General features: G+C 51.3%; 2 protein-coding genes and 2 long non-coding RNA genes across 27 annotated transcripts in view; 2 read left to right on the forward strand and 2 right to left on the reverse strand.

The window, feature by feature from the left end:
- The first annotated feature begins 13,440 nt into the window (after positions 1–13,440).
- On the forward strand, positions 13,441–83,251 carry SCMH1 (Scm polycomb group protein homolog 1). 15 transcript variants are annotated; one of them, XM_080566866.1, is made up of 17 exons: positions 13,507–13,558; positions 29,088–29,149; positions 30,754–30,846; positions 31,745–31,829; positions 34,752–34,820; positions 40,161–40,231; positions 40,833–41,067; positions 44,352–44,440; positions 45,411–45,654; positions 63,073–63,305; positions 63,867–63,993; positions 65,061–65,261; positions 65,954–66,139; positions 71,897–72,028; positions 77,486–77,689; positions 78,808–78,950; positions 81,213–83,251. In XM_080566866.1, exons 4-17 carry the CDS (start codon positions 31,805–31,807, stop codon positions 81,336–81,338), a joined length of 2,085 nt encoding a protein of 694 aa, XP_080422992.1. In that variant the 5' UTR covers positions 13,507–13,558; positions 29,088–29,149; positions 30,754–30,846; positions 31,745–31,804; the 3' UTR covers positions 81,339–83,251. The 15 variants fall into 15 exon arrangements, 13 of the variants coding, with proteins under 13 accessions (XP_080422984.1, XP_080422995.1, XP_080422987.1 ...); XM_080566865.1 differs by lacking the exon at positions 29,088–29,149 and having other exon boundaries at positions 13,455–13,558; XM_080566863.1 differs by lacking the exon at positions 29,088–29,149 and having other exon boundaries at positions 13,458–13,558; positions 30,657–30,846.
- Positions 83,252–84,282: 1,031 nt separating this feature from the next.
- Positions 84,283–104,088, reverse strand: CTPS1 (CTP synthase 1). Its single transcript, XM_080566871.1, has 19 exons — positions 103,916–104,088; positions 103,166–103,343; positions 102,596–102,766; positions 101,733–101,833; positions 100,398–100,514; positions 98,942–99,025; positions 98,609–98,689; positions 96,735–96,886; positions 95,316–95,448; positions 94,399–94,487; positions 92,870–92,964; positions 92,219–92,281; positions 91,317–91,360; positions 90,265–90,361; positions 89,937–89,992; positions 89,756–89,852; positions 89,305–89,449; positions 87,358–87,448; positions 84,283–85,958 (listed from the first exon to the last, which is right to left on the reverse strand). Exons 2-18 carry the CDS (start codon positions 103,329–103,331, stop codon positions 87,364–87,366), a joined length of 1,776 nt encoding a protein of 591 aa, XP_080422997.1. The 5' UTR covers positions 103,332–103,343; positions 103,916–104,088; the 3' UTR covers positions 84,283–85,958; positions 87,358–87,363.
- A 2,080-nt stretch (positions 104,089–106,168) lies between these two features.
- LOC308182372 lies at positions 106,169–137,563 on the forward strand. 10 transcript variants are annotated; one of them, XR_013941787.1, is made up of 6 exons: positions 106,169–106,303; positions 120,485–120,882; positions 129,659–131,708; positions 132,454–134,279; positions 135,087–135,598; positions 136,163–137,563. It is a non-coding gene; the product is annotated as an uncharacterized lncRNA (long non-coding RNA). The 10 variants fall into 10 exon arrangements; XR_013941790.1 differs by lacking the exon at positions 136,163–137,563 and having other exon boundaries at positions 129,659–129,953; positions 130,907–131,708; positions 135,087–135,908; XR_013941788.1 differs by lacking the exon at positions 136,163–137,563 and having other exon boundaries at positions 132,440–134,279; positions 135,087–135,908.
- Positions 137,564–138,474: 911 nt separating this feature from the next.
- LOC308182367 overlaps positions 138,475–139,968 on the reverse strand; it is a 20,290-nt gene continuing 18,796 nt past the window's right edge. Inside the window, exon 3 of the long non-coding RNA XR_013941783.1 lies at positions 138,475–139,968. This exon is cut by the window's right edge and continues 5,919 nt beyond it. This is a non-coding gene — a long non-coding RNA (uncharacterized lncRNA).

A 139,968-nucleotide genomic window follows, 5' to 3' on the forward strand; every position in this document is an offset into this window, starting at 1 on the left:
TCCTCATGCTGCCTCAGTTTCCCTCTCATGGGCACCAAAAATCATCCAGCACCAAAGCCTCAAACAAACTGCTTTGTTTCCTAAAAAAACATCCTTATCCTCATGTCAGAATAAGCCTTCCGACCCCTTTCTTTTCCCTGGCTTTTAATATGGCTCCGCAGTCAAAATCAGCCTCAGCTTCACGCAGCCCTCACGGCCAGCACAGACCCTTCCCAGGCTGTGGCACCTGAGGAGGGACGCGGAGGCCCTCCAGAGCCCTGCTCCCACCGGCAGCAGCAGCACGAGGCCATCGCTGCTGCTCGGCGTGCCTGGCCAGGGAGGAGCACGGGCACCGAGGAGCCGAGGAGACTGAAACAAAGCTAAGGGAAAATGCAGCTTTAAGGAAAGCTAACTCACACATGAAAGGGATGGAGCGCACCTTGAAAAATGCAGGAAAACGGCAGGTTGTTTTTTGTTTTTTTTTTCCCACCAAGATTAAAAGAAAGCACCCTGTGAAACAAGGTCAGTGAGCGTGGCACCGCCGCAGCCACGGGAGCTGGCGCACGACCACAATGTGCAGGGTCTGGGGGGCTCCGGTCAAACACCGCCGCCCGCAGGGGCTCTGCACTGCCACGCAGCACCATGGGGCCTGGGGCGCTGACACCGGTACGGACAGACCCGAAACGACCTCGCTGGGTTTGGTTTTACAGCGCCCAGTTGTGCCGGGTCAGCACCCGCCTGGGTGCCAGCGCGCTGCCAGGGCTGGTCCCAGCTGTGTGCGTTGGAGCTGCAGGGGGGTGGCAGCGACCACCACAAGAGCCTTGCTGCCTCTGCCAGAGCCGCCGAACTGTCGTTCTATGTGTTTGTGCCCAAAGAGTGCACTGGGATGCAGTGATGCTTCATCTCGCTCCAGCCCCGAGGAGCTGAGACCCCTCTGGCTTCCAGGAGCCCCACACCAGTGCAGCCCCTGGCCCCTACCCAGGCACCTGGCGCAGGGGAGCAGAGGCCCGCGAACACCCCCGGTGCTGCTGTGATGGGGGGGCAGAGCCAGCTGCTGCCCCGGGGGGGCTCGGGCTGACCACGGCACTCCAGAGCCTCTCCTTGCCTCCGGGTGCCTGGTGGGAGCGGGGCTCGGCCGGGCGGCATCGCCCATGGCAGGGCTGTGGGGATGGGGATGACCGGGGATGGGGACCAGGCGATGCTGGAAGCGGATTTGGTTCAACGCCTTTTCCTCTGGGGATGGCTTCCCCAGGTGTCTCAAGGGGACTCAGGCAATGACGGCACAGGGCCAAAGGTGGAAAACGAAACCACGCTCGTCCTGCAGCGGCCTTCGCTCCACGCTTGCCGGACGCAGCCTTGCAGAGCAGCCCCAGCTGCTCCAGCTGCCAGGAGAGCAGAGCCAGCCTCCCACAGGGCCCCCCTGCTCCCCCCCGCCGTGCTTCAGGTGGCAGGAGGCAACGCCGCTGCCTCGGGTCTGCACGGGGACGCGACACCTCCGAGGCCTTCCCACGGCATCAAGCCCTTGGCATCCCGTGGGCCACCCCTGACCCCCGAGGCCGGGCACCGGGCGGGCGCAGCCGGACATGGCCAGCCCCTTACCCAGCCCTGCACCCCCACGCCCCCTCTGTCCGCTTTCCACCGCCTTCCGTCTGCCTTTCCTTCACCGGGACTAAGAGGGTAAGGCCAGGCCTCTGAAGGATGCTTTAGCTGTAGGGGGAAATAGCAATCCGTTTTTAAAACTTTGATACCACTAATTTAGTTGGTCTGAAAAAACACACGGTTTTCCTACCCGATGTTTCATACTTTGTTTTCCCTTTCTCTTCTAAGTGTTTTCTCCTTCTTTTCCCCATCCTTTGCCTTGCCACTGAAACACAGCACGCTGAAGCAGGTAAAAGCAAGACCCCAAAACTCTCCTCTTTATTTCCAATATCTTCAAAACGGAAACATAAAAACCTGAGATTCTCCAGGCTCTTTGACCTCCTCCTGCAACAGTCCCGGCTGCCAGGGGAGCCTTGCTCTGAGCCGCTGCGCTTCCAGGCCATGTCCCCACCTTGGAAAGCAGATGGAGAACCGCGGTACCTGTGAGGCTTCCACCTTGTGCCTGTTTTCCTCTCTCTCTCTCTCGAGTATTGTGTTGCTTTCATCTTTTAGACTCACATGTCTCACTGGAGTTGTCCCATGCGTCACTGTATTTCAGTTCTGCCTCTTAGATATCTTTCCCACATGCCTTCAGCATCCTGGTACGAGCTTACACAACTGCGGATCACTTTGTCTAGGATATTTTACGGGCTTGTTGCTCCTCTCTTGCTAAAATTCCCCCAGGTTGTCTCCTCAGCGCTCAGACAGGCTCTCATATCTCTTGCCATGCTCAATTTGCGGCGGCCACTCTCGGAAAACGTTTCACCTCCCCAGCTCTGCACCCGCCAGCGGGGGACCGTCCCTGCCCTGAGCTGCCACGCACCGGTGGGGTTGTGCTTCCTTCACACCAGGGCACCCTCGCTTCCTCTCCATTTGGCTTATTGTGCCAAATAATTGGCGAACAAGAGCAGGAGCTCAAGGTGCAGGCACTGCCCGGCCTCCTTCCTCCTGCAGGCCTGCACAGGCTGCGAGGCTTCGTGCTTGCACCCCGCAGCTCCCACGCCTGCTGCACGGTTGGTGACACGGCAATAAGCAGCGAAGCCAATTGCAGGTATGTCTGAGCTACAGCTGGTTCCCTACGAAATGTTAACAAAGAAAATCCTGTAGCACAGTGCCAGGAAACCCTTTTCTGTCTTATTTCCGGAATCCTCTAACATCAGTGCATATCTGCAATTCAATTAACTTTCTGGGAGAGGCAAATTAGCATGCCCAGCTCCCCGTGAGCTCAGGAAAGCCAGTTCCTGCTGAGGGGGAAAGCCTTTGGCTGCATTTCTCGAAGGCTCAGAGGAGCTCAGGATAATCACAGAGCTGGGGGAGGACCTCAGATGCCTCGAAGCGCCCCTCGCATCACGCAGCCCTCGGCTGCCCCTGGGACACGGGGTGCAGCCTGGCACTCCCTCCCCAAACCCCTTTGCTACCGAAGGCATCGTGCCCGGGCTCTGCGAATTAGATCAGACGATGTTACGCAGCTGTACGCATGGCCTGTGGGTCGCACGCTCACAGAAGCAGCAGGATGCTGTAATTACACAGCCTAACGAGGGAGCTGGTCTTAAAAGGCACCCAGGGCCCCCGGGGCAGAGCGCAGCCTCCTGCTCCCGCTGGGCTGATGTGTGCCGGCACCAGGGCTCTCGTTCAGCAGTGCTTCAGCAGCACCCAGCCTGGCCACCAGTGCCAGCACAAAGCGCAGGAGGGCTGATATCCAGTATTTTCTGACAGATACCAGCTTTTCAGGAAAGAGGTGAAGCCCTTCACTCCCAACGTGTAAAGAACTATTTGCAAACCAAGATGCAGAGATGGTGTTTTCCTTGCAGCCTGTGCTCGTGCCAAAATGCCCCTGCGCCCAGGGATCCCAGCTCCCTGCAGAACATCTCCAGCAGCACAGGAGGGCTGAGCGCCCAGATTCGGGGAGCAGTGCTGAGCAGCGCAGAGGCTCATCGAGCAGCCCCACTGCAGCCTGCAACTGCCCTGCAGCAAGGGCGCGCTGAAGGTGCTGCGGGGCAGGGCATGGCATGGAAAGAGGGGGCATGTTGCAGAGCTCAGCACACCGCTGCAGGCAACGGATGGTGCAGGCAGCACACGGTGCAGAGTGCTGCACAGAGCTGCAGGCAGTGCCTGATGCAGGCAGTGACGGTGCAGGCACCTGAGGCAGGGTGGTACACGGAGCAGAGCCATGCCAGTGCTGCAGGCAGCACCCGGCGCCCAGGGTGACAGACACAGGGCAGTGCGTGGTGCAGGCAGTGCATGTGCTGCAGGGTGGTTTACGGCCAGGACGGTGCCAGCTGAGACATGGTACAGAAGCGTGGTGCCTGGCGCTGCAGGTGCTGCACGACACAGCTGGAGCACAGGGCTGCAAGCGATGCTCAGGGCACGCAGTGCACAGTAAAGACAGTCCATGGCACCGCAGGCGGTGCACAGAATGAGAGGTACACACCGCAGAGGATGCTGCAGGCGGCGCGTGGTGCTGCAGGCAGCACACAGAGCATGGCATGCACAGCCCTGCAGGTGGTGCAGTCTCCCATGGGCAGTGCAAGAGGCTGCAGGCAGCACGGGGTGCAGGCCATGCGTGACACTGCGGGCGGTGCACAGCGCAGGCGGTGCACTGCTGCCGAGCGTGCACAGTGCAGGATGCAGGGGGTGCAGGATGCAGGTGGTGCAGAGCACAAGCGCTGCACAGTGCTGCAGGTGGTCCATGTCGCTGCAGGCAGTGCAGGGTGCGAAGGGAGGTGCATGGTGCTGCGAGCAGTGCGCAGTGCTGCAGCAGCGCACAGCACCACGGGCAGCATGCGGTGCACCAGGCGATGCAGAGTGCAGGCGCTGCACGGTGCTGCAGGTGGCACACGGCACCGGCAGCACAGGGCACAAAGCAGCCGGCTGTGAGGTGCTGCTGGTGGTGCAGGGCGCAGCACAGGCAGTGCGCGGGACTGGCAGCGGGCAGTGCAGAATGCGGGCAGTGAGGGTGCAGAGCAGTGCAGGGCGCTGCCGGCAGTGCACGAGGCAGGCAGTGAACCGCGCCGCAGCCAGGGAGTGCTGGAGGAGGCGCAGGGCACCGTGGGCCCCGCGCAGGGGAGGCAGCGCAGGGCGGTGCAGGCAGGGCGGGTGCAGGCAGAAGCACACAGGGGGTGACACAGCAGGCAGCACCCAGGGCAGGCGGTCCACTTTTAAAAGCAGAACTGCTCCCTCTCCATACTGCACAGCCTGATTTCGAAGCACGACGAGTTCATGTCCTGAGCCATTCCCGTACACCATTTGCAAGCAGCGTTGCAGAGGAACACCCCCCCTCTCCTTAATCTCTGCATCCTAATAAATATAGATGGGCAGGAAATAAGCACGTAGCATTTCTTGCAGAAAACAACGTGGTGCCCTGGGAAACACGAGCCTGGCCCGGGAGCCCCCACGCCCCTGGCCGCCGGCGCGGAGCCGTGTCCCCGCAGAGCCCAGCCGCCTGGCAGTAACCCGAATGAACAACTTGCACAAATTAATTCACCGGAACAATTTTTCCTAAGCAGCTACAAGCAGAGCACACATCCGAGGATCTGTCACAAGCGGTGACAAGGAAAAGGCAGATTTGGGCTAGAAGAGGTCACCAGTTACCGATGCAGCGTGCGGGCAGGCTCAGCGGTGCTCTGCTGCCGCACCACTGGTGCTGCAGGAGCGAGGTGCATGCAGGCAGGGCTTCCCAGCGCTGGGAGGGCAGTGCTGGCAGCCCCGCAGGACCGGCCCCTGCTTTTCCATCCTCACCAGTTACGGGATTTACCCACAGCAGGACCCAGCAGTGCTGCAGCAAGGCAGGAAAAGCAGCTGAGATCTGCCAGCCCGGGTGACACGCTCCATGAAAACGGCAAACCATTTTTATTTAATTAGAGGGATGAAGAGGTAAATGGCTGAGCAGCTATTCCACCCACCAAGGGACTGCAAACCTTAAAGTCAGCGTAGCTATTAGAGACCAGTTATTGCAACTTCTATATGTCATAGGTCATGGTCTCACCCCAACACGCTCCACTAAGCCCAAAGACAGCGGCGAGGCTCAATATTTCACAAATCATAGAGTGGTTTGGCTTGGAAGGGACCTTAAAGATCGCCTGGTCCCAACCCCCCTGCCATGGGCAGGGACCAGCTGAAAGGGACCAGCAGGGCCACCAGATCGGGTGGGATCCACAAAGACGATCCCCCTGGCACGAGAGGTCTTTCTGCAGATAAAAGCAGAAGCTCAGAGCAAGGTGCTTAAACACAATTGCTGCTATCGTGCAAGAATTCCCTCATTCCACCAGGGTCAGCAATGAAGAGGTAAGCCCCCAGACGTCACTCAGACCATTGCCATAGGGAGATGCCTGGCTCCTGGCCCTGGGCACTGGTGGCTGTTTGTGCTCTGCATCGCCCTGCTCCTACTGCAGCCCCCGCATCGCCGCGCACCAGCCAGCTGCTCGACAGTGAGAGGGGTGCCTCACGGTGCAGATCCTTCAGCTTGCTGTGTCGTGTGAAGAGCTGCTTGACCTTGAGTCAGAAGGATGCTTTTCAGCCCCTGGAAGACTTTTGTAGATCTCTTCCAACCCTTTTTTGTGCTCCTGCAGGCTTCGTCAGAGGCTGACAGCAGAGCTGCTGCGGTGTTCCCGTAATAGCTTTTCCGATGCGGCGTGAAGGATCTAGGTCACTCCTGACTTCTTGCTACTCCCCTTTCATACAGCCAACGTCACGTGGATGCACAGAATGACTCTCAAGCCGCTCTGAATGATGCTTTGTGAGACAGGATCTCCTGCTCTGAGGAGCATGCGCTCCTGGCTCCCAGGTGTGGTCCTGCGGATGCCTCTTCAAACACAGCGCCGGGGCTGTGACTGTTTAAAGCAACAAACCTGATCGTTTGGTAGCAGTGACCTGTCCTGCTTGGTCCTAGTGTCATCTGCAGACATTACCATAGATTTCGTGGTTGACATCCGTGTCTTTAACAAAATGGGTGCATTGCTCTTTGCTTAGTTTCCAGTCCAGCAGGAACAGCATCACCCTTCATCTCCAGGAGCTGGTGATGGTGAGGAGACCTGTCACGAAGCCAGAGACAGCTAACACCGCCTGTTACCCCTCGCTTACACTGCCAGTTCGAAGCATTTACTGATTTTCTTGGTGGGACTGTTTCACATTGACCTGTACCCTGCCAATCTGCGTGGTGCTGCCAAGGATCCTGCTGAAAACTGCACGAGCCTGGCCTGGACCAGCACGGATGCTTTGACCAGCCCCGGTCTCTCACAGCAAAGACCAGGGGTTTGTCTAGCAAGGCTGACTTTCCATGCCAAAAGCCATTAATTACAGTGTTTAGCCAACACTTAGCCGTAGAAACTCAAATTATTCTTCCCACTGTTTGATCTGGGTTCGTGGCTTTCCTTTCTCAAACCATCACGACGATTTTGTAATCCCCCAGTCCCTTGGGATTCTCCAAGTTTTCGAGACTTGCTAAATCTCGCCATTCATGACTCAGCCAGCTTCCCAGCCAATTCCCCTGAGAGCCCCGGGCTGAGGCTTTCCAGCACGTCGATTCGAAAACGCTCAGTGTTAGCAGACACCGCGCCCGCGCCCCGCTCAGTGCAAAGTGACAGCGCCTCCAAGGACACCCAGCGGGGCTGGGGCAGGACGTGGATGAACGCTGCCAGATTGGCAAAGAAAAGCTTCCCAAAAAAGCGCGCAAAACCTTCAGCCACCGTGGAGCCTACGTTCTGCTTTGTCGGTCCCGTGTTCTTTAAATTAATGTAAAACAACGAACAAACTCCTGTATTCTGAAGGGAATGCTCTGTTGTGCGGAGAGCAGGAAGGCACCCACACGAGTGCCGTGCTGGGAACAGGACGGGGCTGCTGGCTACCGGCTGTCGGCCGCCACCACTCCCTGGCCGGAGCTAAAGGCACGGGGAGGCGACCCCAGCCAGCGCTGCTGGGGCTTATGGCTTTGAAGGAGCTGCAAGACACTGGCTGAGTGCCGGGGGAGGAAAAACCTGGTCAGAAAAACTGAACGGAGATGGGGGCTTCCTGGAGGGACTTTCCTGAGATACTCAGAGCGAGCACAACACTGGGAGCAGAGCAACAGCAGGAATCCTGCCCCGTCCCACGGGGAACGTGGGGGAAATAAATAAAAAATAAACAAATAAAAAACAGTAAATTGATGATCTCAAATTGACAGGTACGTGTAAAATAGCAGTAATGGCAAACAAACACAAAAAATATGGAGTCATAGCATCATAGAACCATTTCAGTAGGAAAAGGTGCATAATATCATCGAGTCCAACCACCACCTAAGACTACTGAGTCCAGCACGAAGCCATGTCCCTAAGCACCACATCCACGCTTCTCTTAAACACCTCCAGGGATGGCAACTCTGCCACTGCCCTGAGCAGCCTGTTCCAACGCCTACCCACCCTTTCCATGAAGAAATTCTTCCCGACATGTAATCTAAACGTCCTCTCCGGGTTAAATGAATGCAAGATGGCCCTAAATTTAAGACATGCCATAAATATGAAGAGCAGTTAAAGAAAAGATGAATTAAATTGAATCAACAACCTGAACTGTTTCCCCATTCCCATAGGTAGTTACGATTCTGAAAAGAAAAATCTTTTGCTTGAAATTTTCCACGACAACTTGAAAAGCAAAGCAAGCATTGTTTGGGGGAAAATGGCAGAAAGGAAAAAATGGGAGAAAATGTGACATGAGGATTAAAAATTAAAAGTTTCCCTAGCAATTGGCTACCTCAAACAATGGTTTTCAGAACTGGGTGGGGGGAGCTTAATTATTCTTTCAGTGCGTGAGGCCGCCCCGCAGCTGGGTGCGTCCCGGGGCAGAGCATTGATCTCCCACATTGATCTCCCAGGGGGGGACCAAAGACGATTCTGGAGTCCTGGTGGGAGGGTGAGGGGTTGGCTCGGGCTAAGACGTGCAGCAATTTGTGAAGGGTGCAAACAGGGTATTAAGTGGAGTGTTTGTGGCTGGTGGGATTAAAGAGCGACAGTAGGAAGCGTTTAAAATAAGGGCGGAACAAGGGAATTCAAACCCATATGAGTCTCTTAATAGATGCAGAATTTATTAACGGAGGCAATAAATCAGGTGTTCAATAACTTTCAAAGTTCTGCTTATGCAGAAACTGGATCTTTTTTTCTTGTAATATGTAAGGCTGGTGAGGTACTTGCAAGCCTGCTATTAGCCGAGAGGTTTAAACAACATCTACTCAAAACAGACTTATTTTTACACTTAGTCCTGGAGACCCCAAAGAGAGCAACCCCCAAAGAGGTGAGGGAGGTACACAGAGGGCTTTCGAACTACTGCTGAGATCAGAAGGGTGCTGGTGCGGAGCCACTGCAGGAGCAGGAAATCAAATAATTATGGGCTGGCTAGTTTGATATCACGGTAACGACAGGTACAAACCAGGCAAGCCCCAAGCACGGGGTGCAAGGCGTGGGCACTGCACCGGCGAGGAACGAGTGAGAGGAGGAGGTGTGAGCCCCGAGCGTGGCGCAGTGACACGGACCTGGGCACCCAGGCTCGGTGTCCGCCTTTTTTAAAGGCTGTGGGCAAGGAAGGATAGCAGCCATCAGAAATGGGAGGAAGAGAAATGTGCCATAATGAGGAAATTCACTGTTTTGCCTCAGAAGGAGATCGAACGGGGCGGGTTTGCAGCGTGCAGCCTTCCTGTAAAGGTCAGTCTGTAATCTGGCAGGGAGAGGCAGAGCTGCCCGCAGACGCCTGGACAGGACGCCGGGCAATTTCACACCACCAGAAGAGTCTCCTTGTGATCGCAAAGATGATTCTTTGTCCCGTGATGCCTTCAGAGCAAACCCGGACCCTTTTGGGAAAACATAACCCCAGTGAAATTCAATGGCTGCTCTCAGTATGAGCCTGCCTTGGGAAGGGGGACGCGCAGGAGGTGCCGCAGGGTGACCTGCTGCTTGCGGCTCTGTCAATAACCTCCCCTCCTGCCCGTCCGAGGCCTGGGGGATCTCCTCCCCTCCCGGAGGGAGCTGTCAGGTCGAGCAATGAATCAGGAGAGCCAGGATGGCGCTGCACGTGTTTCCTTACATTTCCTTCCCTGTGCCCTGTATTCAACTTTTTATTAAATATCAGATTCTGGAAAATAAGGCCATGAGCCACGAGACACCAAGATTTATTTATTTTTTCTAGCAGAATATGGTCTATATTTTTATCATCCATGCCAGACTCAAGGTTGGCAGAGTGGAACCAGCCTGGTAGGAAAGTTGGTCCCAGAGAGCAGAGAGGCACTAACGAGGGAGGAAGAGAGGGGAAAAGCGCAGACAGCAGATGTATTTCTTCTTCTTTACTGCGCTACATTAACATACAGCCTGTCTTTCAGAAGCTGCTGCCACCAGCGAGTCCAGCACCACAGGCACGAGGACACCAGCGCCCATCCGCAGTTGGTGGTGGTGCTGGCAGCCTCCCGGAGCTGGCCCAAAGCAGACTGCGAATGTCCTGGAGCTTTTTTGGCAACACTTCATAATAAATGGCAAACCATTTCTGCAGCTCATTTCCATTGTAATATTAATCAAACTGAATTCCTGTGGTGCTCATATGGATGTCATATGTAAATCCTTCAGAACTCTGCTGCTGCTAACTCCAAATTAAAGTCAATGGGGAAATTTCTCTCCTGTCTCCATCTTGCAGCCCTTAGCTCTTGCGCATTTATTCCATTCATGAAATCCCGATTATTGTAGAAATGAGGAAATACCAGAGCTGATGAAACCCGTGAGGAGCACTAACACTTCTGATTTCATACGGAAGGTGCTCAGATGCCATGTTGACAGGGAGCACCATGAAGCCCGATACGGAAGGGAACAGCTCCCTGTGCTGTACTGCCCTAACACAGTACTGTGTATTGGTTAAAACAAAAACGCTCACCAGCATTTCCAAGTGCCCATTCCCTCAGTGCGAAAATTTTAGGAACAGGCTTTTCAGTCCACTGCTCATCTGCAGCAGCGGTGGGCACCACACTTCAGAAAAGAGCATAGAAACTTCCCAACAGTGATTCTGGAACAACTCCCTCTAGAAGAGTTTTCTCCCCCGACCTTAGAAATCCTGCCCTGTTTGGAGAGGTGTATATCCTTATTTGCCATTTTTTTTGTGGGGGGAGAAGCAGGCAAATACAGGTTGTATTTTGTTATGGGAATAGTAACCCCCCCGCCCCCCTTTTTTTATTTTTTCTCTGAGAAGGGGATAGAAGAGCTGTGAATTAGTTGCTGGACCCCAGGAGTTAGCTACCTGCCAGCCAGAAGCTCTTTTGGCCTTGGGCAGGATCCTAAACCTTGCAGGGGCTGGGCCGAGCCAGCATCTGAGGCAGGACAGCATTAGCGCCTCCGTTGGGTTGTCTCCTGCCTCCAGCAGATGGAGGTCAGCCAGCCGGTTCTGCCTGCAGCCTTCACAGCGCAGGGAATGGCATTAGCTGCCCCAAAGGAAAAGAGAAGAGCACAACGAGTGGGCCAAGACGGTTCACACCTTCCTGCAAGGGTGCCCCCAGGGGCAGTGGTGTGATGACTCCCCCTCACTTTGCACCACCAGAGCCCCTGGCTTCTTACTGCGTTCCTCTCTGCTCAGCATCAGCGTGACTTCCAGGCCAGGATAAAGAGCATCGCAGATTTGACAGCACGCAGTAAATGGCTTCATCTTCCCTTCATTGCGTGTGACAAAGCTACTAGCAGGAAGCCTTTGGTGCTGCCAGGACTAGTGCACGCGTGAGGAGCAGGTTGCTGACACTGCACCGGGGCAGGGTGGAGGCCGTGCTGCCTGGCAGAAGGTTTGGCCAAATCCTTTGGCTGAAAATGCACGCTGACAACCGCACATTCCCAGGGGCACTCACATCCCTGCCGCCAAGGTAGCTGCAACCTGCTTCCCATCCCATCCCATCCCATCCCATCCCATCCCATCCCATCCCATCCCATCCCATCCCATCCCATCCCATCCCATCCCACCCCATCCCATCCCACCCCACCCCAGTAGGCTGCAGAGCACTTGCTGCGGCTCAGGCGATGACGAACCTGCCCTCCGCCTTAGTCTCACTCTCTCCTAGTGTGCTGGCTCCAGCTGAGTCTCAGCTGTTTCAAGTGAACTGGCCTGAAGCTGTGGGACACGACGTCTGACAGACAGGGGTGGGTAATTCTAGTCTCAGGCACAAGAGAGCTCTCCCCGAGGACAGTGTCTCTGCACCGGGCAGAGCTCCCTCAGGCACGACCTTTCCAAACACAGCCAGGCCCCGTCTGCACCAAGGATGCTTCCTTCTGATCTTTTGCTTTGGTTTTGAGCTAAAATACATGAGTTTCCATGTAATCCCACAGCAGAAGAGAACAGTCAAGGGAGAGACTCAGATGTTTGTCATGTCACTACGTGCACTTTGGAAAGCATTCAGGTGCTTTTTTTCCTGAGAAGGCTTGTCACATACGTCCATGAGTCACTCCAAAGTGATGTCTGCATATTCTCAGTGAAATATCTGTATTGTGAGAAGTCACAACTACCCAGCAGCAGTCCTTTAGATCCACTGACCACTGACTCGAGCAGCTCTGAAGATAACTGGATCTCCAGAATGCAATATACGTGTTGCTATTTGTCAGGCAAGCCAGCACACAGAGAGAGGACACAATCTCTTGCTCTGTAACTAGCTGCAGCGTGAGCTAGTTGATAATTAAGATGAATGGCTTTGTTCAGTTGCAGTATCTTGCGGTGGAAGCAGGGTCCTCAGCACGGCCAATCCAGCAGCCAGAACATTTGTGCAGAACAAGGGGGAAATGGCACCCTCAGCTGGGAACCTGGCTCCGGGACCACCGCGTGCTGCTGCCTTCTGGCTGCACCGGGCCTTGTGCTGCCTGCCCACCCTGTGGGGCACGGAGACCCGGGGAAAGGGCAGAGGCAGGGGTGAGCAGATGGGGGGCTCTGCTGTGGGTAGAGGTGGCTGTGGCTGTGTTGGTGCACAGGAGGAAGGGGGATAAAGGTGGCCCTTAGAGTAGCCATGTGTCAGATTGGGTGTTCTCTAGCTGAGGGACGCTAGGGGATGTTTTGGGGTACTGTGTGTAGGCTCTGGTTGCACTGCAGGGCAGGACAGGTCCACCTCTGGTCGGGGTTGGCTTGCACGAGGGTCGGTCCGCAAGCCACGAAGGGTGCCGTGAAGGTACTGAGTACGTTGCGTACTGTATTCTGTGCTCTCTGTACTGAGTACAGCGGTGGCGTGGGGTGCCCCTCTGGCTGGGGGCCACGGCAGGGAGGTTTGGGGCGCTGGGATCCCTCTGTGGTGTCCCCACCTGGAAGGTGGCTGCAGGGCCGCATGCAGGGCGAGGGCCTGGTCGGGGCAGGAGGCCTGGGGGCATCTGGGGGCCCAGGGAGAAAGTTTGGGGGTGTCCGGGGGAACAAGATGCCCCTTATCCAAGGGCACCGCTGGCCAAGGCCGAGGTATGTGTGGGACACCTCTCTCAAGCCCCGCCACGAAGCAGCTGCAGGCTGGCCGACAGCGTGGCTCCAGCTGGCGAAGGAGAGCGCGGTGTCCCCGGGGTCACCTCTCCCGCTCGTCCCACGGCTGGGTTAGGACGCGAGGCCCCCGCGGGGACCCCGCAGTCCCACAGACACGCGGCGTGTCCGCGGAGCGACCCGCGGCTGTCCGCCGGGGGCCGGGGGGAGAGCCGGGGGTCAGGCCCCGGGCCCGGCCGCCACCTGCGCGCAGCGGGCCTGGGGCACGGGGGCAGGCAGGGGAGGCTGTGCGGGGCCGGGGGCTGCCGGGGGCCGCCTCCCCGTGCGGGCCGGGCCGGGCCGGGCCCCCCGCGGCCCCGCAGCCCCGCGCGGCGCTGTCCCGGCGGCAGGGGGCGGCGCTGGGCCGGGCCGGGCCGGCGGCCGCCGCGCTCCCTCCCCCGCTCCCCGCCTTCACTGCGCATCGGAAACATGGCGGCGGCGAGGGACTGAGCAGCAGCGCTCGGCGGCCGCGCAGGTGAGGGGGGGGGGGGGCGGCACGGCTCGGCCCGGCCCGGCACGGCCCGGCCCGGCCGGGAGGCGCGGCGCTGGGCACGGCCCGGCCGGCACCGCCCGCGGGGCTCCGGGCACGGCGCTGCCCGCGCGGGGTGGGCGAAGGCACCGCGGCCCCCCCGCCGCCGCCGCCGCCCGCGGTGGCAGCCCGGCAGGCCCGGCCCGGCCCGGCCCGGCTGGGCGCGGAGCATCGCGGAGCGGAGCCCGGCTGTCAGCGCGGCCCGCACCGCGCCCGGCCTGGCAGCGCTCCGGCCCGGCCTGCCCCGGGCTGCCCTGCCCTGCCCTGCCCTGCCCTGCCCGGCCCGGCCCTGCCCGCCCGGCCCCGCCGACACCTGTTGGTGCCCGCCGGGGCCCCGGCCCCGCTCCCGGCCCCGCTCCCGGCCCCGCTCCGCTCCTGCCCCGGGCCGCGGGGGCCGGGGGCTGCGGTGCCCTTGGCAGGCCCGGGGGGCTCCGCGCCGGGGCCGGCTGCCCGCGGAGCAGCCCCAGGAGCTCGGGGCTTTGTTGAGCCCTGGGCTGGCTCCGGGCAGGGCTGGGCGAGGGGGTCCCGTAAGCGCAGGGTGGGATTCGGGTCCCGAGCTCTTCCCGCAGCGCTTTGCGATGCCTTGCGTCGTCCCCCAAAGGCCCGGGAGTGCTTTCAGCAGGCTGCCCGAGCCCCTCGCCTTCCCTGGTGCTGTGCGCTGCCTGTTGCCACCCCGTGTACGAAAAGGGAGCAGGGACACGGGAGCGTGCTGCCGGAGGTGCCGCAGGCTCCCGCTGCCAGCCCGCGGTGCCGCCTGCCCCTGGCCGCGAGCCCTGGAGGACAGCAGGGAGCCCGCGGTGCGGAGAGGGACGAGGACAGAGCTGGGAGCAGGAGCGGGCATCGCTCACAAACCTGCCCCTGGGACGCTGCTGCCGAGGGGCGAAGGGCAGTCCCAGGGGCTGGCCAGAGATACCCCGCAGTTACTGTCCCCGGGGGAACATCTGCTTCTCCTCCGTAGCCCCTCTGAACCGAGGGTTTGAGCGGAGCTGGGAGTCGAGCAAAATTGAGCTTTTCACGCATATTAAGGTGTTTAAAAATAAATACAGCGTCAGGCTGGCTGCTGCCGCACGTTGTTCAGGTTCAGTGCACGCGCTCTTTGAAGCTCCTGTGTGAAACCGTGGCAGCAGTTTGGAGTCTCGGTGACTGAAGGTAGAGATGATAAATCCAAGTCCGTGGCCTGTGTTTTGGATGTGCTCAGTAACATTGGCTTTGGCCTTGGCCGTTTCAGGTTCAGCAGCTCTATACTAAACTTAATTATCTCCGTGGATAAAATAGGAACGTGGAGACCCAGCTCCAGGGTACCCAGCTTTGATTTTTGGCTCCATTTCTGTTTACTGTTGTTGTTTATAGTAAACACTGTGCGCTGAGTGGCTGAGAACAGCCATGTGGCAGCCCCTCTCCAGCAGCCAGTAATATTGGGGAAGACGCTCTCCCGGATCACTTCGATTGCCGGAGTAACGGCGCGCGGCTGGCTGTGCCGAGCCGCTGGCAGGGGGACAGCTGCCTCCTCTCCTCCTCTCCGCCGGCCTCTTCCCTTTCAGATGTTGCCCTCGGGCTTTAGCTGGCCAGGGTGAGGTGTCCCAGCACACTTTCTGGAGATATTTGGTGTACAGGGTGATAGTTTCGTAGCTCCCTTGCTTTTCAGAGCTGTCACCGGCAGCGGCTGGTGACTCGGCGCTGCTGTAGGGAGCGGAGCCCAGCTCGGGGCAGGCGGCGCTGGGGACGAGCTGCTGCGAGGGGTCTGCGCTGCGTGGTCGGGTAGTTCAGGGTCTGCCCAGTAGATGGTATGAAAATGCAGACAGAAGCAGGGGGAGACTTTTACAGCGGGCGAGATGGAAATACACACGGCTGTGCTATTTCAAACCTTTATTTTAGTAATGGTTGAAGTGTGACTTTGTTTTAGAGACAGACGTTGACCCAAGGTGCTCCTGTTTTAGCATTCGCATCTTAGGAAATGACGAATCTGTGTCTTGATAATCCGCTTTTTAGTCAAACATTTGGTATTAAATAGATCGGGTGATTAGCTAATTAAAAGAAAGTAAATGTAGAATCTAGAGCAGGCACGTGAGTGGCATCCCTGCAAGTTTTGAGCCTCAGTTCAGGTCAGTCCGTCTCCTCTACCTTGCTTTTCCTGCATATAAAATTTTAGCAATATTTAACTCTGAGTCACTTGCCTGGAAACTTGATGAATTTTGCAGCACATTTGGTGTCTTTAAATGAAAGATGATGTTAGGGTATAAAATGCTGATATTATTCATCAACTGGCTGTATTTCAAAGTAGGGTGTCAGTGCTCCAGGGGTTGTGTCCTTGCCTTATATTTAATTTAAAGGAATCCATAACGCTTTGTGTCATAGCCTCGGGCACGGTGTGCCCAGAGAGGACCTCAGGGGATCACGTAGTTGTTTCCCAGCCCAGAGTAAGATCAGGTACACATCTAAAACCCCTCCGGATTAACGTTTCTTCCTTTAAGGCTTCTCCTGCTGGCCGTTGCACATCCTGTACAGGTGCAACACTCAAGCATCCTTGCCATTAGAGAGGTTTTGATGCTGTTTAAGATAAATCTCCGTATTGTACTTTAAGCCTGTTCCTGCTTTTATGATCAGCAGGGCACATGGAGAACGCTGTACTCCCAGCATCTCTGCAGCTATATTCGAAGTATTCAGAGACTTTGCTCTCTCTTCCTAAGCTGATTGAGCTCCCTTTCTGTTCTCTTTCCATATGGGCTTGTTTTCTGCTCTGCTGATCTCTGCCCTTCTCTGCACTCCGCTGTCGATCCGTGCTTTTCTTACGATGCCGTGGTCAGGCTGGGCTTAGCAGGACTGTATTAGCTGAGCTTCTGTGGAGCAGTAATAATGAGTGGGCCCAAACGATCGCGTTTCAGGTGTGTCCCAGTACCATTACATGCAGAAGGAAGGCAGATCAGACGTTTGCATATTTGCACGTTGAATTGTGGCAAAAGACTTGGCTTGCTCTGCAAGCTCCTATTTGCAAAATCTGGAGTAGCGTGCTAGCAGCGTGGGCTCAGTGCTGGTGTGAGTTAAAACTTGGCGTGTTTGGTTCCCTTAGAGCCATTATGCTTGCATCTAGCCCCCTATCTCTCTTTTTTCTTGACTGAAAGTGAAATTCAGTTTTCAGCGGGACAAATGGATTTTGAGTCGTTGAGTTGCCCATTTCTGTTTAAAAGCTTTCCCCGTAAGATGACCAGGAGAGGTCCGTGGGAAATGAAGCAAGGCGTGCTGAGGACAGAGCAGTAGCTGCAGCTCCCACCTTCTTTTGCAAGGTTGTTAATCTCCTACGGAAGTCAGAAACGTCTCAAGGTAAAAAACATCCCCACAAGAAGTCTCTGGGTGCAATGAGGCTGTAACTCCGAACAACCTCCCTCGCCCCTGCCGTACACCCCGGTGCAGCGTGTGCACCCCAAGCCGTGGGACGTGAGCAATGTTTTATCCCAAAGATGGCAGGACCTAGTTCTAAAGGCAAGGTGTTGTGTGTTTTTTAATGTATTCATAAAGAACTCCTTTCTTTCCAAGCTTAAAAAATATCTCACTGTGAAGACTTCCCTAAATTCTTGCTCAGTGTTTGAAGTGATAATGCAAATGTGAAAGTAGCGGGAAGCACGTGAGGTCCTCTGTCTCTTTATTACCGGTTTTTGCTTGGCTTGTTCGGGATCAAAGGAGACTCGTTCGTGTCTAGTGGCCTGAGCTGGCAGCGTCAAGCCGCTGAAGTGTCACCAAGCTGAAGGAGAGTTCAGAGCAGAGGCATCGCTGCTGCCTGGCTTGTGCTGAAAACTTTAATTCCCAGCGATCTCTCTGCCTTAAATTACTGTAAAAGAACAGCATAGTGCTGAGCTTTTTTACAAAGGTTTCCGACAGGTGACCTCTGGCAGATTTAGGTGCCGTGATATATGGCACCGCAGCCAGCAGGGTTCCTTCAGACACCTACCAAATGTTCCTGTGGCTGTAACAGGGATTTGAGCAGAATTTGTGCCTCAGCCCTCCTTTTGCATAGTCTTGCGGTTTAATGCAGACTCATCCTGAGCAAAAGTTCAAGAATTTGGCTGTGAATGGAAGGAAAAGATGACCATCCTGTTCTGCTGCCTCTGCTGTTCACATGGCAGCCTCATCCCGGAGGCCACGCGGGTGGGTGATGTCCTGCAGTGCCGCACATGAGCCCACCGGATCTTTTCTTCCTGAGATCTGACTTCATCGGGACTGGGAAGTTGTCCTTGCGGCTCCCGTGTCTGGCTGGAAGCTGCTCGGTGGTGCTGAGGAGGCTGGAGCTGAGTCAAAATGGCCATTGCCCGCGCGAGGGAGCTGGCGTGAGAGTTCAGCACAGGGCTCGTTGTTTGCCCTGGCACTGTGCTTGCGCCTCTGAAATATGTACACCGTGCTCCATTTCTCGCTCAGAAGTTTTTTTTTTTGTGTGTGTGTTGTAAATCAAGCGGTATTAGCGGCAGCCAGAAGCCCACCTCCTCCTGGAGATGCCTCCCCCAGCTGGTGTGCTCCCAGTTACCCAGCTGCAGCTGCGTGCTCCAGGCTGACACAACGCGAACAGCCCAGAAACCTCCCCGCGGCTTGGTTTTGTTTTTAACAACGGAAACCGTAGGAGTAGATGCCAGTGGAAATTTGGGAAATGCCGCTTTTGCCCATTGAGAAAAAGACAGCTTCTCCCCTCCCTCAGCCCTGCCGGCGGCTGCGCCGGGTCCCTTCCTCGTCGAGGGAGCGAGGTTGGTCCAGGCGTTGCGGGAGCTTTGTGCAGTTTGGTCGGGCACGCTGAGGGCGGACGTGGAGCAACGCCTCCGGCTTCCCCCCGTGTGCCGCTGACGTTTGGCTCTGGGGAAAGGCCCTGCTACGAAGAACAGCTGCTTTCCAGCAAGGACTGCGTCCCCGCAGGAGCTGCAGCAGGAGGCTTGTGCTGTTCATCTCCGTGCCGCGTCCGTGGGGTGCTGCGCAGGTCCGAACGCTGGCGTCACTCCAGCCCGCCACCGCTGGGCACGGTGTAAGCGGCGCCGTTTCGGATGCGGCTCGTGGCCGCCTTGTGCGCTGCCTGCGTGAGGGAGTCCCGCGGTGCCTCTGCAAGTGCGAGCTGGGCGCCGGCTTTTGTCCTTCCTGACCTCTCCGTGCGCAACAGCCACACCTCATCCCCTCTTTCTGGGCCTCTCCTTTCCTCCCCTGCTCCAAATAAGCCTCTGCCTCCTCCCCCAGCGCTAACCCCTGCGTTCAAGGCAGCGGGACGCGCGTCCAGCTGCGTCTCCGCAGGCGGGGGCCGCGTGTTCCCCGGCCGCTACCTCCCGGCCGCTGGCAGCCGCGGCGGCGCAGGGCCTTCCGGGCTGCCTGCCAGCACCGGCCCTGCCCACGGCCCCGCAGCCCGAGGGGAGGCCGAAGGGAGGCCGAGGGGAGGCCAGCGAGCGGCCTCCACGGGCGGCTTGGCCGGGAGGCACGCGCGCAGCATGGCACGGGGACGCATGGGGCTGCTCCCAGGCCGGAGGCCGGGCTCCGCTGCGGCTCCCGGTGCTGTGCAGCGGGCGCTGTGCAGCCAGGGCTCTGCCGACCCTCCCTCGAGCAGCCCGCAATCCCTCCAGCCTTGCCCGCGCTGTGCATGGGAGGCGGGAGGAGGCCCTGCCTGGCACCGAGGAGCGCTACCCACGGGGAGGCACAGCGAGCAGGCAGAAGAGCTGCTGAACTCTGATGTGGACGGAGGAGGAAGTTGCACCAATTCCACTTTCTAAAAATAAGTCGAGTTCATGTTCCCGCAGCCCGGAGGCTGCCGCTCTTTACATGCTGAGTTGTGTTTTTTTTGTCTCGTTGTGGCAAATTTTAAAAAAAGACGTTACAGTCCATCAAAATGCGGCACTGCTTGTGCGATCAAATGTACGCGCTCATAACAGTCCTGGTTATTCCAGCGTTTCTAGGAGTGACCTTGAAGGATTACCCACACGGAGTGTTTCCTAGAGGTTTCTCTAAGCTGTTCTTAAAGATTTTCAATAGCGGTGATTCAGACTTGCTTCAGCAAGCCACTCCAGTGCCCGACTGTTCAATGATTAAGAAGCCTTGCTTGGTATCAGACCGCCGAGGCTGTGTTTTAACCTCTTTGTTTTGACATTTCACCTTCTCCCTGCCAGGCTGCCAAAGGGAAGAAAGATTCTCTAAATTCAACAGCGATCGTATGTCTAGGGTTTGGTCCTTTCTGCCTTCTGCATCAGTGTTCGAGTGCCTGCTGGCTCTGTGTGCTGCTCTGTGTTTAACCACACGTGTGTGACACTCGGGGAGCCCTGGTCCTGACTCCCGTGCTGTGTTGGCCATGGCTTGCAGACCGTCATCGGTGCTGGCGTCAGTGGGAAAGCAGTGCTTGAGGTGAAAAACGTTTTATTGAAATTGTGCATCATGAATTCCCCAGCTGTCTCTTATTTCTATAGAAAAATGCACATCTCGAACACCGTATAGTTTTTTGTTAGTAATACATTTCGTAAAAATCAACAGCATGGCATTAAAAGTTGCATTACTTCAAGACATGATAGAGAGATGCTGCTGATAAAACTGTTGCTGAGAAGGAAAGAGCAGAACATTGTTATCTGTCACAGGCAGGGCTGGCTTTTGTCTCCTTTGCCTGTGGTAGAGCATTTTATGAAATACGCATTTGCTATAGAAGTTCATGATCTGCAGCTAATTTCCTATTGCTTCCCGTGCTAAGATGGGTGTTTGCAATATCTTCAAGGCATTATCATAACTTTTTCATTTCATTTGTTGATAAAATCGTTATGATGCATTTCAGGGAGAGGTCTACGATTGCAATAGGCTGTGATTTATTCAGAAAGGGAGGAAAAGGGGTGAGGCACCCAGGATGAGGATTTCTGCCTTGCAAATCTTGGCTGGGCTGGGCTGGGCTCCCAGGTCCCTTCCAGCTCGGAATATTCTGTGGTTCTGTAAGACTTCTGCAACTCAGTTATCCTGCTTCCTTGCCATGTGTTTTCTGCCATCAGTTATCTCTGGGGCTTGTGTGTTTACCCAGGTTCTGTTTTTGTGCTGGGAACGTGTGGCTGCTCCTGCAGTCCTGTAAGGAGAGGCCACAAACACGTGCAACTCCTGTACGGTGCCCTCGCCCTACAATCTGCCAGCTCCTGGAAAGAGCCAGCGCTGTAGTATTCAGTCTCGTGTATTAAAACTCCAATTTACTTTCCATTTTGCAGAATTCCTTGGGGAAACTGTTCACTGTTGCATGGACCTAGAGCGAGTTTGCTGCTGCCTGATCAGCAATGCCTGTCCGTGCATGCGTACACTCGCTCTGCAGGTCCGGGGCCGCGGTGAGAGCTCGGTGCCGGTGGCCTTTCCGTGGCAGGGGCGGCCGCCTGCTCTGTGCCGGCAGCTGGCCCTGAACTGCCCGGCACTGCCGTAGAGCAGCTGATGCAGCACGTGCTCTCTGCCACCAAACGTTAGGGTCGTTGTTAATTTAGTTTTAGTGGTTCTTAGCAGTTCGGAAACAGCGCAATGCTTGGCTCCTACCTTGTTCCCTGGAGGACAAAGTTCACAGTGTCCGTCAGGTTCTTGGTGCCCTGCTCCGTGTTTCCGTCCTTGTGCGCAGGTAACTCGGCATTCTGTCCTCTAGCAGGGTGCCTTCTGTAGGTTACGTCGCGTGCAGTTGACGTGGCACACCCCAGAAGATGTTGGTGACTGATGGCCGGTAGGTGCCAGCTCCAGCCGGGTGGGTCCCACCTCGCTGCCCGCCTGCAGCCCGTCTCCCTCTCCGAAGGGCAGTGAGCTGCGGCAGGTGAGCGGTTCTGCTGCCTTGTCGCACGGCCCCGGAGGTGAGCGCCACGCCGTCAGGTCAGCGGTCCCTGGCAGGGTTTTGGGCTGACTGCGCGGTGCCGCGTGTCCCCAGCACGGCAGGAGCCTGGCGGCCGATGCCGGGGTCGCGGCTCAGCGGTGCTCGGCGGTGCGGCGGGGACGGGCTCTGCTCTGGCATCGCCCAAGCCCCCGCGGCGTGCGGCTGGGCCGTCCTGCTATTGTTCGGGGATTGCAGCGAGGCTGAGGGACGGCTTTGTTGTCTTGGCTCGCTTTCCATTACTCTGAGCTTCGCTCTCATCTTGTGTCTGGCACGATTTCTGTTTGTGTATGTGGCCGTGTACGCTCACTGCTATCCACTGCGCCTCACCAGAGGACTCGGTCTGGGTCTGTTCAGTTATTTCATATTGTTGGCAGCTGGGAAATCTGTAAATGCCCGGTGATATTTTATGGCTCTATAAGCTGTACAAAATGTCCAGCAGGTAGTTTAATGTCTAGCAGATACACTCTGTAAGAGTGCGTTTTTTTCATTAGCTGTTTGGCAGCCTCTGAGCATACTTTAGTAGCTGCAGGATGGACTTTTGGTTGCTTGTGGTCATGATTTTTTTTTCACATTGGCGTCTCCCGTATGTACATGTTATTGCCAAAATCAGAGATTTAACGGTGTCTTGTGCAGAGGACGGTGGAAGGCCTTGCGATATACTTTTTGTTTTCCAAACTCTTGGCCGTTCAGGAATGTAGCAACTTTTTCTTTACATAATCAAAAGCAATCTGTTCAGGGGTTCTTGCAGGAACCGGCTAGTGAATTTTCCTCTCTGGGAGTAATTCTCTGGGGATAACGTTTCTCTGTACTGCTAGATTGCTCTTTCTTTTCTTATTAAAATTTACGGAAGTTTTGATGAGGATTTGTTAGAATTCCTTTATTTCCAGACTTTGCAGCTTGTAGAGGATATTTCACCTATTTCAGTAGATTTACAGTTTTGACTCCTGGGATTTTAGCTCCTTCAGTCACAGATGAGACCGGAGTTATACACAGGATAAAAATAGAAAGCAGTAATTAATACACATCCTCAGTGAGCCTGGCTCTTCTGGTCTCTCTTGACATGTTGCACTGCTGCAATTTCCTCTCCTTTTCCTATGAAATAGATGAATTAATCTCTCTCTACACGAGCGAGAAATAAAACAAAGAGGCTCGCTTCCTGCCCTGGCGCGCCGCTGCCTGGGGTCGCGGCGGGTTTCTGCGAGCTCCCCGCGCTCCGCGGCCCCGCTGCTGGGCAGGGGGAGCGGTGGCACGGCCTCGGCCTCTCCCTCTGTCCGCTGTCCGTCCGTCCGTCCAGGGCTGGCCGACCTGCGCTGACTCCCTTCTGCAGGGGCACACCCGGGTTTGTGCAGCGGTGCTCCGCACCGTGAGGATGCGGGAGGGTTTTTCTCTCGCCTTTTGCAGGCAGGGCTGAGCAGCTGGGGCTCGTCCAGTCCTGCTGCCCGTTGGCACAGAAGGATTAGGGCCGCAGGGGTTAGGGGGAAGAGCTGGGCTCTGCATCTCGCTCTGCAGCTTGGCGTGGAGACCCCGGGGCATTTCTGAGCCCCGGGAACGCCGCTGCCTGGGGCCGGGTAAGGGATGAGAGCACCTGGCGCAGGCAGCGTGCTGAGAGGCTGCTGTGGTGCCGAGCCGTGCTTATGGGTACGGGTTTTCAGCCTGTGCATTTTCCCAAGGGTTATTGCTAAGCACTCAATTTAACTATTAGGATCAGTTACAGAAGTAAAGCAGAAGACGGGAAAAGGCAGCGCTAGGTTTATGTAAGCATTGTCTTCCCCCACGCCTGCAGTACTTCAGCTCCCTAGAGAGAGCAGTGGTTTCGCCCCTTGCCATCAGGGCTGGTTGGCTCTCGTCTGCTCCCTGAGCTCCCGTTTCCCTCTCTGCAGTTTCGGTGGAAACACCTGGCCCTGTGTACCTGGCCCTGGGGAGCGTCCTCCTCTGGGCCGGAGTACTTGGAGGTTGGAAGCTGATGTGGGGATTGGGTCATTTCCTTCCCCTCTCCTTCCAAGGCTCTCCTCACTTCCACTTCTGTTGTCCCCCCTCTAATTATCATCCTTTTTTAAATTTAATTCCCCCTCAAGCTTCCTTTTCCTGCTTACTGTTTCCTGAGAATATTATGCTGAGACTTTATCAAACTTGTATTATGAGAATTAGTTAATGCAAAATCTTCTTCCAAGAATTTTCGCATCCAGCTTGCAGCATCATTGCACAATCAGCGGTGATGCTTCCAGCAGAGACACAACTGGAAGTCAGACCTTTCTGTTTCTGCTTGCTAGGGGCATGGGCATATATTGTCTCTATGGAGCTAAGGTACATTCATTTCATTAATCAGTATTACAAATCATGGATGCATTTATCCACATGATCCTTTCTTCCTGTTTCTCCCATCCCACAAGGAGCTTAGTTTTTAAGTAAGATATGACCAAGGATAGAATAAGTATAAGGCTAATTATCAGGGTTTTGTAGAGTATGTATACCAGGTAATGAACGTAGGCTTATGAAGAGAGTGCGTGGTGGGGCACGTTTCTGCTGCCACCTGCATCCTGAGTGTAACTGCCCTCTGGAAAAGCTGCCACAATTCACTACAGGACCTGCCGGAGCCTGTGAGAGAAGTGTGTGCCTGTGTTACAGCCAGATGACAGTGATATGGAAACGCTGCACTTCTTTTTTACGTGCTCCTGTTTAAAGTCTTATTTAAAGACCTTGAAGCATCCTGCTGTATGCTTTTGTAGGGCTGACTTTGTAATGGTCATGGGCAGAATCCCATCTGAAGGTCTTCTGTAAGCCATCTGCTTTCATTAATAGCTTTTGGATTTGGCACACAGCTCAGTGCAGATCAAAATAGCCACATTGCTGCAAAACTTTCTGTACTTAGTTCGGCCCTTGTGCCTGCGCCGCAGAGCGCGTCGGTGTGCGCCCAGCTCTGCGCTGCTCCCAGGTGGGGCTCCCTGCCCGCAGGGCGTCGGGACATGGCCGTAACACGCCCGGGGTCGGGGACTGCGGAGCACACACACCTGGTAACTTCTCTTGTCTGCTTCGAGGCGACCCCAAGGGCTGGGCTGGGCGTGCTGGCGCGCTGCTCAAGGCAGCTTCCGCTGCCGTCGCCCAGCCAGCCCTCTCCTAGGGGCAGATGACTGACTTGGGGCTGTGCGAGTCCTACTGACACCAAATAATTATAGCCCAGATGGCTCGGTGGCAGAAACGTTAGCCTAGGGCACGCAGATTCAATCCCCCGCTTTGGCACGTTCTTCCCGTGCAGCGCGTTGTAAGGCCTTCGGTGCCCTGTGTGTGACAGGGGCCTCGCCGCTCCAGGAGGCCTGCCCTCCGTGATGGCGTCTGTCGCGGCGCGTCTGGGAGAGCTGCTGCACGTGTGGTGGCGGCGCGGTTCGGAAATCCCCGCTTAACGCCAAGAAACAGAGACCTCCAGTTTTTCCAAAGCCCCTCAGGGAGATTTGTGATGAGCCACGGTCTCGATGGCCTTGCCGACCGCTGCGCCTGCAGCCTTCCTCATCCAGGGAGGAACAACGGCGAGGCAGAGGCTGAAAGCCAGCGGCAGGACCAGCAACGAAGGCATCTGCTGGAGTAACTCAGGAGCGTAACGAAGCTTCGTTAACCCAGTCGTAATGAGAGGGATCGGTTCTGTATGATCAGCCTAAGTCTGCTCCGTACAGGCGTCTTTGTGGTGGGCCGTTCCCGGCCTCCTCAGCCCAGGGCTTCGCTGCAGGCCTCAGAGGCTGCGCTGCTTGACCCCGCCGGGCCTGGGGGGGGTTAGGTCTTGCACCATTTTGTTGTGTTTGTTTTCTTTAAGAAGCAAAGCAAAACCCAGCTTAAAACAAAAGAGTTCTGATTTTCCTAGGTTTCATGTGTGCATTTCTTACAGTGGTCAGACCCCGCACCCGTTCTCAGGAGGACTTGAAGGGCCAGCTTTCTCACTCCCATCTCCACAGAAGTGGCAGACGCGCAGCAGGCCAGCTTTAACTCCCAGCTCATCAGCAGAAAAGCGTGTGAGAAGATTAAACGTGTTTTATAGGGGCTTCCTATCAGCAGTCTTAAGCCAGACTTTCTAAACTGGCTGTTTTTGTGTTGTTTTTTTTGGTTGGTTGGTTGTTTTTGTTTGTTTGTTTAAGTTCCTTTCTCTCTCTGCTTTGCAGCCTAGATATCCTGTTCCTGGAGCGTACAGAAAGTGTAGATTTTATTGCAACCTTTTGAAACTTCATGGAGAGCAAGGTCTGTTCACCGTGACACGAGGCAAGATGTTTCTATTTTGAGCCAAGGACCACGCTGCTGGGTCTTTTTTTTTTTTTTTTTTTTTTTTGAGATAGAGAAACAGAACATTATTGGAATCCTGCAAGGTTTTATTTCATTTCCTCCACAGTCTTGAGAGGTGGTAACTCCTGCAGCCTCCCTCGTGGCGGTGAGTGATTCCTTCCAGCGGTCTCTGGCTTTCACCCCCATCCTGAGCTGCTGGCTTTCCCTTGAACTCGCCTCAGCAGTGTCTGATGATCTAGCTGTCATTTTCCAGGAGGCTGACCCATCTCCTCTCCCCTCCAACCTGAAGGTGTTCAGGAGGAAGTCATAAAGTTGATATTTTCATTGTAGAGACATGGCCTATCCAAGTTTTTTACATGTTCTTTTCTCTCTTAAAATGTGTTCTCCCCTGAGACTTGGCTCGGGGCTAGAGAAGTGTATTGCTTGTGATCACATCTTCGAGACACCTCAGTGTCTTAACATCTGTCACAAGAATGTGTTTCTGAAGAGCCAGTCGTGAGGTCTGGAGTTTATCAGTCCACTTCTTACATGGTAGAAAGATAAAATTAGTTCCAGAGAGAGAAAGAGAGAGAGATGTTGGAAATGACACAAAATCCTCCTGGTAAAAAGAGAAGTAATGGTTTGCAGCCATCGGGTATTTCAGATCACACGAAGGGATCAGCGCTCCAGATGGAAATACTGACGTTCATTGTTACAGTGTTTCTTTGAAAAATTTCCTAGCATGAAGCATAAGGACCCTTGAGACCTAACAAGGGGAGATGCTCCCAGAGGTACTGTCGCTCCATCAGCCTGCGCTCACTGCTGCCAAAAGGCAGCTTTGCACAGACAAGAAGAAATAAAACTCCGGGCTTGTCCAGGAGGACGATAACAAGGAGGTGGAAGGAGATAAATCTATTGGTCAAGATAAATTCTGGCTCACCTCTTCAAAATTTGCAGCTATTCCCTCTTGAGAGCTTTCCTTCCTGGTCCAGCACAAGCATGTGCGTGTTGCTGCATTTTGGTACCCATTACTGGCTGTTGCTGGCTCCTCGGAGGCTGGTGTTCATGGGCTGGGAGCTGTCTGCTCCTCGATGGTTTTAGACCAGCAAAACTTGTGGTGTCTGCAGGTCGGGCAGAAACCTGAGGAGCTAAGTCTGGTGCGAAATCGGAAGAGGAAAGAAGTGCCCCAGATCACATGCTCTCGTTTTCCAAGGAGGCTGGGAGTGCTTTTCTCCACTTAGAAATTAAAATTGGTTTAAAAAAAAAAAAGTGATGGTAACGGAGCAGGCTGGCGTGGTTATATACGTGGTTGTACACGTTTGCTGACCAGGTCTCCGTGCCTGGCTTCCTGGTCAGGTTTGGAGCACTCTGGCCGCGGTGTGCCCGCGGGGCAGCTGGGCTGGAGCAGGAGGCGGTGCCGCGGGGAGCGCTGCCCTGGCACCACCGCGGGAGCTCCTCGGCGATGGCCCCTCGCTGTGGGCACGTAGGTGATGTTTGATGGAAGGGTTCCCCTGCAGAACAACTCAGTGGAGGCAGAGGTTGCGCGGAGGGGGTTTTTACCAGCTGGGCCCGTCGTGGTGCTCAAGAGCCGTGCTTGTGGCGGGGGGGATCAGTGACTGCAGGCATTTTGCATTATGAGGAGCCCTCAGGGCTCTCTCGTGGCTGTCCCATGGGATCTCCAAGAAGCGTCATTCTCACAGTCCTCTGGCAATGCGCAGTTTTCTTTTCTTCGTGATCCTAAGCTGTGGGGTATGTATCCACCCTACTAAAACCATTTTTCAGCCTCACTGTTGGTAGTTTTCTTCCTCTTCTGTCTGAAAACATCTTGCCTGCTGGCAACTGCATTGTCCAGAGAGGTCTGAAGCTTGGCACGCTGTCAACAAGCCTTCAGTTGCCCATTCAGTCAAACAGGGTAGTGCTGTGAACTGACGTGGCCCCCATCCCAAGGTTCACCATAATCTTCCTCATATAATAGGAAGTCCAAACAACCCCAGGAAATAATTCAGATGCAAGTGGTGCGTTTAGTGGAATAAAGAAGTGCCTAGAAGAGACACTAAGAATCTCAGCTATAACTCCTTTCATAATTATGCACTCTAAAGGAGCAGAGGCTTTGTAGATAAAGAGATTACATGCATCTTACGAGGTCTGTACAGCTGTGACAGTACCTTCCATCCGCATTTTTTCGCTTCTTGTTTTACTGACATCGCAATTGCAACGTTTAGTGCAAGAGTATCACAGAGCAGGCTGCCCGTAGCGCTTGAGGTCCCTTCCAATCTGGCACAGGTAAATTGAATCATCCTCCCCTTAGGGATGATCAGATATTTTGGTAAGAGCAGTGGCTGGGGGGGGCAGGACTTAATTAGATTAAGGAGCTGTTCAACGATGCTTAGGATGAAGACTGCACAGCGTGTGTGCTGAGCGAGCGACAGCCTGAGCCAGAGCCCTGGGATGTCCTTCCCAGCTTCCTAGCTGCTGCCTTTATTTTTACACGTCTTTCTGCAACACTGACATAGAGGAGAACAGGAAAAAGAAAAGTAAAATACGCCCGAGGTGTAAATCTCGATGCAACCAATTCCGGGGGCAGCGGGAAGGTGGCAGAGCTGCGCCTGGTGTGCTGCCCGTGGCCGGGTGTCGGCAGCCAGGTGGGGAGGCACGGGCACAGCTGCTCCTTGCGACGGGCAGCAGGTAATGCGGTCGTGTGCTGGGCAGGATTTGGCTGGTCAGCTTTGGAGTGAAACATGAGTACCACCGGCCTGTGCGGTGCAGACTTTGACGTAGTTAGAAATGCCGTTTTGCTGGTTTTTTAACGTTACTGATCTCCTTGTCTTGATAACGTCCTCCACGAGGAAGTTGTATGTCTGTTAGTTCCCAATAAACAACAATTCCTTCTCCCGGGTACATACTTGTTATTTTTTTATAGATTATAGGTTTGCCCTGCTGCCATGTGGAAAGGATAATTTGGAGTCCCTAATTCACTACTTTCACGCCGTTCATTATTTTATATGCCTCTCCGGAGGTCTCTCTCCTTTTTATTACTAATCAGGTCTAGTCTTTTAAATCCTTCTTTGTGTGATAGTTTCATTTTACAAAAGCTGAACTAGTTTATATCAACTCGGTTGATGTGATCTTACTGATATCAAAGGTGTTTAACAGCTGCAGTCCCGTGTACTCATTGCAAGCTGAACTTAAATTGTGTCAAGCTCTACGCTGCTTTGCTATGGCAAGTGGGAATGTTTGTTGCAGCTGTCTTTAAATTTAAATTTGGATGTCTTAAATGAATTAAATATGAACATGAATAATGCAGCTGGTAACCTAGCCTTTTTGCAATTAAATGCGAACTTTTTCATTTTGTCTCTATGCTTCCAGGTTTTGATATGCTGCAGTATTTGTACTGACTTTGCTGTCTTGTAGGAATGATGGGGAACTAGAGCTCATGACAGTTCAGTGGAGCCGTTGGCACTTTTGATATCTTGGTGAGTGGAAGTTGTTTGGAACTGTGAAAAAGGCACTTTATCTACTACAAAAGACAGCAAATAAGTTGGTCGACTATAGTTTTAAGGTAGCATCCCATTTAAACGAGTTTGTACCTTGATCTGTCCTTTCAGGGCATGAATTCTGGAAACTAGCACCACATAAAACTGTGATCTGTGCTTGCAAGATAACCTTGATAGAGACAAGTATGAGAAATACAGGTTTTGACAATGAAGGGAGTTTCAGTTCTGGTACGCATTTTTGTAGAAGTGGCAGGCTCTGGAGATGAAGTATTACGGCACGTGCTGGGCTGGGTAAATCTCAGCTGCTTCACCTGATTCAAAAGTGAGATTGTCCCCTTAGTGACACTGACCCAGCCAGCAGGTTCTCCTCAGGTGCCTGTTTTGTCTCATGCCTTTAAGGAAACTCCTGTCTGTGTGAACAGCCAAGTTTTCCCCTTTGGTTACCGAGCTGTAGCTTCTGCTGTTTATTACTGTAGGATTTTCTCGGTCTTCGATTCCTGAACAGTGTAAAAGACCGCATACACCCGTACCGCGTTTCTTCCTGCCCTGCCCATTAGCTTGCCCGTTCTGACGTTCACTTTCTTCTGTCTCAGCTGAAGTCTGTCTTCTTCACGGGGGTGTTTCAGACTGGCGAAAGCCTCTGGGGTGATTCCACCTCTCACCTGATTAGATATCGGCGAAATAAGATTATAGCCTGTTTCAGGTCGGAAGGAACTTCGGGATTTTGCCTGGTCCAAGCCCCAGCTCAACATTCACATCTCGTTCTCTTCCATGACATGAGATGATTAGGAAGCTCTGTACGGTGTCGGCTCAGGGTCTGGGCAGTTGTCTTCGTGCTTTACAAGTAGTTGGGTCTCTCTCCTTCCTGTCTGAGCAAGGACCAAGTGTGGAGTTATTTCGTCTTGCCTGCTGAGCTTTGGTCTTCCACAAACGGTGTCTGAGCATCTTGTACACACTCATGAATTTCTGCTGCAAGTGTTCCTGCAGGGAAGGGTTACACGTCCCTGCCGGGTAGGGCTCTGAAGTACTGAGGCTGAAGCAGCTTTTCAAAAGCCGTCTGAGTGGCGCAGAACGGGTGGTCCAGCGCCAAGCGGGTGAGATTTATGGGCAGCATTAGGTGCTTCAGAAAGTCCAGGTCCGCAGGAGCCGAGCAGACATCGGTGGTGCAGAGCCAGAGATGGGGAATGCTTGTCTGCTGCCTTTATGTAACACCTCGCGCCCTGGGGTTTATGGCTGGAGGACTTTTCCTGCCGTGACTGCTCGCTTTTAATAAAAATGACAGACGAAAATTATGAAAAGAAGCATTAAAAGTTGTAAATAAGCTTTCACATGTTGATTGCTTTCAGGCATTTAAAGGGAAAGAAACTTTACTCTTTTCATAAGTGTGCACAAACACACACACTGTTTATGAGGGAGGCAATAAGAGACTACTGTGTACCTTTTGCTTCAGATTAAAAATCAGCTATTCACTTTTTTTTTCCTTTAGTCTTATTTCAGAGTTTTGCTCAATGTTGCCAGCACCGCACCTAAAGACTGTAGTTTGCAACATTTGTAGAGAAAGCTGAACTCTTCATTTCTCTTAGATGTGGAAAAAGGCCGTTTTTCGGAACCAAAACCTGTCGTCTGTCCGGATCCGTACATAGCCCTGTCAGCAGGAAACTCGGCGTAGCGTCCTGGTACGGCTTCCTCTTACATCCTGCAGCCTGACTGCCCCACCGTCAACAAAACGGAATTATATTGACACAATTAATCTTTAATTAGTTAGTGTAGTGTCAAAACACGCTTTTACTAGCTTTCCTAAGGGCTTGTTTGTGGCTTAGCCATTCGTTTAGATATTTTCTGGCGGGGTTTGCCAGGGCTGGGGTTGGGGCTTGCTGCAGTCGGGAGGCGCTGCCCTGCGCTGCAGCTGTGCGGGAGCAGCGGCCTCCGTGCGTGTCCAGAGCGCACCTAACGGCTCCCATCTCCAGTGACACTCGCTTTTAACAAGAATGCGAATGCTTTTTCTTGTCAGGGGCAGTCTGGCCAGTTTTCCTCCAGTCAGGAAAAAAAAAAAACAATGCAACTTGGACACTCGTTGCAGTAGTAATAGCAAAAATATTTCCTGGGTCATTGTCCAATTTCTCATCCTTATTACCCAGAACTGCTGTGAGCAATTTGAATCGCAAGTGGCGAGCTGGGGATTGCGGTGCTGCTTTGCCAGAGTTAATGTTATGTTTCCATGTGTTTTCTTTCATAAATTCCAGCTTTGCCTCCCTTTGTTAGTGAGCAAGAGCAGCCCCCCTTCCATGTGCACACTCGGGACCTGCTGTATAGTTAGCACAGAGACTGGCATATGCTCTTCTTGCTTATTTATGCTGCTCCCACTGCCATAAATTTGAAGTTCTCCGCGTATTGGAGAAAGGCTTTTAGTTTCAGTGGGCTTGAAATGAATTGTCTGTATTCGGTAGGAGGTGTTTGTGCAACCTGGGGTGAAAGAGCATCTATTTTCTCCCCGCTGTGTAATTAGTTAATGTTGCAGATGATTGTATGCTCCAGAAATGGGGAATTTTCTCATGTTTATTTCTTTTGTCCTAGACATCTTCAGTTATCTAAAATCAAGCCAGTCCCAGGATAAGGACAGCAGCAGGTGATATAATGCGGAAACCAGGCCCTCAAAAAGGTGAGCGGTGATGCTTGGCATAGACAAAGGCCCGTTAGCAAGCTGCTCAGACCAGAGGAAGGAGCACACGCAGCAGACCAGGAGGCCAGCCGTGGGGAGGGTGGGGGGACGTGCTGGCTGTAGGTGCAAACAAAGCTCTGACGAGGGAGTTTCTCGTCTCTGGCAGCGTGCAGGGAACGCTTCCATCGGTTCCCCACCGGCAGCCAGCGTGGCTGCGGCAGCCCCCAGGATGCCCGGGCTGGCCCCAGGGGTCCCTGCAGCGGTGGAGCCCACCCGGCAGCCCCACCGGCCTCTTCCTTCCTCGTCTTCCTGCAGCAGCGGTCGGGGAGCGGAGGGTTGGGCGCCGGGGGAGCCCCGGTGGCCCTGCGCACCCCCGCGGCGCTGGGGCATGATGGCAGGCGGGGCGCTGCTCGCGGAGCTGCTGCACGCACCATCTGCTCGTGCTCCCAGCGTGAGGCAAACTGCTGCTCTGCTGGCACAAGCCTCCCCCTTCTAATGAGGCATGAAACCGAAGACCAGCCTACCTCGTGGAGATGAAATTCATTACAGGCACTTACCTCTCGCGGCCTCGGTCTCTCGTCCCCTTGCCCGCAGCTGCGGCGAGGCGCTCAGGACAGCCACGCGCCCGCTCCCCGCGTCCCGCTCCCCCAGATGAGAAGGGCCCTGTCAAGCAGGCTGCCCGCAGCTGAGCCGCCTGGACCTCGTGCTTAACAAATAATATTGATTTCCTTTAGTGCTGGTCCGTACATGTGCGTTTGACGGGAGTGATCTCATCACATGCGCTTCAGAGCGTGGGGGAAGGGAGCGCAGCAGAGGAGGGCGCATCCTCCGCAGTCCTTTGTTCACATCTGCCGCACGCACACAAGGCTTGTTGCAGGAGATTTCTATGCTCAATTTCTCTCCTTCCTTTATTTTTTTTTAAACGTCTCCTTTGCTTCTCTGGTGGTTCATCTTACAGAAGCATTATCCTCTTCCTAACACTGCTTGTCCTTTAATGAAGTGAAAATAAATGAGGGAAAACGGGGAATGGGGAGAGCGTGCTGCGAGGCAGCTGGAGGGCTTGGCAATAAAAGAGGCAGGTTGATTAGTCAGCAGCGCGGCCGCGGCCCTGGCTGCCTGAATTTAGCCCCGCACGCAGCTTGTCCTCTCTGCCTCGTGGAGCAGGGTGCCGCCAGGCAGCGTGACCCGTGCCGCGAGCGCTCTGCCCTGTGCTGCGGCAGCAACACCCGTGTTGTGTGCAGGTGGGTCCCCGTCCTACTTACCTGCTTCTCCAGCAAGGCATTGAACTTTTGCCTTTTTTTTTTTTTTCTATTTGCCTCCAGAAATTCTTGCGTTTTCCCCCTTTTTCTGCCTTTGCAGCCTGCTTAATGAGGATTTTGCATGGTAAAGGTTCACAATAAAACGTAACTCCACCTGCAGAACATGGCAGGAGGCAGCTCTGAGCACACAGAGGCTGCTGCAGAGCTACCCTGAGCGCAGCGTTACGCATCCCGGAGGCTTTTCTGTTTGTTGCATGTATACCTGGTGTCCTTTTGCCTTGCTCTCACCAGGAGGTAAGCAGGGTACTGTCTTGCAAGGGAGTGCAGTTACAGGAAGGGTTTCCTTCCAGCTTTTTCATTCATTTGCCTCTCTCTGAGGAGACTCTGGCTGGTCTACCTCTAATGGTGCTGTGGCCATGCTCCATATGGCCCTCTTGTTCCTTTAAGGGATGAAGTCTATATTAAGTCTTCCTGTGCATTTTGCTGAAAAGAACATGTCATGAAGAGAAGACTGCTAAAATAATGGTCCAAAACCAATTTTAAATGCCTTAAGATTATCCGCTTAGCAGCAGCTCATGGCCTGCCTCTTTCAGCTGCTTCTCCGAGATTTCAAAACTTTTTTTGCGCTTTTTCTGTTTTCTTTCTTGTTCCTTCCACAAGTAGTTGCTTTTCACGGGGACAGATTTTGTAGAGCACTCCCAAATTCTTTTTTTTTTTTTTTTGTTGGTTGGTTGGTTTTGTTTATAATAGCCTATAAAATGCCTTGTAAGATAAATGAGCGGGGCTGTAGCAGCTAAAAGCGCTCGTGGGCACGCATCCGTCAGCCAGCAGCACACGGAGGAGCCCGCGGTGGGCTGCTCGCTCGGGGCAGGCTCTGCCATGGCACGCTGCTCTGGCATCCCTCCGTCCGGCTGAGGGCTGCCGGAGGGGACGAGCATCGCCCGTTTCTGGCCGAATCTGTCTTCCAGAGCAGTCTCGAGAAGTTCTTTTGCCCAAAGCTGTCGTAATGAAGACAGCTCTGATGAGATGTCCATCAGAGAGCCAGGGCTACGCTGCTGCCCTGGCGTGTGAGAAGGACGCCGTGGAGCCTGATGCTGTCCCTGTTGGAGCGCTGTGCGGACGCTGGGAGAAGCGCTGATGAGCCCCGGCACTGGAGAGCGCCGAGGCTTTCGCTCCCTGGGCGTCTTTGTGCGCTCGTGGCTGGCCGCAGGAACCCGGAGGCGATGAGCGAGCTGCGATTCAGGCTCCCCTTCGGGGCGCACGGCATGCATGCCGCTCGTTTGTAGCGACCCTGGCTTTTGTCTCTCGTGAGCCTTGATAGCTCTTCGTGCGCTTTCGATGATGAAGGTCTGTCAGTTCGCTGGTTTTCTCCTTTTTGCTTGCCATGGCAGAAGAATATTGGATGGTGAGGGCTAGGCAGAGGCTGCAGTGCAGAGGCCTGGTGCCAGGTGGCTGAGCTGGACGGAGGAAGGAGATTTGGACAAAATCTCCCTGCTCTGGGCATAACCTGCGTTACCCGGGTTTGTGTCAGCAAGAACAGGGAGGTCATTTCTCTCCTTTGAGGTGGCCCATGCCTGCAGAGCAGGTGATGTGAGCTGCTAATGTTGAAGAGAGCGTTGGCTGGCTTCCCTCACTGACATGACTGCTTTATTTCTTGTCTCAGCCATAGACTGGAAAGATGGTAAAAAGCACAAGTACAGCCGCCCGTCAGAGTCTCCCTCCCAGTACCAAGGTAAGACAGCATGCTTCCCTTTCCCTTCCTTTTCTTTCTAAAAGCTTATGGAGTTGGCTTGGATCTGGAACTACAGCATGCCAAGTTAGTTTACAGATTAAAAACTGCTTTTGGGCAGTCCTCATGTGTTTAACTCTGACCACAGTCAGCAATTGCTGAGAAGATGTCAGGGCAAGCACTCGGCTGAGGCAGCTCGTTCTGAAATCAGGCAGGATCGAATAGCTGTTTCTTCCTGCCCAGCCGTGCATGCCAAATGGGTGGCTCTGCCACGTTTTTACACGTGTCCAGGATGTAGAGAGCTTCTTACTTCTGCATGAACTTCTCTTGGCGCTCACGGCGGCGGCTGCTGCCTGCGGACAGGAGCCCAGCGAGGCAGCCTGGCGCAGAGGCAGCGGTGTGTCCCTTCGGGCAGGGCCGACGTGCTCCCGTGCAGGGCACCTGCAGGTTGTTCAGGAAGCTGCCAGCTCCTGCTGTCTTTGCTGGGAGGGATGCAGGTGACTTCCAGTTTTATGGAACGTATGCAAGGCTTGTATTTTACTTATATTTATCTTAGGACGGTGATGTCGGTATTTCCCACCGAGTACAGAGCAACAAGAAGCTAAACGGTTTCCTGAGCTGAACCACTTCTAACAGGAAGCATGTGCTTGCCCTCATGGAAGGCGCTCCGTTGTTTCTTAGAGCCCCTGTGAGGACCGGAGCGGCCGCAGTGCCTTGGGGCTTGGCTGTCCCAGACCCTGATTCAGGGCGGTGGCTGTGGGTCGTTGTCAGCCCTCACCGTTCTCCTTCGGGGCATCTGACCTGTCCTTACCTACCCTTGTACTGAAGTCCCGCGGATCACGGTTTGGGAAGGTCCTTCTCCAAGGGCAGGCAGTTCTTTAACACCTCAGATAAAGTCCTGGGTCCTGTGTCACCCCACGCAGAGCTCCAGGTTACATTACAGGGTGCTGTCACAGCTCCCACGCGCTCTGCGTGGTGTCCCAGCAGGGCGTTGGGTGCTGCGCTGCTTTTCCCTTTTTGCTGCGCTGTTTGCAGATGCCAGAGGGCTGGCTGCTGTTCAGAGGCAAGTGCAACCTGAGACGGAGCTTCCTGTGAAATTCGGGGGGGGTGCGCGCCCGTCCATACTCAGGCTAACCGTGCACACCAGTCTCCACACCTCACTGCATCTCAGGGTTTCAGAGCTAAGGAGGAACTACTGCAGACGTGCTTCTGTGTGTGCGCGCGCTCAGTGGGCGCATGGCATAACAGCAGAGATCAGACATCAGCCCCCTTCCAGAACCTCTGATCAGAGCATCACTACCGCCTGCGCGGAGCTTGGCTGCACGGCGAGGGGTGTGAAGCTGCAGCAGCTCTCTGGCACGAAGCGCCCCGCCGTCCAGGCTGGAGGGATTTCTGCTCAAAGCTAAAATTGAACGGGAACACCTCTGAGAAGCAGCAAAGCAGACGACGTGTTGGTGTTTGAAATCTATTAGTTTTGGCTCACGCGTTCTTGCATTTCTTGTGAGCAAGGCAGTGAGTAAGCGGTATCATGGTATCAGCTGGAGCTGTTCCTGATGGAGACCGTGCGGCCGGGCTGCCAGTGGAGCGGAGTGCCTGGAAAGTAAAGCAGGTAGGAGGTGCAGGAGCTGTGCCGTCGCGCTGGGAGAGCTGGCCCCTCAGAAGGCTGCAGCCTGGTGTCGGGGGCAGCCCCTGTCACCTTTGGGTCTGCGAGCACAGCCGCGGCTCTGCTACTTTTTGTTCTGAGTTGGCTCCGACTGCGCTGCTTTCATGTGCTGCCTTGACGCTAGTTAGCAGACACACATATGGGCTGCAGACCTTAATGGGATGCCTTGATCTGGGTAGGGCACGCTCTCCTTCACAGATGTGACCTGAAGCACACATGTATCATTTCACTGGGATTGATGACCCCTCGGGAGCTGAAATGCTAATGGAGCCCAAACCAGGCTCGGTTAAAGATACAAACAGAAACTCCATCTTCATTTAAATTCTGGGCAACAGATCAACGTTAAATGCAACATGATGAGAATACAAACACAAGGGTGCAGAATTGCATTGTTCACAACTACTGTAGTTTGACCCCTTGGGTGTGTGGAGTGTTTTGTTTGTAGTAAATATTTTTAAATGTTAAGACATCAGAGCCCCAGTCTGATGCTCTGCCCGCAAGTAATATCTTCCTTTGGCATTAGCACGCAGTAAGGCACTTTCCAAAGGCAAGCAAAAGTGGCGGGCAGTTGTCCTTAATAGGCATTTTCACAGCCGACTTACAGGGAGCCGTACAGGTTTGTAATCCTTGGCTTTTGTTTAGCTCACAACTGCAATTACAGCGACGTGGTGTTTCTCATTAAGCGTCCTTCTCTTGTTCCTGCCTGAAAAGAAGATTTGATGTACGTTTTACCGAGGAACACGGTCTGGCCAAACAAATGATCCCTCCAGCCTGTAGGGGTACGGCGTTCTCTGCAAGGGGGTGGCCTAAGGGGAGGCAGAGGCCAGGGAAGACAGAGGGTGATTGTTGGACCAGTCGGGCACCTTGCAGGTACTGCTGGAAGGAAGCCGGCAGCGAACAGGGGGCAAGCGTTCCCCTTGGCTTTGCGGGGCAGGAGAGGCTGTCGGTCCCTGCAGACGGTTCTGTCCTTGGCGCCCCTGCCCTGTCACCAGAACGAAGCGCTGGTTTTGCATGAAGCAAAGCCGCTTACTGGGAGCTGGAGAAGAGCCACCAGCGTTTTTTGACCAACACTCAGAAAATACTCTGCAGTGCTGTCTGCCCAGGCCAAATAAGAAGACAAAAACGCCCTGTCCCCCCACAGCGAGACACCTGATTTATTGACGTGTGTCAGGGCTCGTTCTCTGCTCCCTGGTTAAAAAAGCTTGAAGAATCTCCTCCTTTTCTCGGTTTTACTGACAGCTCTCCCTTTGTTGTAAAAGCCCGACTTTTGCTGTGTTATGCCATTTTCCTCTTCCTGCATTGTTAGGTTGAAGTTGATCATATTTGGTTATGTTTTAAAGCACTTTGAAATTCCCAGTTGAAAAGCATTGTATCATGAGCTAAACATTTTGCCTGAAATCATTTAAAACCGTTCCAGCATTCTGTGAAGGGAGCTGTGCCGAGGCCGAGGTGGTGCCCTCTAAGCTCAGTATGCATTTTCTGTCCCGTTATGAGTAATCCTGCAGCAGACGTGCCGTCTCTAATTGTGATTGTTGTGCTGGTTTTACGGAAAGAAATTACCCTCTGTAAGCAGGGAAGGAAGGCAGGTTTACCTCTGCTGTATATCCTCTGTCTTTTTGTTGGGGTTCGGCGTCTTTCTGCTGCTCCTACTTTTCTTTGCAAAAGAAGTCATCAGAAATGTGAGCTGTTAGTAGCTGCAGTTCTGCTGTGTGTGTGTCTTCATACGGCGGTTGAGTCCCAACAGGCTCTAGAATTAATCTCAAATAAGTTCCATGTCCAAACACTATTTTTAGAGGCACACAGCTGCCTCAGAAATTTACTGCTCCTGCAGGAATTTTACAGCATTGATCTCGACTGCAGGGTGAGCCGTTGCAGAGAGCAAATGGCCTCGCTTGGTTCGGAGTAAGTGAAAAGTGGAAGGATTAAAACCAGAACTAGTTTTAATAGTGAGGGATTGAAACCAGCTGAGGGGAGGATGAGCTGTAATTTTTTTTTTTTTCTAAATAAAATTGTCAGAAGCAGCTGATGCTTTTTAAGAGGCTTGCTGAGGCCCCGAGGCTTGCACTCCTCATCCTGGTATCACCACCGGGTGCTCTATGGACACGGGCTCCAAAGGGCTGAGACAAGCCCAGATCAGGACCCAAACTCAGGGGTGGGGAGCAGCACGGTGCTTCATGGCAGGACTGCTGGGCTTGGCGTGGAGTCCTCCGTCTGGGTTTGCTGTGGCTCTATAGTGACTACACGTTATTCACGCAAAGAGTTTCATGGAGTTCAAAAGCGTATCTTCAGTTAAGCCCCCCGAAATTCCTGTTTGTGAGAGCACCGCTGCAGTGAATCCTAATTTCTTCGTTCGCCCCCGTGTGAGACTGCTGGCTGAAAGGAAGCGCGCGCCCGCGGGTGGGATGGAGAGCTGCTGTCAGAGTCTGCAAACGCAACGCGTTCAGCCACTGTGGCAGCAAAACTGTATTTTTTCTGTTCTTTACCACTGTATTTAGAAGAGCGCTAGTTATCAGCACGGAGGTGGCAAGAAAGCAGTGTTTCTTTTACTTATTTGAAGCCGGTGGATTATCATGCCCCTGGGGCTTCTGTGCACGGGAGGCAGAACTGAAGCGATGTGTGCTGACCCCGGCGCCCGGATTTTCAGAGGTGTGGTATGCTCTGCAGTAGCTGAAATGGCTCTTAATGTAGCTTTTGTTTTGAAAACAGACTGATTAAAAACTTGACACGAATAGGGGAAGCGGTAGCCGCTCTTTAATTGTGCTGCCACCAATGCTCTCGAAATGACTTGAAAACAGCGGTCTCCTGGGAGCCGTTCGGATGAATACAAGCTAATGTCATGCTGGAAGGATCCTTTCCCAGCTGCTCAGCTTAAATGGCAGAAGTCATGATTTGCTTGGATCATGGGAGCTTTTAATTCCTCATTTAATAACAGGTTTCCCTGGGTGCCATATTGCTTTCGCCGTCGCTGCTGTACGTGAGAAGCGGTGCAGGCGTGATAAAAGCAACGCTCGGGGGAAGGGGCTTCGCTGTTGGGTGGGGGCTGCTCTGCTCCGTAAACCCCCGTCCTGGGAAGCCCTGCTTCCATCCTGCCCAAGCCGCGGACTTCGTGCCCACGTCAGGGAATGAATCGCTGAACTGACCTGTCCGCTAATCATTTCTGCAGGGGGGCTGGTACCCGCTGGGAGCTGCCGGTTGGCAGGGCAGGCCGTGGGCATACTGGACGGGAGAGCCACAAAGTCAGCACCTTGCAAGGTTTCTGTCGCTCTGGGCTGCTTTTAGCTCTTTGCCCATAGTGACCGTGCGTAATCCCCAGGCAGAGCAGCGTTTAATGAGTGATCCTTAAGGGGCAGTTGTCTGGCGGACTCCACGGATCCCCATCTGTGCTGGGTATTTTATGGGAAGATGCGGGCTGTTATCCTCGCTTTCTGAGACCCTCCGTCAGCAGCACGGAGGCAGCGCGATGCCGGAGGCAGCGCCATGCTTTGTTCTGCCTGTCAGCTGCAGTTGTAAATCTTCTGTGGTCACAAACATCAGAGGATCGTGGTGAAAACACGTTGCCTGTGAGCACCTCCTCTGTGAGAAGTGGAGAACTGCTGGCTCTAGGACTCCAGCCATCTCTTTTCTGAGCTTTTTGTCCATCAGATCCTATTTGAATCCCCCCCCCCTTTTTTTTTCCTTAGGTCACTTCACCTGGGAGAAATACCTGAAAGAGACATGTGCCATCCCAGCTCCTGCCCATTGCTTCAAGCAGGTAAGAGGATGAATGAAAACAAGAAATCCAAGGGAGATGGGTCGTTTGCAACCCAGGAGTTTTGTGCCTGGGGTGGCCCCTTTTTTGGCAAGGAAGACGCTTAAGGATAACAGAGCCTTAATAGAAATCATAGTGTGCTGAAGCAGAGATGAAAAAGATAAGTTTAGGCACTGCAAATGTTAACATAGCACAGAAGATTTAAGTCTCAGATGTGAACAGGTGAGGACACAAGAACAGTTTTTTCTCTGCTGAGCACAGGCCCTTGGAGAAAATGTTTCGAGTAGGCTGTGATACAGGTTCTGTTGGGTCCCGTCCAGCAAGATTTCCTGCAGAATTCACCGGTTCTGTAGGAATGGAATAGCAGCCCCCGGGCATCGGGTGCTTGAGTACGGAGGTGGTTGTGCTGGATACATGGGGATACAGGAGAGATCTGGCATGGCGCACACCAGTCCCAGCAGAGGGGCAGCAGCACAGAGGAATATCTGCTGTCAGTCTTTGGTAGAAACAATTTTCATCATCTTAGGGCTTCAGCTTTTGGACTGAGGTGGTACCTGTATTGGAACTCCTGGCTCTAACTGCGTCCCCGTTCTTCTCTTTGCAGTCTTACACGCCACCTGCAAACGAATTCAAGATCAGTATGAAACTAGAAGCCCAGGACCCCAGGAACACCACCTCCACTTGCATTGCCACGGTGGTGGGTCTGACAGGCGCTCGCCTCCGCCTGCGTCTCGATGGCAGCGATAACAAGAATGACTTCTGGCGGCTGGTGGACTCTGCCGAAATCCAGCCCATAGGAAACTGTGAGAAGAATGGAGGGATGCTGCAGCCTCCACTGGGTGAGCAGAAGTTCAACTGTGCAGCAAGCACCTACATCATCTGTGGGGAAAAACCTTTTTTTATTTTATTTTTTAACATTTCTGTGCTTGGGACAGAGACCCACAGACTGCCCACGCCTACCACAGTGATGTAGAGCAGCCCGGTTAGCTTGGGCTGTTAATCAGATGTATTCCACACCAGGTTTGTATTTCCACGTGCACATTGTGTCATGGATGGGGAGATGCGTTGGAGTGTAGATGAAAGTGCTCCTGGCACTTAGATGAGCTGGTGGCTCGCTTGCAAGTGAGCAGCCTGCAGCTTTAGCACGGGCTTGGCACGTGCTGACTGTGCTCTCATGCCTTCCGAAGCTCTCCCTGTTGCACCACAAAGGAAAAACACATTTTCCAGCCATTTGTGTGAAAGAGTCTGAGAGACACTTAAGGTTCCCAGAGGACACAGAAGCAAAGGAGGGGCCTCCAGAAGTTGTGATCACCCAGGGGTGTGTGCAGGAGCAGGGAAGGCAGAGCTACTGATGACCTTTCCTGAGTGATTGGCAGCACATGAACAAGATGCATCCAGGCTGGTTTTTTCTGGGAGACGCCCCACAGTCACAGGGGCAGTGCTGGCACATAGCTCTGGCCAAGGCCTGATTACAGGCCGTTGCCTGTTGCTGTAGGCTTCTGATCCTGCTTGCAATTGCTGTCACGTCAAAGCCGTGTTTAACACAAAGCAGCTGCCGTCCAGCAGCACGTCCCCAGCACCTCCCCTTAGAGCAGAGCACTGTACTGACATCCGGGTAGAGATGCTTTGCTGGGGAACTCTAAATCTTGATGTAGAGAATAACCAAGAGAGCAATTAGGGCTGAGGCATCTACTGTATCACTGCTAGTCCTGACACTGTGATTTCAAAAGCATTTAAATTTTCATTCTTGCTGTCTAAGTGCATTTGTGCCCAGGTGCCTTAGAAGCAATAGCAGGTTAGCTGGAGACCATCAGATGGGAAAACATGATGATGTCTGAAAAGGCTGCCAGTGATTTAAGTCCTGTATAGAATGAAGGGACGGTTGCAATATTTCATCTGTTTGTTTATTTAATTTTACTCGGCTACAGCTTTATAAATAACCCGAATAGTCGAATAGTTCTGCCAGTGTCATCCCCAGTTAAACACACACCTGTTTTTTTTTGACAGTGCTGAATAACGAGCCGATTTGCTGGTTCTTTCCTGATTAAGCAGCAGGATTAACCTGCTTTTGCATTCTGCTGCCAATTGTTATTGAAGTGTCTTCATAAAACACTTTCTGAATTAGCACACCCCCAGATAATATCAAGCTGATCTATAGCGATGGAAGAAACCTTCAGTGGAATACCTTGAGTTAGAAGTATTTTTATTTTTTTCTGGAGCATCATTTGTGAGCTTTGGTGGAAGTAGAGTATAAATTGCAATGGGACACTTGGGACTGACCTTTCTGAAGGAAAAAACATCCGTGAGTGCATGTTTTGCCACGTCACTCCAGACAATGCCATGCGTATGCAAGTTGCATTACGCTCTTTTTCTTCATATTTACTAGAGACAGAAGCTGCTGCAGCTATTAACATTAAAGCTGCTGCTTTTCATGTCACCTTAATGCGTGCTGCTGTCCATTTTCAGACGTCTCTTTGAAACCCTGGTCCCAGGGTGCCGCTCACACCCCTGGTGCGGTCTGCCCAGCAAGCACAGGTGCCTGCCCTCCCCGGCAGGGGTGGGTTCCTCCTGTGCCTTTTTTGAGTTTTGCCAGCAGATGGCAATAAACGTAATCGAGTCGCAGAACAAAACTGATTTTTGACCATGCCGGAGGAGCAGGTTAGGCTAGTACTCGGTGGAAGAAGTCTGTGTCCAGCTCTGTTCTGTGTCACCTGCTTAACCCTGGTCCAGATGAGAGTGCTTCTCTTGTGCCCAGCATGAACAGCAGTAACAAGTAGCTAGCAGTGCAGTTGTCCTTTCTGCCTGCAGAGTGCAAGATCCCAGGAAACGAGGTGAGGAACTTACGCTTTCCTTGTGGTGTTTTCTGTGTGCATACAGAAGCTGCTGCTCTCCTTCTGTACATGGATAATTCGTATTACCCCGAAGGTAATAGTAACTCTATTACCCAAGGGTCATTTCTGCCCCCCTGGGAGCTTAGCTCTCTCAACCAGAGTGGTTTTCCTTGAGCTGGTTGTGTTCTGGTGGTTGAGCTCTTGCAAAACTTTGCCACATTTATCGTTGTGGGATGCCTTCCGTGTAGGTCCAGTCCCAGCGTTACCTTCAAAACACCACAAACACAGGAAGTGCAGTGCCATGTTCAGCTGAACGGCAGAAACTGTCGGTGCAGGAAGGTACAGCCTTGCATTTAGCAAAGATCGTGTTGCGTGATATCTGGAGATATCTTTGTGCTCATACTTTCCGGATCTGTGTTTTCTGTACATTCAGGTATCTCCTCGTCATCTTCAGTGGGACACTACATGCACAGGGCTGCTGCACGTCAGATTCTGCCACGGTTTTCATCATGTGCTTCTGCTTTCTCTCTGATCTTTTTTTTCTTGTGTGCGTGTGCTTTTTCAAACACGACAGTGTGTTGGGCTCTGGCACCTCTGGGATTAATACCACAAGCCTTTCTAGAGAGCAGGTCTTATAACAGCAAAGGGTGTAGGAAGAGCAGGGCTGACCAGTGGACACAGAGCTGTTGTGCAGTTGTGTTCAGTACCATTGACTCAGAGCATGGGAATTTGCTTTTTTCTTCCCATATGCCTCTTCCTGTTACTTCTCCACTTCTTTCACAGAAGGTGTCGAGCCAAAAGTTGCCATCCTTTCTCTTTGGTTAAATGGTTAAGTCTGTTTCCTAGCCAAGTCACAGCCTCTTCATTTCTTCAGGTCAGCTTGCTGGCAGCTCACTCCCGAAAGGTGGAGGGGGCCACCCAGAAGCTGAGATTCCCTCCTGAGGCAGACACTTCATAGCCTGAGCACTTGCTGATTCACGTCTCCCCTGTAGCAGGATCACTGAAGCTGCCAGCACCAGTGCTACGCACGATGCCCGTATGGTCAATGTACAGACTTTTGTTATGATAAGTGAAAATTGCAGTCAAACATCCATTTCCAGATGTTTCTTTTCAACAACATAATGTTTCACGTTTGGAGTGTCTGGAAAAGGTCAAGCCTGACTCCTGCTTTCAGAGGAGGGTGGTGTGGGATCACAACGTGTGCCCGCTGCAAAGCTCCCGTCGGGGCAGGCATGTGTGGCGGATCCAGTGACCTCCCAGCCTTACATCCATCTCTGCTCCCTTCTCTGCAGGCTTCCGGCTGAATGCCTCCTCCTGGCCCATGTTCCTTCTGAAGACTCTGAATGGAGCAGAGATGGCTCCTGTCCGGATTTTTCACAAGGTATCTTACTGTTTGTGAAGACATCCTTCTGGCGTGTCCCCTGTACTGCAGAGCACCAGAATCACAGCCGCTTTCTCCTGGGAGGCCCGTTGGTCCCGGAGGAGCTGAACACGTGGCCCAGCGCTGCCACACGCTGCCTCCCCAGGGACACGTCCGTACCCTCCCCTGCTGCGTCGAGCAGGGGTCGGGGTGCAGACCGTGCTCTGCTGGGAAGGTGGGCTGCAACGCTTGGGCTTGAGAGATGTGCTTGTTTTCACCTGGGCAGCGGGTGCTTCTCCAATTCTGTATGTAAAAGTCAGCACCTCTCCTTGAAGCTTTTTAATGTACCAGAGCTTGCAAGGAATGCAGCTACCTCGTGTTGCTTGTGAAGCAACAGTGCAAGTATGAGTTCTCAGTTTGTATTCTTGCCCCCGTAGTGAAGGGAGAGGGACAGAGACCAGTCTGGGAGGCGTGTGCCATCATATGGGGTGGTTGGGGTGGTTTTACTGTGTCTCCGTAAAAGACCAGGCAGAGCAAGCCCCAGATAAGGATGGCTGACGGGTTTCTCATATATCTAGCAAAGCTGAAGGTGGGGAAAGACTGATGGAAAGAGACTGTCACATCTCAGCTTTTCCTGCTCTGGTTGAGATACAAAGTGAGAGTATCCTGCAGAGGCTCTTTTCGTCGGAGCTTTGTTTTCTGTCATGCATGACAGAGTTGTCACAGGGTGCAGTGTTAATGTAGCGCTGTCTGGATTTGGTCCAGCAGCCTGGTGATGATAGAGCAGTCAGTAACGGACTTTGTTGTCTCGTGAATGAAGAGGCACATGGCTGCATAGCTAGGCCAACTCGTGCACATCTAATCGGGGTTCAGATCTGTCCCACTAGCTCCCTTCTCCACTGCTTGTGGAGGTGAGTGCTGATGGAGAAGGCAGCCCTGGTCTGGGGAGGCACTGGCACTCGCTGAGAATATTTTCAACTTCTCCTCGTAGGAACCACCATCTCCATCCCAAAACTTCTTCAAGACAGGTATGAAGCTGGAGGCAGTGGACAGGAAGAACCCTCACTTCATCTGCCCGGCCACCATTGGGGAGGTGAGAGGTTCTGAGGTCCTCATAACATTTGATGGCTGGAGAGGTGCCTTCGATTACTGGTGCCGATATGATTCCCGGGACATCTTTCCCGTAGGCTGGTGCTCGCTGACTGGAGATAATCTGCAGCCTCCTGGAACAAAAGGTAAGGTCCACGTCGTTGTTTTGCTGTCTTTCTCATCCACTCAGCTCTCAAAGGGCAGCAAAACAGGCAGACGCTAGCAGCAAGGACATCTGGGTGCTGTCTCAGGCTTTCTTACCGCTGTTTCATGTGTGATGAAGGTACAGATGATGATACCTGTTAGCAGTGTAACACGCAGCCTGGCATCAAGGTGCTAGGCAGCAGCCATCTGGAAAGATGGGCAGCACGGTGGCTGTCTAGAGGGAAGGCGACGCTGTGTCTTGTTGTTCCATTCCTCTTCAGGAATTTCCTCAGTCTTTCCTGTGTCCCTAGGACACACAGAGACCTTTTCCCACAGGAACTGGGCTATTTGGAGATATAATAAGGAAATAACGAGAGAATTATCTGTCTTTAAGTAGCCGGACTGCGCCAGTTCGTACTTCTGACAGCGCTATCTTTCTGCGCCGTTTGCTGCAGTCTCTGCTGGAAAAAGCAGGTCTGAGTCGGGCAGTGCCTGCCGTGTTCCTAGAGCTGTGGTGGTTGGTTGGGGATGGTTCTGGGGAGCTTTCTGCCTTGCTGGTGCATGAACGCTGGCTGTTGAGAGTTTCAGCCATGTGTCTAGCTTGCAAGTGTGAGAGTTATTTGGGAACACGGGAGCTGGCACTGTCCCCATGCAGGTCCCTCTACCATTTGCTGGCTGGCAAGTCCAGCGCATGCCTGGCAGTGAAATTAAAAGCAGGAGAGGAACCTCCCTGCCCGAGCTGAAGGATTACTCAGGAAAGGCGTTTCTCTGATGAGACAGTTCCTCTTGAAGATCCAGGGTTTGTGCTAGTCCATCGGGCTGGTGCTGTCCTGCGGCCCTGTGGTGGCGCCAGGCCTGTTGGTGCTGCAAGGCCGGCGTCTGGGCTCGTGGCCCGGGCTCGCCTCGCGTGGTGGCCTGGTGGCCTGCAGGCCATGCTGCGAGCTGCCCTCGGCCGGGGATGGTTTCTGTTAGGCTGGGAGGCACTTATCGTGCTAAGGCTGCTTATCTTGGATGCCCGCGTCCAGCCGTGGTGTTCCCAGCCTCTCCTTCGCTCCTGACCTGGGGCCGGGGGCTCCTGCCCGGTGTCCCCGAGGCTCCTCGGGCACCGCACCGGGGGCAGGGATGTGTTGGTGGCGGGTAGGAGCTTTTGTGCAGCCAGGGGCGGAGAGCTCTGCCTCACCCCTCCCTGTGCCAGGGGAGGGTGCCCAGGATTCCCTGATCCTGGGGCAGCATGGTGGTGGCCGGGTGCCCTCTAAGAAGCGCTTGTTCCCCCTCACCGGCCAGTCGCAGCTTTCCCTTGTGTGTTCGCTCAGCCTGCAGGGACTCCGTGGTTCCTGCTCGCGTACAGAAACAGCGAGCGGAAGGCACATCTCCACGCTCCCAGCCCCAACACTTGCTTTCAGGCAGATTTCTGCTCTCGTTGGCAGGTATTTCAGTTGCTGCGGCAGCAGCAGGGACTGGCAGAGGTTGTGTGAGCCATGCAAAAGCGCCGCAAAGTCGGGATCGGCGTTGGCTTTGTGGTATTTTACTTTCCTCTCTGTGGCAAGATTTTCCTTTATCCCCGTCCTTTCCTGTCCCAAACTTTCCAATTTCCGCTTTGTGGGATTAAACCAAAAGAAGGGACTTCTGGGAACTTTCCTCCTCTTTCCCAATCTGAATTCCTCCCTTGTTCGTTTTCCCCTCAGCCCAGCCTTGCAGGAGGGCTGAGCTCAGCTCCCCCGGGGCCTGTGAGTGCTGCTCTTGGCAGGCCTGGAGGAGGCTTCACCGCAGAGGCATCCCCGTTTCCTTTAGCTCCAGGAACCGTTGCAGTAAAGCTTCCTGCTGAACCGAGGGGGTTCCCGTCCCGGCAGGGAGAGCCACCCCAGGACTCTCGGTATACCTGCACCGACACCGGGCTCTGCACCCACACCAGCCCCGCCGTCTCGATGGGTGCCGGCGGGCTGAGATGCGGCGCTTGGCAGAGCTGCGGAGCCCTGCAAAGAGTTAACTCCATCGAAGCTCGCGACTTCCTAGGGCTGAACAAAGAGAAATGAGCTCATGTTAAAGGGAAGCAGAACTTCAAAGAGAACAGGCATGTTTGTTTAATGCTGGCAACTTAATTCGGCTCTAATCTGTCTCTTCTGGTGGTTGCCAGCAGAGGTGGAGGAGAGCGGGGTTTCTCCTAGGCACATCCCTCCTCCTCCCACTCCCACCCGCGTTTGCTCGGTGGGGCGGCTGCGAGGGCTCTGGTGCTGCTGGGGCCGGGCCAGCCGCTCCCCAGGAGCTTTCCAGAGGGCATGGGTGTGCGGAGGGAGGGAGCAAAGGGAGCCCAGGCAGCGCGGAGGAACGGCCCTCGCCTCGCCGGGCTGGTAGTAGCAGCGTCGGCGACAGCAGCGCCGTCAGGACGTGGTGGCGGCCCGCTGGGAGCGCTTGGCCGTGCCCAGGCAGCCGAGTGCCTGCCCGGCTTCAGGCCGCCTCTGTACGGCACAGCCCGGGGACGGGGCTCGGCCAGGCACACCGCGGGGGACCCACAGCCGTGGGGTGCTGACGCAGGGCAGCCGGAGCGGGGTAAGGGTGGAGGTGGGGTCCTTTTGGACGGAGGGGCGAGGCAAAGCGCAGCAGGGCTCGTCCCGTACACCTTGGGCCCTCCGTGACAGCAGCCGGGGAAAGCAGGTCCCCCTGCCCGTCCCAAGGGGAGCTCCCCACCGCGCCAAGCGGGCACCCGCAGTTGTCTCTTGGGCAGGAATCCCCAGGTCTGCCCCACCACCCCTCACACTTGGCGCTCGGCACCTTCAGTGGATTTTCGTGTGACACGCGTGCTCGTACGCCCTTACCCGCGCACCCGGGGCTTCTAGGAACGTAAGGTGTGGGTGGGCTCGCTGTCAGACGTGGTGCTGCTTTGACCTCTGCTCTCAGGGCAGACTGTGTTAATGGCATTTTCTGCACTCACCTTGCACGGGGGATGATTGACTTGTAGGTTCACCTCAGAGGTTTATATGTCTTTTTTTTTTTTGCTGTTTCTGGAAGAACTGTTTGCACATCCGTTCGTAAAGAATCAAGCACTCATTGTAGAGAAATATTAATCTGTCATGGGGCACGTACATAAAACAGCTGAGTTTAAGTTGCATGGGGCATTTAACCCAAACTTACTGCAAAGGCTTCAGACTTTCCTGTTTCATGGTGGCGCCAGAGTTCCAGGGTGAAACGGAGGGAAAATGGTGTTTCCCCAGCTTTAAGGTTAGTGGCACACAAAAGCACGGCCAAAATCCGCTACATGCAGATCGGTTCAGTAGAACTCAAGGTGCAGAAGTTTTCAGTAGAAGACCCTGAAGGTTTGTTGGGTAGAGAAGGAATAATTCACATATGAGTCACATAGAGACTCAACAAATATTGTGGCAGATAAGGGGCAGGAGATAGCGTGTTTCTCACGCCGTGAGCTTGGAGGTGTAAGTTACACTGTGACGGACGTGATCAGAGTACCCGGCTGTGGACTGCTGGGGTGTCAGGTGGCAATGTAAACTGGGAGGAAGCAGAGACTGAAGAAGCAAAATACGTACGCCACATAATACTTTTGGAAAAACTTTTGGCATGCACTTTCCGTTTTCTGAACTTCATACTCCTCGGGGAGTCTGCGAGTAACAAGCTTTTGCTGCTCTTAAGCAGGGCAGAGAAACAATTCTGCTCTCGGGTCAGTGGCATCAGCAGAGCGCAGATTTGGAAAGCCGATTTGGAGAGTCCCTCTCCATTATAAACAGGACAGAAAATCGATGCTCAAGATCAAGCTAAAGAATGAGGGTTGTTGCTTAGTTACTTTAAGTCATGTCTGGGGAGAAAGAGAGCGGGAGAGACGCCCACAAACCGCAGTGCAGCTGCTAAGGATCAGGGCAAAGCAGATTGAAGAGGGAAATACCAGGCTGTGATAAAAATCACGGGAAGAAAGAAGAATGAGATAAGAGGCTGCCTAATGACCGTCGATTTCGGGGCACCTGCCCTCAGCAGGGAGGTGGGTATAGGGGAAATCCCCCATCAGCCAAGGCATGGTCTGGCAGAGAGATGTCTGCCGCTTTTGTCTGTGGGAAAATTGGCTTTTCTCAACCGATCACAGACTAGAGGAAAGTTCGGTCCTTTGTAGTCAGCGAAGCACACATTGGAAGAGGTTCCACGAGGAGTTGTTCTCCTTTCTGAAGTGGTTTGTGAAAAGGAGAGCTGTAAACCCCTGCAAAAAAGGCAGGAAAGCAAAATCGAGCAGGGGTCTTGCCAGGTCCTCTGCCAGGCAGCTTCCAGCTCGGAGCCATTCACCCAAGCAGGGGATGCTCCTTCCTCTGCCTCGCGTCAGAGGAGGAGGCCGGGTAGCGGGCTGGGAAGGGGAGACTGAACGGACGGGATCAGGGCTTGCTTCCTGTACCCGCTGACTGTGGGGGCAGGAATCTATGAGGTTTTCTGCAAGATTTGGGCCTTTGCATAAGGGAGCATGCAGAACTCTTGTATTCGTTACGTGCTAGCTTTACATTTCAAGGAAATGCATGTGTTGTTGTGGTTCTCGTGCTGCGGTGTTGGGAACTGTAACTGTGATTCACTTCAGACGGCGTGAGGCACGCACAGGACCCCCAGGAGCCCTGGTGATAGCTCAGCACCGGGGGCTACATGCGTTACCCAAGCAGCAGCGCTGCGGGAAGGGGCCGGGGCAGGGACAGGACAGTCTCCCCCACTTTCTTGAAAAGCATCTAACGTGCCAGGTCCTGAGAAACCCAGGTGTGAGCTGTACCTGGACTGGGACCTTCCCCACGCACCCCTCCTCCGCGGTAACAGCGTCCCTGAAGTCTGCTCATCCTCGTGCAGCGGCACATCCCTGCTGGAGGGCAGGGAAATCCTGTAACCCTCACAGCGGGATGCGGGGCACCGCCGCCTGCAGCATCCTGCCCACGGCCGTGAGCATTGCTGTCAAATCCGTAGCTCGGAAGGTCTGTGCGCCTCTCGTCCCTGTGGGCTGTGTCTCCTTCAGCTGCCAGACACCTCTGGAGCTGCCTGGCGGTGGCTGCGCCTGGTGCAGGTGGGTCCCTTACACCTCCTTACGCCCTCCCGGATCCCCGTAGGAGAGGCGATGCTGTGCTGGGCGCCGGAGGCAGCAGCAGTGAAAGCGTTAAGGCCAGGCGGGCAGGAGCTGGAGCAGCCTGGGCTGGAATTCGGAGGAGTGGAGCCTCTGCCTTGGCAGGAGCCCAGCTGGCAGCGGGGCCTCGGGCTCGGGGAGCGCCGCTGCGGGGCTCGGCCGGCCGGCGGGGAGCTGCAGAGCGAGCACCGGGCCCTGCCGCAGGCGCTCGCCTGCCCTGCCTGGGTCTCTGCTGCTAGCTGGCGGCACGCGGCTCCCTCTCCGCGGGCTTGGCTGGCTCGCGAGCGCTTCCAAGCAAAAGTTAATAGCTTTACCTAGCCACCGCGGGACTATTTTGAAGCGGAGCTCACGGACGCTCCTGGACTTGCCGCGTGCTGGGTCCCGCCGTGCTCGCAGCAGCGCGAGGCTGGAGGCACGGCACACGGAGCTCACGACGTCCTTCTCTTGCCACCCTTGCTGCCATGCGATTTATTTATTAACTGCTTGGTGTCTTCAAAGGAAGACGATCATCAGATGCTAGATTTTCGGCCCACAGGCGAAGGTAACGTTTGTTTTCTGACTTCTCTTTATTTTTGATGTCGCTCGGTTTCCCTTCCTCCTTTGGGAAGGGAGCGGGCAGGTGGCTGGAAGCGCCTGTCGGGAGTAGCTGGCAGGGTGACGCTTGGGTCAGCTCCTCTGCTTCGCTGCTGGGAGGAGATACAAAGCTGCCGACTCCTCTCACTGCGGGGTCTGGAGCTTGTACCTCAGGCTGGTGCGAAGCCAGGCTCAGGAAGCCGGTGAGGAGAACGGCAGGGCCAGGGGCCTCCGGTCGGTGCGGTGGCCGGGGCCTCGCACTCCGGTGGAGCTGCGAGCCGGCATCCAGAGGGGTCCCGCACAGAAGCTCAGCATTCGCCCCCGCGGCCGCAAGCCTTGTGGGCACGCCGCCGGGTACCTGAGGATGCTGCCTTCGAGACCACTGTCAGGAGCTGCCAAGCACCACCCTGGACCTGTTCGGAGCACAAAATCACGGGTTTTATCCGTAACCCCAGCTGGGCTGGGGCGTGTGTGCCGGAATCCGTGCTGGGGTGGAGGTCTGGGCGCTCCGCGGGAGGGTGAGCTGCGCCCTCGTCCCGCTGCACGAAGCTGCAGGTCTGTGGTCAGGGGGAGCACGGAGCCACCGCGTCGGACGCCTGGTGTTACCGTGCGATGTGCTGGGACTTGCAAGAGCTCCAGGGAGAAGAGCTGACCTGAGGTTCCACTGCCCCCGTCTGTCCTTAATACCAGTGTCACAGCTCAAATTTTCCTCGTGCATTTTATTCTAAAACTCTTCATAACCCACAGAGTCTGGATGCTGTTTAGGATGTTTCCTTCCCCTTTCCATCCTGCCTTTTGGCCTAAACCAGACCTCTAAAAACTCCAGGCATCGCTGGGTCACCGCAGGACGGTTCTGCGGGAGCGTCACCGCTGCAAACCTTCCTCTGCTGGGACGAACGAAGCTGGGCCTGTTGCTCCCCTCCTGCGGGGACTTTGTAACGCTGCTTGTGCGGGTGGGATGCGGTGCAGGGCTGTGCACGGTGTTCGTGTAGGCTGGAGGGCTGCACGTTTTTGGGAGGGAGCCAGACAAATTTGAGGGCTTTTACATCTGCTGGTCTAAATGCAGGGTCTGGCTCAGGAGCTGCTGCTGTCTCTTTGCCTCGCCCTCATCACCGGCAGGTTTGGAAGCAGAGTTAAGCAGGCCCCGAGTGTGCTCTGTTCGGTAGGTTTTATGCCTTCAGGAGGGCAGCAGGGAGAGCCCCATTTCCCGTCGAGCTCCCTGCAGTGCTCCGGCTTCTGCAGAGCCTGGTCTGACCTGGGACGCACCGAGCTCGTGTCCTCTCACTCGCCTTTGGTACCGTACGATGAGAGAGACCCCCTGTAGCCTCTGTGTGGTGCAAATGCCCTGCCCAGACCCTCCGGATTATGTCACCCAGGCCCAGAAGACTTCAGGGCGGAGGCCTGAGGAAGCGATGCTGCATCGTCCTGAAGCCAGTCAGCGGTGCTGGAACTGGAATTGAAAGGTGCTGGTGTGTACTGTGAGATCAGGGCAGTGGGACCTTCGAACAGGAGTAGTGAAGCGATCTTGGCCTGGTCCTGGTGCTTTTTTACAGGGTCCTGAAAAACTGCTGATGGCACAGAGCAGGGAATCGGAAGAGGACAGAGGCCTTTTACTGCTCAGGTATCTGTTCAAGTTCAGATTTAAGCCTGTTAAAAATCAAGTCGCACAGCCTGAATGCACAGTCGTGGCCGAACATGTCAGGATGGCTCCTGGAGCCCGTCACTCTGGATGTGCTTCAACCCCAGGGCTTCCAGCCCACGTGCTCTGTGATGATTCAGGACGGGAAGACAGCGTGGCTGGTGTGAGTGGGGACACTCGTCTCCGAGCACACTCCTGCTCCCCCGTGGGTGGTTCGGGTGCACCCTGAGCTGCCTCGCTTTCCCCTGGCAGGGACAGGAGTCCGGCGTTCCTGGAGCAGCAGCCGCAGAAGAGTTTGAGTTTGAGAAGCTCTGTACTGGGACGTGGAAGATGCTGAGCTTGGATGCCCTTCGAGGCTTCGCGCTGAGGATTTAGTGCTCCGAGTCTCTTTTCTGCCTGTCACCAGCACACAGGTGCCAGCTGTTGGTGACCGTAGCTTGGTCCCCAATAGGGGTGCTGTTTCTGATGCAGACAAGTGCTGGAGGAAGCAGCATGATCTGACCGGATTTTTCTCCCAAAGGCTCATAGAGGCTGCGTGCAGTTGGTGGGACAGTTGTGCACTGAGCAGCCCACATGCGTGCAGGAGAAATGGGCCTGATCCAAAGATACCTGAATCTTGGTAGGATTTTTCGCGGTGACACAGTGGGAGCAGGAGCATTACGTTATCTCATGACCTACTGAGTAGTTTCCTCTCTTTGTTTCCTCCCTGTTATTCGGAGAAGTTGGAAATGTTGTTGAGCCCAGATCAGGTTCTGATCCTGGCTTTGGTAAACAGGGCTACGTTGCCACAGCGTGCATTTTTATTGAGTCCGGGAGCTTCATACTGAATATACAGCCCAACTTGTTATAACGATTAGACCTTTTGCAGCTTGTCAGTTCTCCTCTTGATCTTGGTATTTTTATGACTTCTGAACAGCTTTAATAAAGAACAAAAGGTGGAATAAACTGCACCCACTAGCAGTCTCCTTGTTCTTTGTGCTCTGAGATGTTGAAGGTGTTCTGCTAATATTTAACCAGGAAGCCAAAGCTAAAAAAAAAAGAGCTTCAGAGAAGATCAGAACAAGCAGAAACCCCAGGAACAGTTCTGAATAGCCTGAATACTCTAAGAGTACAGAAGCGTTTTGATTCTCAACGTGGGGTTTTGGAAACGAGATGATAATCAACTCCCAGAGGCAAAAGACACAATCAGTTAGTAGATTGACTGCGGTGCCTTCTCATGCCACCTATTTTAACTCAAGGAATGTCCTTGAGCTCGCTGGATATTAATAGCAGCATAGGCACGCCGCCGCAAGCTTCCTGCAGGCTGTAAATCTGGGGCTGGTGACCTCTGTCCTGCTCAGGCTGGCGTGGCAGCGCTTGCACGTGCTGAAGCCTTACTGGTCTGCAGGTTGGTTGCACCCTACGACCGTGGCTCTGTGACCTCCTTGAGGAGTGCTGCGTGGACCAGACGTGGGTCAGTCATCCCCGATGCTTTTGGCAGCCTGCTCTGGGTACGTACCGAGAAGGCTGCTGGCCGTCCTCAGGGCATTCAGTGCGCTGGCGCTGCACTATGGTGGTTCTGCCGGGGTGTGGAAATGAGGTTGTTCGGTGTGGGCGTCCGCGTCAGCACGGAAAGGGCCGGCTGCTCTCATGCACCATCCACTGAGCAACTCCAGCGGCTCCAGCTGAGCTCTTGCTGCTGGAGTACTCACCATGGGTGCTGTCAGGAAAGAAATCTCCACTGCCTGAACTGGCTTCAGGGTAATCAAATTAAGCTTGAGTATTGACGTTCAGATTTTGACTTGGTTTCGGTCTCGTTTTGACAGTAAATAAATGGCATTGACGTTTCTCCTGGAGCATCCTGGTTGACCCTGTATGTTGTCCCTTACCTGCTAGTGCATCCCTTCGATCAGGAGTCTGAGGGTCAACTCTGCTGGTGTTTTCTCACACTGGAGCTGGCTTGGTTCTCATCACCCTTTTATAGTTCAGACTTTTTCTGTTTTAATTCCATTGTTGCTGATTAAAGGAACTCACTGTTACAAGAGGTTTCTTTTTGCAGTGGGCTGGAGAAGGTAAGGCTATTGGGGGGGGTTATAACAAGGAAGAGTCCGTGCTGTGTTGCAGCCAGTTTATTTGTGATAAGAGGTACCAGGAGGGGGCCTGGGGGAAAAACTGCTGACTTCGGTTATGAAGAGGGTGGTTGTAGACAAACGTGGCATCTGCTCGTCCTTTGCATTTGAACCATATTCCCTGTGGGGTCCTTGTTCTCTGACCTGGCGGCTGGGCTTGAAGGAGGACCCGTGCTCCAGACTGGCTGAGTTTGGTGGCCCCTGTGCTCTGGGCTGTGCCAGCCAAGCTGCAGCTTCTGACTGGCCTTGCAGAACGGGGCCCAGAATTAAGTGGCGTGAGCGCTGGAGAAATAAAACCCAGTGCCTGCACAAAGTGTGCAAGCCGAGGCCAACAGCTTTGTGAGCTCCTTGCAGGGGCTACACATCGTGCCGGACACCGGCTTGTACAAACGAGTATTTTTCCAAGGTTGATGAGGATACTCTATGTAGCGTAAATAACTGTGCTGCCTCGGAGAGGGCTGTAATTTTGTCGTGGACTTCCTGTGCAATCCAAATCTACGAGATAAATCCCTTGAGCCAATGGGCAGTCTAGCCCTGCTGTCCAAAACTACCATTTTTCTCTGCAGTGTAAATCCCCGGGCCGGTTCTGTTCCCAGCACGGTCTTCCTGCTCCTTCGCTTTGCCTTCAGGGAGCAGGAAGAGGGGACGGTAGGGAGAAGAGGGGCTGAAGGAGTATTGCGGTGCTCCTCCAAGCTGCAGCCGTGTAACTGGCAGCGAGAGACGTCTGTTACCGATGGTGCAGATGCCCCGCAGCAAACGTGCCGAGAGCTCAGGGGCTTGCGAGATGCTCTTTGGGGAGAAGCTTGCGTGGCTTCTTCAGTGGTGGCAGGCGTGATGCCTTTTTTTCCTTACCCAAATGCTAGCCCTTGCAGTTTATTTTCAAAAAATAATCATGCATGACGCAGTTCACCCATTCGTTTTATAATGCTACCCAGTTGGATGCAAGACAGTTCATTTCTTTCCTGTACTGGGGAGAAACGGAGACCTGGGTTTTGGAAGTAATCTGTGTGCTCAGCACTAAACTGAAAATGACTTTTGCTGAGGACAACAGTTTGGACACCCTCACTCTTCAGAGCGCTGTCCCTGTCTGTGTGTCTGATCATGAGCCAGTCGCTTATCTCTGTTTATTTTTGCCATCAGCAGGACGGGACCGTGCTGACCCCCGGGGCATCTCGATGAATAAGTCTATTGTGTTGCACATCCGTAACGCTTGTTGTGCCAGCTCTCAAAGCACTTCGCCCCCATGTTCAGGAACATCCGCACATGTATGTTTATGTTGTTTAAAAGCACCAAGAGCTACTAAATGACTAGCTGCTACCAGGGGATCTCCTGGCAGGGGCAAGGCAGAGCTGAGCCCTGGCTGAGGACATCCCCAGAGCGGCTGAAACGTTGGAAAAGAGAATCCAGGGATCATCTGCAGGTTTGGTGGCTTTTTGCCTTTTTTTTTTTTTTTAACAGCATAATGAGGATTTCTATTCAGTTGGTTTCTGCCATGACATCCGGCGGTCCTGATCTGCCGTCTGCCACTCAAAGCCGAGTCTTTGTCCTGTCTCTTTTTAGCTGCTGCTGTGCCCAAAGCTGGTGTTCTCGTGTGATGGGTCCTGCAGCCCAAGTTCTCTCTCCTGAGCGAGCACCAGGCACCTCAGAGCCCATCGTTTTGCGCCTGAAAGGAGGAGTGGTTTTCCCCTCGCTCACTGCTTTGTCCCTGTTGTCACCAAGGTCCCCTGCCGCTCTGTTGCCCTGGCTCTCAGTGTCCTGGGCTCTCTCTGGAGCTTGCTCATGAGCTGCAGTGTCCCGTCTGCCCGGGAAAGCGTGAACTGTTAGAAAACGTCCTCGCCTCCCTTACCTGGTGAGAATGGCCATTTGCCCCTACCTCTTCTAAGCAGCGATTTAGCCCTACAGAAACCTTCCCTCTTTTCCCATGGCTCTTCATCTCTTATAAAAAGCCTTGGGTGAAGAATGTGGCGTTGTGGAAAGGGAGGCAGGCTGTGTCCATCCATCCGTGTGCTTGCTCTCCCTTTCACACCTTCTCAGGTCTGTGAGTCTGGGCTTCTGGTACAGACGCTGTACGGACTGCCCAGGTTGGTCGGACTCATCTTGGGGGCAGTGTTTTCAGATAAAACCTCCGTTTTCTTTTGGGAAAATGTTTTAGCCCAATAAACTTCATGCTTCGTTAAAACCGCCTCCTTGGGTTTGGCAAGTGTTAGGGTGAAAGCAGCGGTCTGCGGTGCACAGGGGGGTGGCCTTGGTGGTGCAGCGTTGGATTGTGAGCTCCGGGTTTGGATTTGTGCAAGCAGACCCTGTGGGTCCAGAACAGGGTTCTTCTGCTCTTCAGCTCCAGAAGAGCCAACCGCAGTCTTGAGTTGTTCTTCTTCATATATCCGTGCGTGGTTTTACTTAGAGGTGGGACACTTGGGACGTCCTGCAGGACTAATACCGGTCTGGCGCTTGAGGAGTGCCTACCCCTCCAGCTGTCAGCGTTACCCAGCACGTCTGAGATGCATCCCAAGGCGCAGTGAGTGCTGCTGAAGGGTTTGTAAATCCCTCGCCGCAGTGCCGTGGGAAGGTGCTGCGAGTAATTACCAGACTGGTTGGAGACACACAGGAATGCTGCCTCGAGAGCTGTAGATGTAAGACTTGTGCAAAAAGCAAATAGTGAATAGCAGCATCGCTGTGACTTGTGTGACTTTTGTGTAGATGTATTTGCAAAAATAAAGCAACCATAAAAATGCCACAGCTTGCACCAGTGGGATGTGTGGTGGCATCCACAGCGCACAGTGCTCATCCAAGCACATGCAGACAATTGAAATAAGAAAACTGCAGCTCTGGCAGAGCTTGTAGATTTCGAAGCCTTTAAGAAACGGGACACTGTCGTGGTGAGTGTTCGTAGCCCTTCTTGGGTACAGGAAATGTATATAAGGCATTGCTTTGGGTTTTAGTAACCGCTCTTCTTCACGTGCTTGTCCTGCCCAAAAATACATGTGAAAGTGACAAATGTCCTGATCATCAGGACTCAAAAGTACAGAGACAGATTTACGGTGAGTGGTTTTGTGTTTTTGTGCATGCTGCGGTGTCACCACTGGCAAGTCAGATCCGGGAGGGGGACATTGAATAAAGCGCTTCGTAGCTCCCAGCAAGCCTCAGTAGTCAAAAACTGAAACTAGACAAATTTTGTGGTCTAGGGAGGAAAAAAAAAAAGCATCTTTGGGAGTTAATTGATCATGAGAACATCTAGAACGTGCTGAATCATGCAGCGCTTGGATCCTCTTGCTGTACTGTTGTGTTAGGTACATCCTCTGGTCTCTCAGCCTTAGGTCAAACAGACATTTCAAGCTGGAGTCCCTGCAGGAAATACTAGATCATGCGAATAATTGGATTCTGACTTCCAAATTCCAGGATCTGGAGGACTGTGCACGTTCGCTGTGCTCCAGGGCACCTGTGTCTCCCAGCTGCGCTCTGCCCCTTTCCCCTCTGCTCTGGCTGCCCAGCTGCTGAGAGCTGGGGGCGCGTCAAACCTGGAGCCGTCCTGGAGCCCAGGCTGAGCTCCTGCATGCGCTCATGGTGGACAATAATGACAGCCTGTGCTTCGGGAAGAATCGCAGAGGTTTGAAGCTTGCACATCTTGCTCTCAGACGGGCACTGGGTGCTGCTTCTTGTCAGGAAGCCTGGGTTTGGATGGCTGCATCCAGAGGGTACAGCCGGTTCTCAGCAGGGTGTTGGCAATTACACTCACCTTAAACGTGTCTCTGTAACCCACATCTTTGCTTCGTGCTTCTGACCACACAGTGCTGAAGCTGGAGCACAAAAAACCAGCGGTTGGGTGCCCTACAGGGTGTTCCTCCTAGATGCTTTACAATGGATACAAATGTCATTTTCAGTCTTCTCATAAACCGCCTGCTTTGTTTCAGGACACCCCAGTGGTCACTGCTGCTATACCCAGAGGGAGGGTGCGTGACCTACAGCTGCACCCGAGAGCTCAGGAGCCCTTAGCACGTAAAAGGGAGATGTCAGGTTTTGTGGTCCAGCAGCTGTGAGTAAATGCAAACTGGTAATTAGCTGGCGTAATGGACAGAAAGGTAGGGAACTCTTCTCCGTCCTAAACCCTTCTGTTCCATATTTTATTGCGTGTGTTGGCTTTGTTATTCTTACCGCAAGGACAGAAATTTGTCTTCTTCAAGCTCAGACAAGCCCGAGAAGCTGATGAGTGACAAATGCTGCTTTCTAGTATGATTAGCAAAACCTCAAAGTGCGGACAGCAACTGATGTTTTATAGAGTCTCCTGTAAATAACAGTTTGAGTAACGGTGTGGTGTGTAGCTGCAGGTACTGCTGGAGCCATGTGCTGACTGGCAAGAGATATTTTGGCGTTAGGAAATAGTCTTGAACTCTCTGTCAGGTCTCTTTGTTTCAGCAGGAAGCTCGGGACTTCTTTTTAAACTAATCCTTTGATGATTAATAAACCAATTAGTGATGTCAGTCTTTTCTTTGCCTCCAACTTCAGCAGTTTTTGGTCCTGCATCTGCAGGGTGGTGATCCTCATCGCAGGCAAACTGCTCCCGTACCAGCCCAAAGAGGAGCGGTTCCATCCCTCTGGGTCCTGGTGCCTCTACAGCCCAAAGCAAGACAGTTCAGCGAGCTGAAGCAGCAGAAACGTTGCTCTCTTTAGTTCTCTGTTCCAGTAACGGGCTGAAATGATTGACCACGAGTTCAGAGAATGATGCAGGTTGGAAGGGACTATTGGAGGCCGGGGCCCTTGCCTAAAGCAAGGCCAGCTTTGGAGCTGTGTTCGGTTACTCAGACCCCATATGAGCACCGAAGCCCTGAGGCAGAGGTTGCGTTTCTCAGTGACAGCAAACTTGATTTTTGAAGAGGGCCTCGAGTAACTTTTAGAAAATTTGGCTCTCCTGGCGGCGCACCGCAGGGTGGAGGTGAGCGTGAGGGACACGGGACAGGAGGTGGGGACGGCCCCGGCAGCTGCGCACGTTTGGGCTGGCACCACCACCGGCTGAACAAGACCCAAAACCCGCAGCTTCTGGCAGGTAAGGGGACGCGGGCAGTGGTTTGCAGCTGCAGGACAAGCAGCTCCCGCCTGCCTCCTCACCCCATCCTTGTGCCATCGGGGGCTGAAATCCTGGAGGAAAGTTTGCAGGCATGTGCTGAAAAACCGTAGGCTCCCTTAGGAGACGGCCGGTCACCGCAAGGGCTCAAGCAGCGCGAGCAGCCGGAGCCCTGTGGGTTTTGGTACAGCACTGATCTCCCCGAGTGGCTGCTGTCTCCTCCGAAAGCTGATGGTGTGCAGCTCAGCACGTCTGGCAGGGACGAGAGACATGAATTAGCACAGGCTGGTGGGTTTTTTATGAAATGAATTAGCACAGGGCGGTGGCAAGGATGGGCTGTCATGGCAGCGGCCTCGGTGCAATCTCCTCTGCTGTGGCTGAAGGAAATTGCCGTGTGCTCGGCACGTGCCATGTAAGGGGCTTTTATTTCTCTAAAAATAAAGCAGTGAGTGGTAAAGCTTAACACTAAATTAATGGTACTTTTCATATCTTTGTGACTGAAGTGGACAATAGAACTTTCTAGCATTTATTCTACCGCCAAAAAATGACTTTTTATTACAAAATTCTGTAGTGAAGGCGTGCACACGGGGAGTCCGCCTGACGTCGGTCGCCTTTTCCCTGGCGCTGGGGTTTCTCTGAGATGCGGTTCAAGCTGGGGAGGGTGCAGTTCAGCAGCTGTTTTATTGCATCCTAACTTTCCAAATTTACTATTTCTGGTTTTGTGGTGTGGTTTTTTGTTTTGTTTTTTTTTTTTTTCTTTTCGTTTTTTTTTCTGGTATCTCAGGTTGCTTCACAGCTTGTCTGTCGAATCCTCAATTTCTCTTGAAACTCAGCGAAGCCTCGCTGTGGCACGGCTTTGTTCGGACACTTAGCGTTGCTGCAGAGTGCAAACAAAATGCCTCCCACTTTGTTTTACACATCATCGCTTTGATGTTTGGAAGTTTCTTTAAAGTACTGAGTTCTTTACCCGTGTTTATCCTTGCTCTATCAACTGACAGGGTTCTGGTAAATCCCTTTACACAAACACTCCTCGGCTGAAGTCAGCTGTGCAGACGTAAGGCTGGGGGCGCAGCGATTTGGCCGAGGGTACCTGGCCCTGCTGCTCCCCTGCTCACGCAGCTGGGTGGGTGACACAGTGAGAAGCGTTTGTGCTGTTGCGTTCCTTTTCTTGCCAGCAAAGTAGCGCTGTCGTTAATGTTATTATCTTAGACACAGCAAGACCCCGTGACTCTGTTTCTGTCACCACTCTCTGTATCCACCTGGCAGAAGAAGGTGTTAGGAAATTAGGTAAATCTTAGGTAAATCACTCAATGACTGTGAGCTTATCGGCGGAATCCAACACAGAGCCGTAGTGCATGTGCTGCACAAAGGCAAGGAGATAAAGATTTAAAAAAAAGAAGTTGAGGGCATTGTAACTCTTGCCCCGCTCACCTGAAGAGCGGAGCGGGGCTAGTTCCTGGCGGCCGGCGTCCTGGTGGCAGCAGGGCCCAGAGCCGTGCCTGGCAGGTGGGAGGTCCCCTGGTGCTGCGCAGCGAGGCACCAAAATGCCCCCTCGTTGAGCCGAATGAAGTTTGCTCAGGCTGCCCGGGAGCTGGCAGCCAGGCACACGTCCGCTCTCAGAGTGGAAGCTGCTGAATGAAGCGCAGTCAGGCCGGAGGAGCGGAGCAGGGTCCTCCACTTCCAGGGGCTCGTTCGTGTAAGGCCAGAACAAGCAGCCACTGCTGGGGCCGTACGCAGCCGCAGCGAAGCAGGTAACAGCTCCCTGCCCCGGGGCTGCCGGGGCTCCTGCTCCTGCCTTGCCGCTGCCACCCCGCAGCCCAGTGATCCTCTCCAGACCCCTGAAACCTGGGGCGCAGCTGGTAGCTGCTCCCGAGGTGTCGGCAGGAAGGATTCCTTTGTCCATGCTTAGAGTGGCTGCTTGGAAAGCTCTCATTAGAAAACCTTACATTCTCCTTATGCGCCCGCGGTTGTCACTGCTGGTGCCGCTTGCCACCCTGGTATCGCTCCTCTGTGGCGCTCTGCTTTCCTTGCCCAGGTTTTCTTCTTAAACTATAACGCACCCCACTTCAAAAGGTGGAGGTCGGTGGTTTTTTTTTTGAAGTCACAGCCCCCGTGTTGAACACACAGTGAGGTTTCCAGCTCTGAGGAATGAGACATCGTAAATGTCGCTGTGCACTTCTCAAAATAGAGGAGTGCCGTGTTGTTTCCTTGTGGCAGAAGTGCAGAGGCGTTGGTCTGCTGAACTGGGCCAGCTCATCTCCAGCCTTTAGTGGGGCTTGGGAAAGCTGAATGACCAAATTCAGGGGATCTGGGGGAAATACACCAGAAACCTGGTTTTGTCATGGAAAGCTTGAGAAGATAAGAAGGATCGGACCGTGTGCTGTCTGCAGCCAGATACTGTCTCGTACATGAGAGGAGCTGAAGTAACTGAGGTAGGAGCTATTGCTCTGGGCTGGGAGCAGCCGTCCTTGCAGGCACCAAGGACAGAGTGGTGCCATCCCCCGCAGCTCACTGGTAATTTAGGGACAGAGCAAATCTGACTTCAGCCTCGAGAGAGGGGATTTCCAGCGCAGCCCTGGCTCTGTACTGTCAGGCAGGTCTTGACTGATCCTTCCCCTAGGAATGCTTTCAGAGCATCTTACCTGATCTCTGGCAGGTCTCCACTCGCAGATGGAAGAGCTGTAGGTGCCAGTTGTTTTCAGGAAGAAGGTATGGCTGGAAGTGCGATCCTTCCAGAGTTCAGCCTGCCCAGGCTAAGCCGCAGCGCCCCACAGCTCAGGTGCTGAACCCCGGATCGGCGCGTTTGGTTTTTACTCTGGCACGGAGAGCGGTAGCCTCCACTCAGGGGACTGTGGCTACTCCAGGTTTTTCCATATGACACTGTTTAAAGATGGAGGCTGCTCTTGTTTTCATTCTCGCCTGATTTAATTATATTTGCTTTTTCTCTTTTTATTTCAGTTGTGATTCCAAAGAGCCCTTTACCTGCCTCCGAAGTAAACTCGGAGAAACCTAGCATGCACAGTAGCACAAAGACTGTTTTGGGGCATCAACAAGGGCAAAGGCGTCGCAAAACAGGGAAGAAGCGTGGTCGAACGACCAAAGCGCTAATCCATCACCCCATGCCTACACCCTCCAAGTCAGTGGAGCCTTTGAAATTCCCCAGAAAGAGAGGCCCAAAGCCTGGCAGTAAGGTAAAAGCTGATGCTGATGCAGGCGGGTGAAAAGCAGGTGCTGCAAGTTCTGCCATGGGATGGTGCATGCGTGTATTTGTGCACGTTTGTCTCAGCCTCTGGCTGTGTGACCGCAGCAAGTAGGAGACCAGAGGGGTGTGTGGGGCTGGGAATATCCCTCCGAGTCCAGCCTCAGAGTTGTAGAGAATGTCTGTGTCCTAAAGATCATTTCCATCAAGAAACCGTGTCTTTGGAGCTGCATTAGCTGTGAAGTAGCACGGCAAATGCTGTGATCATGACAGGTTGGCCAAATGGTGGAATAAGCTCTTCTGTCCATCATGTGTAGCTAGTCTAAGTCAAGCAGAGGTGGCGGATCTCAGGCTTGTTATTTTTTCGAGGATCGTGGTTTCTAGAATGTACACATTGATTAAGTAGGTTCTTGAAACTCCCCGTCATCGCCATCAGAAGTGTGTCATGTTCCACAGTGCCTTGTTTGTTGGATGCAGAGAAGAGAGTGTAGTGATCATGGGTGGTATAGGAGGGCAGGGATAAAAGGAGAAATATCCTCGTCTTTTTCTGCAGAGGAAACCTAGGACATTGCTGAACCCAGCACCCACCTCTCCAACAACCAGTACCCCAGAACCAGACACAAGCACTGTGCCCCAGGACGCTGCTACAATCCCCAGCTCTGCCATGCAGGCTCCCACAGGTAAGGGTCTCGAACTGCATCCTCGAAAAGATTGCGCAGTCAGCAGCTGCAGCAGGCAGGAGGTGGCACGCCACAGCACTCCCACTTCTTCACAAACACACAAACCAGCAAACCTTAAGGTTCCACAAAGAGAGGCTGGCCTGACTCAGAGTGTGTCAGGAGGAAAAGAGGCACGTGAGTTCAGACCAGCTGTTCGTTTATCCCTATCCATACTGGAAATACGAAGCCATAGGAGGATTGCAAGTCCATCTGACGAATGCAGAGATCCCTTTCCCTGAGTTGTCACCTGCATGTTAGTGACTCCAAAGCCCTCAAAGTGCACTTCTTGTGGCCCATACAGCCCAGAGGCAGTACTGTGAGCAGCTGCACTCAGGAGTTCACAGTATGGGCTCTCCAAAACTGTGCCAGGCACAGCTGCTGAAGGTAGAGCAAGGTGCAGAACAGCTCCTGCTGAGCAGCAGTGGCCATGGGCTGTCCGGCTTCAGCCACACAAGCAGGGACGAGAGGGAGCAGGGGAGGAATAGCAGCAGCCAGTGCAGAGCATGTGCTCTGCTACAGCTGTGAGATACAGCCAAAGGTGAATCTGGGCAGGAAAGTCTAATGCAAAGCTAGTTTTTATATGTTCAAGCACTGGATATGGGTAGAGCCCTCTGTTTCCACAGAACCCAATTTGCAGAGGAACCCAAAGAACGCAGTTTCCCCCCAAAGGGAGGAACTGGGGCTGCATTCCTTCGTTTCCTTTGAACATCTCAGCCACTTTACCTTGCTGGCCCAGGAACCGCATTGCAGCCTGCCTTTGGGAGCCTGAGCACTGGGGAAAGCATAGGAGTAACAGCAGCAGCGTGGAAGGTGAGCGTGATGAGGCAGGAAGGTGTTGGAGGTGATTCCCCCCTAAATGTGGCTGTTGTTAGGTTGCAGACAGGCACCTGTGATGGATTCGCTCACACTTTGTGAGTGATTTTACAGTCTTAAAACCTGGGCATCTCTATCTCTCAGGCTGGATTTTAGGCATCTGTTTCTTGATTTCTTGAGTGGGTTAATGGCAAACACGTTTCTCATCTTGGCAGTTTGCATTTACTTGAACAAGAACGGCAGCACTGGGCCCCACCTAGACAAGAAGAAAGTTCAGCAGCTGCCGGATCATTTTGGACCAGCTCGAGCTTCTGTTGTCCTGCAGCAAGCAGTGCAGGCCTGCATTGATTGCGCTTACCATCAGAAAACAGTCTTCTCCTTCTTAAAACAAGGCCACGGGGGAGAGGTCATCTCAGGTGAGAACTGGCCTGCAGCACTTTGCCTTCAGAGATGTCGTTGCAAGAATTCAGTCGCTGGAAGATGTCTCTCCTGAAGCTCGGTACAGTCACGGGCCAGGGGCAGACAGAAGATTTCTGTCTTCTCTTTCTTGCCAGACATCTGTGTCAGCGAAGCAACAGCTAGCGGCTGACGCAGAGCAGAGCGACAGCTTGTCCTGCAGGCCCAGCTGCTGGAGCAGGCAGCGCGCAGCCCCGGTGCGAGCCCGCGGAGCGCTGTGCGTGGTCGCCTCCGGCACTGCCTGGACCCCAGCAGGGGACGGAACGGGGGGGACTTGCAGAACTCCTAGTGGCAGGAAAAGCCGTACCGCGAAGCTTCTCTTCCCCTACCCCCGAGTTTTAATTTTACTCTTAAGCCCCGGTTGACCCGGATGGCGGGAGCGCAGGCCCCTCCTCGAGCGCCTTTCCGCTCCCGGTACCGCAGCTTCGCAGCCGTGCGGCCTCGTCCCTGACAGCGGGTGCAGCAGGCTGGTTTTAGCCTGTCCCAGGGAGGCGAGCTCGCCAGCGCCCAGCCAGCGGAAGGCAGTGGCTTTTGTTTGCTCTAGTCTAGACCAGTGATGCTGAGATACAGAAGCTGGCTGTGCAGCCCTGGGCGTAGTCTCCTGCCTTTGCTGGGGGTTTACGTGTTGGGCTCTGTTTGTTTCTGTCTCCAGCTGTGTTTGATCGGGAACAGCACACTCTGAACCTGCCAGCAGTAAACAGTATCACCTACGTCCTCCGCTTCCTGGAGAAGCTCTGCCACAATCTCCGCAGTGACAACCTCTTTGGGAACCAGCCTTTCACTCAGAACAGCCACATGCAGCGCTCACACGAGTACGACCACGACAGGTATCTACCAGGTAGGAGTTGGGGCGGGGGCGGCGCTGTAGGGACCCCAGGTGCTCCGCGCCTTAACCCAGATTTTATCGTTAACTCAGGAGGCAGGAGCGTGTTTCCGAGCCCTCTCCGCAGGGTTCATCGCATCACAGCAGCGTCATGCACGTGCCCGCAGGGCTCTTTTTCGCTTAGCGTTCAAGTTGCCTTATTTTCTGCCTGTCAGTCCGATTTCCATCTCTGCCTGTAGGTTTCCGCTCATCCGTGCTGTCTCCCTGTCTTCCCTCCTCTCCTTGTCCCCCGGTCCTTCCCGCTTCCTGTAATCTGATTAGAGTGACTTCATCCAGCTAGGAATTAGTGAAAGCCTTTGCATAAGAAATAGAAGAGTGATAACAAGTGGTAGGTAAACTGTAATTAGAAATTTAATTAAATCCTACCTGAGCCGTTTCCAGCGTGGCCACGAATCTGCTGCCAGCAGTCCAGCCCTCAGCGGAAGCTCAGCCTGCTCGGGGATGGAAACACGCTGCAGCTATCCGAGGCAAAGGTGGCTTTGTTTTTCTTGGCAAGGCTACTGCTCCGCTGCGTTGAAGCAGCACACCCCTGGCAAGACAGCTCATGCCACGATGCAAATCGTCAGGCTGCAAAACTGCTTTTAAGTGAAAGCACTGGGAAACAAGAGGAGCAGTAGTTTTCCCTGCAAGTGCTATGTGGTGGCAGCAACCCCGGGGCGACAGCTGCCTCCCAGGGCTGGCTGTGGGGCTCTGGGGGAGCTAATCCTGCAGGAGTTCTGCTCGTGGAGAGGATAGATGCTGTCTACACCCTCGTTACATGGTTGACACGTCTCGTGCTGAGCTGCTCTCCTGTTACGCATCCTCCACTCTCCAAGCCAGTGAATAACTCTTGTACCATTTGAGGTCTTTCAGAGTTAATCCTTTGGATAATTATGGCTCTTACATAAAGAGCGAGAAGAATTTCTAACGGAAAAGGATAAGGCCTTAGGAAAAACTACTTAAGGAAAGATTGAAAAGTGTGAGGCTTAGGCGCAACAGCCTGGTGCTTCAGTGCTTCGTGCATCTCTCTGTGCTCTGCCCCCCTGCCTCTCTGCTCTCTCCTGCCGCCCTCTCACTCCTGTGCTTCCAGGAGCCGTCAGTGAGGATGGTGAAACCAGCTGGGTGGCATGGCCAGGCTGGTGTTCAAAGCACACGTGTCTGGGGAGGGGAATGGCAACAGTGCTAAGAGCACGAGGGTCTCGGGTGAGTGTCCTCTGCTTCCTCCGTGGCTGAGCAGCTGCCTGCAAGTTGGGGCTGTGCAGGGCCAGCAGGGCCAGGAGCAGGGATCCTTGCTGTGGTGTAAGGAGAGCTGTAGGAGGCTGCTCGGCTGCTGTGGCAGATACTGGAGCGGCTGGACTGGTTGCTGGAAGTAGAGGTTACCCCTCTAGCTGACCCCCAATTAGAAGAAATCTCCTTGTTTTTGTGTGGATCTACCTTGTCGTCATGAGATAGAGCAAAGCCAGAACGTGAGGAAGAGGCTCCCATGTCTGGGCATGGCAGCAGGCGTGGGTGGAGAGGGTCCTGTAGCCCCCACGGGGCTGGTGGCCGCCGTGGGATGTCACGGGTGTCTGCGCCGAGGGCCGGGCTGCCTGGCAGGGCAGGAGGGTAGGAGGAAGCGCGGGGGAAGCACAGGCAAGCACCAAACGTGGCACAGTCCTGAGATCTGCCCACCGTGAGCTCTTTGTTAGAGTGTTCACAGGGATTAAAGATTAACCACAGTCTGGAGAAGTGATAACCCCATGTCCTGTAGTTCACAGTGATGTCTCAGGGACCTAACATCTCTCTTAAGCGCCTGAAAGATGATAAACATCTGTGCGTTACAGTGATTTCTGGTGAGGGCAAAGAAACAGTACCAATAATGTTTAGAGGTTAGTGCTGGTCATGGAAGAATGAGGATGTGGTTTTATATTTGCTTAAATCAAACCAAGTGAGAAGGCTGGCGTGGACTCGCCTCCAGCTCCGTGTGTCTCGCTTTGTTCCCTGTGTGGCTCGGGCACTCACGTGCCCGAGCAGGGCAGTTCTTCCTGAAAACAGTCACTGGTGGGAACTGCTCTCGGTTCCCAGAACAAACGCCTTTAACCGTGACACGAGCACCGCCGTCGGTGCGCTGGGGGACTCGCGGGTGTGCTCGGGGCAGAAGTCGTCTGCGGCAGCCGTAGGTCGGGCTGTGTTGCCACGGAGCTGCGACGTGGCACGCGGCCTCTGTAGGTCCCAGCCACGGAAGGCAGCAGGAATGGATCGAGTTACACCTCAGGAAACCGTGGATTGGCAAGAAAATGGAAAGTTGACTATTGTTGATGGGAATAGAAGTGGGCTGGGAAATACTGCGTGCAGGTAGGTCTGATCTGGAGCTGTCCGAAAACACGGGCGGGATGAACCCTCTGAGCCACTGAGTTGGGATCCTGTTAGTGTGGACACCACAGCATTGCTTCGATTAACTCTGGAGCTCCATTTTTAATTAGTTGGGAATTAGTTTCTAGTCCAAATTTATTCTTGGGCTACTTGGTAACTGTGTCGTCTCGTTTTAACATCGTCTTTTAGCTTGACTTAGTTCCCCTCCTTCTGGAGGCCGTTAGGAAGCAGTTGTATCCTCCGGGGGAGCTCGCCTTCCATCCGTGCCGGTAAGAAAGGCGCTCTGCTCTCCTCGCGTAGTGTTGCTTGGGGTCAAACTTCAGGGAGGTGACCAGAGGGCTACCCAGCACTCTGGGGAAGAGCTGGTGAGGGCCTGGTGCCACAGCACTGGCGCCACCGCCTTCACAAGAAGCTGCTTTTCATTGCTGCGTCCTTGTAGCAGGCGATGAGCGTCCCGTCCTGGTCATGCGCCCTGTTCTTCCCATCCGTCATTGTCAGCTGCAGGTTCACAGCTCGCAGGGCAATGTGTCACATACGTGTCTGCGTCTTGCATCTGAATTTACCTCCTCTCTGGTACTCTGTTCTTTATATTTTTTTCTCTGATCAAATACTGTCTTGTGTGGCCCAACTCGGGAAGGCGTCAACAGATTTCATCAGTGAGCTTCTAAGATCTGTGCCAAAGCTACTGCAAAATATTGGATGATGGTTTTCTATGACCAATGCCTTGCTGAATTCTAGGTAAATGAGATTGACCATGCTCCCGTTGTCTGATAAATGAGATATTTTCACATGATACAGAAGCTGTTGGGTTAGTCACCTCTGATGAGTGCCCACTGCAGCATGTGCTGTGTGTAAGCGCAGTGTCCTACTTACCCTCCCTTCTGAACCTCTGAGAAGCCTTGCAGTACTGCTGAGGTCGTATGAGCATTCAGTCGCCTATATCATTTTTCCCCGTATTTTTTAAGTGCTAGCACTGTATTTCCAGTCCTGCTGAGCAGTCCATCACTGAGTTTTGTTAGGAGTCACTGCTGCAGACCCATGCACCTTCTCTCTTGTTTTATTTCTGCTTCCTCCTGCACCCTCACGCCCCCCCTCCCCCCCAGCTTGAGTAAATTTGGTTATTTGATTTTTCCTTCTTAGTTGATGGTGTGTGTTTTCATTCCTGTCCCGTTTCTGTTAGCCTTTGGGCTTTGTCCCAGTGTTCAACATTGCTGCAATTGGAAGCGAAGCAGAAGGTGGCATTGGTATGGCCGGATTCAGGTGGATGTCCCGAGCACATCACTGAGGCTCGTCGCAAAGCCGTGCTCTGCAGACAGGGAGGAAGCACCGGTGCAGCCAGTGCAAGTTACAGCGTCCTGAAGGGGCCACTTGGATGCAATGGGACGAGCTGAGCAGAGCCTGACTGTGACGGAGCCCATCCTGGCAGCACAAATGCTGGCATGGTCAGATGTACGCCCTCCCCACAAACCTTCCAAGTTAGGGAGGTGAGATATTCCCCAAAGCTGACCCATAATTCGCAGACAAGGACGAGCTTTTTTCCCAGTCTTTGCCTTTCTGCATGATGTCCTCAGCTCTGTACCCACACACGTGTTACGTTTGCAGTGGAGGACATAGTGCTGTCTTTTCCTTTGCGTTGTCAGAAGGCAGGCTGAGTTCAAAGTTCACATCATCCCTGTACGTGCTGTCCTCCGAGGTGTACATCTCCTGGCTGAGCAGGTCCCTTTCATTTCCCGTAAATGATCTGCATGTTATCAGCATCCTTCTCTAAGTGGTATTTGTCCGGTTAGATGTGGAGTCCTTTCCTGCCAGCTCTTTCCCTCACTGATGATACACATTCAAGAGGTGTAAGGCATCCTTTGAACTAAGGGTATTTTCCTTTTTTCCTGATGAACCACAGCATGCAGTTGTGTGTGCAAATCTATTTCCTTATTTTCTTAAAAACTGCCATTTTTTTTAAACTGAGAAACCCTGACTGCAGACCTGCTTTGGTTTATCCTTCCTTTAATTTGCATTGACTTACTTTCTAGTTCCCTGGGTTATTTGCAACAACCTGACCTTCTGTGTGTTTGCATTACTTTTACAATCAAAAATTTTTAAAAATACCCCCCCCCAAAAAAAAAAAGAAAAAATATAAAACCTTTAAAAACATCACCTTCTGTTGCGGTTCTGTGACTGTTTGGTGAAGAAATGCATCCCATTCTACATTTAGAAATATCCAGAGACATTGCCGAGAGCATTTGTTTCTCCTCTCTGTCTGGGCAGCGAATGTTTCTTGCAGTGAACTGTCCTGAGGACAGTGCTAATCTTTCTAATAATATTTTGGTGTTTTTTGACCATAGTCACAGGGAGTCAAGGGGCCTCAGTAAAAGCAGCTTCTTTCCTTTCCCAAAAGGATTTTGATAAAACAGGTGCTTTTATCTACCTTCGTGTTTCTCGTTAGCCAACTAAGCTGTGGCTGCCCGATGCTTCCCACCCATCCTTACCTTTGTGTCTTCGTTTGGCGTAACACGTCTCCGTTGGTGTCTGCTCCTACCCACCCCTCGCCGTATTTGTCACCCCTCCAGCCCCCTCCCGTCCCGCACCGGTGGCTCGAGCTGCTGCAGGCTCTCGTCCGGCTCCTGGCATTCGTCTCCCAGCATTTCACCCCTTGGCGCAGGGTCCCCGCCGCAGGCTGGCGCGCGTCGCCTCGTGCCGGCCGTACCCCGCGCTGCGCCCGCGCGGGGCAAGGTCGCCGCCAACCGTACCGCTGTCGTGGCTGCCGTGCCGTCCGTGTGCGCAGTCCCATCCTCTGTGTCCATCCGTGCAGTGACGTCCCGTGCTCGGCGTTTTCCATCTGTGAGGGTCGCCTCGCGGCCCGGCCTGGTGCGTGCGGCGCCGGGCGGCTGGGTCTCGGCGCCCCGTGACCCCACCGCTGGGGCAGAAGAGTGGCAGGGGGGCAGCTGTGGCGCTGGGGGGAGCCGTTCAGGGAGAGACCGAAAATTCAAGTACGGTTGAATCAAACGGTGCCTACGGCATAGAGTGTCTGCAAACTGTCTGGGGGCTGCAAGTGTCCGAAAGGTGAAGAGACTGGGGCGGAGGAGGAATCGCGTGGGAGATGAGCCAGAAGGAGGAGAAACGGGATGAAGCTGATCACAGGTGCCATTCGGGGTGAAGCGTGGCAAAAAGTGGCTACAGAGCCTTTTTAGGTTCATCCCCGCCCTTTTTCTCTGAGAAACTCCCAAAGCAAAGTACGAAGTGGTAAGCGCTGCCAGCTGTAGCTGGGCTGCAGTTTCCGCAGGCTGTTACCAGACTGGCGGTGCACAAGGGTCGCAAGTGACTCTGGCAGGGCTGAATTTCCCAGAAAATCTCCACTCCTAAATAGGGCTTGTTCTCTTTTCCTAGACAGAAGCAGTTCGTTAGACGGCACTCTGCAGGGACCAGGCCGGGGTACAAAGCGGTATTCCCAAGATTCCCCTCCATACAGTGCTCCTCTCTCCCCCAAGTTACCAAAGAATGACCGTCACCCTTTGGAAGGTGAGCACAGCGTCTCTTCCCAAAGCTGGCTGTTTATAGCGACTTGTAACGGATGCGGCAGAACCTCACTGCAACGCCAGCCCGAGCCGTGGGCTTAGGCAGTCTGCTTTGCTTTGTCTCTTTTGGCATGGGTCGGTGCTTGGTGTCTCAGAGAGAAGAAGAAACTGTTGTACACCAAGGCAGGTAGCCCAAGCAGTTGTGCAAGACGTGGGGAATGCAGGCAGAATTCCTTCTAACCCTGATAGCGATCAGCTAATACCATAAAAGCTGGGGTTTAATTACCCATATTTTAGCTTCCATTGCTATGTATGGTATTAAAGGTCATAAAACTGTCCAGTTGCTTCAGTCAATCTCCCCCTGATTTTTTTCCATGATGGCTTGCTGCAGTGTTTTCTACAGATGCTGATGTGCAGCTGTCTGGCTGGGAACTAGTGCCCTTCCCCAGGATCCCATCATGTTCCTCACAGCCCTCACTAAATAACACGCCATGGTTCGCTACCGTGTGCTCCACCAGCTAAACCAAACCTCCTGCAGCACTGCTGCTGCCTGCACCATCAGCCAAATAACCGACGCAGGTGTGCTCTGCCACGTTCTCAAAAGTAGTTGCAGAAATATCCTCTTTGGTGTGTGGTCCGTAGGTGTCACTTGCATGTGCAGGTCGTGGGCTTCCAGGGGGTCCGGGTAGCTGGAGGACTGTGAGCCTGAGGAGGAGTCCTCAGTAAATACGCTTCCACCTTCCCTTTTGCTGTGAGCTGTAAATGCTCCGTGATGCAGAGCGGAGGTGTAGCTTTCCTAAAGCCTTTTAATTGATGGCGAAATCTGCCCGGTGGTTAGTCTCAGCTCTTTGTAACAAGTTCCTGAAAAATTGCTGGAGTCTGTTAGCTGGGCTCTTAGTTCAGTGGCTTCGTGCTCTGTTGCTGTCCTGCTAGTCCCAGTTTCCCCAGTTGTTGCCGAGTTTGCTGGGCTTGGGCTGTTGATCCCAGATTTGAGAGTCAGCAGCCTCCTGTGCACTGTGGTGCAGCTTAGCCTTCATGCCTCACCATGCTCTGTGCTCCTCCAGTCACAGCTGATCTGAACGTGCACCCCGCGATGGACAGGTCCCAGTGGCCTTAGTACCTAAATCGATCAAAACGGCAGATTTGTCACATAGCTGATGTGAAGAACAAGGTGACTGCGGGACCGTCCCATGTATACTGACAAGTTGAAAATTGTTCCCTAGAACCCAGTCCCTCTATCACCTCTTGGTGCGCATTCTTCCTGGTGTCCTCTAATCCGTCAGCCACCGCACGCAGGTAACCATTGGCAAAGCGTGTCGGCTCCTACTGTCCGGGCAGTGAAATACGCAGTGCCTTGCTCTTCTGGGGGGGCTCTAAAATTAAGGTGCCTTGCTTAGGTGGTATCGCAGACTCTCCGTATTGTCAGTCAGAAGGATTCTGTAACACGTAATTCTGAGCAGGAACCCAGTTAGGTTGTCTGGAAGGCTGAATCTCAGGCTGCTTCAGAGTGTGTTCAGGTATCTTTTGGCCTTTGAATGCGGCGTGCCATCTAGATGCCCAGATTATTGCAGCCTCTTCTGGGAAAGCAGAGACAAGTGTGCAGACCGTGTGCCTTCACGAGAAGGTGGCGATTCTCGTGGTTTGTGAACTTCCTGCAGCAACTTGGTCTTGGTCCATTCGTGGTTCAAGCAGGAGATGTACAGGGCAGAGAGAAACAAGGTGCAACTCTACATCCCTTTTAGAAATTCAATTTTATCCTGCAGGCAATCAACTAATGGCCCGTTCCACCTCATCCACTATGAAATTTAAGTGGAAGCAGGGATATTTGCATTTCGGAGGATGTTCTTTAAGAACACGAGCCCGAAGTACCCAGATAGGTGTATTTCCTGAGCAAGGAGGTGTGTGTGCTCGTGGTGACGGGCTCACTCGGGAGAGCCGTTCTGGCTGCAGCAGTGTGGCACACTGCAGCACCTGAGCTATTTCCAGCTCGCCCAACTGACGGCAGTGAGTAGCAGGGGGAAGTCTCCGTTCATCGTGCCCTTGGCAGGAAGGCAGAAAGACGAGGAGGGGATCTCTCTTCATACATTGTTTTTCTTCTTACACCCAGTGCCATTAATGGAGCTTTTTGCTAAAAGGCTGCAGTTCCAGCACAGTGGGGACCCGCTTTTGAAAGACTATCATTTGTTGGAAACAGTGGGTGTTTAGGAGTTGTGCAAATCAGATTTGTGCTTGTGGCCAAACTCCATGTTTTAGCAGTAAAACTGCGCTCTTGAATCTATAGCGTTATTTGTTTAATTAAACTTTAATTATCTGCTCCCTGCCTCTCCACCACTAATTGTGGCATGTTTTCCTACAGTGCTACAAAAGCAAGCCTGTATTTAAAACTAGCAGTTTATATAAGAAAATCTGCCTAAGAATTAACCACCTCCTCCTCGCTCCAAAAACTAGTTATCAAGGGCAGAAGGATTCTGGATAGTTTGTGTGCCTGAAAGCAGTCCGTGCGCTGTCGCCTGCAGAAGCGCGTTGTCTTCTGCTCTAGCTGATTCACAGAGCTAGGCAAAATTTTCCTCTTGCCTTGTTTCCCTCTCCCCTCTCTGGCGGTGTCATTTGTGTAAGCAGCACCCTGCGTGTTTGTATTTTTAAGAAAGTTCGAGACCTCTCCTGCACTGACCCTACCGAGAAGCCTCCAGCTCTGCTGCAACGTTTACAGCACAACCAAGCACTCGCCAGCCCAGAGCCAGGGAACCTGAGGATGAGTGTGCAGCTTTAATTCTAGGCCAGAAAGCAGCGCTCCCAGGTTGTGTGGCTGCATGCCGTTCTTCGGATGTTTGATCTTAAACACATGTGAGAACATGATCGCATATTTGAAGAACGCATCACAGAGCATTCACATCAGAATAATGACAGTGTGTTAATTGTTGAGTTAAATCTGTTCCGAGGGTGAGTTCTGGACCCTTAGTGTTGCACCGACACGAACCTGTGCATGTGGTCTTCCAGCCTCCCAAGCTGCAGCCTTCTCCAGCCGAGCTCTGAAATTCTGCTGACACACGTCCCTCTGCGTGAGCTTCGGTGTCGTCATTAGCAGTCGGACACGCGCTGCTGCCTGGCCCAGCACGTCTGGGGCTTCCTGGCAAGCTGAGGCTGTGCGTCACTCGCGGAGGGAGCCGTGTTTCCCTGGGGGCCGGAGCTGAGCTGCGCAGCCCCCTGCCCGTGCCCTGTCTGCGGCGCCTGCCCCTGTCCTGCCCCAAGGCACGCAGCGCGGTGCGGCAGGCTGCGCCCCCAGCTGCTCTCACGCCACGGCACGTTCCGGGAGTCAGACGTCACCCTTCGCACAGATGTTCCAAGAAGTGTGTGTTTAACGGGAAGTGATTTGTGTTTTGAGAAAAACCGTCCTGCTGTTGGAGAGGAAACCCGAGGTAGCTTCTGCGAAGGAGCTCCTATGAAGAGCCAGTGGCGCAAATCCCATCCACTGCGTGCCTGGGCCCAGGGCAGGGAGCCCCAGCCCGCCTTGGGAGCAGGCAGCCAGCTCAGTGCTGGGTTTGCACCCGGTTTTGCGCTGAAATGAGGTGGTGGAAAAGCAGTGTGGGACAGGAGTGAGGAGGAGTGCGGAGTTATTCAGGAGCAGTCGTAAATCAGAAACCCTTGTCTGATGCACAGAGAGCAAGTGAAAACACATCTGTCTACCCACATGGGAAACTGCTGGCACGCCGGCCAGCAAACAGCACGCGTCACCCAGGGAATATCAGTCTTCGCATCAGCGCTGGTTCTACATGACATCTTAAGGATGTGCTGTTGGTTTCTAAGAACATCGCAGTGGCCTAAGAGCAAATAAATGCAGAAGTGCCTCAAATGCAGAGTAGCAAAACCCAGAAGATGGAGCGTTGCGTTTATGAAGGTGCTAAGCTCACACCTGCTTCACTGGACTGCTGAGCAGCTAGACAAAAAGGGCCGTTGGTGTCTTACAGCGTAATGAGGTGCTGCCTGGCAAGCTGTGGTCTGACCAACCCAGCTGTGCTCGCCCCTGGGTTCTCTGCTCAAGTACAGACAGCAACAGCACCAAAACCAGAGGATCACACTTCACAGAACAGCCTTGTAGTTCATAGGAACCAAAGAAAGTAAGTTGCTTCCAGGAGAAGGTTGGCAGGGCCCAGCCTCTGGAGCACTCGGGTTTGGGCCCAGGCAAGCTGCGTCTCCCTTCTCTGGAGCATGAAAACGTCAGCTTAGCAGAAATGCCTGGGCAGAACTTTTGGGTCTCGTGGGCTGCGACGCCAGCTCAGTGCCCGCACCACTGTCCCACTTCAGCACCAGTTGTGCTGGAGTTTCTCCTGCTGGGGCAGCTCCCCGGGCTTCCCCCTCCTCGCAGCCTCCCGCAGCTCTTTGTGGGTGCTGGTGAAGGTGCTGCAGCTCCCAGCCAGGCACAGTGGCACAGCCCAGGTGAGTACGCAGGCACCACACCTTGTAGGAGCCGCTTTCCTCTCCAGCTGTGCAAACTTGCCAGGTATTTCGTGATAAAGAACCCAAGAATGTGAGGATGACTCATGGAGCACCAGCTCCACCTGGACTGCGATTAGGTTGCATTGTGCCGTGGTAAAATCTACAAACACGTGGTCCTAGGACGAAACCATCCCAGTATAACGGCAAAGGGAAATCTTGCCCAGATACGAGGTTCGCTTGCTGGCGTGCAGATCTCAGTCAGTGGAACATCATCCAGGGCAGCTTTCTCCATCCCCCACCCTGGAAGGGCTGGTGAGGAGGCCAGGCAGGCACTGGGACCCCTGCCTGGGGAGAGCCTTCTGCCCTGCCCCAGCGAGGGGTGCTGGTCACCAGCTTCATCACGCACCGAAGGGCCCAGCAGAAGGCAGGAGGGGTGCGCAGCTGATCCCCAGCACCCCGCTGTTGGGACAGGAGGATCAGCCCCATGCCACTGCTGGCCATGATGGGGCAGGTGAGCTGCTCGGAGGAGCCTGCTGCTCCCTCCAGCTCTGCGCGTGCTGCTGCCCACACCGAGGCATGAGTCTGGCTAAATATCCCCACAGTCCCGATGGCCCAGGCCGCTCCCTTGCGCACTGATGCCCGTGATTTGTAGGCCTTGAGTCTGAAATGCAGGGAGCTTCCTCTCCCGGCTCAGAGCAGTTGTGGAAGCAGTAAGAGGCTGCAGGAACGCACACTGGAGCTGGTGGTGGCATTAGCAGAGAAGCTGTTGCTCAAATCTGGGTATCAACCGTTACCGCTGCTCACTGGTTGGGCTGGAACTTGCCAGGCAAACGCCAGGCTGCGGTGCTTTAGCCGTGCGTATTTCAGTTTCGAGGAGCCCCCGGTGCAGTGGTGTGACGCCTGCTCCTGCAGCCGCGTGCACGCCCTGCGTGGCGCTGCCTTGCCGCGGCTCTGCCCGCTGCTCTTGAGCCGTGAGGTGGGGCCGCGTGGCGTTCGTGTGCACTGATTGCAGCTTGGTGCGTTCCAGGTGAAACCTTTGTTCTGGGAGATGGCCTCCCAGGGCCCTTGGAGCCTCGCCTGGACCCCATGGACTCTGCCTTGAACTCTGTCAATTCATCCAGCCACAGCAGGAGCTCCAGAGACTATCGCCTGCAAGGATACAGGCACCTGCACCAACCCTCTAGCCTCACCCAGGGCAGTACCTCTGCCTTGCGTAGGCTTAGCTCTGGGGGTAAGAGAGTTAAGAAGCCAGCCCTCCGATTCTAAATTTGGCAATAAAAAGGGCTTTTCTAACTCCAGTTACATCTTTCTAACTTCAGCAAGTACCAGAGACTGGCCTCTCCACTGTTGAACAGGTAGTCTGTTAGGTTTAACAGTAGCTCTAGAGACGTGGCCGATGGGTGGGTGGGAATACGGCCAGGAGGTGCTCGCAGGGTCAGCCCTTTGGCTTGGTGGCCAGCTTGGTGAGCACGGGCAGGGGCTGTCAGCGGTAAATGGGTGTCAGCGAGGACGGCTGGGGAGCGGTCAGTGCGATGAGAGCTGTCTGGTTAGGGTGGGGGCTGGCGTGGGTGGCCAGGAGGATGGGTGGATGCACGAACGGTGCTTGTGTGGAGGAGTAGCGTCAGGAGAGCCGTTAATTGCAGTAAACCACATACCAAACCCAGGTGTTTGCAAGAAAAAGTTGTAACTTTGTGTGCATGGTGTCAGTAAAAGATTCTAAAAAGCTCAGGCTGCTGATGCCTCGATCTGTCTGCTTCCCCCCCATCTGTGCATACAGGCACAAGAGTTGAAACAACTGGCTGTGCCAGGCCAGCGCTTTGAGAGCAGGACTTGTGTTAGCTCAGGCAGTGTGTCAAGGCAACAGAATTCTGCACGTGGGCTCAGTCCAACAGAAAATGCAGCCGCTGAAAACGTAGAGTAACTTTGCCATGTTACAACTGCCAAAGGTGGTGTTCTGGGCGGGGGGCGAGGGCAGGAGCAGTGCTCGGGGAGAGGAGTGGGAGCGGAGAATTGCCTGCAAAGGAGGGAAACAGCAGCTTGGCGAAGAGGAGTGGGAATGTGGGGCAAGCCTCACCTGAAGGACGAGGGCAATGGGAAGTGGGGTTTTAGGGTGAGTAACAGGGCTAGATGTAGAAGGCTGCCCCAGAAGTAAGGCATAAGGAGAAAGTCCTCTGGTGCTAGACCTGTGCCTCAGGACCCTCTCGAGTATGGCGTGGTTGTGCCCTTCACGTTGTCTCTGCCAGTGCTTTGAAAGAGGAGACTGAACGGTAGCTTAGGGTGAATGTCTGCTGCAACGCTGCTGCGGTCACACTTGGAGTAACTGCTGCTGTCTTGCAATTACACCGCCAGGTTCAGACAGATACCTTGGATCTCGGGATGTCTCGCGGCTCAACAGCCGGGACCCCTCATCCTGGACGGTGGAGGAGGTGATGCAGTTCATTCGAGAAGCAGATCCACAGCTGGGACCCCACGCTGACCTCTTTCGAAAACATGTAAGTACGTCTCTGTGTATGTGTGTATGCACGTGTGTGTGCGCGTGTGTTATATATGGGTGGGGAATAGATACCTGATGAGGAAGGTCTGTGAGAGTCAGAACAGCAGCACTTCACACTAGTTCTGTGCTGAGGAAAATATCCTATAAATCCTACTTGAGTCACGTCCAGGCTTGGGATCTTTTCACTCAGAAACCGCGGAGGGGAAGACGTCTCAGCCCGGTTAAAGCTGCAGTGCTGCTGCCTTTGTGTGTGCAGAGAGCTCAGCTTGGAGCTGGATTTGAACTGTAGCACCAAAAACACACAGAACTCTTCATCCTGGAATCCTAAAATTCACTTCATAGCAAATTTCTTCTGGCAAAAAACATGTTCCAAGTGGAGTTCACTCTGCGAATTGCAGTTAGACTCCAATAAAAAGGGGTCTCCTAAGGCTCTGATTTTCGTTCATACCTTTAAGTGCAAAATAGCTGCAGACGTACAGCATGGAATTTGTACAACGAAATCTACAAAAATGTTGGCACCTTCATGTCCTGGTTCCTGCCGGTTCATCTGTCCTCTGCCTTTTCCTTCAGTCCACTGCCTGGTCGTGCCTGTGAGGTCAGAGAAGCGGTGGGAGGACGTCCTCGCCGTGAGCTGGAGGCAGCGCAGCTCCAGCTCGTGTGCCAGCCGGGGGAAGCATCTCCCCCCTCACTGCCTCGGGGCTCGTTGCAGGAAGGGGAGCCCACGCTCGGTGTCTCCCTGCGATGGCACCAGGCTGGGCTGTGCTGTGCGTGCTCTCCTCTGTGTTCGTGGTGCAGCTGGAGTCGGACCTCCCTGCAGGTCTGGGGGGTTTTGCAAGCTGGGGCTGTACAGAGCCCTTCCCCAGGCAGGAGGAGAGGCAAGTGGGGCACGTGCTGGGCTGAGACACACGCTCCTTGCTCTTTTTTTTCTTTTTTTCCTTAATGAGTTCTATTTTAGAATCACCAGTAATTGAAAAATGTTTTAATTATGCAAGAGAGTGCTCAGCTCTCCACTGAGGGATTACAGTCCCTGGTGTTGGCAGTCCTGAGGAAGAGCTTAGTTTTCACTTTAGGAAAGGAAGAACAGAACAAACCCGGTACTGGAGATCTGACTAGATGTGAGACCTAGCTGGGTGTCAACACAGGACAGAGTTTTCTGTTGTCAGAGGCTGTGATATTTGCTAAAAGTAAATGCAGTAGTGAACATTTTCTTCATGGCAACTTGTCCACTGCAAAGCTCTGGGCCAAGGAAAAGAGTGCTGCAAGGGATGACAGCCTGAGAAACATCTGCTAGCAGGTGCTAAGTGCGAAGCTGCTCCCCAGTTTCTTCAGGCTTCATGATCCCTTCCCTCTTGAGCCTCTGCGAGGGGCATGTCTGGCTCTGCTGCGAGGCAGGAGGTACTTCTGTAAGCCACGCTGCTGAGACCAGGCCTGCTGGAGGTGAGATGCTCCACTTCCCTGCCAGCTGCAGGGCATTTGTTTAGAGACTCCAGAAAACTTTGCACATTGTGGCCTTCTCTTTGGGTGTACAGATTTCTGTCTCTTGCCTCGTTTCTCCAGCCTTGACTTCAGCATGGCCGTTTTTCACGGGGTGAAGTCTACTTTGCAGAGTGCTGCGTGCGCGGCAGTAGGATGGCTCTCAGGGCACATCCTGTCCCAGGACGTTTTCCCAGCACCAGGGCAGCAATGCCCTTGGGTGAGAGGCTGCTCCCGAGCGCTGCCGCTCCGCTCAGGGGGGGCTGACACCAGCTCAGCACAGCTCCTGGGCGTTCGCTGCCCCGCAGCATGGTTCCAGCAGGCGTGCCACCAGCAGGTGTGCCACCACCACGTGGCACCCAGGCCATGTCCCCTGTGCCGCAGGCAGGGCCGGGGGCAGGACGCCCACACCAGGATGCGGAGGCTACGTACAAGCTGCCTCCCTTGCTGTTGAACGATCCGCTGTGCTAGCTGTGCTGTTTCAGCTGTCGGTGTTGGGGGCGCAGCCTGGCTGACAGGCAGGGTTTGGGCCTGCCAGTGTAAGCGGCAGGGGCCTGCCGGCAGCACAGCTTGCTGGGCTGCTTGAGGAACAGTTCACCCTGGGCGAACGCAAACGCGAATGAGCCATGAGAACAAAATCCTGCCTGTCCTGAGGTGCCAGCAGCAGCCAGAGCCAGAAGGCACTCCTCGGTTGTCCATCGGTTTGTGAGTTGCCCTGGGCGGCTGAGATCTGGGAGGCTGGAGGGCCGAACAGGGCTCTGACGGGTGCTGTTTCTCCTCCTTGCAGGAGATCGACGGGAAAGCCCTGCTCTTGCTGCGGAGCGACATGATGATGAAGTACATGGGGCTGAAGCTGGGGCCAGCCCTAAAGCTAACCTACCACATTGACAAGCTAAAGCAAGGCAAGTTCTGAGAGGACGCTCGGCAGGACAGATCCTGGAAGCTCTGCTCCTGGCCACCCACACCCGCACTCACCTGCAGACAGGTACGCATGCACACACACCCATCCACGCCGCCGACGGACGCCTCTCCGACCCCGGCCTGCTGCAGGGACCAGCCGCCCACCCCTGCCCCCGGCAGCCAGGCCCCGCGGGCCTTGGCAAGGAGGCCGGCACTCGGCTGGCCCTGGGCTCCACACCCAGCGCTTCGTGGACGTCCGAGCACCGAGCCGGTGCCACTGTGCAGGCTCCTGGTCCCACCGCCCTGGGACTGAGGAGCTGCTCTGGGCAGGAGCAGTGGCAGAGCCCTCAGGACGGGGCTTGTGCTGGCTCCTCTCCCTCTCGCTGTGCTGCAGGAGCACCCAGCTGGCCCTGCTCTCCCGGCCTCGCCTGCCCCAGGCGGCCCCTGGTCCCCGGCCCCTCGGACGCTTTGCGCTTTGCTGTGCCCCTGTGGGCAGCCTGCCTGCGAGAGGGACAGCGCCTGCGACCGCACTCGGCCCTCGTAGCATGGCGGCTGGCTTAGAGCAGCAACCACCCCGCTCCCCGTCTTCCACAAGCGCCCATCCGCCCGCCCCGGGGCACCCTCACTGCCCGAGCACTGCCTGCCCCTCCCCTCCTGGCCTTCCACATGCTGGGGACGCGGGGCTGGTAGGAAGGCCTTCGTATTTATTTCTGACTGGGGAAGCTGGGGACGCCGTGCGGCCAAGGAGATGGAGCGAGCCACGGGAGAGCCGAGGAGCATGTCTGGGTCTGGCGTAGCCGTGGCAAGGATGCATCTGGGTCAGCATTGGAGGCTGGCTGGATGCTGTAGGACTCGACTGATCCTTCTCTCCTGCTTTTCTGTTTCTTTTTTTTTTAATAAGGAGTTTTCTGTTTAAAATGTTTTTTGTACCTGTTGTTGAACTTGCAGCTCTTGGAGATTTTTTTAGCCAGAGGTGCAAAGGTTCATCGTCCAAGGGGCCCTCCAGGTCCTCTGGTGTCTCGCTCCGTCCCAGCTCGGCAATGGCAAGAGGCTGTCGGGTCTGGCAAGGCAGAGGACCCCGGTCTGGTGACCAGCCCTTGCGTTACTCTTCCCGTGAGGGTTTTGCCCTGCCCGGGGGCACCTGTTTGTTTCAGACAGTCTAATGTATTTATTTTTGATGGCACTTGAGCGGTAATCCGCTGTCCCAGATGCGTTACTGCAGCTGCAGGAGAAGTCCCCGAGCAGAGGCTGCCCGATTGTGCCAAAGCTGCATCCCTGGGGAGCGCCCTGACCCCGGCTGGGGGCTGCGGGGGCCAGGCCTGGGGCTGTTGGGTCCCTGCAGCGTCTCCTGCCCCGGGGCAGGGCTGACCGGGGAGAGCGGCCGTGGAGCTGGCGCACACGCGCTTCCTTCCTGCAATGACCAAAGGAGGGAACGGGGATCTCCATTGCAAGCACTTCTCCTGCCGTTAGGTCACCCTCTTTGCATCCAGCGAAATGTCTCACACCCTCGTCCCTGCAACCCTCGAGGGCCCTGGGCAGCAGCAGGAAGGGTCCCCGTGGCAAGCCAGTCTCTTCTCCAGTCTCTTGCACTGGGTCAGGTTTACCCCTAAGGGGAAAGTTGCAAAAAAAAAAAAAAAAAATACACAAAACCACAAACCCCAAAGTAAGAAAAAGGCTTTTTGTTGTACAGCAAGGTCTCTGCTGCACTCCCTGCTCCTGCACCAGTGTCTTCAGAGGGAGGTGGGGCTCTGCTCACCTCACAGAGCCCCCGTCGCTCGCAGCACTGGCCCCGGGATGCCCCTCGTTTGTATCCGATGCTGATCCCGCTGGCCCGCTGTAGACAGGTCCCCATGCGGGGTCAGCCAGTGCTTTCCTCTGCACTTATTTTATGTTGATTTGTTTATAAATAAAAGAATAACTAAGTACGCTTCCGCGCTGCTGGTTGTGTGCGTGCTGGGGGGGGGGGGGGGGGGGGGGGAAGAGCGCGTAGCTGGGCCCCTGGCAGCGTTTCCACAGGCACCTGCCGTGGGGGCAAGCCTGGGCGCTGTGGGGATGGGGTCAGGCGTTGGGGCAGGACAGACAGACGGATCCCTGCCTCCATGGGCACTGCTGGGAGGTGGGGGGGGGGGGGGGAGAACTGGGCAGGCTGCAGCAGGTCCTGCACCGCTTCTTAGAGGTTGGAGGCGCTTCATGACCCCATGAGTGGTGCTGCCCTTCTGGAGTCAGCCCAGAGCCCTCTCTGGCACAGAATCACACCGTGGCTTGGATCAGAAGGGACCTCAGACCTCCCACCTAATGCCAACCCCCTGCCACGGGCAGGGACCCCTCCCACCAGCCCAGGTGCCCCCAGCCCCATCCAGCCTGGCCTGGGGCACTGCCAGGGACGGGGCACCCACAGCTCCTCTGGGCAGCCTGGGCCAGGGCCTCAGCACCCTCACAGTAAAGAATTTCCTCCTTATATAAACCTACTAGCTTCATTCCCCCTTCTCCTATCACTGCGCTCTCTCACAAAGAGTTCTCTTGTAGTCCCCTTTTAGGTACTGGAAGGCTGCTGTAAGGTCTCCCCCGAGCCTTCTCTTCTCCCAGCTCCCTCAGCCTGCCTTCACGGGAGAGGCGCTCCGGCCCCTTGATCATCTTTGTGGCGTCCTCTGGACTTGCTCTAATAGGTCCGTGTCCTTGTGCTGGGGACCCCAGGGCTGAACACAGGGCTCCAACAACTCAAAAAAATGAAATTGCTGCTGCAACTCAACCGGGCCCCAAGCCTGCAGCCCAGGTCTGAAGCTTGCACCAGGGCCTGAGCAGGGCTGGAGCAAAGACCGATGAGGAATGGACTTCAGAAATAGATGTCTGAAAACCACTGTGAGGCTAATTAGCCAATGCAAGCTAGAAAAACGTTGAAAGTTAGACAATATTACACTTACGTCCTTTTCTCTGAGCTACACAAGTAATATAGCAAGCATTTGGCTAGTTATTTTATTACAAATAATCATTTAATGACGAAGTCAGTCGCACAATTTTGGCCAAAATAAAGATATTTCAGGAAAAAGAAAAGGAAGTTGTGCTACAGATAACAAGTGACCTTACACTGCTAGAGTCAGCCATTTTATGACTGGCATTTTGCTCAGAACAGAGAGCATCTCGGTTGGTAAATTTTTCAGAGATGTTATAAGTGACACACACAGAGAAGGCTTAAAGCTTTTCTGGCTAAAAGCAGGTTTACAATGTATATTTAATAATTAAGGAATAAAGCAAGAAGGACTTTGGAAAAGGTCACTTAAGATGACAGAACAGTGCTTAATAAAGTTTGGCACCAGACAACACAAGAGTTAGTACTCAGCCAGGCTCGAGATTTACAGCTTTCCCCAAACTTTAATGAACTGAAGATTTCTGAATATATGACACTTCAGACAACTGAGTAACTTTCTTCCTTTCTTCTAAATTACCAGAGACCAAAAACTGCGTTGCTTACACTGCAGCAAGAGGCAGGAAAAAAAAAAAAAAAGAGTGCATTTCCCACCCCAGGACTGCAAAGCTGAGCTCATCATCATAGGACAGCACACTTCTACAAACTACACCAAGTAACACTGTCGGCAAGTTGCTAAGCCCCTCCCTCAGGAAATAGCACTTCTGTATTGCATCGAGCGCGGCACACGTGGCTCCGCCGTATAAAAAAGGCAAAGGAAGGCTCCTCTACTAATCAAAGAAAAAAGCACCATGAACTGTTCAGTCCAAGGTAAACGACAACGGGAGCTTTTAAAGGCAGCATCTGAAAGTAGTTCACTTTCTGTTCTGTACCTCCCCCTTGATGCAAGGAGTTGAAGTTTCCCAGCCCAAGAAGCAGCACCAGCAAACACTGGCATAGAAAGGGCTAACAGTTACGCCTCGATTCGGGCAATGATGGGCTTTTCTGACAGTTTTGCTTTTTTTCACGATCCAAGTTAATTGCATCCCTGCAGAGTGACATATCACAGTTAGAGCAGATCGTTTTCCAGATTAACTCTTCTATTCCAGGAAGATTTTCCTGGTTAAAAGTTCATTGCCGGCAATGAATGCACCAAGACCACCAGTGCCAAACATTTTTAAATACTATTGGAAAAATAAACAAAGCATCCCCCCGCCTCCCTCCCAAAAAAAGACTGCATAAAGCTTAACAGACCCATCCTCTGCAGCACAGCACAAGAACCGAGTCTCCAAATCTAGAATCGTACACGTTATTTCACAAGTAATAAAGACTGCTTTGGGAGCAGACAGGCTGGAGAAAGCAACACAACCACCAGTGTCCAAGATATAAACTCATGCCAGCATTACCATGCATTAGGAAGGACGTGTGCAACTAGACTCTCCCCAACACATCTAATCTCATACTCAAATTTGCTTTTTATCTCCAAGATGGTGCTAACTGAAGAAAGTCTAGAGGTGCATGTGCTGTGATGAGCTCTCTTCCAGAAATAATCAGAATCTACACAGAAAACCAAGACAGAAGAGTTGAGGAAATAGACAGGATTTCATAACGGAATTTTAAAAAAACAAACAAACATAACTTAAGAAAGCCCAAAGCTGACTGTTCAAGCTATTGCTGTAAGAATGCCTGGAAAAAATCTAATGAGGGCTCTTCTCTTCAGTGAAGACGCATCTGGAGAAGGAAAGAAAGAAATAAAAGAATTAATTAGTAACACTTGATAGACTGAAATTGCATAGCACACTGAAATCTGAGTCTTAAAACTGCATCGCTCCAGACAAACCTAACAGTTGCAACTTGACAACATTCCTTGTCTGAAAATAGATGTCTTTTAGCTCATAGGGGCATTGTGGCAGTTTTAAAACCACTAGATTGTATCTCCAAGACAGCAACCTTGGGGTTATTCCCTGCCCATGGCAGGGGGGCTGGAACTAAATGATCTTTAAGGTCCCTTCCAACCCGAGCCATGCTATGATTCTAGCCATTCTATGAACTTCATTCTAGAAGTCAGCATTTAAATAAAACTTTGCGAATGAGCACTATGAGGCTAAGCATTAACCTCTCCCCCTTCCCAGCCCCGGATGGGCAGCATTGCCCGCTCACTGCCTGTACCAACAGGAAAACCTTCATTTTGTTGCAGCTATTAACAGAGTTGAGCTGAGACCTGAACCAGCAGGTCAGTCAGCAGGACAGGGCACGCCTCACATGTGCCAATTTGACTTTCCCTACAACTTTATTTTGGGGAAGGCTTCCAAGCTACCAGGTATCAATTCTGTACCCAGTACCAGGCATGTCATGGAGCTTGCTAGATGCTCTCAGTGAGCCAAAGCCTCTGAACTTTAGAGAGGGGTTCTTCAGCTCGTGGTTTGCCATGGCACGAGATCTGGAACAACCCAACGCCCAAGCGATTCTAGCTAACTTTAGTTCTACAAAGGCCCAGTACCATGACTGGGGATGGGGGAAGTACTTCTGTGCTAGATTTCATGGGCTAACCCTCATTTCCACTCTGCAGTTAACATTGGAAATTAAGGTTTGAAGTGTTCTATTTTTTATTTTTTTTTCTGCTCAAGTTTGAAAGCTAAGGTTTACTGCCCCTCCTCCAAAAATGAGTTTTTATTTTTATACACACACACATCCAATTTTAACAGAGAAATTTGCTGTCTCAGGAGGTAGGGGAGAATGGATATTTCAAGTATGGCTTTTTGGCAAAGGTAAGATTGTGCTCCCCAAATACTAAGCCTTCTAAATCCAGCAACCCCTTGCTTGGCCACGCTTCCATTTTCAGCAAGGTGTGCTGTATTTGCGCTTTGTTTCTTTATTTGAAGTCAATCCTAAGCTCCCACATTTATTTTTATACTTTATTACGTGTCAGTTTGCTAGGGAAATATACACCCACATCTGTTACACAGACGTGAGGTACTATGCATCCCTCCACACAGCTAGAACACGTGTAAGCACCAGCACTTTTTGCAGCATGCCAGTTTTCAACCAACTGATGTGAAACACTAGAAAGACAGATTGGGCAACGATCTTTTCTTCCAGAAGGGAAGAGGTTAGTATCATTAAAAGTTACCGGGAATCAGTCATGATTGAACGACGGAAACTTCAGCTCTGTTATCTCTGAGTCAGGCGAGCTGCTGCCACTTCTGTCACTGTAGGTGTCCCTGTAGAATTCAGAAAGATTTTATTTTACAGAGCAGAAGTGTTTTATAAACCTAGATGTGCATCAGGAATTAGTGCAGTTTTGTACTGTTGGCTTAGGACAAAAAGCAAAGCATGCAAATTTCTTAGAATAACAAATACATAAATATATTATAAAATATTATAATATAAATGTATATATATAAATCAAACTACATCTATCTATATAGATAGAGAGAGAAACATTTTAAGAGCAAGCTAATCTAAATTAAATTCAATTAAGAGGAGACTGGTTAACCATCAATGATCTTCTCAGTAACCGCTGATTGTCTCTAATCCATTAAAGAACTTTTTCAGAATCACAAAGTAATTCAGACTGGAAGGGCTCTCAGGACAGTCAGACAGCAGGATCAGCTATCACACCAGAGACAATTGCTCCGGATCCATCCAGTCACGTTTTGAAGTTCTCCAAGAGCGGAGACTGCACAACCCTTACTGGGCAACTTGCACAAACGCTTGACCAGTCTGAAGGTGAAAAACAGATTCAATTTGCGTCCACTGTTTCGCATCTTCCCATCGTGCACTTCTGTAAAAATCCCATTTTCATCTTCTTAAAAACCTTCTCATAGGTACTGGTGGGCTCCTATTAGACCCCCATGAAGTCCCCATAAACAAAATAATTTTTCCAGGCTGAACAAGCCCAACTCCCTCAGCTTCTCCTCAACTAGCCAGTACTCCAGCCTCCTGATCTTTGGTGGCCCTCCACTGAACTCCCTCCAGTCTATCCACATCTTACTTGTACTGGAGGGCCCAAAACTGTGTAAAGCATTCTAGACATGGTCTAAGAAATGCTGAGTAAAGAGACAAACACTTTTGTCCATGTACTGGCTTTCTCTCTTATCCATACAGCCCAAATTTAGTGTTCTCTCTCTGGTATTGTTTAGGTATTTCTGGTTGTTGCTGCTGTGGTCTAGTGTGCTAGCATTCCTACTACAACAGAACGTCTTTCTTTATAAGGAGAAAAGGGTCACTACCGAAGTGGTATTTATTTGCTGCATATTGCCATGTCTACTGAGCAGAACTGCAGGGCAATCAGGAGCAACAGAAGAAAGTAAATGCACCGTTATAATCTGTCCAAACTAACAGAAAGCTTAAGGCAGCAGAAAAAAAAAAACCATAAAGCTGCAACAAGCTGGGACCGTTCTTTAAACCATCAATGGAAATGAGTTTCTCAAGGACCAACCTGTACCTAGGACTTGTACAAGAAACATGCAGAAAACCCTGTGAGGTCTCCAATCATCTAAAAGAGCAGGCCCAGCTGAGTTTCCTGAAACATCTGATTCCCAACAGGACGCTCCAGAATTACTCTTCCTGAAGATGGGACCTCACTGTGGGGCAAGTGCAGCTCTATGGCACTACAGTCAATATTAAAATACAAGACAACAGGTTTCAAATAAGACTGTGAAGAAGAGGTACTGCAAGCACCTTCTCCCAAACAACAAGGGATAGGACAAGAGGAAATGGCCTCAAGCTGTGCCAGGGAAGGTTTCTGTTGGATATTAGCAAAAATTTCTTCAACCAAAGGGTTGGAACAGGCTGCCCGGCAAAGTAGTTGAGTAACCATCCCTGAAGTTATTCAGAAGATGTGTAGATGCAGTGCTTAGGGACATGGTTTAGTGGTAGACTTGGCAGTGCTAGGTTAACAGTTGGACTTAATAATTTAGGTTGGAAAAGATTTCCAAGATCATCCTGTGATTCTAAGTACCCCCAGCACCTCGCAGTCCAGCGAAGCCCCACTCTGTGTGAACAAGAGCCTCCAGTTTACCCTGTAGGAGGAAGCACTGCTGCATGAGAAGTCTGGCGTCTTCCTTTAACCTACCTGGGTGAGAGCCTGCAGCCTTTTTGCAGATAATGTGCAAGTCTTCCTGCAGATGCCAACAGGAGGCCAAAGTATGGAGGAGATGGCTTAATTGGTCTAGAGAGGAATTCAGGGTGATACTGAACACCCACAAAGAATGGATGCTCTACAAGAAAGAAACAGGAAACATTAATGACAAGTCTCTAAGCCTATGGCTGAACTGCACCTGAAAACACTTCTTCCCCATCATCATGGCTTAAATGTGATCAGTATCTTTCCTATCCTGTCTGTTGTTCCTAAATGGACAGGCCCATGGGACTTTTTTTTTTTCTTATGTAACTCAGCGTGTCATTCTATGCATGAAATGGTTCTGAGGGAGCCTGGACTGGTCCCACACAGAAGTCTGCTCGATTACCTTCACAGTTTCCCTCATAGATACTGAGGCTCATAATCTCATTGCTTAAATACTCACCTTCCAACTCAACTACTTCCATTCGCTCTCCCTCCTCATCTTGGCCTACAAATTTCAAACCCTGCTCTTCAAAACAGTTTTTCAGTTCTGGATTGACCTAGAAGACCAGAAGCAAGAAAACCCATGATCTCTTTTGCCTGGATTATACAGAGAAGCTCAACACCCACAGTAGCATTTTTACCTCAAACCTGTGTCTGTGTCTCTCTTCCAAGAAATCATGATCCCCATACAGCTTCCCTACACCAAAAAAAAAAGTCAATGTCTTAAATAAATGCCAAACAGTTCACCTGACGTCAAGTTTTGACATGTTCATACAATTAGCATCCACTGTAATGAGTCACTTCTAGAGGGGACCAAATTGATTGATCTCCATTTCACTACTGGAAAATAAGTTCAAGGAATGCTTTAACATTCCCAGATCTCACTTCCCTATACCCACTACATCCCGCTATGTAGGCATCTTATTCCCAGGAAACGCTTCCAAACATGGAAGGTAAGACAAGCCTTACTCATGATTGAATTCTTCGTTTGGAAGAGTGTTCTTCTCTTGCCGAGCCTCATGGTTCCACCCATTTGCCCAGGATTATGTTCTGGCATGTCTATGACCTGGGAAAAGCATTCAGAGCAGGAAGTGAGACTGAGTACTCAGTCCCAGGCACACTCTGAAATACTAACAGGAAAAAAGCAATCAACATCAATACAGAAAACAACTGAACAACCCACAGAACATTGTCTTGAGAAGGTAGACCAACAGAACTTGACTAATTAGCTGAGTTATTCTAGTAAAGGCTGTACAGAGAACATACAGAAGGCTTGTGGATATTTGGGAAGCTCTAGCGCAGAAAATTGTCTGAGTCAAAGCCCACACAGATCCCACAATAATAATACTGTGCTATTTACCGAACTAAATGTTAAGCAAAAACAACTTCACAGAAACAAAACCCTGAAATACCCCTGAAATCACTTATACTTTGTATAACTTCATAAGCTTGTTTTTAGAAAAATCTTTTCTTCTGAGTAGCATTCTAAAAACATAGCAGAAGCCAGCCTTTATGGTGGGACCCCGGATGACACACGTGTGGTCTGCAGTCTGAGAAACGCAGGTCCAGAAATCTGTCCACAAATGTTCCAAGGAGTTCATCTTTGCCTATGCTAATTTCTGAGATCATAATCAAATTTGGTGATATCCAAATTTGACTGGACCTGGATATCACCAAATCTTTACTGTTTACTCTTTGATTTCAGATAGCTTTTAAACTGCCCTTTAAGAAGGGCATTTTTTTCTTTCACCTCTTAGGAAACATTTCATTTTAAGAAGTGCAATTACATATATATATATATATATCACTGTTGCACCAATAACAAGCACTATAATAGTCTAAGAAGTGGCAACTGTCATACAGTTAACTAGGAAACATTTGCTGTTCAGATTAGGAAGTGACGAAAAACAGACTTAAAAAGCCACAAGACACAATAATCCAAGCTCTTATCTATACCAACGGGTGCGTGCAGACAAGCCTAGCACAGTAAGGATACTGCAAGCAAGTCACGACATACTCACCACTGGATGTGTGGTTTTGGGGTCAAATTCGGTTGAGTTGGCATCTGCAATGTTACATTAATTGATCAGAAACACAAAGCCCCTCTCACCACTGCACGCACCTCACCCAGGTACAACTGCATCCCATCCCCACCCTTCTGGCAAGCAGCAGCCTTAGCTTTGCTGAGACCCTCTGCCCGCACAGAGCTGTCACTTCAGCCCCAGACAGCAAAAACGCAGTACTCTGTCAGCAACGTTAGATATTAATTTCTGCCCAGAGTTAGGGCAACTAATGCTAGTGCACTCGGTGCTGAAAGCAAGGGTCATTCAGGAAAAATACATCGGTTCTGAGTATTTTAAATAAAGCTAGGGAGGGGGAAGGAAGAAGTACTCTGAAAAACACATCCCTGTACCTGCCCCCTCCACCCCTTCACTACTACCAAGATTCAGAATCAGTCTGAGACACTAATTCCTGTCAAAACTTCCTTTAAAACAGGAATAGAGTCCATTCAAGGAGTGGAGCCCAGAAAGCGATTCAAATTGCTGAAGTAGGTGCAACTGCCTGGTCAGCTGAATTGTGTTCTGGTCTTCATTGCCAACGGCTATAATGGGAATTAGGCTGTCCAGCACACGTGAGCACAACTTCACTTATGTGTCTTAATCAAGAGCTGAACCTCACTCTAAGCAACAGAAATTTTTCTGTTGTTAAAAGCATTACAGCATTGAGCTTTACTTGAATAGGATAAGGAGATTATTTCTTTTTTATTTGGGTTAGCAAAGGAGGAGGGGAATTTTTTTTATAAGCCTAGAAAAAAAATTTAATCTACCTACCAATGAAAAATATAGAGTTACAGGTATTACAGGTATTACCCAACCAACCAAAATAAAATGTCCAAAGCCCAGGAAAGGCTCTGTGCAATTACCTTGCCAACCAAGAACACTGCGCGCAAACTCCACAACTGCTAACTGCATTCCCAAACAAACGCCTGCAGGAGGAAAGACAGAACACAGACCAAGTCAGGACAAGGGACCACTGAGCCTGTGCTCACAAAAGCAAAAGCTTTGTTGGGCAAAGCGCACGCGCCTTCACAGAGCAGTCCCGAGTCAGAGGAAAGCTTGGAAGAGACAGACCCCTGACCGGGACTTGGATTTAAGGGGCTGTTCGCCCTGTACCAGGCTGCTTTGACACATTTCGCCTCCACACCTCACACCCCACCCACTGCTCACACGACATCTCCAGTCTCGCACTACGCCCGGTTAGTTTAAAAGCATTCACACATTTCTTTGGTTCCAGGTGCCAAGATCACCACAGCCATGCTCTGAAACTCACACCCCCTCACCGTGGAGATTTTCTCATCACATCCCAACCAACTCTGACTGCTTCAGAGCTAACTAAAGATGATGACTCTATTATCCCATTAAGCTGAGCACAGACCACCACTTTTCTTCAGCCAATTATCTTCAAAACCACATATTCTAAACACTCATGAAAATCCACAAAGCTCCTGCTGCAGTCCAGTTAAGCTTTTATTCAACTTCTTTATTTCTTCTAATGGATGAAAAATGTTTCTCACCTAAGAAGGGTTTTTTCTGTTTTCTTGCCCAAGAAATAGCTTGAATTTTGCCTTCTGTCCCGCGAACGCCAAATCCACCAGGAACCAGGACTCCGCTGCACGAGAGCGAAGAGATTCTTTTCACACGTGACTCACCACACCAGCATGGTTCCCAGCAACCACGTGCCACTCTCTCCTATACATCTTGCAAGAATTCACTACTGAAAAGGGCTTTAAAGTGCCCTAAGTGGCAAAGCCTGTCTGCAGCACAGCTTCTATATGACTTCATATGAGGTGTCACAAAATATTTGGAGGGAAACTTTTTATGAATGCCCATTTTACCTTCCAAGGAATCCCAAATACAACGCAGGTTGCAATACTCAAGTAGTTCACGCTGGATGATCCACACACTCTGCAACAACCACCTGTTTGCAAATGCATCATCCAGCCCGGCCCATGCCAAGGAAGCCACTGGCTGCAGTCACGTCGTCCTAACCCCAGGCACAAGGAAACTGAATTCTGCAGGAGCTTCTTTGTTCGATCAGTATCACCCAAAGACTGCTTCCTTCAGGACTAACAAGCCCCACTGGTTCTTGTTTTCTAACAAGAGCTTCCTGGCTAACTCTGCATCTTCCTGGCATTTCTCTGCATTGTAACACTTTTTCATAGAATCAGAATGGTTTGGGTTGGAAGGGACCTTAAAGATCATCTAATTCCAACCCCCTTGCCATGGGCAGAGACACCTCCCACCAGACCAGGTTGCCCAAAGCCCCATCCAGCCTGGCCTTGGGCACTGCCAGGGATGGGGCACCCACAGCTTCTCTGAGCAACCTGTTCCAGTGCATCACCACCCTCACAATAAAGAATTTCTCCATGATATCTAATCCAAACCTTTCCTGTTTTAGATTAGACCCATTATCCCTTGTCCTATCACCACACTCCCTGACACGGAGTCCCTCCCCAGCTCTCCTGCAGCCCCCTTTAGGCAGTGTCAGGCCGCTGAGAGGTCTCTCCAGAGCCTTCTCTTCTCCAGGCTGAACAACCCCAACTCCCTCAGTCTGTCTTCACAGGAGAGGTGCTCCAGCCCTCTGATCATCTTGGTGGCTTCCTCTGGACTCATCTAACACATCCATGTCCTTGTTCTGGTGGCTCCAGAGCTGAACACAGTACCTATACCTTCTTCTTAAAGAACTCAATACCACATTTACGTATTTCCTCTCTTTGGTTTTCCAAACCTTTGCCAGTATCTATCCTTTTTCCTCATTTCCTCTCACCCCGTTTCCCTGCTAAGCCTGTGCAAATCCTTATGTCCATAATAATTTTCCCTAATGCTGCCTTTCACAAACTCCCTCATTTTTCATTTTTATTTTTTCAAAGTCATTCTACTCTATCTTATCCTTAATTTCCTTGAGAGGTCTTTGGGGCAGCTCCAGGAGCGTGCTGGTACACTGCCTAAGAAAAAGGCCTATGGCGAGGCACTCCCTAAGTGTCAGAAGTAGCACGTTTATCAGACATGCTCCAAAGAAATGGACAGAGTACAAGAATCTTACTGAGCACCACATAGTTTCTGCCATGCTTCATGGTATCGGACAGGTTCTTCCTGCAGGGTTGCTGGCTCCAAGTCAGCAGAGTCAATATACTGGGGAAAAAAATCCCAAAAAGGATTATGAGGTAGTGCCACAAAAAATATAAATACAGAGTCTCCTTAGTTCTCATTAAGGCAAGGTCTCGATGCACGACACACACAGAATCCATTACCCTTCTGAACCATACAAACACACAGCTACCAGGAACTACCCATTGACGAACACACAGTATTTGCCTTTTACCACTCTTAAAAAAAATCAGTGGAGGTGAAAAAAAGTTAAGTCCAAATGTAAGACAAATGTAGAACAGTGTTGTTGTAAAAAAAAAAGCAGCTATTTCCATGACTCAATGGCATCATGAATCTACTGCACCTTTAAAAACCTTTAATTAAATAGAAATTCAATTTCCGACAACAGATCCACATTTTAACCTTTTCAGAACATTTAGCTGTGATCAAGACTATTAGAAGCATCTGTGGAGCCAGCCCAGCATTAAAACCTTAATCAAGAAAGAGGGAGAAGCATCATAAGGCTGTCAGTACAAGGTTAACAGCGACAACCCTAAAAAAGGATCACTTTCAACAACTGCTAGAAATTAAAGCAAATATTGCCCTCTTCAAATACATCTAGAGCTCTGTCATAGCTCAACATGCAACCCTGAGCACTCAGGAGTTCCCGTCAATTACACCGACGCCTTGCATAACTCTCAGGATGAAAGGCTGGTTTGCTTTAAAGCTGTTTTATGCCTGACAACAGATGCTGTAATCCAAGTACAGTTTTGAAGTTCACTGGCTGGATCAACTCTCCCTTTAAGTCTAACAACTTAGATGGGCAGCACTGTAAGTGTGAAAGGGGAAATTTACTTGCATGCACACACACACCTTGATGTCAAGTTTATGGTTGATAGCCAGTGCAGAATGTTCCAGTGCCTTAATGACAGACGCGTAGGAATCTGAAAATTTGGTGTATTTGCCAACAAGTGCAATGGAACATGTTTCAAGGAGACGGTCATACCTAAAGAAAAATCAAAACACTGGTGTTATTTCATCACTAAGAGGAAATGGGGGCAAGAATCATTTATATTCTATTCAGCTTTTCAAGTAATTTAAAGAGTTAGGCTCTTGGGAGTATGTCAGACTGGAGATAAACCAACTGTGAAAGAGATGACCTTCTGTAACAAAGACAACCTAAAAAACATCAAAGCAAGAATGGAAGAAAAAAAACAGCAACATGAGAGCAAAAGCTTGCATAAAGTTACGTATAAATTAACTTGTCTCTCCTTGTAGTAAAAAGCCATTTTGAACAGATCCAAACTGTCTTTTCAGGGAGTTCTATTATATCCAAAAAGTCAGCAGTAAACTATCAGAAGAGAGGATCAAAGCACAATTCCGCGTATGTTTATACTGCACGGCATCTTCCCACGCTGCTTCTGACTGAGTTCACTTCAGCAGCCAGAAATAAAGAAATGACTTCTAGAATCCTGAGTTGTGCTGCCTACACTTTCTGTCCCCAGCCTCTGGCAGCACATGATTTACACAGCATCCTTGGTTACAACTACGAGATTCTGTTTCTACAGTTTATTTCAGAATTACTAAGTACCTTTAACCAAGTCATTTACTGAGGGCTTTCCCTGTCAAAGTGAAACGGTCTTTACACTGGTCACGTGTGTTTTAAAGGGAAGAATCTAGATCTTGAAAATTAATTTCTTATAAAGACAGCCATATATGAGGCTTCAGAAAGGGCCTGAATGCTGACTGGAAAGACTCAATTCGCTGTTTCACAAGGAAGAAGCACTGTAGTCCCCATGAGAAAAAAAAAAAAAGCGTTCTAGGAGTCTCAGATGGAACAGTTACAAAACAGCTGTTTCACTTGCTTGAAAGTACACACAAAAGGTACTTTTTTTTTTTTTTTTTTAAACTGACATTTGTGATGACTCCCATCTACGCCTACAAAGGGATTTCAATGCTATGCAACAACGCTGCTGTTTTTTGGGGGGAGGGCTGAGCCATTCCCATTAAGCACTTCAAAATGGTTCTGACACAGGCAGTACACTAACGTCACAATGTAAAGAACTCAATGTATCTTAAAGGACTCTCAAACTGAAGACTTTTTTTTTTCCGAATGGTTAAACATCTAGGAAGAAAATGTACTTTTATAGTAAAGAAAAAAAGAGGAGAAAGCTTACGCACTTCAGAACACTGAATGAATATGTAGTAACATTCATAACCTAATAACCAACAATGAAGTAGAGGAACTTATTGAGATTCTTAAGTCTCACTTCACCCAGCAGTGCAGCTCACCTGTCAGCCATTTCCTTCCACTTCATAAGCATCCTCCTGGGCTGTCTCCCAATGGGAAGATCAAGCCTGTGTCTGAAGTAGTCAACAACTCCCTGCTCCTCTAACAACAGAGGAACCCGGTATATAGAAGAGACATCATGAACACAGATAACCTGTTCATAAAATACGAACGTCATTAGAACAGATTTAAGCGTGCCTGTCAAATTATTTTTACATGGCTATTGACAGAACTTCCATCTCTAGCAAACAACCCTTTGACTACTTAAACATGCAAGAATGCACTGAATAACATACCACATGAACAGCTTAATACTAGTTTCCCTATACTTAAAAAGGTTGTCCTTCACCACGTCCCAGGTACTGCGACTCACTACAGCCTGAGGAGGGGCTGTGGCACGACGACCCAGCAATATGACAGTCAGGTGCTATAGAAGTTATGCAAGTGCGTAACAGAATTCAAAAAAGAAGTCAAGAGAGGTGAGTTTCTCCTCCTAAGCAGAGGTCTCCAGCTCTGGGGAAGGAAGGACTTCATATTTCTAGAACTACAACCCCCAGCACGACTGGATCTGCCCACCACTGTCATTCTTAACCAGGGCGCCAAGTCTGATTAAAGTCCAGGGAACTCCGTGGGTTCAATAGAGTAATCATTTTCAGTCCTCCATCAAACTTGGAATTAAACAGCTACAGAACAAAGAATTCTTAGACTGGTGAGGAATACAGACTTCAACAGTCAAGTTCACTGAAGAAGGCTTCAGCAGAAAAGAAAAGATGTCTCTAAACAATGGCCACCTGACCATCACGGAGACTGTACTTTATGAAGGATCAAAAATCTGGCACAACTATTTTTAAATCCTCATTTCTCCCAATTCACATGAAAGCAAAGTTCAACGCTTCACCAGCGGAACTAAACTACTATTTTCCTCCTTTGCAGACAGTAACATTTACTTCTCAATTCAAGTGCAACTGCAGTTAGAGAAACAACTACATAAAATTGCATTAAACTTCCAAGAAAGTGGCTGATGTGGGGAATTTACTTACAATTCTGATCAACAGCAGGTTAGAAAACAAGAGGTGGGTATCATACTGCTGACACATCAGTATTATCACCAGCTAATTCTGAATCTAACACGTGAAACTGCAAGACTCCCTTTGATCTTGTATAGGAACTTAAAAAGACTTGACAGAGCCTGAAAATGTGCAGTGATATCCCTTGTTTCATAAAAAGACACACTTTTTCAAGCTCTGGCTGGAACTGAAAGCGCTAGTAAGCGCCCTCCAGACTATCTGATTATTTTCCAAGGTCTACCTCAGACTATGCTATGCGGATTACACTCAGCACAACAAAAAAACAGGCTAACGTGGATTTTTTGCATACCACATAACATTCAAGTAAACAATGCTCCTCTCAAATACCATTTAAACTTTTCTTTGTAATTTCTCCATATGCGAGCATGGGCAGAAGAACACCATCACGAAAGTAGTGTACAAAAATGCATTCACATATCCTTTTAACCCAATTCTGGGCACCTACCCTTTGGCCTCTAAATACTGATAAAAATCTCATTCCTCTGTATTCACAGAAGGAATGTTGAAGGATAAACAAGGTATTCAGAAAATACCTTGGATTCCACAGAATTGTTTACGCCTAAGCATATTTACCTTATAAAAAATAGATGTGGACACAAAAAGGACAATTGTAACGGTTGCTTATGCAAGGAATGCAGGTAAGACAAAGAAGCTAATGAATTATGCAGCTATTACAGAGAGAGCTAGAACAACAGCTCTATGCTCAGGTAAAACTTCACTCAGCATTTGACAAACAGCTACAATATTTATTGCTACTTGCAATGAACAAAGTAGACAGCAACCTTTACCTGTTCTGGTTCAACATGACAGAACATGGAAATCTTTTCTTTTACTGAGGTATCCAATGGAGTAGAGCACCTGCAAACAATCTAACAGAACGGCAACATCAAGGTTCTGAAGCAGCAGACTACTCAGACATTCACACAACAAACCTCTAACAAAAAAAAAAAATGTCTTTCTGCAATGTCTCTGCGACTTGGAAAAAAAAAAACAGCCTAGTTACTTTTTTTCTGTTTGTTTGTTTAAACCAATATGCAAGGACTCAACTTATTTAGACTAGCTTGCTGTTGCAACGTGCCAGTACTGCATTTTCAAATTCAAAGCCATGCAGCAAACCTTACCAGGTCTGGTGAGAGACCGAGGCCTCTGAGTTCACGAACACTGTTTTGGGTGGGTTTAGTCTTCTGCTCTCCTGTAGAGCTTGGCTGGTCAAAGAGCAGAATTTGTTACATTAATTTCTGATGATTTATAGCAATGACTCACGTTACTGGGGACTCTCCACCCTATTTGTCTCATAAAACTTTGACCCAGTTTTTAGACAATTTACATGAGCTTTAAATACCCCTGGGTACTATCATCATTTTAATCTCAAAAACTGAAATCGACCAGCAGAAACCAGAGTTCAAGTCTGTACAGTAAGAAGACATGCGTTCTACTGTGGAAAAGGAGAGCACAGGGAGTCTCAGGTCTTTTATTCGCTGTTCCCTCCAAATACCTAGTAATTTAAATTTCTGATTTTCTCTCCCTAAATCACCTAGCCCAGCCAGAAAGGGAAGGTAAGATTGAGAAGAGAGAACGAAGACTGATCTGCGCCCCTGTAACGCAACTAAGTTACTCTGTCAAATCCAGTTCCTAAACAAGAATTACTCATGCATACTTCCATTACCATGGAAGACTTGTTTTCAGCAGCAATTCTTGAAACAGAGGTTTTTGAGTGGTTAAGATTGTAAATTGCGTTCAAATCCAGGACAGATAATACAGATGAGGTTATATCAGGCGTTACATGGCATAAAGTACCTTCATTTGCTTTTAGTATTAAGTGGAGTTTGCAGCATCTGCTTGGAACATAAGGACATTTCGTTTTTCTTTGTGATTTCTAATTAACTGATTCTTTTAATAGCACTGCTTCTGAAGACCTTATTCAATGAATTTTTGAACCAAGGGCAACTGCCACTAAGACTATTATACAGTAATTAAAAACTGTCACATCTGGCTGCTGTTAAAGATGAAAACACACAGATTGTATTTCAAAACGCAGTACTAGGTTTTGAAATTACAAAAGAAACCCAACTTATTTCATGAATTACAGATACTGGACATCTTGGGAAAAAGACACACAGTAACAGAAATAACGAAGACGTGTAGGAATAACTTGGAATATGATCATACTAAAATGAAATGGCTGTGAGGTCTGGCTCTACCACTGAATTTTATGAGAGCTTTGCAGAAGTGAAAGACAACACAAATGAAGAAAATCTGGAAGTCCTAGAAAGCAAATTTATCTGCAAAAACTAAATGATTCCAAAGAGAAAGACAGCAGTTAAAGAGTAAAAACTGAGTTTGCTGCAACTCCCAACTATTTATCATATGCTTACACACTTTGAAAATTTTCTGTTCTTTTCTTGTGAACCTTATAAAAATATGTAACCATATATTCTCTGCATTTCTTCCAGAACTTTCTATACACAGAAACAGAAATACAGTGTCTTTAGATACAACATATCAGAAACACCTATTTAGAAATCAAGCTTCGGATCAGAAGAAGCAGCTGACCACCAGGGCATTTTAGTTCCTTACCTGTGGAACTAGACTGACATGAATGTTACAAAAATTCTCTCTTCTGGCTTTGAACTGGAACTGACGGAAAGCTTCAATGAAAGGCATGCTTTCAATATCACCTACTGTTCCACCAAGCTAAAAAACGACAAAGACATTTAGAACTAAAGTTAGCATCAAAACTCTACTATATAGGAATGCTAAAGGGTACTAACACATACATAAAAGGACATCTAAACACCTCCCCAGCACCTCCCTCTAATTCCCTAAGGAGCATCAACACCAAAACATCAATATGAAAAGCAACAAGATTTGCCAGTTGTATGTGCCACTTCCTCAGCCTCCAGTGTACCCCAACTATTATTCTACCTTCGTGATTTTCCCCAAAGTCAAAAATCCACAAGAAAAACAGCTTCTCACATGGACAGCACATCTCCAGGGACATTAGCTTTGCCTTTACTCTCTCTTCAGGGAAAAGATTTAAGTGTTTAAATGCTGTTGGGCTACTATCACAGATCTTCTGAATTATCGTTTATGAACATTAGGTGGCACCAAGAAGCAAAATTTCTGTTAGTTTAAGTGACTATACAGTGTTTTTGCACACATGCAGATGAAGAAACACAAGGCATTCTTTGGAGCAGTGACAAACTCCTGAGCGCTGTCAGACAGTGCCTCCTAGGTACTTCAGGATCCATAGCTGCAAATCCTGAAAATTGGCACTCAAGCTGCAGGAAGAGTCCTAAGTCACCGTGACCTGGGCACTCTGACAACCGCTTTCTCTCCTGTATCAGCATATCCTGCCAGCCAACTCAGCGGCACCACCTCAGAGGCTCAGCCCTATTCTGTCTCCTCTGGCAGCAGGATGACACATACAACGTGCAGGCAACAGAACAGGGTTCGTCACTACTGACTCGTGCAATTCATTTTTCTAGGTCTATGCTGGAGGTAGTCACTCCGAGGGTCCTGTTACTGCTAAGGAGAGGCAAGTACTTGTCTCCAGAGGGTCACTTACCTACCCTTCCTCTATCCACCAAGTACGATGAGGGCACAGCACCATTAACTCAGACTTCGATGTATAAAATTACGAGAGCTAAAATTCATTCCGTAAACTAATCTGTATAATTCTAGAGAGCAAAGGACCTCAGAAATATAACTGTCCAGGACCTAAGCCCTTCTGTATATGGATTCACACACAGAGCAACCAGAAGATTAAAGTGAGGCTAACAGGGGAGATTTTTAACCACCTCAACATGCAAAGTCAAACATTACTGAAAATTAAAGTTTTATTAAACAAAACATACGTATGGTTCAGTTTATTCCATACAGAAACAAAGCTATGTTTTAAGAGCTACAAACCTCAATCACACAAACTTGGGGTTCAATACCGTCTTCATCTACAGGAATTCGTGCCTGCCTCATTACCCATTCTTGTATAGCATCTGTGATGTGGGGAACAACTGAAGAATAAACCATGGAAAGGGTTAAAATCACAACCTATCCCATTACAGACCAGATTATTGAAAATAACTAGCCACTGCTTCCCATATCACATCAGCACTGATACATGTCTTTAAAGACGTATGCGTTTTTGAAGTGGCTATTCTTGGCTGCGATTTTCAAGAGAGGTGCTTTGGCAGGAAATGTAATCCTGCTTCAATTTAAACATATGTAAACAATGTTCCTTTTTAAGATGGAAGCTTCCAGTAAATACAGTTCTATGCACTAAGCAGAAAGTTAGCCTGTTTTAAACCGCCTATAAAAATCTTTATCCAAAGCAGCTGTCGAGGATGCTTAAAAAGAGAAGACTGATCTAATCCTCAAATACCCTTCGGGTCTTCTAAAGACATGACAGTATTATTTAAATGAGTTATCAACAACAGTAACAGTCTTAACGAGCTACCAAATAATCCACAGATATATTGGTCTGAAGTCTGTTCACATTTAGGATTGGCTGTTAGAAAGTTGGATCCAAGCCCAGGATATCGGTCATACAACAGGCAGTACGCTCCTGAGCACTGTACGGTTTCAAGGGGGATTACAGGTAAACTTTGGCACGCACCCCAAAATTTACGCCAGCGTGCCTTCTCAAATCAAAAACGTCACAAAGACAGCATAGATCAGAAAAAAAGACCTCAAATTAAGATGGAATTCAAAAGCATCCGACCAGTACAGAAATATGGAATATAGATCTAAGCACCAGAAACAAAGCTTCATATCACCTTGGACTGTTTTGCCGAGATAGTCTCCCTTCCTCTCCTTGTTGATGACATACTGGTAAATCTTCCCAGTAGTCAGATTGTTGTCTTTGGTGAGTCGGATATCAAGGAAGCGCTCGTAGTTACCAAGGTCCAGGTCCACCTCCCCTCCGTCATCTAGCACAAACACCTCGCCTGCAGGACACAGAAAGGCACACGCACACACATCACAGAGATATGGTCTGCATCAGCAACTTGCTGGTTTTGCATGTGACAGCTAAAGAATTCAACACAGGGTAACACCTTCTTTGGTTGCTACAGCAAATTCAGGAGCAGCTCATAAAACTAGAAGCCTTGCCCAACAAAGAAGACTAACGCACTGACGGCTGAACCCCTTCACCAGGCACCAGCTTCATTTGCAGCGATAAAAGACCAGAGTCCAAAGCCCCCGAGAGCCCATCCTTGCTGCAGGCTGCCTCGTGGCACAGGCTCCGCTGGCAGGTCCCAGCCGCAGGAGCAGCCGCAGGAGCTGGCACCTTCCCACCAGCCCCGGGAGCCACCCGAAGACCCGGGCGCTGCTCGGGGGCCGCTCACCGTGCTCGTAGGGGGAGAAGGTGCCCGCGTCGATGTTGATGTAGGGGTCGATCTTGATGGAGGTGACGTGCAGCCCGCTGGACTTGAGAATGGTGCCGATGCTGCTGGCGATGATCCCCTTGCCGATGCCCGAGATCACGCCGCCCGTCACCAGGATGTACTTCATCTGCCCGCCGGCCTGCGACGCCTCACAGCCTCAGCGGGGTCCGCACGGCCGTGGCACCCGGCGAGGCAGCGCCAGCGCCGCTCAGAGACCCCGGCCTTGTGCCCGCACCGCCTGCAGCCCCCCCCATCACCCCCATCCCGTCACCCCTGGTCCCGTCACCTCCTATCCTGTCACCTCCCACCCTGTCACCCCCACCCTGTCACCCCCCCATCCCATCACCCGCATCCTGTCACCTCCCATCCTGTCAGACCCCCATCCCATCACTCCCATCCCGTCACCCCCAGTCCTATCACCCCCATCCTGTCACCCCGTCACCCCCCGTGCTATCACCCCCATCCCGTCGCCCCCCCACCCCGTCACCCCGTCAGCCCCCGTCCCCCACGACCCTCCCCCCCCGCTGTCCCTCAGCCCCCCCCCCCCCCCCCCGTTCCCGCCGCAGGGCGCGGCCCCCCCCGCCCGCCATCCGGCCTCCCCCCCCCCCCCCGCCGCGTGGTCCCGCCCGCCCTTCACCGCTCCCCCCCCCCCCCCGCGCCTGCCCGCGTGGTCCCGCCCGCGCGCCCCCTCCCCACCCCGCCGCCCCTCACCTGTTCCCGCCGGGCCCTCGCGGCGGCAGCAGCAGCAGCAGGAGCAGCAGCGGCGGCGGCGGCGCGCGGAGGGCGCGTGGCGGGGCGGGGGGAGCAGAGCGGAGCGGGCGGGGGTGCGCGCGCGCGCCGAGCCGCTGCCAGCCGGCGAGGTGCTGAGGCGCATGAGGCCGGCGCGCGACGGGGCGCAAGCGCGGGCCTCCCTCGGGCGCCTGCGCAGTGTGGCGGGGGAGGGGGGGGGGGGTGAGGGGAGCCGCGCTTCAGCCCTGACGGGGCGGGGCCCGGTAACGGCCGCCCCGCTGGAGGGCCGGGCCCTCAGTCACAGGGCCGTTAACGGGGGTGAGGGCGCCGGGAGCGCCCGGTCTAAGTGCCCCCTGCCACCGGCACCGCCAGGAAGCTGTGTCCCTAAGCACGTCCCCTGACACCGAACCGTTGTCCCGTCCCGTCCCGCCCCGGTCGGCGTCGCCCAGCGCTGCTGCGGGTCCCGGCCCCGCCTCTCCTGAGGGAGACCGGGGAACTGAGGGGGCTGGGGGCGGCTGGAGAGCTGCGGGGGCTGGGGGCCCGGCACCCGCAGCTTGGGTGCTAAGAACTGCTCGGCACTCACTGGAGAAGCAGAAAAGAACTCGCGAGGCCGAAAGAGTTGACGGTGCAGCTGCCTTCTGCAGCCAGAGCTGGAACCCCATCCACCCTGACCTCTCCCTCGGCGGCAGCAGAGGACTTTGCGGCAGAAGCCTGGACCTAGCAGAGACAGGCTGGACACTTGCTCCCTGTCCTTTCTGTCACCCCAGTACTCTGCCAGCTGCTCTGCCTGAGCTCAGAGGCAGCCCTGATCTGTCCCTAAGAGCCTGAGATAATACCTGGGGTGAGCCAAACCCTCTGAGTCACGTGAAATCAAATGCCCTTTACTTTTATTTTAAAACCTTGCTGTTTGTCCTCATTGCACATTTATAAAGTTCTTGTATGTATGTTTTTGACCGTGCCATGCAGTTTGAAAACTTCACAAAAAAAATGTAAAGCGGTTACCCCGGTGCACCCTCCCAGGCAGGAAAGCATTGGCAGCACCCAGCCGTGCACCAGAATGAAGATTTACGCAGCATTAGCACACATACAGGAGGTGCACCTACTCCACCCCTTTGCTCTCCCCTGTGCTGTGCAGGGCACGCCGAAGCAACATCTGCAGAAAGCAGTAATGGACACAGACCCAGCTGGTTTATGTGGCACGAGCACGGCTATACACTGCAAACCACAAGAAGCGATCTGAAATGCCATGCAAGAACATTTCTAAGTGCTTCCATTGGAGGGGTGCACGAAGTCTGTTGGCAAGATGGAGCAGTTCACATGCTGATGAAGTGCTCTGCACATCTCTGAGTACCTGTGGAAACCATTCTTGTCTGTTTTTTAATGAAAAATGTTGTAAGCAGCAAAAGATCAAGACACGGGAGTGACTGCCATCTGCCCTTCTCCAGATGCGCCCTCACTTCTTACCCCGTGGCTGCTGAAACTGTGATGAAACAGTTCCTACTGTGATCCAAACATCTACCAAAAGGCTTCAGTGGTGGCAGAGGCAGCTCTCTCAATAAAGGAGGTGCATACAACCTGAGTTATGACACTACTCTTTCTTCTCCAGAGAAGACTGTAAAAATCCCATTTTTTTTAGTTTCTCTTGACCAGTTCCCATCAAGATGTGGACCAAAGCCATTGCAGTGATCAGCCAGTGAAACACACTGGAGAAGCTCTGTTGGTTTCCACTCTGTGCTCACCACTGGGTTTTATCTGATGTTTCATTGTTTGTGAACTTAGCAGGGGTTATGCTCTCACTGGAAAGTGGCAAGCAGACTGTACAGAATTTGATTTGGGTAAAAAAATCTCCATTTACAAATCATCGCTTTGGCCAGTAAAGGTCCATCCCCAGTTCTCCATGTCAGGAGGGCCCCTTGGGCCTTGTGTACTGCTCCCTTAGTTTTTCCATGTGCAGAATTGATACGGGCCTTGTGTAAAGTGTTCATCTTCTTTACCGAGGTGAAGCTGTATGAACTTCTGCTCTAAACTTGATCGGGTGCTCCCCAAAATGCAAAGTAACCACATCTGGTACCTTGGGTAACAAAGGAGTTTGGGCAGATCTTACAAGGGATGTAAAATAATGTATGATAAAGAGCTGTTTGTAGAAGACGCGTAGTGTACTGCGAGAAATGTCCGCTAGATGGTGGGATTGAACAGTAAAAGAAGAGTTTCCGAAGTAACAAAGAACCAGGGCCGAGCTACCTCGGCACCAGGCGCCGGGGCACCACGCGTGTCCTCGAAGGGCAGGCAGCGTCTGCCAGCACCCTGGGTCTCAAGGGGTCTGCATGCTTCCTCCATCCTGCAGGGACCGGGGAACTGTAATCCCTCCTGGTAAGTTCCTGGTAAGATCCCTCCTTGGTTATTTCAGGTGGGATTTCTTCACTTTCGAGCCTCTGCCTATCCAATTCTTTTTCTCCGTGAAGAAGAGAAATATCTTTCCGGGGAAGCAAGGAGTGAGCCCGCTGGGGTGCTGAGTTCTCGCTAGTCCATGCTAGGAAAGAAGTGCTTTGGTGAGAGGACCGTGACCTTACAAGAAGGTGGCAGCGAGCAGGACTCTCTGAGAAGAGGGCGGCACATCACCAGAGAGGGGTGCGGGTGGGAAGGAACAGTTCTGTGACTGCAGAAGGCAGCATGCATTAGGGATTAAAGCTCTCAGCTCTGCACGATGAAACCTCTTCTGCCGTTGGACAGAGTGCAGGGCTGAGACCAGCTCCTCGTCCTCACCCCGGCAGCAGCCTCCTGGGGTGGGAGGGGTCGTGTCACCATTCTGTGCCTCAGTTTCTCCCATGTAAGACAGGGTTGAGAACTCTGACCCTTTAGAGATGATTTTTTGAGATCTACAATTAAAAGGGCATTAAAGCTGCATGTTTTCAGTACTGACAGCTGGTGCCTTGCTCTCTCTCTCTGAGCCTGCATCCTTCCTACATGGAGAAACAAAGAGATGAGGCTTTAGCTCCACCCATGAGACGGGCCAGCTGGGTGCCTGATCCTGCACTGTCTTGTTCCAATTAGCTTTGCATATCCTATATATGCAAACTGAGATCTGCCAAAGCCAGATTGCTGTTCAAGGGGCAATGGATGCTCATTGAGCTGTTGGTCACTCTTTGGCCAGCCTGGCAAGGACGCAGTCTGCAGGCTGTTGTGTTCGCAGCAGATTTAATGCACAGAGAAGTTCCACTCACAGACACAGAATGCTGTGCTTTCCTTTGAAAAAATGAAGTTCCCTTCTGTGAGGGGGGCTGGCGAGTGCTTTGCTGGACGCTTGTGGTCTGAGAGGAACCAGGCAGAACGTGTGAAGCCTAAGGGGTGTACTCGGCTCCTCAGTGTTCTGGGTTTCCAGCTCACGCACTTTAGAGAGGTAGAGAGGTAAGGCCAGCTGCCAGGCAATCTATTACAGGGGCGTGCAAGGACAAGAGGCAGGATTATCGAGAGTTTCTTCTCTACGTGCATGACTGAGCAAAACTTAATGACGTCTGCTCCCAGGAGAGCTGGCTGGTCCTTGTACGTGAACCATGCAATTTAAGTTCCCTTATAATCCAAAATGCTGTGACAGATGTGCCAGTCCTCTAGTTCAGTAAGTTGCCTATTAGTGACCGGGGAAAGCTGGTACAAGGGCTTTGTAGTGAGTCATTCAAGAAAAAGAACGGTATAGAGAAAAGAGACTTCCTACCTCCAGTCAACATGCAGGTTGCATTTTGTCCCGAATCATTTGCCTTTAATGGTTTTAGCCTGTTCCATTTCCATACAGTCATTTATATCTGCCATTTTAATACTGTCACCTTTCCATCTCTGAGATTTCTCTGATGCCTCTCAGGACGATGTCCAAATCTTGGTGCACTGACTGTTGGTTTTGTCTTTTCTAGACTTTAGTTAAATTTTCTCTGCTGTCAGGGAAGATCAGGTAACTACTTCTGTTCTCATTGTCTAAGGAGGCTAATCAGTCTCCTTTCTTCCTAATAACAACAGGTAGCTGTTTTAAAATCATCTCACAGATGCTCATCAGGCTCATCAGGCATTGTTGTGATAATGAACGGTATTTTGAAGAAGAGGCTTGGTAATGAGAGGTGAAAGATCTGCCAGGAGATCCGTGGAGATGTCTTCACCCTGGGATGCAGGGTGTTCCACAAGTGAACACAAGCCATCCCTGCAACTCGTGCATTTGTCAGTCATGAATGTCTTGCCATTGTGATAGAGTACAGGAAAGCTCATCTGTCCAGGTATTTGATAATGACCAGAATTTGCTTTGATGGTCCCTTCTGCATGGGGACAAAATGTCATTGCTGGCCACAGAACACAGGGGCTCAGTGCTGCAGGAGATAACGTCATTGCTTAGTGAAGAGTCAGCTTTAGAAATCCTGAAGCATGGTATCTGCATGGCAGGGCAGGAACATTCAGCAAAGCGGTGACATGCCAAGAGGCAAAACGGGCTTTGGTCTCATTGTTTGCAATGTACAATACATAAACACTGTGACTGGCGTTTATTTTAGTGTCTGCTGTTTGTACTAGCCAAATGTGCCAAGGCCCAAAGGAAGATTTGAGGTACTGTGCAGGCACACGCTGAAAGCTCACCTCTTTCCCAAACAGTTCATAACCTCAATAGAAAAGTCAGAGAAAAGAGTAAGTGTAATTCTCTGTAACATTTTTCCTTGAATTGAAATATATCCCAGCTCATTGTTCCCCTAAGAACTTTTTAGCTACCATCACGCCCTTGTCCTTATGGGGGACTTCAACGTGCAAGATTTCAACTGGGAATATCACACAGCTGAGACAAGCAGTCCAGGAGATTCCTGAAGCACCTTTTTCTGGATTTCAGTAAAGCTTTTGATACTGTCTTTCACAGTATTCTTCTGGACAAAATGACCAGAATACAATTAGATAAAAGCACAATAAGATGGGTGAACAATTGGCTGATGGATTGGGCCCAGAGGGTTCTTGTAAATGGGGTTATGTCAGGCTGGTGACCTGTCACTAGCAGGGTTCCCCAGGGCTCCATTTTATGACCAGTCCTCTTCAATATTTTCATAAACGATTTGGATGAAGGACTTGAAGGTTTTCTGAGCAAGTTTGCAGATAATACCAAATTGAGTGGAGCTGTTGACTCTCATGAGGGTGGTGATGCCTTGCAGAGAGATCTAGACAAATTAGAGAGTTGGGCAATCACCAACAGTATGAAGTTTAACAAGAGCAGGTGCTGGATTCTGCACCTGGGAAGGGGCAGCCCTGGTTATACATACAGACCTGGGGATGAGATACTGGAGAGCAGCCCTGCAGAAAGGGATCTGGGGGTTTTGGTCAAGAGCAAGCTGGACATGAGCCAGCAGTGTGCCTTGGCAGCTGAGGGCCAACCATACCCTGGGCTGCACCAGGCACAGCACTGCTAGCTGCCCAAGGGAAGGGATCGTCCTGCTCTGCTCTGCACTGGTGCGGCCTCACCTCAAGTACTGTGTGCAGTTTTGGGTGCCACAGTATAAGAAAGATATAAGAGAGAGTATCCAAAGGAGGGCCACGAAGACAGTGAAGGGTCTAGAGGGGAAGATATATGAGGAGCAGCTGAAGTCCCTTGGTTTGTTCAGCCCAGAGCAGAGCAGGCCGAGGGGAGGCCTCATGGCGGCCTGCAGCTCCCTCACGAGGGGAGCGGGGGGCAGGCGCTGAGCTCTGCTCTCTGGGGACAGCGACAGGACCCGAGGGGACGGCTCGGAGCTGGGACAGGGGAGGGTCAGGCTGGATATCAGGAAAAGGTTCTTCACTGAGAGGGTGGTCAGGCACTGGAACAGGATCCCCAGGGAAGTGGTCATGGCACCGAGCCTGCCGAAGTTCAAGAAGTGTTTGGACAACACTCTCAGACATGTGGTCTGAATATTTTTTTTTTGCGGTGGTCTTTTGGGGACCTAGGAGTTGGACTCGATGATCCTTGTGGGTCCCTTCCGACTTGGATGTTCTATTATTCTATGATTCTATGTCTAGAATAGACACATGGCTGTGTAAGGGTCCCAACTGACCACAGGAAACAACACACGTAGAGTTAATTTAAAGCTCTGGTGGCATATTTCATTATTTCTGTACCCATCTTTAAACTGGTACTGACAATGTTTGCATTGTAACGATTAAATTCCCTGCCTCACTATCTGCCTGGTAGCAAAGGCGATTTTTGGCTAACTGGAGAACACCGAGAGTTCCCATTCCTCTGGGAGTAGTCTCACCTCAGTGCAGGATTCAGCTCTATCCAAGGAGCTGCTTTTTCCCAGCAGTGTAGGGAAAGGTTTAGAGCTGCAAACAGGTGTCAATGTATAAGAAATACTTTTCAGGGTATCAGTCAAGCAGCACTGGGAGAAAGTTGGATTCTCCCAAAATTTTGTGGCCTGCCTCTTTGAAGATGGCGATCTAGGGATGAAGACACTCAAACTTTTGCTGAAAGTCAAGTAAGATTTCTGGCAGAGACTTTGCTGAAAGTCGTATAAGATTTCTGGCAGAGTTTAGGGGTGAGATCAGATGTCCGTGTTTCAGTCCACAACATAAATCTGACAGGATCTCTCTCTCGTGCAGAGAACAGATGACACAAACTCTCACCGAAGCGTCACTTTCCCTCAGGTTCCTTTGACGTGGAAAAAAAAGTAGCATCCTTCTTCCATTTTAGGAGCAGAGCATATGTGATTGTCAGCAGGGAAGAATATACTACTAACACAGCAATGTGTGCGAACTGTGGGGACCTGACCTTGGCTGGAGGACAGCTGAGCACAGCTCAGCGCATGCAGAAGGAGCTCTGCTGATAAAGTGCAAAAGAAACAGAGGAACTGGCATGAGAGGACACCAGCATGAGCAGAGGGTGTGAGAATTCAAATGACAGAAGAGTTTTCAGGCCAGCATGACTGGCTGAGAAAGACTAGATCACACGGTAATGCTTTTGTAAATCTTTTCCAAGCAAGCCAGGCAGGAAGAGAAAAGAGGTAAGGAGAAAGGAAAGAGGAAAGAAAGACTCCAGAAAGAATGAAGGAAATTCATGTTGGCACTGAACTCCAAGACAGGAAGATTGCCCTTGGGAGATTCTTGAATGGACTGTTACAGGAATGAAACTGAGCTCGCAAGGAAAGCTCACAGAAGCAGCTGAGCCTCTGTGCTCTGCCCAGATCAACTGCAGGTTGGAGATGCATCCTGCAATCAACTGAGGTGGGAGATCCATGGGGTCAGTGTCAGCTGGGGCTTTTGTGGTCAGTGCCCAAAGTCAAAGAACTCTAACAAAAGGCTTTGCCTCTACCAGCATTTCTGGCTGCGTGCTGGTAACAGGAATAGGATGTCAGCAGAACTGCTGTGGTTGTTTAGGATCTGGATGGGGTTTGGGCTACCAGATCTAACACCTTCTTATTAAAATCCTGAGCATCTGCAAAACATCTGGCGGTGTTGGGTGGCAGGTATACTAGAATATAAATTAGAACAGAGCAGAAGACCCCATGAAGAGCTTGGCACTATCAGGATGGTATTTCTTTATCCAGTGTGAAGGATGATAGCTGCTCTACAATGTAGTCATTTCAAAGACACGCCAGTCTGAAATGTCTTCCATTCTCTTACACTGATTTTTAGGGACACAAACATTTTGAACTTAACTCTGCAAGTGGCCTCCTCTTCTTTCTCTACCCTTTAGTTTCTAATTTAGAAGAGGCAAGAAGTTGAGGGATTTCAATTCCTTTCTGAATGCATATATGCTACCTTTGTTGGTTGGTAATTAGTGTATCATGTAAGGAGTGTGAAATCTCTCAAAGTGGACTGCATGGAACAGGACGCATCATTCCTTGTTCATATAGTCTTAAAGGGAGCAAAATCCTGCTGTAAGTACTCTGTGAGATTTTACATGATTGGGTTATTCATCTGTATGAAAAGTGTGAGAAATACAGTGACTTTCAGTTAATTCCGTTCTCAGATAATTTGAACTTCTATCTAATTCAGTCAAAACTCCAGAAATACAACTCTCTGCTTCCTTGAAATAAAACCATTTACACTCTATTCCTACTGGCTGATGTAGCTGTAAGTGGGTTTTTCATTTAGAGGCCACTTCACAGCTAATTTTTATACTGTTTTTGCTTAACTGTCAATGAAGAAATATTCACATACTTGAGCTACTAATTTCTGCCTAAATTTATAACATTTCCCTGCACAAAATGAGTCATTATAGAAGAAACCCTCAAGTTCAGTCTAAGGATTTTAGTGTGCTTTCCTGCTGAGCTGCAGTCACACTAATACTTCCAGCTCATTTTGTTAAACATTCCTGCAAACTCAACTCCATGCCTGCAGATAAGGCAGGCTGTTATGTGTGAGCAGGTTATAAACTTGAATCCTTGCTGAGAAGAGTCCAACATTATGAAAGACACAGAAGAATAAAGAGCTCAAAGGAAATGAAGGTGTGAAAAGACAGACAACACCTGCATGCTGAGCTACCCACACCTCTGCACAGATACGGTGAGAACAGCTGCAAGCTATACAACCTGTGATATACTGACTGAGCATGTAGGGGTAACAAGATTTATTTGTTTCAGCCAGGAAGAGCAGAAGAAACTGGGTCAGGAACAGAGGAAAGCTCTGCACAAGCACACCTGGGTTGTTTTCAGATATAAATGAGTGCTATTCGTCGCCTTTGTTTTAGGAGAAATGGAACAGCAAGCGGTCTTGCAAATGGCCAAGCCAGGTGGCCAGAGTATTGGGAGCGTAAACTCAGCAATATTCACCCCATGGTGAAACAGTTGGCATTTTTATTTGATCTCTCTCTCTTGATCTCTCTAGCATAAGGATGAGCGTGGTCTTAAGAGTCCAGTAGTGAGAAGGAGATGTGCCACAACAGCAGATCAGAGAGCAAGCTTTTGTCCCTGCCGTCACCCCAGGGCTGCAATCCCGCTGTGTTTGCAGAGGGGCAATCTGGATGGGCCAGAGGAATTTTAATCCTGAATTATTTCCACATTCCTTCCAGCATGGCAAAGGATTCTGCTGAGGCATCAACTGCCTTGTCCAGCTCAGCCTGTCCTACATCTGATACGTTAATTGAGGATTTAATTGAGGAATTAATTAAGGCATTCTGCTGGTTACCACAACATAATCAGTCAGCTTCCCAGAGCCAGAGCCCTCCAGTGCATTTGGATGCGGTCCTTTAAACAACTAAATACCATCGACCTCCACTGAAATCCTGAAGTGGTAGGTGCTGGAAACCTCAGAGATAGTCCTTTTTGCAAGACTTTCAGTGTCCCTTTTATTCTCACAGTGCTTGCTTAATGGCTTAACTGTGTTGTGTTGCCTGCAGCTCAAGGGAGAAAGTTCACTTGGGAAGCAGAACTGCTGAAAAGTCTTTTTTTTCTTCGTGTGCTAGTTTTGCAGCTGCAGCTGATTGTGCTTTTTATTAGATCTGATTCTGGCATTTGTCTTAGTATCCCAGGAAGATGTTTAGCTTTTGTTCTCAAAAGGATACGATACCCAGAGAGATTTCTAGCTTTGTTTAGTGCATTTGTGCAAATTGTAGCTGTAATGTGTAATGCAGCTGCAAGGTAATAACTGCACTTTGATTAAATTTGACTTCCTGAGCTATAACATGTAAAACCAAAAACTTTAAGGGATTATCTCAAAACCTTAGGGGCTTATTCTGGTTTCATTCAAATCGGTGTGAAGGGGAAAAAGATAATGGGATAATCATGGGTTGAGGGGGCAGAAGCAGGTCTGCACTTTCTTTCCTTTACTAGACTTTTATAGTCTCGTAGACTATATACAACATATATACTTACGTATACTTATATATACACTTATATATATACACTTTTAGTCTAGTAGACTAGTATACAACTGCAGAATGTTGTTCCAAGCAATTTTAAAATCTTTCTTTCCTTGTCTTTCGTCATCCCTAAATTATAAATAATGTACTCCAAGGAAGCTGAATAGAGGAGCAAACACTTGGATCTTACCGGGTCTCTGCCTTGGTAACTTGTCTGTTTAAGATAAAGATTTCTTTGAGCTGACACCATGGGTGTTTTATTAGTATGAATGAAGTATGTTCCTGTCCATGTAGACTTTACATTATTCAAGTTGCTAATAGGCTTTTTGTACCCACAGTTGTGTTGTCCTACTAGCAGAACTTGCTGCTCTTACTACTTGCAAGTCTTACTACTAGCAAGTCTTGTCCTACTAGCAGTCTTGCTGCTCTTGCTACGGGTTCAGATACCATTCCCAGCTGTCTGAATGTGAATGATCCAAAAATATTTTTTCTCCAGCAAAGTGATAAATGAATACCTGAAAAGAGTTTCTGTGAGTCTCAGCTCAGGTTTTGGCCTCAACAATTTCTAATGGAGCGACAGAGGACTTTTGCTCTTAGCTACTGAGAGTGAGACTGAACTTCTCACCAAGTCTCAAAGGTGAAGCCGTGCATCTTCATCTCCACTATTCCACGTTGGCACAACCTCTAAGTAATGAGAACCTGAGATTGCATGAGGCCCCTGAGTATCACTGGAGCTTAATGGCAATACTGATTTTTCTGTCTCCATATTTCAAGACAAATCAGGTTGTTTCACAATTATAGGAACTGAAAAGCCTATTTTTTTCCAGGTTTCAGTGCTATGGCCCTGACTACATTTAATTGAAATAAGACCCTCGTCCTTCCGTGACCACGTGGCTCTACCCATGACCCCAGACCATGCCACAGCACCCCTGTTCCTCCAGGTGCCCAAACACAATTCCCTCAGCTCTCTGCCCTGTCTCCTGTACCACTGCAGGACCACCATGCCCTGCCCAGGGCCCCTGAGCCCATCCACTGTGCTACGGCCACCCCTCACCCACCATAATTCACCCACTGAGTAGGTCAGTGAGCTCGTGCTGTGGCTGTCCCGAGGCAACACGTGCAATACCTGAGCAACGAGGGTGAGTGCACATACCCTGACATAGGGCTGCACAGACAACGAGGGTAAGCGTCCTGGTTGGCCTGCTGACTGTTGCCCAGCAGAATGCAAAGTCCTCCACTACAGTGTGCACAGCTGTTGGTTTTTGTATTTACATGAAGTTAGGGTCTTTGAGACATTTACCTCTCTGACAACATTTATAGAAATTTCTCGGCAGAGTAAATTGGACTGACAGACATCCCCTTGGATAGACATTAGTGGGCTACTCCCATGACTCCGCATACATCTTGGTACTGTAAATTTTTTTCTCTATTTCCACCTTTCTACAGAGGGGAACACAGCTCTGTGTTCCCTGAGTAAGGAGCATGTTCTCCTGTACAGCATGGACCTCTTGCAGTAAGGTTTGGTCCCGGTGTGCAGTACCGCACACACTGCTGTCCTCCCTGGTGGCAGGGGGGAGCTGGTGCCAGTCCTGTGCAGCTGCGGAGTCCAGGGAGGGGACTGCACTTTAGTCGTTGGAGGATGAAAGGCAACCTCAGGACTGGAAAGGTGATATTCAGAGAGATGTGTGCCAGTCTTGCCTGTACTTGACAACAAGATGATTTGATCAGCCATTATATAAACTCTGCTCGCTTGTGTTGGATGGTCAGCCAGCAATGTTGTTCCGAAGGATCTGAACCCCTGGCTAGGCCAAATCCACATACTGTCCTTTTAACCGCCCATACATCAACATGAAGGAGTATCCTTCCATCCTGCTTCGTGGGCTGCCACAGTACTTCTCTCAGCACTGGCAGGACACCTAGTTTTCCACAGCTCTTGGCTGACAAAACCATGTACCAAGGAAGTACGTGGCTGCTACTAAGCCCATCAACATCAACAGTCATTGCGTCAGCCTTCCAGCAGGAATTACTTCCCAAACATGAGATCAGTCATCTTAAACACGTCATCACACAAAGCTATACCGTTGCGTCTGATCGCAGTCGTTAACTCGGTCACACCATTGTATCAGATGTGTTTGCCAATTCACAAATCGATCTAAAGATGAGGTGTAATGAATGATGTCCCTTCCCTGCTGAAGTACAGGCACTCATCTGCCTACCGTTTCACTTCTCAAGGAGTCATTCAAGGAGTGGGCAGTAGGCCAGTGACATACTAGGGTGGATCACCAAAGAGGTGTGCAGCGCATTTCCAGTGTGGTGAGGAACTCCATTATTTAGAGGAAAAAGACAAATCTACACAAATGAGAGATGGATTCTTGATGGACAGACAATGAACCTGAATGGAGTCCCTGAAGGAGTCCAAGAGATTCTCCAAAAGTCAATCACACATCAGGAAATTTATTCTCAGCAAATGCTGGCTGAGATGATGGATTTGCAGAAAGACAAGGCCCCAACCCCCCAATGTCTGAACTTAGTGAAAGACATTCCAGATAACTCTCCCTGTCAATATTTCACTTCTTCACTTCTGACTAACGTGAATGTATTTGGAACCAGTTGTGACATGTACTTGTTGGTATGAAAACAGAAAAGCGTGGCTGCACATCTGTCTGCTCCAGGACTCTGTTTTCTCCACGGCTCACCCCCGGCACTTTCAGTGCAGACCCTACACACAAGCTGCTGGGTCCTTTGCTCCCCAGGCTTCATCCTCTATACTTGCCAGCTTTGCTGTGCAAGGGCCTTGATCTGACACACAGGTTTGGGGCTTTTTCCCAACAAAAAATAATGAAAACTTTTCTGGATACCTGAAGTACAAGACTTTATGAAAAATGCAGTCAACGAAGCAAAGACATGCAGATGATCTATTTTCAAGGAAAGAGTACGTCTAATTATTTACATATATTCACAGCAATGCAAAGGTTTGAAATGAAGATTTGAAACCAGAATCACGCTTTCTCAGAAGCTCTGTGCCGAGCTGGAAAGTGCTTCCTGCATTCTGCCTCTGGAGGGCAGAAATGTCTGCAAAGAGCAGAGGACGGGAGGTGCCTTCTTAGACCAAGTGGAATGGCTGTGGGAGAAAATGAGCTGTTGGACTGCGCCCGGGGAGCTGAAAGAGGCAGGACACGTTGCTGGCACAAACTTTTTCCATGTTCAGTGGTTGCTGCCTACCCTCCCTCTAGGTCTGCATCATTTCTGTTGTGGCTATGCTTTAAGCTTAACTTGCCCAGCTTCCCCCGGAGGGAATGTGCACGAATGTGACCCTGTCCTCACTCTGCGGTGCATCTCTCTGCCCCTGAGTCCCAGATGTCACCAACCTTTCAAGCTGTGGCACACAACCAGGTCCCAACTGGGTACTGTGCTACACTCGTGGGTGGCCAGATAATAACAAGGAAGAATACTCTAGAACTAGGAAAGTTGCAAAGAAGTGCAATAAAAATGATCAAAGGTCTGGGGTGTCTTCCACCTGAGGAGCCCAGAGCAGACCCAAACCCATCTTCCTCGAAAAGAGGTACTGAGAAGGATAGAGAAATCTACAAACTCATGAGCCACCTGTGAGAAGGCACGTAGGGCATAACTGTCCAATGTTCCATGCAAAAAACAAAGTAAGGGAGATCCCATTGAATTGTGGCAGGTTCAGAGGCAATGGAAGTGGCATTTCCTTGCTATTCTGTACTTAAACTGAAGAAACTTCTCGTCAGACTGATCTGTTCCAGCTCTTTTGCAATCCTGTCTCCCAAGAAAATCAGACTGACAGTCTCATAAAAGCAGAGCAAAAGTAACAAAATGTATCTATCTGACTTTGTTTCCAAGCCCAACCACTTAACATTGCAATTATGGACATCATAACTTTTAATGTGCCAAATAATAAACAATCAGATGACAAGGATGTGTCATCACAACCACCTGCTCCAGCCGAATAAATTCGTAGGAGGGTCAACTTCAGGCAGACGCAGGGATCTAGGCTGCAGGCCACCATGCAGATCTGGATGCAGGGGTGCAGCTGGCCCAGAAGCCAGGACGCCTGGGGCCTGGCCTGTTTTGCCTGATGACTGTCATTTCCCTTCTCTGTCTTTCACAGTGGCAAAGCCTGTCTGTTGTTGTTGTTGTTTGATTGGTTTGTTTTAGCAACACCCTTTAAAAGACCTTGAGATCCATTGATGAAAAGCCGTGCCAGGTGAATTACTATTAATTCAGGCTGTTACTGACAGGGATATTACACACAGACCCAACCTGAGCCTACCAGGGAAGGGCAGAGCCCCTCCAGGAGGAACAGAGAAGGCCGAGGGAATGTATCAGCAGAAATAACCCTGGGAGCTGGCTTCAGGAGGTCTCTGTTTCATCCCCCTGCTCAGAGCATGTTCAGCTACAGGATGAGCAAAAAGTCCACAGGTGCCTATGGATGGCAGAGGGTGGATGGCCAAGGAGCCCAGTGATCCCAGCCACGTGCCCAGCCAGCAGCAAGCAACTCTGGATTTATTGTGCCTGTTGGGTGCACAGGAGCTCTCTGACCACAGTCCCCAGCTGAGCAGACTCTTTGTTATAGCTATGGAGTTGTGCTGGATCACATCTTGCTAAGATCCTGTCTCACATAGTGAAGAACAGAAGACACCCAGGCAGGTGTATGAACACACACAACTCCAGAATGCTGCAGCCTTCTACAGTTCATAGTTCAGGAAGGACCTAAGACTGACAAAAGTATTAATTTTCTGTGGTAGCTCTGACTTTATCCCTATTCCAGTTGAAAAGTTTAAGTGGAATATTTCCCCTTGGTATGTCGTCTGTCACCAGCACAAGGATTTAGCTCTGTTTTGTAACTGCCCTTCAAGTATCTCCAGATTGCCATCAGATTGCCCCTTACCCTTGCTGCTGGACTAATGCAGCCCAGCTATCGCTCTCTCCCTGTAGGTCCTGTGCCCCAAGCCCCTGACCATCCTGGTCCCCCTTTACTGCCCCTCTCCAGTTTCCCCACATCCCTCTTGATGTGGGAGCTCAGTGCCAGATGCAGAATTTCAGGTGTGGCCTCAGCAGAGCTGAGGAAAGGGATAGTAACTGTCCTCCATCTGATCTGCTGTCCACGTTGCCACCACGGTAGCACAGTGGCTCAAATAATTGCAGTGAGGGCGCACTGCTATGGGTTGCTTTGAGCCTTGTGTCCACTCCAACACCCAGACAGGCTGCTGCTCAGCCAGGTCTGTCCCAGACTGGACTAATGTGCGGGATTATTCTGCCCCATCTGCTGGACTTTGCATTTCTCCATAGTCAGCTCACGAGGCTTGTGTTTGACCGGACCCCCAGTTTCCAAGGTCCCTGTGAAAAGACATTGTCTCATTTATGCATCAGCCGCACACCCTGATTTTGTATCATGTGTGCTTTTGGTGAGGGTGTTCTCTGTGTCATTTTCCAGATGTTGACTGATGTAAACCCCAGTGTTACCCTGGGGACACTCACTCCTCACTGCCCACCAGACAGGTATCAGTCCATCGCTGATCACCATTAAGCCTGGTGGGCCGGCCAGTTTTCAGCCACCTCAGTGTAGGTTTGCCCAGCCTGCACTGCGTCGCCTTCCAGACGAGACTTCAGCAGGACACAGCACCAAAAGCTTTAATGAAGTTAAGACATATTGCATCTACTATGTTCACCTTGTCTATAGTCAGTTATTTAGTCATAGAAGGCAATGAAGTTGCCTGACCACTATTTGCCCTTGGTAAACCTGTTCTGACTGCTTCTGGCTGCTTCCTCATCCCTCACTGGTCTGGATAAGGACCCCTTAGAGGACACGCTTTATGACCTTTCCAGGCACCGAGGTGAGGCTGGTGGGCCGTAGTTCCCGGTTCTTGTCCCAGCTGATGCAAATTCAAAATGAATACAAAACCCGGCCTAACTTGCCTAACTCTCTGTCCCTAGTTATTTCTTCTTGCTTCAAATGACAAAGTAATGCCACCCTGGTGAATACAGGTATTATGCAGCATGAAGTTTGCAAAGCTCTTTTGGGTCGGAGGTGCTTTCCGAGCTAACAGTCCTGTTGTTGTCTCTCTGTTCAGCCAGGCAGCTGCTTCAGCTGTGCTCGTTCCAAATTGCAGCATGATGTTAATTTTCTAAGATCTGCCTATCAAGGAGGATTTTATTTCAGTTGGCAAAAGACAAAGCACTGAAACAGCTACAGCTGAGACAAAGATGGAAATTACCATTTGTAAAGGGAGAAAGGGACAAAAGAAATGTTGGTGACAAGGAAGAAAGTGAAACAAAATTGAAATCATTGTTATTATCTGACTACAAAGGAGAAGGATGCTGTTCCAGAGAAGAAGACTCCTGCCACTGCCAGCCTGCTGCCTGGGACCCACTCCAGGGGGAAGCAGTTTTTCCACATCCATCTAGGAATGGGGCACAGCTGTGAGCGTAAGGGACTGATTTGCTCGCTGTCAGCCCTGGAGAAGTGGCTGCTTAAAAGGTCCATTCCCATGGTATTCAGCAACAGAGCTGTGCATACCCTTTTGTTAGGCAGGATGTTTCAAAGTGCTCCCCCAAGAAGAAGGAGAATCCCCCAGATGACTGTCCGAGTTGGGTTGCAAACTACTGACTGACCCTTAATCTTCACTTGTTGCTGGGAGGTGGTGAATTAGGCAGGAGCAGTCCTAACGCAGCGACTAGGAGAAAATTACTCGTGCCCTGTGACAATGTTCACTGGAAACATACATTCCTCCTTCTTTTCTTTCCAGGAGCTTTTAGAGTTACCCATGCTGTCTGCTGCTGACTATACAGCAACGAGCCATGATGGCACACACGCACACAAGGCACTCTGTTGACATCCCAGCACGACGGATGCTCTCTTGCAGGTTGGCAGTCATGGCCCTCGTGTTGGTGCAGATGAGCGCCTCTGTCAAGAATCAGAAATCAGCTCATTTGAGGGAGTTTTGGCAAGACCACAGGCACCAAGCCTGGGAGGACATGGAGCCATAAACTTGAGTGGCTCCTGGCTGTGGGTTCGTGGGTGGACTAACTCCCCGTGACAACGTTGCCCTGATCGTGAAGGCTGAGGACATGCAACACTTGCTGAATGCCAGCTGTGAAACAGCAAGCGCTCTTCTAGAAGGATGTGACTGTTTCTGCAATGCTTGTAAGTCTCAATTCTCACCCTCTCAAGGCAGGCACTCTCCTGCCTGCACGTTCCCTGTGCCTGGCTGGCTTGGCTGCTGCTCTGCCAGTGCTGGGCGTGCCCCATGCTCACAGTTTCAGTGCAAGGTCCAATTGCTCAGGAGGAGCTTCCTTAAGGTGATTTGCTTTGTGCATATGCCTCAAAATTCACCTCCATGCAGACTGAGATGAGCTCAGGGAAGCTGATCCAAGGAGTCCGGCTTTGCACTGATTTGTGGCTATGGTCTCCAAGAGGTCTTAAAAATTACAGTACAGAGTGTGTGCCCCTTACCCTAACTGAATCATGTTCTTCAGAAAATTAAACCGAGGCCTTCTGAGGGGAACAGGACATCAGCCACTGCAACAGTTGGAGGGGTTCGTCCTGCTTGCAGGATATGAGTCCTAATGAGGCTTTTGCCACTCAGAATGTGGTGGAAGGAGCTTCCTGGACACAGTCGTGGAGCTTCATCTGTTCTGGGAGGAACACAAATTTAAGGGTTACATTGCAAACTGCAAAATTGGTTTTTCCAATCTGAAATGGACGTGCTCTGTCTGTTTCAGGCAATCACAAATCATTGCTCTTGTTCAGAGGTGATGCTTAAGTACCCAGCTGAAATGACTGCTCCCGGGGATACTATGAGGATGTCCCTGGGCACTGGTAGTGTTTGTTTGGTGAAGGGGAACTATGTTTTGTTTGTTTGGTCAAGGTAGTTTGATCAAGGGGAACTATTTTGGGCTTGGACCTACACTGGACATGAGTGGGCTGGTGTGGAGATCGTGGGGCAATGTGCCTGCACTGTCTGTCTGTAGGTCTTATTCCAGTGGTCCTTGTGTAATCCTGTGCCTGGAGGTGACTTGGGGCCCTGCCCTGGAGCTGTTGCACATCAGGAAACTCACTTCATAGACCCAGAGTCAATAGAAACTTTTGGACCTCAAAAAAAAAAGAAAAAAAAAAGAAAAAAGAAGTTGTTTTTACATGAAGATGAAGCAGTTCTTCAAATTGCAGCTACTACCTGCACCTCAGCAGCAGATTCCCCTGGCAGCAGGCACATGCTTTAACAGCGAAAGCTCTGCCGAAGGACAGATGTGAGGATTTCTGTGTTGCTGGGAATGAGCTTTGCTGGGGGAACCACAGGGACTCATTTACAAGTAATGAATCATGAAGCAGCAGGAAGCTAGCTAGCCAAGAAAAAGTGTGAGCTCTGCAATTAGCTATGGAGTGCTTAGGTGAATAACAAAGGGATGTGATACTAAGGCGTAAAGCAGGTCTCAGAGCAGTTAGAGCTGGGAGTGCTGCAAGACTAATTTCTGTAAGCCACAGTTTTCCCAAATAACTTTTAGTCAAGGAAATTGCTGGTTTCTCTTGAACCGAAACAGAACCATGTGCATGTAGTGATCAGGCAAAACAGCTGACAACTTTTAACTCATGTTTAAATTTATGAGTGACCCTGATCAGTGAAAGCTACGAAATTATCTAAGCCAAGGTAAGGCAGCAAGCATGAGATACGGCCAATGGAGTGCGTGAAGGATGGATTTCCACTACGTAGGAGACAATTGTTGTGGGTGATCAGCTTACAATGCAGATGAGAGTGGGACAGATCAGAAAACATGGTTTTAACCCCTGGATATGGGTAGGGGCTGGAGGTTTGGGTGACCAGGAGCCAGAGCTGTGTGCGGGAGATGGCACTATTCCTGTTGTGGGTGCACGGGGTTACATGCTGCCCTGGGGAATGAGACCTCCGTTTGTAAGGAGCTAGAAGATACAAATGAAACTGCTGTTTCGGGAGCACCCTCTGTTATTAACGTCACTCAAGTCCCAGTAAATCCACACCCACCTTTGTCCAAGGCACTGTGCCAGGAGCAGCTTTGTCACAGCAACTGGCTCCCAGTGCAGTCAGGGAGAACTGAGGAGGAGACTTCTTCAGAAAACGTTAATTCCTGCTGAAAACGCCCGTATTTGTGATCCGTGTCTCCCATTCCACATAACTCCACAGCTACAAGTATAAACCAACCCAACACCTCTCCTGGGCAGGGGACTCTGCATCAAAACTCTGTTACCAGAACTGTGCCTGGGAGGAGGCACCAGAAACCACGGCCCTCTGGACACGGGGATGCGGAGCAGCTGGTGCCCCACAGCCTCAGTAGATACAGTGAAGATCCACTGGATCCTAAAGTGGATCCTGCACCCCTGCCATCAGTCCAGACGCAGCACTTTACCTGCTGCCCCTCTCCTGCTCTGTATCCACGAGGTTTGGGTCACCGCAGCCTTTCACATGCCCCGGTCACCCTTTTGCTGAGGAACATCAAAAGCGATTCTCTCCTTTTACCTGTGCCGCTCAAGAGGAGCAACTGGAGCGGGAACAGGGACAGCAGAGATTGTTTCTCGTTGTGTCCCTGATGCAACATCACCTCTGAGAGAGATCTCAATTTGCATGTGCAGCTTGGGTATTTGCTGAGGCACCGAGGATAACCTGGAGAGTGATGAACGCCCATTTGCTAGAATGATTTCTTCCAAGCATGCAAAGGAGGCAAGGTACAGCCAGAGGCACAGCTCGTGCTAAAACTGAGCAGTCAAGAGAACTGAGTAGAAACCCGAGGCAGACGCAGCTCTTGTGGCCTTGCTGGCCTGGGGAAAGCAGAATTGTCACACAAAGTTCATCGTGGAGGCTGCTGGTGCTTGGCTGCTCTTTTACTGTCTGCTCCCAGTGGTCACACTGTGCTCACTCCTGCTCCAGGGACTCTTGCTGCTACAGGACAAGTGCTGGGGTGGGAGATGCCTCTGCCCTATTGTTTCTGGTCACGCCAAAAGCAGCATTCACTGCAAGAGGTGCCTTCCGCGTCTGGTGAAGAGAGAACCTCTCCTTTCTTTGCATTTGTTTTCTCACTTTGCTTCTTCTCTGACCTCTTTGTTTTCTTTGCACTCTTTGCTGGTTTCCCAGGCCCACAAGTTGAGCAGATCAAACAGACGGATGCTCCAGGCTTGTCTCCTGAGGCTCAGGAAAGCTGAGTTAGCCAGAGCGGGGACGTTAGTGCCTGTGAGTGGAAGTCACTAAACCTTTGTGTAGATGCTGTCACTGAGAAGTAAAGCAGCCCTCGCTCCCCGTGGCTTAATCCTCTGACCTCAGACCTGTATCACTCCAGTCGGAGCAGTAATTCTTGGTGTTTACATGGGTCAGCAGCTAGACAAGGACTTGACTTAGATTTTCCCAGCGGGTCACACAGCTATTCACTAATCAGTGATAGCATAAACACTGCTAGAAGCCTCACGGGTCACTTGCTGGGGACAGGCTAAACAAATCATCACCAGATGAAAAGTAGCACGGGTGAGTGGATGAGATTTGAAACAGTGGTACTGCAGTCCTGAGTCTCTACCTGGAGGGGTTTGGGGAGTCACGAAAGGGTGAGGAGGTGCCCAGGGGACCTGGATCTCAGCCTTGGTCCTCGCTCAGATAGGACACTGCACATGGGATGGCTCCTGGTGTGCATCCATGAGCCGGAACGTGCTGGGGATGTGGGGAGAGCCTCCCCTTCCCTCTGGCTGTCTTGCAGTGCTCCGGGGAGCTTTGTGATAACTTTATTACCTCTGGTCTGTGTTTCCTCAGTTGTGTATATCTGTTCACCTACAAACCCCACCTCTGCAGCCTTGGCCACGGGCAGCATTTTCAGAGGAGCGAACCACCAGCAGCACAGAGGGGTCAGGCCCGGCTGGAAGCTGTGGGACGTGATGGCTGCAGTTCTCGGTGTAATCGCTTCCTTCCAGCAACGTCCTCAGCGATGGCACGGCTAAGTACTGGAGTTAATCTGCTGCAAATCCACCAAGCTATGCAGAAAGCGTGGTAAATGTTGAGACAGGGTGAGCCTCCTGGCTCATCTTGCTGTCCTGGTAATGAGCACATGAAAAACAAGACAGAGGACACCGCCTTGGGCCAGGACTGTCTAGGATTTCTTGCCAAAGGCTCTGGAAAGGTGAGGCACCAGCACAGCCTGTGCTGCCCATTCCACTATCATGTGAGATTTGTATGGAACTGAAGTGTTACTTGCACTTCCTCATCAGTAGACTAGGGAGCTCTGTCTCCGGTAGCAATGTCACCTCGCTCTGTTGGCTCGTCCAGCAGCTGCTCCCCTCGGAGGCAGGCACACATGCCTGAGTTTTGGGGCCCTTCCCCTGGGATACCTGGGGAGAAGTACTTATGGAGCAAAGCAGGGTGGCTTAGCCCCAGCCTGACCACACCAAGAGCTGTGTAATGGCATAGTATGATTTGTTTTCTCCACGCAGATGGCATGCAAGTTTCCAAGGAGATTTAAGAATATCAAAGTCTCAAAGGCACAATATAAATCATTTTTGCATACAGACTAGAGCATCTATATTTTAGTCTAGGATTTATTTTTAATAATCCAGTCTCCAAAAGCCGCAGTGTGATCTTTCCTCAAATTTTGCAGGCACTTGCCATCAAATACAGTCTGGCTTTTTTTGGAACAAAGATGCTTACTGAGCAGTGGTGATTACAACTTGTAGCCCTTTCACAGAAATCACTAGCAGCTGCAACCACAGCTCTCCCCAGCGCTGGATCTCTACTGCCCTGCTCCCGGGGTTGATCAGCATTGCCACTGGTGTGGCACCTGCTGGTTCTCTGCCAGCACAACCAGGTGGGGCTGTCGGGGCGCTTGCTGATAACATCAAGGCAAATCTGGACATAGGCGAGGTATATGAGTGCTGGAGTGATCAGCACCCATCTCATTAGGTTCCTCTAGGGTTTCTGGCTTGTGCCTGCTGCCTTTCCTGCCGCACACTCACTGACAGGGCACAAGTACAAAGGAAGGAAGGGTGAAAAGAGGATTTCTGGCCATGGGCATGTAGAAGGGAAAGGGGGAGATCCCTGCAGGTGACTCGCTGGGTACTGCTGCAGGACAGACCTGCAGGTCCTGCCTGGAGCAAAGAGGGGAGAGAGCAACCATGCAGGCCCCTGGGGGGGCCAGCCTTGTCCCTGGGGATCTGCTCTTGCCACGAGGGAACCAGACTTGCTCCTCCAACGATGGGGGCAAGGCAGAGCAGCAGAGCCCTGGCACGCACATCTCACCTCAGAGCTGCTGGATCAGATTCATAGCACTGCGAGTCCTGGCAATACGCTGGACACGAGGTGGGTGCAGGGAGGATCCAGCGGCACGTGCGGGTCCTGGGGGCTGAGCCAGGCTGTGGGTGAGGAGGAATCTGCCCTCGCATCGTCACCTCCCACTGCCAGCCTGGAGAGGAAGATATTCAGGATTCAAAAGTCCGGAGAGAAAGGGAGTAAAAAAGAAGAGCCAAGTGAAGGAAAGGCCCTGCCGTGAAGGGCACGTCCTGCCTTCCTTCTCCCACCTCTCCCTTCTCATGGAAGGAGCAGTGGCTGTTGCCATTAGCCCTGGGGCAACGTGCAGCACAGCAGAAAGCGAGGAGCGGAACTGAGCATGGAGTTGGCCTGGAGGAGCAGGATGGCAGAGAATGCATTACATTATGGTACCACCTGCCGTCACCTCAGGGTGACGGAGATGACGAGAGGACATGCACTGCTGCTCAGAGAGCCGTCAACCTGCGCGCAGGCTGAGCTGACTCGGCTGGCAGGGATCCAAAGGGCTCCTGCGTTGGCTCCGCAAGCTTTGACAGCACCTGTGCTCTACTTCTCACCAGCTGCCAACAAAACCAAGCTGCCTGGGAGGAAAGCCACCTCCTCGTTTCTAAAGCAACCGCCTTTGATCTGGAAAAGTCAAAGGGACACTGCCAGCTTCCCAGGTCATTTGCATGGAGATGCTCTGACAGCACTCAGCAAGCCTGGCAAAGGCATGAGCCTGTTACAGGAATCATCCTCCATTAGTCCCCTGAGGCTGACCTGATAAAGAAGGAGATGATGACAGCACAACCCCAACATCCGAGACGGCTGAACGGCCGCTGAGCTGCTCCGGGAATAGCTGTCATACAGGAGGAGCTTTCTGGTGCCACAAGGTGACCCCCTTACCAGCTTCTGCAGAGCGGGAAGAGGAAGTGCACGCCTGCACACGTGTGCCCCTGTGTGTGCCAGAGGCACGGCGAGGAGATGGACGACCAGGATTCAGTTGCAGTGGTGATTTAGCCTGGTGGTACCAGCATTCAGTTCCTTCTGCCCGAGAAGCAGGGTTGTTCTACACCTGCCCAAAGGGTTGTCACCTTCTGCATCTTACGGCCTCCCAAATGGGGCTGCTTGGAGCTGCCGGTCTGTCAGGCACGTGCTTGTCCCTCACCAGAACAGGTCTGGGAGTCACTGCCATCCCAGTCTTTTAATAATATGGTTGGGGATATAGGAACTGACAGATTGTATCAAATCTTTGTCTGGTAGCTGACCAGTTCTGCTCTCTGCTGTGGTCCTGAGCAGCCAGGATTTCACAGGGTTGAGTGGTGTAATAATCCCTGTAAGAAGGAATTTCCTCTCTTCTTCCCTCTGCAAGCGGCTTCATACCTTGGTACCCAAGGACATGGGGCTTCTGCTTCTATAATGCTGTCAAATAAAATTATGAATCATGTTCAGGATAAGTTATATCTTGATTTCATCCTTTTCTTTATGAGGAACTCCTGGGAGTGGTGGTGATGAGTGGTGATAGATCTTTTCCATCTCTTTTCCATGCTGACCCCTTTCTGGCTTGCCCTGGTTATGCTGCATTTCTTGGCATGCTGCTTTACATGGTAGCTCAGTGTTTCAGAACTGAGAGCAAACACGGAGGTGAAATGCCACAAAAGAGCGGATTTCTGGAGGTGACCCCTAAAAACTTTCCTAGAATATCCATGCTGTGAGAGAAATATGGATCAATGAAAAACTCATTGGTGAAAGATACTGTAGCTGAAAACAGCCTTGTGAACTCTGGACACTCCTGGCAGGGAGGTGGCAAAAGCAGGTTCTGTTCCGTGCAGTATTATTTGCACTGGCTTGTAAATAGCTGCAATAATAGCTGCAATTTTATTTTTATTTTTTTAAAGTCCTGCCTATTTTGCTTTCCAGTAAATTTGCCAGCATGAGGCTGAGGATGTGGTGGCATCCTTCTGCCACGAGGCTGGGGCTGAAAAGAAATCAGGCAAGCATCAAAGGGCAAAAGCACCGAGCACCCTGTGCGAAGCCACAGCCAGCTCCCCCAGCCCTGCGGTCCCACCCGCACCCCTGTCTGCCAGGATCCTGCAAACTGGAGCACAGGCCGGCCTCAGGTTTCGAGGCTGAACCTAGAAGGGCAACATTGACCTAATTAGTCTCTGAAACAAACAGGGGAGAAAGACTTGCAGCCGTATGTTACAGTAAGAAATCCTCTCCCTCTCCTTTCGCTCTCCTGGCCCCGGGGATTCATCCCGGGCAGGTGCTGCTTTGATTGCAGCAGGTTTTGAATCCTCTTCCCTCTCCTCGCGGGGATGCCACATGCTGTCTTCTGACCTCGTTAGCTTCTCCTCCTGTTCCATTTCCCCACTCCGCACTCCCAGCCCCACCCCTGTGCTAATTACTACAAAGCAATCTGCAGGAAGCGCTGCTCGGAGCAGGCTGAGGGAGCGGGAGGGAGAGAGGGATGCTGTCAGAGCACTGTGGGGGATGGAGAGAATGGGGTCAGATCGGTTCAAGCAACGCTGATGTTTAGGCAGGCTCCAGGTCCTTCCCCTGTGTGCGCTGGTGCCAAGCGCAGCCGGAGAGGTGAGGGGGATGCGTGGGTTCAGAGCTGTGCTGCCTGCCCCTGGGCTCAGCTAACGCAGGGTCCCATCACCGTGGAGGCTCCCATGGTCCTAGGTGTGCCTGAGGTGTGCCTCGGCCGCCTCCAGGGCCCCGGCTGTGCTGTGGAGGAATGATGTGAATCTCCAAGTCCGATCTTCACTGATTCATCATCATCACCCAGCTCTGGGTTCTTCTGGGACTCGTTCACGCAGGCAAACGAGGCAGGTTTACATGGTCCTCGTACACGATCCCTTTGCCCATTCTCAAAGCGGGGTGGACACGAGCCAGCTCCGTGTGGGAGCCGTGGAGCACGGTCAGTGCCCTGCTGCCCCCAAGGCCGTGCAGCGATGGGAAGGCAGGGTGCTCGCCCCGAGACTTCACCCCTTGCAAATGCAGCTCGAGGACAGACAGCCTGCAGCTGGTCTGTGCTTTGTCTGCTCCAACAGGCAGAGCTGCCAAGTGCTCGGCATACGGGCAGAGGCCCCCACTTAGGTCCCCTCTGCCAGCACTGGCTGAAACTGAGGAGCCTGGAGCGGGGTTAGAGCTTGTGTTCATTTTGTCTGGCAGGAATGACAAGACTTTCTTCTTCCTCTTTGATCAGTGAGATACGGCTTTGGGGTTGGAGAGAGGTCAGAGAGAGGAAAGATGATAATTAAGGAAAAAAAAAAACAACAGACAATAGTCAAGGAAAGAGCCAGATCCTACTGTTCTTCACATTGCTGTAAAACTAAAGCCATCCTAGTAGGGTTTATTTACCATATTTATATTGAATTGATGCGAGTGAAATTGTTAGCCCCACTAAACTAAAAGCAGGAGAAGGGAGAGAAAAGCCAGTGTATCTAAGTATGGCTGATGGGTGAACTCAGGGAGAGGGATGTTATGGCAACTGTCAGCAAAGGCATCCTTACTCTGAAGTCTCTTTGGCAGCAAGGGAAGCAGTAAGGTGCCACCGTACCCAAGTGCAAGGCCATGCTGACATTGAGATGGTGCCCCTGGGGTCTGACTACATCCCTGCGCTGATTTGTACGATCACAGCTGATGCTCTTCTGTTCTTCCTAACTTCAGGTATCATCAGGATCCAGATTATGAGCAAGGCATCAAGTGCCAGAAGACAAACCATGGGATTCGGATGGGGGCTCATGTCTTCCTGGCACTCCCTGAGTTTAATACTTGCATTATGTTTTGACTGCAGAAGCTCTTAGGCTAATCCAGCCTCCCCTGCAGTTCCTCTCTGAAGTCATCTGATGCTGCGTTTTGATGCAGAGACTCACCAAGCCTGGGGGCCTGTGTTTGCCCTTCAGGAGTGAAACATCTTGTGGTAGCATTTGAAGAAAGTGCCCTTTCTCTCTGCTGTTGTTCAGTAAGAGGATCTTTGTCTTTAAAAAGTTTCCTTTGTTCTCTTTCTCCCCTCTTTATTTCTACCGAATATTTGGTTAATGCTCCCCTTCTGCCTGCTACCAACCTCTACCCCTCTTAAACATTTTTGCACGTCACCTGTTATTTGAAAAGCAAACATTGCTCTATCTGCTTGCAGGTAATCACATTCACTTCTCACCTCTTTTGGATCTTGTTTTCTTTCTGTTCATTTTGTATTCTCTTCTGTAACTTCAGGATTGTGGGCCACATCCAAAGGTGACAGAAACCAAGTGTGATTCACTGGTTTACAGTCGCTGGAAACCTGGCACTGCTTATTCTCAGGCTTTACTTTTCTTGCATCATTTATATTCTGCAAAATAGTCTATCATTTTTGTCGGCCTGCTTGCATGGGATCTAAGCCTAAGACAACTGGCAACAATTCACAGTAGAGGCTTAAAAGGGCTGACATGGTTGTTACACCCTTGACTCTTCTTGCTCCCCCGACAGCCAAGCAGCTTCCCCTTCTCCTAGAGATCCCTGCTCGGAGGTCTCTGAGGACAGCTGACTCTCCTCAGCACGGTATTGTGCATCTGATTTCAGTAATGGCAGTACACAGAAACAACCAAGAAAATGCTAAGTAAAGGGTGTGGTGTGGAATTTAAGAGCCAAGGTAATTTTCTCTGTCAGCACTCGGAATGGCTAAATGTCATATGGGAGCTTCTGTTCATAATCCGTCATCCATGTGACAAAGTTCCCCTAACCTCCATGGGCTGCACTACCTGAGTAGAGTAGGTGACCAAATTATGTACCACATCACTCTGGTGGCAGGTCATCAAAAATAAAAGTCTATTTGGGTAGTTAAAAACATCCCCATGCACTTCCAGGATGGGCGACATTATTGTTGTGACTTTGGATCCGTCAGCAAGCCCATTTGCTCAGATGAGGAGTGTTTTTCAGGGTGTTTCCATGACATTTCTGCACAGTGGAGGCTTCTCCTGGACAGAATTTCCCAGTCTTCAAAGAGCCTGGAAGAAGCGGTGACCACAGAGCAGAGCTATTGGGAAGGTGTGCTGGGAGCACCTCTGCAGAAAGCAGTGGAAATGCATGGGATTCTGCTCATGAGCAAAAACATCTCCGCATCCTTGCTGAGCAGCATCCGCATCTCTGAGCTGTGTTCTCCTCATCTCGAGGCCTTTTCTGCCTCCTCCCAGTCACTGGGAGTCCCCTGCCAGTGCAGCAGGAGATGGGGCTGCTGCTAACCTGAGGTGGCTCATCTGAGCAGTCCGTGCTTCTGGCCGCCTTTGGTCCTTCCTCTAGGGACAGAGCTGCTGAGAAGGGAGACAAGGCAGGGCTGTTAGTCTGAACCAGCCCTGGTGTTCAGCTTGCCACTGTCTCACAGGCGAGCCAAGGCCCCTGCTTGGCAGATCAGACACTAGAGATGATGGCCAGCTGGAACGCGGTCTCAGCAGCACTGGCTCCAGGCTCATTTTAGCCCAGTGGCTTCCCTGATACCTGAAGAGCCCCTTCAGATATGGGACCAGGCTGAGAGGGCCTGAGACCCTGCAGGTCTGCTTTCTGTGGCCACACATGCTGGCCTGAGACCCTGCAGGGCTGTGGCTGCCCACCTCTGCCAGCCAAAGCCACTGGGAAGGTGCAGGGAGAGCCCTGGCCCCAGGGCCGGAGAAGAGCAGAGCCGTCCCGCTGAGCAGCAGCCCCGTCGGCGAGATGTCCCTGCAGCTAGACTCCTGCAGCAGCACAGGTAAGAAGCAGCTTCTGGAGGGGACACTGGGTGCAAAACTCACTTACGTGGAAGGTGTAAAAGCGTCTCAGCTTCTTGTCATATTTGAGTAGGAGGTGCTGCTGTGACAGTGGTATTTCTGGCACGGTATATGCTTTGTCTTGTGTTCTCCCAGCTCGTAATGACTCAGTTTTGAAGTCCATGCTGTGCAGCTCCTTCTCGGGGGACATGGCTTACAAGTGGCCTGGCAGAGAAAGGGGAGTGTGAGTGGTACCCGGGGCGTTTGCTGCGCAAACAGAGCAGCAGAGCTCTGTGGGTGTCGTGGCCTCCACGCTCAGACAGCTGCCACGCATCAGGCATCACTGACAGCGGCGCTGGCAGGCAGGGGCCGATGGCACCAATAGCTCCCCATGTCCCCGCTGTGGGCTAACCTGTGGGCCCCTGCCAGCACGCAGCCAGCCTGGCGGCGTGGCTGCTTCACCCTTGGGCTGACCCTTGCAGAAGGGTTTGCACTAAGCACAGAAACGTTCATTGTCCTCTCTTCCACGCTGGCCAGGACAGCAATCCTGGGACGTGCATGGATTTTCTGTTCCTTGGGCAGGCCCTGGGCATGCTGACATGCTATGTAGTGACTGTGTGCTGGCAACGCCCTCTATTTCTTTATGTGTACTCAGCTGCTTTAAAATACATTTTATTAAAATTATTTTTCTTGCTTTCTGCTTTGCTTTTTAAATATCCACTTAATCTTCCAGCACTCCTGTTTCAGGGCATGAATGAATACCTCCAAGGCTTCTCTGTGTGATGGTGATGGAAACAGGCACTGCTACTCCCGAAGTGGAGCCTGTCCCAGCCTTTTGGCACTGCCACCTGTGTGCAAGATGGAAAATAAGTGACAACTGCTGTTGCTGGAAATCTAGAAGATCACAATACTTTTTTTTTTTTCCCCTTTCTCCTGCAAAATTTCCTTGGACTTCTCTGCCAAAGACCTCAGCTTCCAAAAACTCCTGAGTGAGAAATTCACAGTGGATCTCTTGGTAAAAGGACAATGGTTTTCATTTGAAAGTAAGAGGCTGAACCATGTTACTGAAGGGAAAACAATGGGAGCTAAAGTGTGCAGAATTCATGCTAAGATTTTGAAAAGCACCTAAAAGATGTAAGAGCCATAACTGAAATATGTCACTGCACAGACTCTCAGATTCAGATATTCCAGCACAACGAGGTGAGTAATTCCCAGCTGGCATCACAGGACTCAGCGGGACTGGAGTCACAGGACAGCTGTCATCTCAAACACTCGTGTTCTCTGCCACCAGATCCATGCTAGCATTTTTCCACCAGTGGAAGAGCTGTCCTCGAAATTAGGCCTTGAGAATCTGGGGGAAAGCATCTCTAGAGTCAGAGCTGGAGCCTTGGTGGTAGCAAGGGGCACCTGGGGGAAGGATTTGGCAGTAAGCAATTGATTAGCTGGAAATCTCTTGCCACTTCTCCATTTGCATGGAGGCTCAGTGCCAGATGGTAGAACTAAGTGTCTGCTCTCCCCTTGGACTGTCTTTCTTGCAGTTTGGCTTCCAGACAAGTTAAACTGTTCTCCTTTTCGCGACACATTAGCTACTTCAAGATTGAAAACTTTAATGGCTTTCACTTCATGAACACTGATGTAGAAGCCAATTCAACCACCAACATGTCTTTGGAGAATCTGTGGCTCTGTAACGTCTCCAAGTTAATCACATGAAGCGTCAGTGCCTTGGTGATATGTAGCGGGACATGGGCTCTGGTGCTGTGCAGACATTTGTGTGCAAGGCTGTGTTCTCCTGAATTGCAAGAGCCCAGCAGGGCCCAGGGTCCCACTGCAAAAATGAGGTGCTTGGAGCTGTGAGGCAGATGTGGCCACAGGGCATGGAAGAGCTGGGTGTCAGCACCTTCAGCGTCCTCCCTTCCTGGTGCTTTGGCTTCCTGGGCAAGTTTGGAGAAAGCACTGAAGGTGACCTCGAAGAAAGCCATAGGGAAGAAAGCTAGAGGCATCAGCAACGGCTGTGCCCTGTCCCTCAGGATCTGCTTTCAAGGCAGGGCTCTCACACATGTCCCCAGCCTGAGCCACAACACAGCTGTGTCACAGCCATACCCGCACCTGGCTGCGGACCCCAACGAGCCAAACCCCAACCTGAAGACAGACTTCGTGACTTGACCTCAGGCCTGCCTCACCACCCTGGGCTTGCCTGACAGCCTGGGCTCGGGGCTGACCCCAGCCACCAGCCGCCCGCTTGCCGTGCCCGGGCTGACGCTGACGGGTGGTCGCATTGTCCCACCGAGCGTGCCACTGCCCCTCGGTACCTGGACGGGGCTGATTTCCTGGCTGCACAGTGCTCGGAGCCAGAGCTGAGCTCCTCACCTGCGTGTTGCCCCACCTACTGCTGGGAAGTCCTTTTAAAAAAAAAAAAAAGTTGCTTTCACTTTCTGTTCCAGCTTTCTGTTTAGTCCTCTACATCCCACATCCATGGACGTGGAAATCTATCGCTTCAAGAAATGGACAAATTACATATTTTGGTACCAGAATCGCTGTTTTGAAATCAAGGGCCTGTGGCTTCACTATTACTGGTAAGTCACTGTCTGGAAGTCAAGAGATTAGCACGGGGTTTTGTGGTTTGAGGCAGCCAGACACCCCAGATGAGAACAGGTTTTTAAAAAGGATCCTTTTCATCACATATGCTCTGCCACTGCGGAGGGGAAGGAGATGGGAGTGCACGGCTCCCATTAAGGCCTCCCCAGCCCAGCAGCGGGCGGGGACAGCCTCGGGCAGAGAGCCGGGCCAGGCCAGAGGGCAGAGCTGGGGCCTTCCGCACTGCAAGGAAGGCAGAGAGCCCCCGGACATCAGGGCTGCAAAGCAGCACAAAATACAATAACAGTATTGTGTCCAGTTCTGGGCTCCCCAGTACGAGGACTGGGCCCGTTTACCCTGGAAAAGAGAAGACCGAGGGGAGAGCTCATCAATGTGTTTGAATATCTGAGGGGAGGGTGTCGAGAGCACGGAGCCGGTCTCCTTTCAGTCGTGCCCAGCGACAGGACGAGAGGCACAGACTGAAGCCCAGGAGGTTCCGGCTCAATGTGACGGGACATTTCTTTACTGGGAGGGTGACAGAGCACTGGGACAGGTTGCCCAGAGAGGTTGCGGAGTCTTCTCTGGAGTTATTCAAAACCCGCCTGGATGCCATCCTGCGCAAGGTGCTCCAGGTGATCCTGCTCCGCTGGGGGGTTGGACCAGGTGATCTCCAGAGGTCGCTTTCAACCTCAGCTGTTCTGTGATTCTGTGACAATCCAACCCAGGCATCCCCCAGCACTGTCTGCCAAGGCGGTACCAGCTTTGCTTTCCAGGGTTTTCTCACTCTCCTTTTCTTCCTGCTGCAGGGACACGGATGACATTGGCAACGTCATACGTGGCAGCATGAATCTCAAGAATGCCACAGCACGGAGGATCAATGAGAAATATCTGCATTTGTCTAACCATAATGTAATATACTACCTCAAGTCAGACAGTAAGAAGGACATGGATATCTTTGTCAGCAGGCTTAAGGAATTAAATGTCATCATCACTGACAGCTAGTGGAGAAGCATCTTGTGCTTAACAATGTGTTAATTTTTTTTTCATTGTGAAAAAATATTTTCATGAGAAAGGCTATATGTATATCCATTGCCAGTGACTCCTCCAACTGTGGAAATATCAAAGTATTTTAAATTGTCTGTTGTTGCACAGTTAAAAGAAAATATTACCCATCTTGTGCTGCTTGTTTGCAAGATAGCAATGAAACGTCACAACGTGTTGGAATATTTAGGATCTGAACTACAAGAAAATGTCTTCAGCTTTGAAAATGTAGTATTTGCAGCTGATGATGCCAACATTGCCTTTGGAGAAACTCTTTGTAGGTATTATTGGAAAGCAGGACTGAACTCACACACTGCGTAGGCAATGCAAAATACAAAAAGGTTACTATTTGAGTTTGAATGTTTTCGATTTTTTTTTTTTTTTTTTTTGTGAGAGAGAGATAGGGGTGGTGGTCCTGTATGGAGTCAGGAGTTAGACTTAATAATCTGTGTGGGTCCCTTCCAACTCAGGATATTGTAGGATACTAGGGTCTTTTTTTTTCATCTTCTTTCTTCATTTAGCAAATTTTTCAGACTCCCAGGATTTACTTTCATAGATGTACATTTTTACAGATTTACATTTAATTTTCCAGATTCAATTTTTCAAACTTTAAAACGTGGAAGTGGCCACTGGACATAGCTTTTTTTTAGACTCTGATATTGAAAGGATGTTAAAAGAGTTTCACCTTATTAGACAGTATTGCTTTATGTGCATTGAGGCTTGCCCAGTCATTATTTTGCTTTTTACGTAGGATGATGGAATTACGTTTTCAGGGAGCAATGTAGTTTTCATGTGTATGATTCACTCCAAACTCCTGGTCTTTCCATTTCTTTTCACACAGGGAATTTCTTATGTCTGTTCTTATCTCACACGGGCTCTGGAATTAACACTCCCCTGGAAGGGATGCAGACGTGCTCAGTGGGGGTTCAAATAACACTAAGAGACTAATCAGACCTGACCCCGCCTGTACTGCAGAGTTTTATGAATTAACTGAAAAATAAAGGTGTAAGATGTGTAAGAAAATTGTAAATAAGAAGCATTTAAATGAATACATCATTGTCTGTCATAACTAGATTGTATGCAATGGAAATATGTAATTGAATGAAAATCATATACTGTATTAGGGATTTTTACCCTTCCCCAATATCTCATGGAGTAAAGAAGTAGCACTTCTCCTTCTGATTGTCACATATTTCCAAGGGATGCTGAAAGATACACTGATTTTTTGAGTAAATATTTTACTTCTGATACATTCCTAACCCAGACAAGAATTATTACTCTTACAGAGCTCATGACTTATTTACAAATGCCAGCTCTGGTTCAGGCATGGCATGTTCCAAGCAGAAGCTCAACTATTTCAGCAGCATTTGTGTGCACAAGCCAGGTGACTGGCAGAGTAGGTCCCTGCTGAACAACGCCTGTGGAGACCTCTGTTGAAGCAGCAATATGCTGCTGACAAAACTGCTCCTGCCCCTAAATGGTCTTTGTAGATGTCAAAGCATGCTGTTAGTGGACCAAAATATTTCCTGTGGGACCAGAAGCAATGATACTAATGGCAAAACTGTGTACCCCAAGAGAAGGCTGTGCTGAACAGCTCACAGTGCTCAGTGACTCATTAAATACTTCTAGCTTTTCCAGAGAACCTTGGTCCTCTCCCACTCGCCCCCAGTCTCTCTGGTGCTGTTGAGTAGCGTTTCTCCTTTTGCAGGTGTGGTTAAGAGGACACTTTTGCCATGCAGGATGGACAAGGCTGACAGCCCTTTGCAGCCAGCCTTGGTTGCTCCCCAGCTCTAAGCTCCACGTTGCCCGAGTCACTTTTGAAACTTCTAGGGCAGGCATCAGTCCCCTAAATGGTTTTGGAAGTGCTTCTCCTGATGTTGATGCAGATCGCAATGCGCACTGACCTGCTGTAGGCAGCCTGAATTCCGTCCTTCAGCAGCTGATGGGAAGCTGCATGGAAATAGCTTTGGGGTTTTAATGTCAGGAGGTGGAGGAAGTGTCTAGGCAGTTGTCCTGGTTTGGGCTAGGACAGAGTTAATTTTCCTCCTAGTAGCTGGTAGGGTGCTGTTTTGGGGATTTAGGATGAGAATAATGTCGATAACACTGATGTTTTAATTGTTGCAGAGCAGTGCTTACACTAAGCCAAGGTGTTTTCAACTTCTCACACTGTCCTGCCAGCGAGGAGGCTGGGGGTGCACGAGGAGCTAGAAGGGGACAGACCCATGACAGCTGACCCCAGCTGGCCAAAGGGGTATTCCATACCATATGGTGTGATGCTGAACAATTAATATGGGGTAGCTGGCTGGGGTGGGGGGGAAATGCTGCTTGGGGATGGGCTGGGCATCAGTCAGTGGGTGCTGAGCAATTGCATTGTGCATCACTTGTTTTGTACACATTATTATTATTATTAATATTAATTATTATTATCCTTTCTTTTCTGTCCTATCAAACTGTCCTATCTCAACCCACCAGCTATTACTTTTTTTCTGATTCTCTCCCCCATCCCACTGGGGCGGGGGGTGAGCAAACGGCTGTGTGGTGCTGAGGTGCCGGCTGGGTTAGACCACAACAGCAGTGCAAAGTACTCAGAGTAACGGGGAAAAGAGGCGCAGAAACTGCTGGGGTCTGGACTTGCCTTCCTAATGCCCAGCCTCACCTCCTGTCCCCGTGGCTGTCTTGCTGCTGTCTAGCAGGCTGTAGCCTTCCTGCAGGCTGCACCTACCCACGTACACGTCTGGGTTGCATGGGGCCACCTAACCATGGTGCCACAGTTGCTACTGGTCAGCAGCAGCGCTCTGACACGTGGGGTGGTAGGAAGACCCCAGGAAGACTGCCCGGAAGAATCCACCAGAGGAGGACACGAAGCTGGAGCAGCCAGTGACGCTTCTGATAAAAATCTTCAAAACTAAATAATGAATGGGGCTGACAGGAATAATCCACACCTGTCATGGTTTTGGATGAGACAGAGTTAATTTTCTTCGTAGAGAGTACCATAACGCTGTGTTTGGGATTTTTGATGAAAATAGTGGTGATAACACACTGATGTTTTAATTGCCTCACAGCAGCGCTTACACTAAGCCAAGGACTTTTCTGCTTCTCATGCTCCCTGCCAGCGAGGAGCCTGGGGGTGCACCAGGAGCACGGCGGGGGGGGGGACTGGGGGGACACAGACGAGACGGGGACCCAAACTGCCCAAAGGGAACCCATGCCATGTGGCGTCATGCTCAGTAATAAAAGCTGGTGTAAAGCAGGAGGAGGGTGGGGGGGCGTTGGAGTGATGGCGTTTGTCTTCCCAAGAAAGCACCACAGTGTGACGAGCCCTGCTTTCCTGGGGGTGGCTGAACACCTGCCTGCCAGTGGGCAGTAGAGAATGGATTCCATGCTTGGCTTTGCTTGTGTACACAGCTTGTCCTTTGTTTAGTAAGCAGTCTTTATCTCAGGCCGTGAGTCCTCGCACTTTCACCTTGCTTATTCTCTCCCCCATCTCCCACCTGGAGAGAGCGCGTGAGCGGCTGGGTGGCACTTAGTTGCCTGCCAGGGCCAACCCTCAACAGCACCTTATCTCCCAGGCAGATGAGGCTCAACACAAATTCACAGCCTTTCCTCCCTCCAAAGCCCACTGGGCATCGCCGTGTGCCTTTGCAGCTCTCCTGCCCTCTGTGTGCTGCACCACATCCAGCTCCGTCATCGCTGGGTCAGTGCGTCCGTCCTGCCTGAGAGCCAGCACCAAGTTCCAATCCTGCAGCTGGGAGGTTAATCAGCAACTGCAGAGGGAGTACTAAGGAAAAAACACATGTCCCTTCCAATTAATTTTGCTCAAATCCACTGAAATGATCAGAGGGCCGTAACACTCAATTATTCCCAGCAATCAAATTAAATTTATGCTTGTCATTAAAGAGTCACTGTTTGCCCTCAGCTGCCTCATCGGGAGCTCTGATCACCACTGTGTTATCACTGGTGTGTGTGTGTGTGTGTGAATGAATTCTTATGCATGCTTTATCCTCAGTCAATCTTTGGGGACTTCATTTGCCTGCTTTTTAATGCCATTCTTGTCATAGGATTTGGAAAATACCCCCCAGTCTGATGTATTGTAAAAATGACTTGGTGCATAATGTGATCTGTAGTCCAGTGGAGAAAAAATCAAAGCACTCCAGCTCACTTCCTCATTTTAAATCCAACCCCAGCAGCTGAACTAGGCAGGAAGGTCTGGGCAGACCACGATCTGGGGATGGCACGGCAGCAACCACCAGGAGCACAGAGGCAATTCGTTGTGTGATGCTGCACGTGCAGTCAGCACTGTGATTTCAACACCTCATGGCTCTTGAGCTGCGCAGAATGTTTGACTGAAACTTTTACAAAGGAACTATAGAACAGCAACACAAACTGTTTTGTGGGTTTGTCTTCATTTTTCCAAGTTCTCGGTCCTATTTAAAATATGATAACCCAGACGAGGTTATGAAGCCGAGGAGATGACTTCATGCGGTAGTGTCGTACCTTTGCCTCTTGTCTTTCTTCCTTTACTGATGTTGGCAGCTTTTGACTAGCATCAGCCACATTAGATTGAGAAATTAAGGTCCAGAATCTATTAAACTCCTGCCCACTTCATGAAAATTGGTATCTGGAAGAGAAGAGTACACACCAGCTTTC

The sequence above is a fragment of the Anser brachyrhynchus genome, assembly GCF_964034855.1.
Source record: "Anser brachyrhynchus genome assembly, chromosome: 24".
Classification (NCBI taxonomy): Eukaryota; Metazoa; Chordata; class Aves; order Anseriformes; family Anatidae; genus Anser; species Anser brachyrhynchus.

Coding starts and splice junctions, on each gene's coding strand:
- SCMH1 (XM_080566858.1), top strand. CDS start 31,805: ATGCGGAAACCAGGCCCTCAAAAAG. Junction 63,994..65,060: donor TGCCATGCAGGCTCCCACAG/GTAAGGGTCTCG, acceptor TCATCTTGGCAG/TTTGCATTTACTTGAACAAG. Junction 66,140..71,896: donor CCACGACAGGTATCTACCAG/GTAGGAGTTGGG, acceptor CTCTTTTCCTAG/ACAGAAGCAGTTCGTTAGAC.
- CTPS1 (XM_080566871.1), bottom strand. CDS start 103,331: ATGAAGTACATCCTGGTGACGGGCGGCGTGATCTCGGGCATCGGCAAG. Junction 98,690..98,941: donor TCGGTCTCTCACCAGACCTG/GTAAGGTTTGCT, acceptor CCGTTCTGTTAG/ATTGTTTGCAGGTGCTCTAC. Junction 92,282..92,869: donor ACAGAAAAAACCCTTCTTAG/GTGAGAAACATT, acceptor TTCCTCCTGCAG/GCGTTTGTTTGGGAATGCAG.